Consider the following 144,179-nt stretch of genomic DNA (forward strand, 5'->3'; position numbering starts at 1 on the left):
CCTGTATAGGTAAGGTTTTATTTCTCTCTCACTTTTTTCAGAATTTTTCTTCATCTTTAATTTTTAACTATATCACTAAAATGTGTCTTGGCATGGGTTTTTTGAGTTCATCCTGTTTGGAATTCACTCATCTTCTTTGAATCTATATGCTTATGTCCTTTGCCAAAATTGGGAAGTTTTTAGCCACTCTTTCTTTAAACACTTTTCGGTCTCAACCTCTTTCTCCTCTCCTTCTAGTAGTCTAGTGACACAAATGTTAGGTGTTTTGTTATAATCATATGGGTTCCTGAGTCTCTGGTCATTTTTGCTTTAGCCCATTTTCTCTCTGTTGTTAAGACTGGGTAATTTCTATTGTTCTTTCTTTCAGTTTGCTGCTTCTTTCCTCTGAACCCTCCATTCATCTGTTAGTCCATCCATTAAGTTTTTTATTTTGGTTATTGTATTTTGAAGTTCTAAAGTTTAGGTTTCTTTATAGCTTCTCTTTCTTTGCTGAGACTTTCGGGGCTTTTTGGTTTGTTTTTCATTTGTTTCAAGCATGTTTGTAATTGCTCATTGAAATACTTTTATGATTTTTGTCATCTGAATGGAAGGAATAGATAAAAGAATTAGTGAACTAGAAGAAAGAACAATAAAAATTACCCAATCTGAACAGAGAGAGTAAACTAAAAAAGAGAGACAGACAGACACTCAGGGACCTGTGTGACTATAATAAAAGTTTTAATATTTGTGTTACCAGAATATGGAAAGAAGATGAGAAAAAAGGTAAAGCTGAAGAAAAAATAATGACTGGAGTCTTCCCAAATTCTAACATCTCTGTCATCTCCATATTAGTATTTATTGTATTTATTCTCCCATGTTGAGATTTTCCTGGACTTGGTATGATGAATCACTTTCAACTGGAACCTGGACATTTTTGGTGTTTTGTTTAAAAACTAGAGATTTTATTTCAACTTTCTGTTTTAGCTGTGTTTCATGATATTCCTGTGGCAGGGAAAGAGAGGATGTTGCCTTATTACTGCCAGGTGGGGGTACAAGCCCAAGTTATGCACTTGGTCTCTGCTGACACCTGAGATGGTCAGGGGGCTCTACAGTACCTCTGGGAGGAAGTGAGAGGAATGAGGCCGCCCCTCCCTGATACCACTTTGATTGGGAGGAGTAAGAGGGCCTCATTACTGCTCCACACATGTAATCCTACATCACCACAGACCTTGTATGGCCCCATGACCACTGGATACTGGTAGTGAGTGTTAAAACCACTGGTAAAGTTTTTTGTTGTTGTTTTTGTTTGTTTGTTTGTTTAATTTTTTATTTTTTACAATAAGCTGCATATATTTAGAGTGTACCATTTGGTATCCCAATCTCCCAATTCACTCAACTGGTAAAGTTTTGACTCATCACCAGGTCTCCTCTGACATCAGCCCAGTGGGGTGGGAGAAGGCAATCTCATTACTGCAAGGTATGAGTGAAAGTACATGTTTCACACATAGTCCTCCTGACACTATAGATGGAGTAGGGGACTTCACGACTACTCAGCAGGAATGAAAGTCCCAACTCCCTACTCAGCCCGCTCTGACACCAGCCGGTGGGTAGAGGGGTACCTTCTTACAGCTGTAGGCTACCCTCTCGGTCTTTGCTGACACGGGTAAAGGTGGGGCCACAATTTTTTCTGTGGTGTTTGGCTCTAGTAGAGTAGTTATTGTCTAACAGCTTTCTGTGATGTGAGCCTGCCCTTTTCTTGGTCCTTTGGCTACAGAGAGCAAGCGTTTGTTGGGGCCTTTTTGTTTGGTTTACACCTGTGGCATTTGCAGGTTCTAGCTTCTTCAGCTCCAATGTTCGGATAGGAAAGGCAAAAAGAACACCCAAGGGTCTCACGATCTTATTGTTCCTTTGGTTCCAAGGTCCCAAGACAGTTTGTCTTCTCCCTACCTTTTAGATGGTCTATGTTTACTTCATATATAATGTCCAGGCTTATTAGTAGTACTTGGTGGAAGCAATGGGAAAAATCATCTATTCTATCTTCATGGAAGCAGAAATTCTGAACATTCATTTTTAATAACATTTTATTATAAAGACAATTTTGAGTGACATTAAATGAAATGTTAAAGCTAGGGGAAAAAAGACTTCATATGATGTTTACTAATATTAACATTGTAATTAAATACAAGATTGAGATTGCAGGTGGTATTCATTTGTCATATCTGTAACAAAGGCATGTACATGTCTAGCTAAGGATCCAAGCTAAGGCTAGTTTTGGAAGGCAGATAGATAACTGCCTATGGATGTGTGGTTTCATGGTGTTAAGTAAGCCAGACTTCCTCAAGTAAATCCCCTCTCTGGCTAGTGCATAACATTACCAGGCTTAAGCTTTATCCCATAAGCCTATGTCTATAAACATCCATGGAGAATATATGGTTCTATTCTCGGCCGCAAGAGTGCTGCATACTGTGAGCACTCACCAGTAGAAAGGAACAGATACTTAACGGAAACTAATAGATACGAAGACAGGTCACCGCAACCCCCAAATATATATTCTTTCAGATACACACACACAGTCGCATATATACTTCTCTGACAAACAACCAAATGAACAAATAAAAATACCCAAATTAAACGGAACTTCGGATTATAGCTAATACGTTTATTGACAACTGCTTGATGTGTTGAAAAGGTCACAAGAAGTTGAGTACAATGTATCTTCCCCTCTAGCTGGTGGAGAGATTTGGTTTCCTCTGGTCTCCTTCTGCCATCCAGGAACTAAGCTTGATAAGTAGTTATTAAGCACTTACTATGTGACAGGCACCACATTATATACCAGGGATAAGGACCTATAAATCATTTTTCTATGCTTTCTCTTATTTGATGGTTCTTATACCAAAAAGACATTCCTAGGAAACTGGTTTTCTTTATCATAAATCTGTATTGCAGTTTAGAAGCTGCTTTCCCTTATCTCCACCCATTAATTCTTAAAATAAGGTAGACACATAATCTATTATTGTCCATATTTAACAAGTGAGGGAAATGAGACCCAGAAACCTAAGTGTCTTTCCCACGGTCCCACAACAAGGAGAATTAGCCTTAAACAGTGGTCTTCTGACCCCCAAACCCAGGACGCTCTTCACATCACACCTTGACGATGCTCAGTTCCTGAGCCATTTCCCCCCAAAGACCTGTCGACCTTTGATTAAAATCCCACCTTATGATTATGTTTATTTTTCTAACTCCTCTACCAAATCGAAAACTCCATGAGAGTGGGGGCTTTATTATTAAAATTCACTATAATCGTATACCTCTGTCCTTGTCGGCACTCCATTGGTATTTATTGAATGAACTCGAATGACGCAAGAGAATCTAGATTCTGAAATAAAAAATAACCCTGATGTTCATCCTCGTTAGCAACCAGCCTTCCTTAGTCCCTCTCCAGCTTTGCGATCTCGGATAAATTAATAACATTCTTCTCAGCCTGGGTTTCTTTTTTGCAAAACGGGCATACTTATGCTTAAAGAGTTGTTATGACTATAGGAGTACTTGATAAATGATAATTATTAATATAAAAACATGTAAAATTCCTAGGATAGTGTTTAGCATGGGACAGACCCTCCCCATCTTCCCATGGCTCCTCCCCCAAATTAGATAGGGAACTTCATGAGGACAGGGACATGCCTATTTAAAACCAACAGCATGGTGCTTTGTACTTATCAGACACTGGAAAGGGATTTGCTAAATGAATAGATAAATGAATACAGTACTATAAAAGGATGTTTCATTATCTGTGTTAACAAAATATTTAATTTTACTAAGAGCAGGTTGATACAGTATTTTGGCAATATAGTAAATCTATATATGTCTTCTAACTAAAAGAAAATAGATGCTCATCAATCACTCTGAATCTTTTCATTTTAACACATTTACTCTATCATTTATTTTACCCTTAAAGTCCCCATCAGCTCCATACTATCTGCCTTTATCATTTCCTGGGAACTAATTGTTCATTCATGCATGCAATTAACATTTACTGAGCACTTACTGTCTACCACAAACAAGATTGCAAAGATTCATAAGACTATCTCTCTGCCTCTAAAGGATTTATACCCTACAAGGAAAAACCAATGCATAAACAATTTATAATTAATGGAGGTGTTATGATAGAAGTACAGAAAAGTGCTGTGGTAATAAGAGTGATTCATCCTGCCTGGGGACTTGGCTTATGAGAGTGTACATGTGGGAAAGTGATTTTTCTCTTTGTAAACCAAATTGACTTAGTAGTAATAAAAATAGTTTCCATTTGTATAGTACTTTGCAAAGTGCTTTCACATCCATTTCTTCTTTTAATCCTCACAATGAAGGCTCTATAGTTTAGTGGGGTTTTTTTAGTATAGTCATCAAAAAAGTAGCTATGAACCCAACAGATAAATAATATGGAAATTCATTCTAAAGCCCATAGGTAGATGATATAAACTGAAACTGGAAATGAGACTTTGTTGGAGCTTCACTGAAATTATTCCAAGAAAAGCTAGTAGCAAAGATCTGTTCCTTCCCCTTTGTCCTCAGTGTCACTGCTTACTTCAAGCCAGATCTGCCATCTTGCGCATAGGTTATTACAACAACCTTCTAGCTGAATTCCCTGATTTGTGTTTCATCTCCCTCCAAGCCATTTGCTACACTGGCCACAAAATGATAAATTTTAAATGCAAATTGAAGGATGTCATTTTCTTGCTTAAAACTTTTATCCTATAGAGCACCGCGCTTCCTATAGGATAAAATTCAAATGCGTTTGTATAATGTATAAAATTCTCCATCATCTAAACCTATCCAATTCTTCAAATGCTTTATTGGTCACTCTCTTCCAATAATTTTACTATTTGCTCAAAGCCATCACACTGTGTCCACTTCTACACCTTTATAGTGTCTTTGGTCTATAATGCCTTTAACTCTCCATCATTCTGTCTGGTAAAATGATGGTGGACATAGAAACGATGGCTTTTTGTTGCTGTTTGTATATAGAGTTAACGGTAACAGCAAAATCTTGGCAACATAAATTTTGCTCTTGCTTTTTTTTTTTTTTTTTTTTATTATTATTATTTTATTTTATTTTTTTGGGGGTACACCAGGTTCACTCAACTGTTTTTATACACATATCCCCATATTCCCTCCCTTCCTTGACGCCCCCCCCTCGATTCCCCCCCACCCTCCCTGCCCCAGTCCTCTAAGGCATCTTCCATCCTCGAGTTGGACTCCCTTTGTTATACAACAACTTCCCACTGACTATTTTACAGTTGGTAGTATATATATGTCTGTACTACTCTCCCGCTTCTTCTCAGTTTCCCCTTCACCCCCCACCCCCTCCCATACCTCGAGTTCTCCAGTCCATTCTCTGTATCTGCTTCCCTGTTCTTGTCACTGAGTTCATCAGTACCATTTTTAGATTCCGTATATGTGAGTTAGCATACAATATTTGTCTTTCTCTTTCTGACTTACTTCACTCTGTATGACAGATTGTAGTTCTATCCACCTCATTACATATAGCTCCATCTCATCCCTTTTTATAGCTGAGTAATATTCCATTGTATATATATGCCACATCTTCTGTATCCATTCATTTGTTGATGGGCATTTCGGTTGCTTCCATGTCCTGGCTGTTGTAAATAGTGCTGCAATAAACATTATGGTACAAGTTTCTTTTGGGATTATGGTTTTCTTTGGGTATATGCCCAGGAGTGGGATTACTGGATCATATGGTAGTTCTATTTGTAGTTTTTTAAGGAACCTCCAAATTGTTTTCCATAGTGGCTGTACCAACTTACATTCCCACCAACAGTGCAGGAGAGTTCCCTTTTCTCCACACCCTCTCCAACATTTGTGGTTTCCAGATTTTGTGATGATGGCCATTCTGATCGGTGTGAGGTGATACCTCATTGTGGCTTTGACTTGCATTTCTCTGATGATGAGTGATGTTGAGCATCTTTTCATCACTGCATAAAATGCACTTTGGGAATCACTAGACTAACATTTTCTTCTAAGATCTCAGGAAGAGATCACTATGTTTTTTATCACATATCAAAGATTCATGACATTTATATTCACTTAAAATAGAGCTAAAATATATTCTTTTGTGAGTATATCCTGTGCTATATGCTAAGGAACCAGCTGGAGGTAAGTCAAAACAAGGCAGATATGAGTCCACTGTGAGTCTTACATTCAATGAAATAAACAGACAATAAAATAAGTGGATAAATTAAATCTCATAGGTGATGATAAGTGCTGATAAGGAAATAAAGTATGGTCTGGGAAAGGAGGCATTTTAGAGAAGATGGTCCATGAAGGTCTCTATGAGGAAATTACATTTCAGATGAGACTTGAAAGATGAGGAGACAGCCATGCAGTTGGGAGAAGAGTCTGCTGGGTCAAAGAAGAATTCTGGAGTGGTTGCAGAACTGAACGACCAATGTGGCTGCACACAGAGAGGCGGGGAGAGGGACAGGGGTTGACAATAAATCATACAGGACGTGGTAGGCAAAGTAAAGGAAACCACTGAAAGATTTTTTAGCAAGCGAATGGTGACCCTGATTGCAACACTGGCTGCAGGGTGAAAGATGGAGAATGGATCATCAGAGAGCAGGAAAGGAACGAGGAGACCAGTTATAAGGTTATCATAATGGTCTGTTCGAGATGCACTGAGGAATGGACTATAGTGGTGGCAGTGGCAGTGTAGACAAGTGGATGGACTTGAGATACATTTTGAAGATGAAACCGTCAAGTCCATTTTGGAGGACAACAAAAAGAATCAAGGATGAGTTCTAGGTTTCTGGCCTGAAGCAACAGGATAGATGATGGAGCCATTTACGGAGATGAAAGACACTGAGAAAAGAAAAAAAATGGAGCAAAATTGAGAGTTTCTTTTTGGACATGTTGTATTTGAGATAGCTATGAAACATTCAGGTGGAGCCATGAAGTAGGCAGTTGGATAAATAAATTCATACTTCAGAAAGGAGCCCTGAGCTGGATATGCACGTGTGGCAGTTTTTAACATATGGATGGGTTGAGATGAATTAATGCATTAAATGTATTACTAAAATAATGCATGGAAAGTAGCAGGCACTTCACTTGGCATGTAGCAAACATGCTCAAAGTACACTAGCTAGAGGATGCTGCTTAAAGTTAGAAAATTCTTCCCATGGTATAACCCAAATCTTTTCTACTAAGAATAAACTGCTTTTGTATCATTTTCTTCTCAGTAGTAATAGAAAGCATCCAGTAGTCTTAATAAGGTATTTATGTATTTGAAGACTTATTAAGAATGTTTTAGGTATTCATATGCAGAAAGAGAAAAGTCTACTAATATAACAAATACATGGCATATATAACAATATATTATATAAAAACATATATAAGATAAAAAGTATATAACTAAACATAATTTGGTTTAAACAGTATTTTTAAGAAACTGAATGGAAAGACAGTTAAATTCTTCAAATTTCCAGCATCTTAGCACCTACATGTAAAATAAATACATTCCATGATGCTGATCGATTCATGGCACAGTAAATTATTTTTATGCTATGGGATGTTTAACCACATTATGATTAAGAAAACGTGGTTTCAACTACTGAAGCCCACACGCCTAGAGCCCGTGCTCTGCAACAAGAGAAGCCACTGCAATGAGAAGCCCATGCACAGCAATGAAGAGTAGCCCCCATGAGCCACGACTAGAGAAAGCCCGCACGCAGCAACGAAAACCCAATGCAGCCAATTAATTAATTAATTAATTATAAAAAAAGAAAATGTGGTTTTACCTCATACATCCTGTTTCTGATAGTTACTAGCTATGTGCTCTTGGGTGAATTATATAACCTCCTGGTTCCTCAGTTTCCTCCTCTATAAAACACAAATAATTATAACACCTATCTAATGAGGTTGTCAAGTGAAAAGACAATAATGTGTAAATGATGTGTAAAAATACACAGCACAGTGCCGAAAGGAATCAATACATGATCCATCTATATCAGTGGTTCTCAACCCGGGATGACATTAGAATCACCTGGGGAATTTTTAAAATACTATGTCCACGCTTCACCCAAATGAATTAAATCAGAATCCCTGGAGGTAGGTCTCACGCCAAAAGCAATGTTTTTTTTAAAAAAGCTCCCTAGATAATTCTAACGTGTAGCCAGATTTAAGAGCTACAATCTAAAAATGTCATACATAATATACGAGAATGTAATTTTTGTTTTGAAATGTTTGTTAAATTTTAGTATGATGCCAATTAAAGTGGCCAAAAGAATTTCAAAACCTGTCTAATAATTTCATTTGAAAAAAAGTAAATTGAGAGCGTAGATAAATGATCATTAAAAACAAAGACATGGTCTAGCATCTCTGGAGTAAGATGTCTGCACTCAACTCTCAGTTCTACCACTTATCAGCATTGTAACTTCAGGAAAGTTAGTCAACTACTGTTTCCTCATTTGTAAAACAGGGATAATGACAGTATCCAGCTCTCATTGTGTTGTTAGATCACTGGATGATTTAATATTTGTAAAATGCTTAGAACAATGCCTGGCACTATGTATTTATTTTTTTAAAAAAGTACGTGGATGGAAATATTTGAAATAAAATAATGCTGGCATTAATATTGAATCTTGGTAACATATTTTGCATTAAATCAGAACTGAAAACAGGTGCTATACAAAAGCTCTGGGGTGATTGTTTAAAAAAAATTCTTTACACCTTATATCAAAGATCAAACTGATCCTAAGTTCATACTAGCTATCTCTCCTCATAGAAGGTGATGTGTTAATCTTGCCAGGATGTGTATAAAATACTATAAAATATGTTAAGAAAAGTATTCACTATGCCTGAAGCCCTGAAGTTCAAATATTATCTGATGAACTGCAGGGAGTTTTTAAAACAAGATCGCCATATACAGGTGCTATGTTGGGCTTAAGTCCTGGAGATGTATTTTTCGGTGATTTTCCTTTTTTTGTCATACCTGGTCTGGCTCTTGCCTACTTCTCTAGCTTTATTCTAATGGCCTTACCTCACACCCTTGCCCTATCCAGGAAACCTTTCCTCCACTTCCTCCAAGTCCTACTCTTTTCCTTCTCCAATCCTTTTCTACTCTTACTGATGATCCCTCTTCCTGGAATCCTCTTCTCATTTTCCTCTGACCATCCCACCCCTGACCTACACATCTTTTAAGACTCAGTTCAGGTACTAACCTCTTCTATGAAGCCCTTCCCAATGCCCCAGGTGGAGGCAAGCATTCCCCCTTTTGGCACCTATGACTAGATGGCCATTTTTAATTTTTTTTTAATTTGGCCACACTGCAAGGCATGTGGGATCTTAGTTCCCCAACCAGGGATCGAACCTGGGCCCCGGCAGTGAACGCACCGAGTCCTAACCACTGGACTGCCAGGGAATTCCCCAAATGGCCATTTTTAAAGCCATGTTTGAGCCTTTTTAAAGGTCAGGAACCCTTGTCTTATTTTATTTACCTATGTACTTATTTAATCACCAACACCTGGCTCATTTAACTAATTTCATTGGCATAGAGAATAGAGGGAAGGGAGAAGGGGGCAAAGAAGAAATGGTATCCATTTGTATGGTGTTTGACTGAGAACAGTGGCATCATCAGTGGGCACGAATGAAGCAGTGGGGATCTACGGTCGCTGGTTTTGTGAGATCCACAGGAAAACCACGCTAGCACACAGTCATCAGCTTCTCATAGACCATCATGGCTCCGCTGCATCCAGAGACCCTGCTCCAGCTTTCAGTGAGACCTCAGGTCTGAGAGAAGTGGAAGAAGACCCCCTCAAACCTGCACAAGACAGTATTCGTTTACAAACATTGTAAGTACTCCAGCTCTCCGTTTTCCTCAATTTACTCTCATCTTGGAAGATTTTTCTAAGGTCCCACCACTTCTTGGAAGTCTTTTCCAGTTTTGTGGAGACAAAGTCATTAGACTCACAACATTTTTAGCACAGTTAAGATCAGGACCCCTGGGACTGTGGCTACCATTAGCTCTGCAGTTTTAAGCCAGCGGCTTAACAGTCCTGTGCCTCAGTTCACCCGCCTTTAATGTGAGGACAATAATAGTATGTGTCACAGAGCTGTAAAGTGGATCAAATGCTTAGAATAGCACCTTGCATGTAGAGGGTCCTAAATACACGTTAATACTCGTTATAAATTTTTACTCTTATGTGTTAGTTAATACTTTAGACAGGAGCTACTGATTTAGTCCCTTCTTTAAACAGGAAGAATGTAAGTGCTTCTGTTGTAATTATCATAGCAGTGCTTATTTTAGAAGTGAAGGGACTAAATATATTGGTCACACTGAGGATATACTTTCACCTTCTATATAAATAAACACGCCTACTTACAAAACAGGAGATTTCTCATCTATGAGTCCTCTGTGGTACTTGCTGCTTCAGAGACTATATTAGCAATGGTGAAACTTGGCAAGAAAACCAATCTTGTGTAATGGCAGAGAAAGGACAGGCCAACCTTGCCTAAGACTCATAAAATTCAAACAAGGTAGTATCTGTCAGAGGCACCAACACATTTTTTTCTAAACTGAAATGAGCTGAACACAAGTATAAAGCTTATTATCAATCTCATTTTCACTTCCTTTGAAATCCTCCATGAGTCTCTCCTATCTAAGGAGACCAGCCATCAAAGAAGAGTCTATGTGTGGTAGGGGATTAGGTTAGACAAATGCCTATAGAAATTCAACAGGCATCATTCTCTTTTCCATTCTCCTATTAAGAGGGCAAATCTTATCCTCTTTAGTAAATGAACTACAGAGACCTCTAAAGAGGCTGGGGTTGTTGGACTGTAGAGGGAGCCCTGATATTATGCCTAAGGACAGATTCCAGGTTATGTCCACAGCAAGGGTGAATAGATAAGTCAATAGATTATTTTTCATTTACATCTAAAATCAACAAACCAATCATTTTTTACATGTGAGTTGTGCCTAAATAGTGAGCGTTCGTGATTACTAATGAAAGAAACTATTCGTATTCATGCCACATTAGCATTCATTAGTAAGTCTGACCCACAGACATCTTACAGTCTTACCAGAACGAAGTTCCTAAGTCTCTCAAGAAAGCACGTCCAGCGAGTCAAGAGGTCTTTCTGCTTTTTCCACAGCCCCCTCCCCAGCCACTTGCTGGGGCATTCTATCTTCTTGAGCAAGAAGACAGACAACTGGACTCAAAGGGAGCAAGACAAAGGGAACACAGGGTTGTAACTCAGGAGATGGTGGCTTTGCTTGGTTTCACCACCTACTGTGTTTGCTCACGAATTCACTTAACTTTAACTTTCATGTATTCATTAATAAAATATTCCCCTCCTTCCATCTCACAAAGTTACAATTGACTGCGAAAGCAACTCTAAACTGTAAAGTGCCAAACGGATGTCACTCTGACTATTCATTCCAGAGCACAGGAGTTATGTGCCGACAGCCTCTGGTGTTAGACTGCCTGAGTTCAAATCTGGGCTCCCACTCACTAATTGTGACCTTGAGCAAGCACATGCTTCTGTTTCCCCACTTGTAAAATATGAAATGGAAGGGCACCAGTATGGCACTTAAAACAATGACTAGAACCTAGAAAACATTCCATAAAAAGTTAAGATCTGATTCAGTAAGGACTTTTTTAAATTTAATTTTTATTTTATATTAGAGTATAGTTGATTTACAATGTTATGTTAGTTTCAGGTGTATAGCAAAGTGATTCAGTTATACATACACATATATCCATTCTTTTTCCGATTCTTTTCCCATATAGGTTATTACAGAATATTGAGTAGAGTTCCCTGTGCTAAACAGCAAGGACTTTTTTAAGTGGCTACTCCTTGACTGTGTATGAGCTTGGAGAATACTGAAGAATTGACAAGCTCTAATTCCCACCTTTGGCAGTCTCACAGACGTGTGAAGGGTGGACACTGAGGTAAACAAGTGTTATGATTGAGATAAAATGTGGTAAAGCAGGAGGCACAGATCCACTCCTAATACCCTGCTCCAACCTTCTGCCTTCCTCTGTTTCCTGCTCTTCCTAGACAAGTTTCCCTGATAACTGCATCTACTTTCAAGACTTAAGCTATCAACCGTGTACCAGCAGAGCTAAGACCCACAGTGCAGAACCCTACCCTCACTGCAGGATATCCCTGTGTAGCTTACTCCCTTCCCCCACTCCTGAACCTATACCTCTTCGGACTAATCCCTCAACCTAATCAATGACCAAACCGTGATAATTCTATCCGAGCAACATGCCCCACTTCTCAACCCATATACACATCTACTGTGTTCATCTTGACTATTGCAGGCGCTTCGTATGCATCTCTGGGCCTCCAGTCTCCACCTGCCTACCCATCACTCATTCCCCATTCAGCCACCTGAGTTCTTCTAAAGCTCCCATCTGTTCACAATACTCCCTGTGGTAAACCTTCAGTGGCTTCCCATTGCTGACTCAATAGCATCTTCTTAGGCCTACAGGACTCTTAACTGAAATCTCAGGCTCCTTTCTACCTTTATTCAGATTTCTCAGGTCTCAACAAAAAGGAAACCCAGTGTACCTTTCCAGAACACACGTGTACCTGCTATTCCTCTCCACTCTTGCTCTTGTTGGTCCTGTTATCTCAAACACCCTATCCACCAGCTATCCAACCATCATCCTCCTTTCTCATCCTTCAATGTTCAGCTCAAATGCCACCAACTGCATGTTGCTTTGCCTGATTAACAATCCTCAGGATTTCTTGTTCTTTAACCTAGGTTTACACATCCCGTGTAGGTTGAATCATATGATTTACCATATTTTCGGTAGGTCAAAAATGGTCAAATAACAGTAATTTCAAATAATTCAACCTATAAGTTAATATGTTTCTCTTACACCACTTATCCTGCTTCAGTAGACTTCTTTACACTTTGTCTTCATCCTTGCACGCCCAGTGCCTAGCACTGATGGAAAAGTAGAATGCTCAAAAAATGCTTGTAGAATTCAAGATAATTGTTATGTATGGATCTTAATATAATACTTCATTGAGTTGCCTTAAGTCTAAGTCTCAGTCTTTCTCTCATTTTCCTGGAGTCTGACAAGGGTAAAGTCAGTCACCCAAGGCTGTATTCTCAAGTCAGGAATGTAAGTATCCTTTCCTTATTTCCATCAGGACCCCACTCTCTACCTACCCACTAATAATTACCTAACCTAGAGAGGGAAAAATCTGCCTCCAGGGTCATCCTTTCTTTAGGCAGCAAGTGTGTAATTTGTAATGCTAACATTCAGGACATTCATTCATTCATTCAATCATGGGGATGTGACTGGCACCAGGAATAGAGCAGTAAATAAGGCAACCAGAAGTGATGACTTTAGTGTGCCTTTGTTCTTTGACCTGGTCTTCAAATATTTTTCTTCGAGAATCACCTGAAGATATTTTGAACATTTAAACAATATCTTGTATATTTGAACAGTTTTAAATGTCTCATACATTTTAAGCTATCTAACATTTTCATCATAAGTTGAAATTGTCGCAAAGGATGTAATATTCAATATATATTTAATATTGTCACTTTAAATATATCATTTTAATATATAATTTTAAATGTATCAAATTAAATTTGAATATTATAATGATTTAATACTCAAGACCAGCTATTTAAAAATATATGAAAAAGTATTTTGTAAAATTTGGAAATTTTACGCCATTCCTTTTTCTTTTCCAACTCTTATTTCCACTATACTTTCTCCCTGGATTTTATACATACATACTAAATCAAAACTATGGAGCTGTATATTTAGGTCAATCTACAAAAATATCCATGGCAAACAATAAGCTGAATTATTTAATTCCAATAGATTTGCAAGAAACATTATAAAACTGTCGAGAAATAAGTTACAAAATGAATCCTGTAAGACAGACTAAAAAGTAGTCAAGATTAAAATAATATAGATCTAATATGAATAATTAACCCCTTTTCATAAATTATAAAAAGAAGATAAAACAGTATGTTAGCTCTTGGTAACTACTTTGTAATAAAGCAATGAATGTACAGTTTATGAAATATGATGTTATCATTCTTCTAATAAGAATGTGTGTCTCTGTCCAGTCAAAAGGCAGAGGATGGTCAAATGAAGCAAATGATCCAACTATATGCCATCACAAGAGACATAATTGATTCAAAGACACAATAAGCTGAAAGTAAAAGGATAGAAAAATATATACCATATGAATAGTATCCAAAATAGAGCTGAAGTGGCTATATAGCCTAAGGCAAAATAGACTTAGAGACAAGTTTTGTTACTGGAGACTAAAAAGCACATAAAAGTAAAGGGTCAGCCCATCAGGAAGACAAAATAACTATAAGCATAATGCATCTAAGAACGGAGTGTCTGAAAACATAAAGTAAAATACGTACGTTAAAAGGTGAAATAGACAATTCAACAATAAAATTTGAAAACTTCACTACCCCACTTTCAAAAATGCATAGAACAACAAGGCAGATCAACAAGGAAATAGAAAACATAAACACTGTCAACCAACTAAAAATAACAGACATCTACAGAACACTCCAATCAACAACAAGCAGAATATCCATTCTTCTCAAGAGCACATGGAACACTTTCCAGGATATCTCAGGAGTATATGTTAGGAGGCCATAAAACAAACCTCAATAAATTTAAAAGTATTTAAATCATACAATGTTCTTTGACCACAATGGAATGAAACAAAAAGTCATAATAAGGAAATTTGAGAAATTCACAGATGTGTGAAAATTAAACAAAACTCTCCTAAATAACAAATGAGTCAAAGAAGAAATCACAAGGCAAATTACAAAATAATTTGAGACAAACGGAATAAAACCACACATACCAAAACTCATGAGATGCAGCTCAAACAGCAATCAGAGGGAAACTTATAGCTGTAATGCTTATAATTCTAAGAATAAAGGTCTCAAATCAATAACCTGAAATTCTACCTTAAGAAAGTAGGAAAAGAAGAATAAGCTAAAACAAAAGCAAGCAGAAGGAATGATAAAGATTGGAGCACAAATAAACAAAACAGATACTAGAAATAATAGTGAACATCAATGAAATCAAAAGTTAGCGATTTGAAAGAGATCAACAAAACTAACCTTTAGCTAGCCTGGCCAAGAAAAAAAGTAAGGACTCAGATTACTGAAATCAGGAATAAAAGAGGTGACCTCAGTACTAACCTCATAGAAATAAAAAAGATTCTAAGGGAATACTATGAATAATTGTATACAATCAAATTAGGTAACCTAGATGAAATGGATAAATTCCCAGAAAAACACAAACAACTGAAACTGAAATCAGAAAAAATAAAAAATCCAAATAGACTATAACAAGAGATTTTATCAGCAATTTTACAACTTCCCAGAAAAAAAAGTCTAGGCCTAGATGGCTTCACTAGTGAATTTTACCACACATAAAAAAAAGAATTAATACCAATCCTTCAGACACTCTTACAAAAAACTGGAAGAGGAAGGAACACTTCCCAATTCATTCTGTAAGACTAGTATTACCTTAATACCAAAACCAGACAAAGACATGACGAGAAAAGAAAACTACAGATCAATATTCCCTACAAATATAGATGTAAACATCCTCAACAAAATACTAGCAATCCAATTCCAGCTGTATACATATATATATATATATATATATATATATACACACACACACACACATATATATATATATATGAGTTTCAGATGTTAAACCAATCTTGCATTTCTGGGAAAAATTCCTCTTGGTCATGGTGTGTAATCATATTGAAATTCAATCAATGCAATACATTATATTAATAGAATAAACCACAGAAACCACAACAATCTCAATAGATATAGCAAATTCAGTAATAACTTCTATATCGATTACCCGATGAAATGATAATATTTTGCATATATTGAGTTAAAAACTATATTACTAAAGTTAACTTCATCCACTTCTTTTCCCTTTTTTCAGTGTGGCTTCTAAGAGATTTCACGTTACCTGTGTAGCTTGCATCTGTGGTTCACATTCTGTTTCTACTGGACTGAGATGATCTGGACGGATCCTAGTTTCAAGACCCGTGACCCGTGGTCTCATGGCATTAGGTGTGTTTTCATGCGTAGTTCCCGATGTTATTTATCAGAGGAGAAAACACACTGACAATGGTTAACCTGCTCGGGTTAACATACTCCACCCTGTAGGTGTCAGAACTGGTAGTGGAATTCAGCTCTGGCCATAAAGCCAGAGTTTGCCCTGTTTACATCACTGGTTTTCCTTAGAGATTAAATAGTCATTGAAGATGTTTAATATTTAACTTTGAGAATTTCTTTCTTCCATTCCAATGTAGGAAGAATTTAGCCTCCCTACCATTTCCATTTTTCATGTGGACTTATCCTTCCATTTCTGTTAATGGGATTTTACCACCATCATCACCATCCATTTGCACGTTTTTGGTAAGTTTTTGTTTTTGTTATCTACTCCCCAGGACTACCACTGTGTTCTTCTAGCTGGCCTTTTAGTCTGCTCTTCACCTGACGCAGCATGGCAGATGATAGCTAACATTCGTTCGTTTGTTTGAACATCCATTCTGTGTCAAACGTCACAGAAGACTCTCCACTTAAAACATTGCTAATCAGCTTCACGACAACCCTCATTTCACAGATGACACTCACTCCTTACCTCGAAGATGAGTCAACTGAGGTTCCCAAAGCTTAATTGCTGAAGGTGCACAGTAACAGAAGGACTTGGTACTAAAAGTCAGGTCTCTGACTCCATAGGTCCTGCTGTGTGCAACATACCCCTCCACCACGTCCCTCAGTGTGAGTTACATATGGATCAGCCTAGAACATCAGCATTTCCATATGGATGATTTATGCCTTTATGAAAATTTTGTGAAGTTTTTTTCATAAAGGTTGCCTATAATTTTTTTCTATTGAAAATTGACATCTATTTTTCTTCATATTGTTATGGATTACGTTCTGCAAACTTCATACAATGACCTACACTTTATAAATGAAACTTGGATGCAAGGTGACATAAAGTCCCAGACTCCTATGTAGAGCACCATACACAGAGTAGACAGTGAGTAAAAGTAAATTGATAGCTATCAGGTTGATATACGAATATGGACTAAAACCAAACACTGCCCTTTCCTCAGAATGCTTTCCATCCACTGTCTTTACACTTAATCAGCCCTTGCATAAAGGCTGGTATCAATGCCTCCTGCCAAATAAACTTCCTGTTTTTCTTTTTTGTTGAACATTCATAGTCTCCAAAATAAACATTTACAAATTTTAATCTTCTTCCTAAGATCAAATGTGATATGTTATACCCTTCATCTACATAAAGGCTAAATATTTAGTATTTAGTCAAAATGCATCTTCAGAATGTGAAAGAAAAGAATTAAATTAAATGCGGTATATCCAATGCATACCATCAGACCTCATTCTTCTAACAGGGGAAACATGAGTAATCACATTTGAGGACTATTTCTGAATTTTCATGGGATATAAATTTTGAAAATAAGGTGCTTTCACTCTGAGGTCCCTGCTGCCAATTGTTGCTCACTGAGTTGGGTGTTACTGAGAATTCTTCAAGGGTTATCCTTCCCATCCTTTATCCTCTGGTAGATGAGCCACCAGTGTTTTTAGGGCTTGTCACTGTGGCTGTTTTGCTCAAATAAGTTGCATATTTTGGAGGATAGCCTAATGTCCAAGTAATGAAGCAGGAGACCGAGAAATGGGGAGATGGGGATATTAAGCCCAGGCTATGCAAACTACCTGAGGCAAATTATTTTGTCCCTGGGTTTGGTTTTCCATCTGTACGATAGGAATATTGTTTGCTTTCGCTTTATCTACTCACAAAATATATTGTGACGCGTATGGGAGATAACAAATGCAAATGTCACTGCAAGCCAGGACTGCAATGTGCTTCAATGTGGTTTCTTCTGCCTTCTTGCTGGATTTGCCTTACCTCAATACCCACACACATCCCGGGACTCCATCCATGACCAGACGAGCATGGCTATGTTGCAGCACATAGGGCTCCATTTTAGTAGGTCAGTTTCAGCCTCGAATCTCACTGTTCATGAATCTGTCAAGATAATTAGGGCTGGGAATTATCATAACTAGTATCAACAGCAAACATGTATTTACAGTACCTGTGACTATGCACAGAATAATGTTTGTGTCTTCCGTTTTGTTCATGGTCGTATCCCCAGTGCCCGGTGGTGTCTGGCACACAGTAGGCACTCGATAGTTAGCGGATACATAAAAGAATCAAGAAGAGCCAGGAAAATAAAGAAATATATAAGGCCACTGCCACCAAAGACTTATAATCTAGTCAAGTTGACTAGGCCTAGAGATAAAAGGTGGGAAGCAATGAAACAGTTCAGTCAGTCTACGTAAGTGCCCAATAGCATCACGGCAGGAATTACTGGGGAAAGTGAAGACGTCTTCCCTAGATGGGAGCACTGGATTTGAATGACAAATCTCCCAGGCTTCAGAAAGGGTAACATCATCTGGAAAACCTTTGATTGCCTTTGGGGGCTATACTTTATCAGCCGGGGAAGATTCTAGATATTTTCCTTTGTCAAAATAGAAAGGCAGAGTAAGCAGAATGAAGATTATAATAAAACGAATGGAGCTGGCGGTTTAGTATCATCAAAGACAATGCTGGGAAGGGGAGTGAGTTTTTTTGTTATTTGTAACGGGCTGCTCGTTTTATTTATTTAATTTTCCTCCAGCAAACATTACTCAATAATGCTACAGTTCTCTAGAAAACGGCATATTGCCTTTTAAGTGTGCTTTGGAAACGTTTTCCTCCTTCCCTCCCTCCCTCCCTCTTCCTTGTCTTCTTCCTTCCTTCTTTCCTTCCTTTCATCCTCCCTACAGTATTAATTGGGCAATTAGTAATCAATAAAAATTTCTTGGGAACCATGTCCCAGGTACTGTGGCAGGCAAGAAAGACGCAGAGATACATAAAGGAAAACCATGACCTATAGCAACTCACAGTCTAAAGGGGCACATAGTCAAGGAAACATAATTATGTCCAGTTGACACGTTATAATAATAACAACAATTACTATGAGGATGTTAAGAGCATAGAATGGCCTTGACTCACTGTCCAGGGGGAGTCAAGAAAGGCTATGGCCCTTGGACTGGGTCTTTAAGCGAAAGGAAGCATTAGCTGATGAAAAAAGGCATTCCAGGAACTAGAAACATCATGTGCAAAGGCCCAGAGTTATGAAATGACGTGGCTGATTCAGAGAATCTGCTAGTATGGAGAGTGACAGGTGATAAGGGCAAAGTGGCGAGTTGCAACTAAGTTCTGAAGGGGCCTGTCTACTAGCGAGTTTGAACTTGATACTGTGGAAGCTAGAGAGTGAATACTGACAAGGACAGTGTAACAGGATCATAGCTGTTTCTTGGGACTATTAAAGGGAATAGATTCAGAAGAGGAACTGGTAGGGAAGCCAGCTAAGAGGCTGTGCACTACAGCAGGGCAGAGAAAAAAATCAGAGCTAAGACATGGGTGGTAGGGGAGAGGGCTAGGGGGTCTACCTTTAAGCAATATTTCTGCAGTATAATTGACACAGTATAGTAATCAAGTGTTTTTGGAGGGTAAGCGAGAGGGAAGAAGAGGATGATGTTTCCAGCTTGAGAAACTGATTGTGTGATGATGCCATCGGCCAGATAGGGTGCAAAAGAGTAGCGGGTTTGGGGGAAGACAGTAATTTCAGGTATGGACACATTGAATTCATGGGTCTGAGAGAGAGGATATTTGAAAACATGATAGTGGATAGTCACATCGAAACAGTATGTAGAAGTAGAGAAGAGGACCAAGAATATAAGCTAAGGAACGCCAACATAAAAGGGATGTGTAAAGAGAGAGGAGGGTGGAAGAGAGAATGAAGGAAGGTTTAGAAAAGTAGAGGAAGAACGAGAAGTAATTGAAGACCCTGTTACGCTGGGATATTGTGTCAGTAAAGCACACTGAAGTTGGACAGGGTCAGTGTGGACCTTAATTTCTATTCTTCCCCCAACCCAAAGCCAAGACAAATGAGCTCCCACCTAATGACTGTCCCATTCCGTGGGGTCAGTCACATTCACAGGCTGGGCAGCAGTAAGAAACCAGCATCGTGGAGGCTCAGCATCAAGTTGACCTCAATGCCATGCTTTCTAAACTGGTTCTCTGTTTCCGTGAGCTGGAGACTTGATTCCCTGTCTTTGCTAACTTCCTGTAACAAACCCCTATGTTTTCTTCTCTTTCCTCAGTATCTCAGTCCCTGAAGCCTGGGTCCTTCTCTAGGTTCCTAAGACAGACGTCTTGCCTCTTGGAGTCCAGGTTTGTCTATTCCCTTGTTTTATAATCCTGAGCTTCCCTGTCGGTCCTCACTCCCGTATCCTGCCAATGCCTGGAACTAGCTTGCCCTACTTATAATTCTTAGGAGCATCTGGCTGGTGTTTGGGTAGCTCTTGCCAACAAACAAGCAACTGATAAACGACTTTCATATTACTACAGTATATTTACAGCTATTAGTTCCTAAAACTGCTATTCAGTACTTCCACGATGTCTTCATTCAGTGCACACATTGGACAACTCTTGGGTGCCTACTGTGTGCCAGTATTGTTCTAGGTGTCGAGGATGCAACGGTGAACCAAACAATGTACCTTCCTTATGTGGCTTGTGAACTAATAGGGAGGACTGATAAACAATCTAAGTACATAGTGGGCCAGATGGAGAAAAATCAAACCACCTACGAGGGAGAAGGAAGCTGGAATGAAGGGAGGGAGCTGCTGTTTTACAATGGTGGGCAGGAAAGATGTCACTGAGAAAAATGAGCTTGAGCAGAGACCTAAAAGAAGTGAGAGAGAGAGAGAAAGCAAGAGATGAAAAACGAACTAGAGTTAGCCCTGCTGTTATTGAGGGGACAAGTATTCCAGATAATGGGCATTGCAAGAGCAAAAAGTCCCTCGGGCTGACTTGGCCTTGTATGTAAAAGAAATAAGCATTCCATTGTGGGGTAAAAGTTGTCCGAGGGATTAGTGGGGGCAGGAGGCAATCGTGAAGAACCTTTCGGTTATTAAAAATGTTTTGACTTTTAATCTGATAAGTGTAAGTATTTCGTCAGAGGAGTTGATGTGCTCTTTCTGAAAGGAGCATTCCAGCTGCTTCATGGAGAATAGACCGTAGACAAGATCAGAGGCTGGGAAACTAGTTAGGAGTTGAGAGCAACGATCCAGGGGAGAGAGAATATTGGCCTGGGCCAGGTTGCTTGAGGTGGGAGAGGTGAGAAGTGGTTGGATTCTGGATGTAACTTAAAGGTAGGACAAGCAGCATGTCATGATGGCTTGGATATCCTGTAACAAACACAGAAGTCAAGAACAACCCCAAGGTTTTTGGCCTAAGCAGCTAGAACAATGGAGTGCCGTTTAACCAAATGGGAATTATTAACAACGGGGCGGGGGGGGGGGGGGGGGGGGGAGTTGAATTTTGGGCATGTTAAATTTGGAATGTCCAGGAAGCTGTGTCTTGAGTAAGTGGGGGGAGGGATCTGGTGCACTTAGACGGGAAAGTGGGGTGTGGACAGGCTCTCCACATACTGGGAGGGAAGGTGAGGTGTACAGGGACAGAGGCAGTAACTGGAAAAGGGAGCCGTGAGGACCTGGGTAAGCTCTCCTGTAACTGCTTCTAGTTTCTCAGTGAAATAGGAAGCTGGGTCAGCAGCTGAGAGTAAGGACAGGAGAAGGTATGAAGAGGCTTTAAAATAGAGAAGGTGTGAAACAGCTTCTAGGACAGTGTCCTTCAATTTCAGGTCATGACCTAAATGTGAGTCTTAAAATCAACTTAGTGATTTGAGATCAATTTAGTGATTTTAAAAAGTAAAATTTTAAAATCGTTTGTTGCATGGATTAAGCGTAAGAATCACTTAATAAAAGTTTTATTTCAAGTGAATGTGTGTACGTGTGTGCCTTGAGTTGTAGCAAAACATTTTAAAACACACTGGCACAGGGCAGTGGGAGGAAATGAACAAGGGACAGTCAAATTAAAGTCAGGGACCAGTTACTAGTCACACAATTAACATATTTTCACGTAAATATGATTAGCATATAGATTCATAAGATCTTGGCTTTGGCTAGAGGACCACAACTCTCCTCCTCCCATCCACCTCTACCTCCACTATAGGAAACCTTTACGTTGGAATATTTTCAATGACGGGACACTCACTGGCTTAAAAGTTCTAAATTTCAGAACATAACTTTCCTCGCTATAAAAAGCAGGAGACTCACAACAATCTCTGAGATGTTACAGCAGTGAGTAAAGGATCTGCCAGTGGAACTTCAGAATTTAGTGTACTTAATGTGAAGTTTGACCTTATTACAAAATACCAAACTTGATGGCTCTTTTTCCATTTTGGGACCCCTAAAATGCTCTAAAACAAAACCAGTCTCAGCACACTAAGAAATCTTGTTCTTATTCAAACTTTAGCCCAGAACGGCACCATTTGGCTTTTAAATGTATGTTCTCTCTCCTTGCATTGCACTAACTGCCATTTTAATGGATGACTGAGCTAATTTTCATGCCTACGTTTTCAAGATTTGTCGTTGGATCCGCAGATGAGTCTAATCAAATATAACTTCACTTAGGAAAAAAACTGTTCATTTTAAGACTTTGTATGCCTCAGTTGTTGAATATTTTCCCTGCAAGATAGGTTAATGAATAATAGTTAAGAAATATGCCAATAGGTGCTGTGAAAACGGCCATTTATATTTCTAATTCGAAAGAGCTCAGGTTATTTTCTAGACATTGTAATTTGGAATAAAAAAAGGAATTATCCAGTTTTATATTTTGCTTGATTGTTAAAAATGGTTTTGAGATTATTAACTCAAACCAATTTTCAATGTACCCGCTGATTTCTAAACCGTTTGTGTTATTTTTTTAAAAAGTACTTTTTCCTCACTTAAAGGTAATGTCAAACTTAGTTCATTAGACAGGATATTAGACATAAACATTATATATGGAATGCATTTTTCCCTTGTAATGTTTCCCTCTTTCTTCTGTATTTATTCTGATTTATATAAATTTGAAACACAAGTAACAAAAGCTGGAATGAAATTTAACTAATAGAGAATGACTCATAAAAATGTACCCTCTTGCCTACATCAGTAAGAGTGTGCTAATTTATAACACTATTTAATCGTAGTGGTAAATCCAAATCAAATAGAATCTGAACCCATTTTCTATAGCTTTTATTAGATTATGAGTCTATATTCCAGGATTTTTTCAGTAGTTTCACTTCTCTAACGCCAAGGAAAAGTTAAAACTGCAAAACAGGAACATCTTCCTAGTACGGATGGATCCCTCTGCTATTCCTTTACTTAGACACGCCTGTGTGTGTGTGCGGGCACATACATATATATATATATATATATATATATATTTTTTTTTTTTTTTTCCTCTATGTATGGTGTCTCTTTAGGAAATACAGAGGTTTAGTTCCTTTCCTATCGCTTCCAACCGGAGCCCTACCATGGAAAGCTCTCTCGCCCTTTCCATTCTTCAAGCCTCCACAAGTCTGTTGCTGAGTCAGAACCTCCTTTTCCTCCCTGGTGTGAGAGATCTTTCTCCCTCGAAAATTCCTAAAGCTTCGGAAATGTTTAAATCAGCGTCTCCCTGGGGAAGGGGCGGGCCCAGCGCGAACGCGGGGGAGCAGCCCACACGCGGCGCCCCGCGAGCCGACGGGCTGGCAGGCGCCGGGGCTGCCCGGGAGCGCCCCACAGCCTTCCGTGCGTGTCTGCGTGTAAACGACCGCTCACAGCCGCGCCGGGCCCCAGGGGCTTCGCTCCCCGCTACCGGAGTGGGCGTGCTTGGCGCACGGCCGGGGCCTCGTGTTCGCCCCACGGAAGACACTGCCACGCGGCCGCGGGGGGGTGGGGGACGGCACGCGACACGAGCGGCCGACGCCCCGCGCGAAAAGGCGCTTCCTAGGGCGACGGGGAGGGCTGCGAGCCGGGGCCCAGGTGGGGCCGGGGCCCCGCCCCCTCGCGCTGCGGGCCACGCGCGGCCGCCGACGCGGAGGGACCCCAACCGGCCCCCGTTTACCCCGCGGGCCGGCGCCGCCTCGGGTAGCCCCTGTCCCGGCGGCCGGGGCTCCTGTGCCCGACGGCCGGGCGGCGGTGACGGGAAGGAGGCGGGGCCCCGAGGGCGACGGCGCTGGTGTGGGGGGGCGGCCGGCGCGCGCCGCCGACGGCAGGCTCCGTGAGGACCCCGCGCCGGGAGGGGCGGTTGCCCAGGAACCGTCCGCGCCTCCCGCGCGTGCTCGCCCGCGTGCGCGCGCGCCGCCCGCGGCCCCAACCGGCCTCTCCTTTCCGCGGGCGCGGGGGAAGCCCGAGGGGACGCGCCGCTCGCGCCCGCGCGCCCCCGCCCTCCCGGGAGCGCGCGCGCCCCGGCCGGGTCTGCATATTAATAAGGGGCGGGGCGGTCGGGGCGCCGCGGCCTCGAGCCCGCGCGTGCCAGGACGCACCGCGGGGGGGCGGCGCGATTGTGAGGTGGCGCTGACGCACGTTCCGGGGTTCTTAAGCGGCCGGGGCGGCGGCGGCGGCGGCGACGGCGGCGGCGGCGCCCGAGCCGGTCTCGGGAGGTGGCGGCGGTCGCCGCGAGGGGTGGCGGGGCCGAAGTCCGTGCCCCTGGCTCAGTCACGGTGTCCCTCTCTCACTGACTCCCCCTCCTTCCACCACGGCCGCGCCGCCCCAGATCCGGCGGCTTCTCAGGCGGGGCAGCGGACGGGGCGCGCCTCCCCCCGCCGCCGCGGGCCTGATAGATGAGGGACTTCGGGTTTGGGGTGCTGCAGACCGCCCCGCTCCGAAGCGGCAGCCCCGGGTCCCTGCTCAGCGGCGGGGCGCACCGTCCCCACGCCGCGGGGCCCGCCGCGGCCGCCGCCCCGCTGCCCTCCGCCACGCCCTTCGGCCCGCTCTCGCCGCCGCCGTTGCCTGTCACCGGCTTCTCGGAGGCCGCCTCCCCCTTCTCTACCCCCCTCGGCTGCGGCGGCGCGGACAGCTCGGCCGCCACCGCTTCCTCTTCCTCCCCGTTCCCGGCGCATCAGCAGACCATGCAGGATGAGCTGCTGCTGGGGCTGACACAGCAGCCGGCGCGGCCGCTCTCGGGGGCGGCGGCCACGGAGAAACTCCCCAACCACCACCCCGGCGGCGGCACGAACGCGGGTGTGACCCACCTCCTCCCCTCCCAGGACTTCAAACCGAGTCTGCACCACCCCTCCTCCTCCTCCGCCTCCTCCTGCTGCTGCTGCTGCCGCACCTCCTCCCCGCAGGACTTCAGTAAGCGGCAGCAGCAGCAGCTGAGCAGCCAGAAGAGGAAAGAGTTCAGCCCTCCCCGCCTTCCCCACCCTCCGGACTCGAAGCCGCCGCCACCGCTCCACTGCCCCGGCCGGTTCAGCCCGCCGCCGCCCGGCCAGCTTCTCCAGCCGGCGCAGCTCGCCCAGCGCCAGCAGCAGCAGCAGCAGCCGCCGCCACAGCAGCAGTTCAGCCTCCCGCACCCGCAGCACCTCCCGCCGCAGGACTTCGCCCCGCAGCAACGCCCGGCCGACCTGCCCCCGCTCCCGCAGCTCCAGCCTTCGCCGCCCGCAGCCCCGCGGCGCCGCCACGGAGGCGCGGGCAGCCCTCGCAAGACCCCGGCCGCGGGCGAGGGCAGCGCCGCCGAGCCCCCCAATGCGGGCTTGGCCCCCTCGACGCCGCCGGTGAATCCCGCGCCGGGCTCCATGGAGTCCCCCAACCACCCTCTGCTCAACAGTCCCAGTAACCTCCTGCCCGGCGGGGCGCTCGGCGCGGGCGCCTTCAGCAGCCTGCAGAGCCCGGACCTTCCGCACCCGGGCGGCGGCGGCGGGGGCGGGGGACCCCCCGGAGGCGGAGGGGGAGGCGGCTCCGCATCGCCGCCTCCGCTGCCCGGCTTCGGCACCCCCTGGTCGGTGCAGACCGCGTCGCCGCCGCCCCAGCCCCAGCCTCCCCAGCAGCCGCCGCCGCCTCCGCCCCAGCAGCCGCCGCAGCCGCAGCCGCCGCAACCGGGCTCGTCGGCCGCCACCACGGGCGGCGGCGGCGGCTCGCTCAGCGCCATGCCGCCGCCCAGCCCCGACTCGGAGAACGGCTTCTACCCCGGGCTGCCGTCGTCCATGAACCCGGCCTTCTTCCCGAGCTTCTCGCCGGTGTCCCCGCACGGCTGCGCGGGACTCAGCGTGCCGGCGGGTGGCGGCGGCGGCGGCGGCGGCGGCTTCGGGGGCCCCTTCTCGGCGGCCGCCGTGCCCCCGCCGCCGCCGCCCGCCATGAATTTACCTCAGCAGCAGCCCCCGCCGCCCGCGGCGCCGCAGCAGCCGCAGAGCCGGAGGTCCCCCGTCAGCCCGCAGCTCCAGCAGCAGCACCAGGCGGCGGCTGCCGCCTTCCTGCAGCAGAGGAACTCCTACAACCACCACCAGGTACGGCGGGCGGCGGCCCGGCTACGCCGCGGGGCCGGGAAGAGCGCAGGCGGGGGCGGCCGGAGAGCGGGCTCTGCCCCGAGCGGCCCCGGGGAGCCGCGGCGAGGACCCGTCGCCCGACTGAGCGGGGCCCGGCGAGCGGAAGGGGGTGACGAGGCTCGGGACACCGGCCCCCGGAGGAGCGGGAGGGCTGTGGCCACCGTGGGCTGGGGGCCTCCGGAGGCGGGTCCGGCTGGAAGGGGCCCCAGCCGGGAGCCCCCTCGGAAGCCCGGGGGCCGGGGCCGGGGCCGGGGCGGGGGGCGGGCGGGCGCGACGGCCCGCCCGTCCCTCGTAGCGGGCGACCCCGGGGCCCCGTCGGCGCCCCCTGGCCTGGCGGGCGGCCGTCCGGCTTCCCCGAGCCCGGCAGACGCGGCGAGGCGGCCGGGGTTCGGGGGTCGGAGGACCGGGCGTCGGGGACGCGGGGCCGGCGGGGGAGCGGCCGTGGGCAGCGAACTGGGGAAGGAGGAGGATGACTCCCGGAGACGGTGCGTGTGGGCAGCCCGTGACCCTTCGCCGTCGTCCAATGAGGGGACGGGCGGAGAGGCTGTTTTCCTTTCGAGTTTGCTTCATTCTTAATTGGCCGGCGAGAGCTGCCGAGGGCGAGGCGGTGGCCGCCCGCACAACCTGCCGGGACCTGGGTCGGCGAGGAGCGGCCCGGCCGCGCCCCTGCTGCCCACCTGCCTGCTGGCGTGGGTCGGTCCTCCGAGCTGTCAGCTGGTTAAGACCGAGATGCTCAGAGATGGTTTTACTTTCCGTGCTTTCTAATGTTTGCGTGCTATTTTGTAGGTTTTAAAACTAAACGAGTCTGTGATTTGTGTGTTGCCTTAAAGAGAACTTTCACTTTTTTTTTTCTTTTCTTTTCTTTTTTGTGTGTGGTCTTAACCTTCTCCTACATGATAGGGTGTGTGCCTTTTCAGTGGGTAATGCAATTATGAAATCACAGCGGGCAGGTTTTTTTATTCATCCGGGTCCTTTCCGAGTCAAGGTCTGTTTTCTTATCCTCTCAGAACAACGTTTGAGTGACCGCTGGGTTGGTTTACTGACATTGAAAGAGTATTTTGTTGTTGTTTTTTGATCTAGTCAGCATTTATTGTAGTGATCATTCTGTCTAAGGCCAATTTCGTGATTAAAGGTTGAGAGAGAAGCAAAATTGGACCTTAACCACTGCTTACTTACTCATAACTTTTTCCACTGACCAGTTAAAGTTTTCAAGAATTAATCTTTTTAAAAGGTGAATACTATCTAAATTAACCAAAGTAATAGTTAATAGTTTATTTACATTAACCAGGATAATAATTAACAGTTTTTGTTGAATCACTGGTTTCTTTCTGGGAAAGGAGAATGTGGCCTATAAGGAATGAAAGTAGGTAATTTTGAAATAGTATTCCACTTTTCACGATTTGCATAATCTTGAGTAACTATCTTTTGGGTGTCAGGGTCTTCGTTTTTTTACTGCAAACTTGCCACAGAAAGTCGTCTATAAGTATTTTTGTGTCTTAAGGCCATGGTATATCATTAGAAGACCATATACCAAGATCCATATTTAACTATAATCTGTTTTTTGTCAAAAGATGGGCCTCAGATTGTAGTGTAAGAGGTCACAGCTGTTACATGGAATTTTAGGTCACTGGAAGAGAACTTTGAACATTGTATCGGTGAGGAAAGTAAGGCCCTCAAGAATAGAATGATTTGTCCATGCTCTCTTAGCTATGCTTTTGAACTATGTTGAGGGGGAGAGGGTAGTATATATTCATGATTGTAATAGCATTAAAAATTTTTTAATAGCTACTATAGACCAGGTTTACCAAAAAAAAAAAAAAAAAGGCAGGTTTAATTTTAAGTGTTTGACTTACAGTAACTTAATAGTAAGTGTATGACCCATACTCCCTTTGGCTAAATGTTAGCACAAAAAAATTATTAAATTATAAGCTTATTGACAGTAAAATTGATAGTAATTAATACCTTTCAAAATCTACAGTTGTAGCCTCTTGGTGAATTTTTCATTCTTTGATGTCTTAACTTTTTGTGCCTTTCGTTCTAGTTTGGAACATACTTTACTTTTGAAAATGAATGGAGTTAATGGAGACTTTTATTAAGATCTTTGCTAGAATAATCAAAGTTTATAGTTGTTTATCTCAGTATATCCACCTATGGGTAATATCAGATAATTGTTTAACAGTTCATGGATAATTAAGTGAAATAAAAACTACAAAAATTTAAAAGAAACTATTAAAACTGGAATAAAATATCTTAAAAGTTGGATAAACAGTGCAAAAAAAAAGACATATTTCCTATATTTTCACTATCCCCAAAAGCATTTTTAATCCATGCAATAGAATAACACCGAATGTTATTATTCCCTTTTGCAATGGTACAGCTTGTTTTGGAAACCTAAAATCTAAATATTTCACTCATATGATTGGTATATTTTAATTAAGACCGTATTTCTAGTTCTGTACTTAGCAGAAGATGGTTGCTTTAAGATCATAGCATATGTAGGTTATACCTTTAAGGATCTTCAAAGTTGATTTCAATTTTAAAGTGTTTATTTTTTTTTCTTCATATCTGTCATGTATACAGTTCTCTCCGAAGGGGGGAAGAAAAGTAATCGCATGGTTCTCTTATAGTAATTGTCATAAAATATCTGCTTGATTCATTATACTTTATAGTAGACAAGAGTATGAAAACTCACCTAGCATTAAATGAATAAGTTTTCATAAGCAAGATCTCAAGCCTATTACTTTTGGTAAACTGGTTACGATATATCCTGTTGCCTTTATATATTTCATTTTTTTTAAGATTGTATAAATTCTTAGCTCAGGCCTAAATTTGAATTTGAATTATAAACTCTTTAAATGCCTATAATTTAAATAGATGTATTTTCCCCAGCCTCTTCTGAAACAATCTCCTTGGAGCAACCATCAAAGCAGTGGCTGGGGCACTGGAAGTATGTCGTGGGGAGCAATGCATGGCAGAGATCATCGTAGAACTGGAAACATGGGAATTCCGGGAACTATGAATCAGATATCTCCATTGAAGAAACCGTTTTCTGGTAATGTCATAGCACCACCGAAATTTACTCGCTCTACTCCATCACTGACTCCAAAATCTTGGATTGAAGATAATGTATTCAGAACAGACAACAATAGTAATACACTCTTACCCTTACAGGTAAGAATGGTATGTAAATGGCCTTATTTCTAATGTTAATCTTTCAAAATAGGAAATTGGGTGGTGGCAGTAGTAATAGTGTGGTAAATTAACAGAGTAGAAAAAAGAAAGCTCTGATTTTTAAGCATATAAATTAATTATTAAAGGATAAAATATCTATACAAAAAAAAAATCTCTAAAATCTAGTAAGCTTCATAAAGTATAGAAAACCCTGCTGTATTTCTTAAATTCATATTGAAGCTTTTAATTGGCAGCTCCTTAAGAATGCCTTAATTCATTAATCTTTAATAGGCCACCAAAATGAGTTTCTCCTCCAGTGTAGCTAAACTAAAATGTTTCATAATTGTGCATAGATTTGACTAAGATTAGCTGTATGTATATTCAAATGTAGTTAATACAGCTGTGATCATGGCAAAATAATATTAGGGCTTTTTACATTGAATGAAAATTTGCTTGTTGGTTCAGTGACTGTTTTTTTCTAAATGTGGCCTACTATTATCATGATGAGACATTTTTTTCAGGGCTTTTAATATTTTGTTGATAAGTTAATAAAGTCCCCTTATGACTATTTAAGGTGAGATATTTTTCCCTTAAAACTGTTAGAGGATGGAACAGAGATACAAGATAGAACCTTGTTTTGTTTTGTTTTGTTTCATTCTTCCTTTTTTTTCTTTTCTTTGTGGGTGGGTATGGGGAAGAGAACTGCTTATTTCTGATGAAAACTTCTATGCTATTGAAGGTGAGATCTAGTTTGCAGTTGCCAGCTTGGGGCTCAGATTCACTCCAAGATAGTTGGTGCACTGCAGCCGGAACATCCAGAATAGACCAGGTAGGCTGCACAGTGTATATTTTTCAGGATTTTGGCTAGGAGTTTAGTATTTGTATTATGAGTAGGATTTATTACTTACTTTCCAATTATACCTATTTAAGCATATGTCAGAGTGTTAAAGCAATTTTTAAAGGGTCACTTAAACTACTTAATATATAATGCTTCATTTTTAAATTTAAAAGTAATTCATAAATATTTTATATTTCCTAAACATAATTTATTTTTGGAAAAAGGAGTCATATACCCAAGAGCACCTGACTTTAAACATCAGTCAAACTGAACACATTTTATCTCTTTTCAGAATCATTTGCAGTTAGGTATAAAATCATATGTTTACTTAACATCCAATCTTACATTTCATAAATGTTTTGTAAACTCTTTTGGCAAACTTTTTTACCTTTATAAAAAACTTTATAGTATTTCTCTATTCTAAATTTTGTTACTGCTATTGTATACTATCTTCTTCCAAATAATCAGTTTCCTATGGAAAAACTCTGAGTCAAAAAGCTGAGAGTCAGTCTTAATCCAATTACCTTCAAGTCCTTTGTGGTTACAAAATGCTGTCCCTCTTCCTACAGATGAAATTTGAATGCATACTGGGTACCAGGTGATGAGACTTATTACAGGACAAACAGAACACTCAGTCCTCACGTAAGAGGATTCTTTCCTGCAGAGCCCAAGTTTGAATGAGCATAGACCTGACATTGTGGGAGTCCACTGAATGGAGCTCTGTTATTCTTAGTTACTTTATCAACATGAAATGATTTTACCAGTAAGGACTGTAAACACAGATTATTATTACATTTGTAAATAGCATTCTAACCTGGCAGGTTGGCAGTAACTTCAGTAATCAACCATCAGCACTAGTTTTAAACAAGTCCAAATTATTTACCAAAGCAGTCCTGCCAGGGTCTCCACTTAGAAATAAGTGCTTATCTCATGTAATTTGTAATTTATTATCTTGTTAATGTTGTAATGTTATCCATCTATTTCTACTCTCTTCTCTACTCTGGCTCAGTTAGGCCATATTAGTGACATTTTTATGGTAGCACTTTTATGGTGTTCAAATTAAATATATAAATGCCTAAGAGACGGTATGTTAGAAGAGGAAAATTATACTCATTATTTTGAAGGTGGCAAGGGACATGTTTTTAGACAGGAAAGGACATAATTATTCGAAGAGGTTGTGCAGGAAGAAGCAAGAGGATATGTGAGAGGGATATATATTTATGGAGGAAAGAAGACAGATTAGCTGCCATGAGAGTCCATGGGGGTGGGGGGCAGGGGTTGAGAAATTAGGTGATTAAGATGGCTTCAGTTGGTAGAATAATGCTAGAGTACCTAGAGTTGATAACGAAAGGGAAATTTTCAAACTGGGCTCTGCAGAGGTGCCCCCGGGGCTGCCACAGGATGAGTTGGTGAAGAAAAAGGTAGTGGAAAGTGAACTGAATTGAAGGAAAGGAGGTCTGAAACCTGAATCTTCTTATTCTTCCTCTCACAATCTTTGTGACACTGGATGACACAGTTTGTGGGCTTTCATCTCTTGGGGTCATAGTTTCCTTATCTATAAAAGGAAGACCTTGAACTAGATCATGGAAGGCCTTTTTAGCCAGCTCTTACGCGTTCTTTCATGTATTCTGGCCACTTCTTTTGCTCCCTGCTTCCTGCTCCCTCCTCCCTTATTTTTAGAATACAGGAGTCATGGTTTATCAGGGAGGAAGCAATAGGAATTGGTTCCAGGCAGTGGAGGTATCTTTTATGACCTCCCACCTGGTTTTAAAAGCAATGTTGTTGTCTCCTTTGAGTACCCTAAGAGTACTTATTATAAAATTTGTTCTGTGTTTCTATCTTTCCATAAAAGGTTGAGGTATTTGAAATTGAGGTTCTTAGAAATACAGCAGCAGCTACAAACTACAATTGGTATATTAAACACTTGGATAGTTCCTCCCTATTTGGCAGAGTTAAAATTATAGAAAATACTTAGATGCTTAAATATCTGGGGAGATCATTTTCGTTCCTGATATTTTTTCATTGTATGCAACATTTTAATACTAATACATTTTAGTTAACAAATACATTATTGAAAAACATTTAACTTTTTAAATTTCTTTTGGTCTCAAATTGACTTAGGCCTAAAATACACTAAATTCTAGAACTAAAGTCTTAATTCTTATACCTGGCCTTCTATATACCAAGAGCTGGACATGTAATTAAATTTAGTAAATGGGAAAGATTTTGTAGTTTTGTAGGTTGTTTTATATCACTTGTATGTAAAAATTTTCAGATTGCCATTTCCTATTTAAAATAGCCTACTTTTTATGGAAAAGCTTTAAATTTAAAACTTTTTAAAACCAAATGTAAGTCATTATACACATTTCTGACTTTAAAATGCATGTTAGATATTTTGATTAATTTCTTTAAGGCAAAGAATTACTTTTCTTTAAAATGCTGTTAGCTAGTTACTCTTGCAAGAAGTGATACTCATAAGTATGAATTCTAAATTTCCTGAAAATTGAATTTTCAGGTAGCTAATAAAGCTACAGTATATTTATTCATTAGTGCTTGAATATTTTAAATCAAGAGTAAATATACTAGCAGCTGAAGGTTGTTACTTAGAAGTTTATATATGGCATATCAGTTTTCTGTAAACAAAGTAACATCGTGCCTTTAAAACTGTAATATAGCCGGTGAAGCCTGTGAGTGTTGCCCTGTTCTCTAGCTGGGGAATTATCTGCATATTCAGCTCTAGACTTTTGGCCTTACAGAAGTTCTGCCTGCAGTTCCTGAGCGTGTCACATAAACTACCTTGAACTAATTGAAGATATTTTCTACTAATCTTTAATATCCAGGCTATTATGATAACATGATGAATAATAATATGGGGACCACTCACAAAAATATATTATTTTATTCACCTTTTACAAAAAACAAGACCAAGTCCAATTTTTCATTTAATAAAACATTCCTTAAATTGTGATTTTTTTAAACTAGATGAATTATAGGGACATTGGTATTTGTCAAACGATCACACCTACTGAAAACAAGACAGAATGGGATCTTTTATACATGCTTAAGTAATTGATCCTTTTTTATTTCGTATCCTGTGTTCAGTTCTGTAATTGTACTTGCTACATTCTTACACCAAATATTTTCTGCTTACCTTTCCATTTTATTTAATCTTTACAGATACTAGATTAGCTTTGGCCATTTTGGGCTTTAAAAATTTTTTTTTTAATTTTTTTTCAAAATCACTGTTCTAGCACTTTGCTGAGGATCAGAATAGCAAAGGAAGGTCGAGATATGTATATTCATTGTATAAGTGGTAGTGCTTTCATTACCCTTGGGATATATGCGGGGGGGAAATACTGTTCGTTGCCTTTGAGAAGGTGACAGTCCAGTTGGATGAGTAAGGGCTATCTGTGTGGAACTAGAGCACGGTGTGGGAGAGAATGAGGTTGGGAGAGCGTTGTGTAGTGAGGCAGGGCAGCATACCATCTGCTGTTTCCATAGTGCAGTAGTAGAATGTAATCAGTATCAAAATTGAACATAATATTAGTACAAATTTGCTTTTTGATTTTAAAGGAAAAATTGGAGAACTAAACGCAGAAATAAGACAAAAGTTGGTGTTTCTACTTGTGCAGAAAAATCTATGCCCAAGCATCTGCTATAACTCTAAATTTGATGATGCAGGGCTTTCCTGTAATCCACCTCCTTCTTTTTAGGAAGCATACGTCACTGTCAGAAGGAAAAGCTTCTACTTAACCACTTCTTTTGATATAAAACAGGGTTTTGAATATGTCAAAGCAAAAATATAACATTCTGTAAAAAAAATTCCCTTTTAATTAAGTTCACGTTCCTTTTGTTGTATTTTAATATCATTGTTGACTGCATTAGTTATTTTCCAGCATTTATAATCTTTCTCAGGTCATCTTTTTAAAAATTAGGATGACTTTGTTTTTTCTGTGTTTTTCAGTCTTTCTAGGACTTCATTGTTGCTTCCAGAAGTCTTTGTGGCACATTTCTGGGTTTAAGAAAATAATAAAATATTAGAATATATGAAATTACAGTTTTTCCACCATCATGTTCTAAGTTTTGCCTGATCATTGTTGGGGGATACTGTAATCTCAATTTCTGAGAGCCCATTTAGTTGATTCTTTGCCACATAGCTTTCATACTTGAAGTAGATTTGGGTAAACTTTTCCTGATGAAGATTCTTACTTTTGTGAAATATCTTATAGCCATGCAGTAATAAATGTAAGTTACACTGCTACAGTTTTCCATATTTTTTAATGATAATCAGTAATGGTGCGTTTATGGTTACTTTAAAATGGTTTCAGGATTTCCATTTAGTTTTTGAACCAAAGACAGTTTGTGTAAACACAGTTTTTTCTAATATCCCTATTTCAGAAGAATGCATGAATCTTATAATCAGATTTATTTCTGTTTTTGTTGTTTTTCAGAAGTCATATTTTAATTCCCACAATTTACTTAATGGAATTATCTGTATTTTTTTTTTAACATGAACCCCTAGGTTTGATTATCCAGAAAGTGACTTTGAGATGTCATGAGCTCTTTGCCTGCTCAAGGCTATTTTGTGTTTGGTGACTTAAAAATCATGTGGGATGCAGCTGATGCTTAATAAAGTATAACTGAAGTTACCAGTTTTAAAATAGCTGTGCTGTTTTCTTTGCTAAAGTAGGAGTTTGTTTCATGATGAGAGACTTGATATGCAAAGGAAAATAAGGGACCTTATCAGTGGGCATCTCACTATTTCAGTTGGATGTAGGCATTACAGCTAAAGCTATTAATACGAAGGTGAGTCAAAAATTATCTGCACTCTGGTTCTATTAAAACTTCTGTTGGCCACACTGTCTTATCAGTGCTTTCCATTCAAGGCTACTGTCTCCTCAGTCCCTGCTGTGCAGGTGTGAACGTGTTACATCAGTTCATTTGTAACTGTGGTGGGAGCAGAAATGCATGCCCCACTTGTGATTTGCACAAAAGAAGAGCAGCATGCAGTGATTCACTTTTTGAGGTCTGACAGTGTGCATGTCTTCACACTTCTGCCCACACTGTGGACACTCTGCAAAAACTTCATTTTGAGGTGTTAAAGCATCTTCCCTATAGTCCTAATCTTGCTCCATCAGACTTTCACCTGTTTGGTCCCTTGAAAGCAGCCCTACGAGGACAAAGATTCACTTCTGATGAAGGAGTGAAGACAGTGGTGCATTTGTGGTTCATAGCTCAGCCTAAAACATTTTTTAATGAGGGAATATGAAAGCTTGTTGGCAGATGGACAAAGTGTATTGAAAAGCAAGGAGATTATGTCAGAAAATGACGTATTTGTCTTTTCTAAAAGTTAATTAAAATAAATTCTACAGCCAGAGTGTGGATAATTTTTGACTCACCCTCATACATGCAAGTTTTTTTTTTTGAGTAAGAGTTGTCAGAGTTGACATATAGTGGTCACTGATATTTATTGAATAGCTTGCTTACATATTTTCTCCTCATACCTTAAATATTGTCCACAGTCCATTGACAGTTGTGTAGAATTATACATTAATTTTGCTGTGCTATAAAGCAAGAGTATACTCCTTGGAATGGAGGTAGTGGGTGACCAAAAAAATGTTGTGTGGGAAATATCTTTGGGTGGTATTACTAGTCACCCTTAATTAAGCTCATAGGTTGACTTAAAGACAGGGCATGGTTTGATTCTGTTCAGAAAACATCAGCCTGAGAAGATAGCCCTGAGCCATAGCACACTTTCTTTGCAAGAATTTAAGATAAAGAGAATATAAAGTATCTTGAATATAGTCCATCTTAGAACCTGTATGATACAGCATACCTTTTGAGGTTTTTTTGCTTAATTACATGAACAATTTTTGTCATGACAGTTTACTTTTTAAATTCTATTTTAAATACATTTTGGAGCTTTGAATATAGTAGTACTTAATCTTTCGTTGTGTGGCTAGAAATTCAAGTTGATAGCAAGGTCACATTAATATCTGATACTTGTCTCAGTATAGTTACTTACCTTTTAAGTACCTATCCCATGGAGGATTCTGAGAAGGCTTTATCGTCCTTTATAATTACCATTTAAAAGTGCAGTCTTTGCCCTCACTGAGCTAAACTTAAGCATTTTTGCAAACTTGTACTGGTAAAGATAAAGTACTATTCATTCAACAAACATTTGAGAACTAGCTATATTCCATAATTAGAAGGTCCCTACCCATAATTAACTTAGAAGTTTAGTGGCAGAGGCAGGAAAACCAGCAAACTAGTTATGAACAAGTACAGTGGAAACACAAAGATGGACATATTTGGATAGATTACTGAAACTGTATGTCATTTTTGCCCTTCTCTTATTCCAGTTTTATTTATTATATACTACTTTGAGTCTTTTGCTTTTGTATTATTTCTGTTATTTTTAAAAGTGGACTTTAGGCGTCGGCTAATTTGACATGATTATTTTATTTTCTAGAAGATGAAACAGAGCCTAAAAGGTTTAGTAGCTTCAGGTTAAGAAGCTCAGTGCTTCTGAAAGTATGGTCTTTGGACCAGTAGTCTCAGTATCACCTGGGTACTTACTGGGAATACAGAGTCTCAGGGGCCACTCCAGCCTATTGCATCAGACTGTTGATGAGTCCCAGCAGCCTGTGTGTTTGGTAAGCCTTCCGGGTGTCTCTGAAGCATACTCAAGTTTGAGAACCACTGTGATAGCTGAGTGATTCTCTGTGCCTCCCTCACCAATCAAGATCATTGTTCTAGTGAACACCTATTACTGGTGGGTGTTTATATCTCAGGAGGCTTTAAGTGAAAATAAGTAAGGGTACTAATGTCGGTAATTAGTGATAAAAAAGCTCCAGTAAGATCCTCCAGGTCTAGCATTCTTTCCAGTCCCTGTGTACACTTTCAAATTCTTTGACAGCAACTTGTTTAGTCTACAGTAGTGATCCTGCCCACCCCCCCCCACCCCCAGCTTTAAAAAGCTCACAACCCTAATTTAAACATCAAAGTAGAATAAAAACTCAACATGTTCTCAGGAAAGCTTCTTATGTTTTTCCTCAGCTTTCTAAAAGACTGATTCTGGATCTTCTCTGGATTGTGGACTCCTTTGGAAAACTAATGAAAGGCATAAACCTTCTTTTCAGAAAAAAAAAAACATGTACATGCATGTGTACAGAACATTATATACACTCTCACAGATTTCATGGTCCTTCTTGAAGCTCAAGGACCCAGGTTAAGAAGTGCCTCATTCTGATTTCTGTGGAGACTTTTTTTCCACTTTTCTGGTTCTTCCCTTTCCTTTTTTATGTTAATCATTTTTTTAAATGGCCTGCCCTGCCTCTCCTTCATTTACGTACACTGCACAAGCACATATACATGCACATACCTAAATGGGTGGGGGTTAGCACTGGCATATTTTGGGGATAGACTGGCTGGTGATTTGGGGGGCACAGGCCAGGGCTTGCTGTGGTGGTTCCCTGTATATATTTGTTCAAGTATATTGAGTGTATATTGAGCAGAATACAGTATATATTCATGAGCATTAAAGAATCAGATTCCTTCTAGTAAGCAAGTTAAGAGATTTAACATTCAGCAGAGAAAACTTCCAACTACACACAAGACTTTGAGACTTGATGATATAGGAAACTTGCTGCAGTGAGAATGCTTTCCCCCTTTTCTCCCCACCTTCCTTTTTTGCAGACGTGGGTAGATGGGAGGATAGATTTAGAAATACAGAGGCCAATATGTGAGGATTTCAGAGAGCAAGATTTAAATTTAAGTATTCTAGATACTAGTCTTTGTTCTGATCGTGGTATTTCATGCTTTTGATTTTTACTGTTCAAGATGTTTATGCATTCATTGTTATGAAATTCTGACTATTAACATACAGTGTTTGATAGATGTTTAAAGTATGGTGCATTATGGAATTAAGCCCTTTTACCTCAAATATTTTATTTCTCAAGTGCCCAGTGTCTGAATTCATACATGTATGTGAAAAGTTTAAAAGTTAAATAACAACTAAAAATGCTTTCTGTGTGTATCACATTTCAGAAATCATTTATAAGTTGAGAATGATAACAATGGAAATTATTTTACTGTACTGTGTTAATACTGCCTATGAAATAAGATTGCTTTTGATATGTGCTTTTGGAGATAAACGTATGAAATATATCATCTTCCAGTACAAGAGATGCTGTAGCTCATGAGATCCTTAGTTATTGGTGTTGTCTTGGGATGCATACTGACTCATAATATTATATTAGTCAGATGTCCTACTTTATGTAAGAAGATTTAGATAGTATTTAATCATCACTTTTTGAAAAAATTGCATCGATTATATTCTTTCTTTCTTCTCTTCTAGGATCGAAGTAGAATGTATGACAGCTTGAATATGCACTCTCTGGAAAATTCCCTCATTGATATTATGAGAGCAGAGCATGATCCGCTTAAGGGTAGGTGGCTTTTTATTTTCTTATATCATCTACCATTTTGTCTGCTTATCATTTTTCACATGAAAATGAGCACTAAGTAACACCTATCTCATCTACAAAATTCTGTTTGTTAATAAGAGCCTTTGTTTTTATGAAAGATCATACCTTTCTCATGGTAGCTTACTTAGCTTTATGTCGATTTATACAGAGAAATGTAAACTGATGTCTCTTGACTTGTTATTAAGAAAAAGCCACTGTTGAGAGATGTTCGTCAGTTCACCAAAGGATGAAGAATGGATCTAAAGGTGTTACAGTCACTATTCTAGAATTCTTTCAAATACAGAAATATTAAAAAAAAAAAAAAAAAAGCTTTCTTGGAATACTTGCATTTGCGGTTTGCAGTGATTCCAACCTAAAATTATTCTAGGTTAACTTTCTCATTTTTCTTCTACTTGTCATATCATAGGGATTTGAAAGGGTTTTGAGGCAGAGAAGCTGTCCATAAAAGTTGGGGCAAGTGAGGAAAAAGAATCAGCCCCACTAATCTTGCACTATCAATCTTACCACAGTCACAGTTAACTGTATCTGAAGAAGTTCTGTTAACACACTTATTTTCATTTGTCTACATATTACATGTTAGTGATTACTTTATATTTCTTCATATAAAATATCTCCTTGCTTTTTATACTAGTGGTGACTATCGAGCAAACTGTGTGAACTTGTGATGAGAGATACTAGTTGTCTGTTGCTGCCTAATGAGCAATCCCAAAACTTAGCCGCTTACAACAACAATAAACTTTATTATGTCACACAGTTTTTGTGAGTCAGAAACTCAGGAGCAGCTTAAGTGCTTGGTTCTGGCTCAACATCTCTCATTGAATTAAAGCTATGGGTTACTTTGTAATCTTTCTGTTTTCAATTCTGAAAAGCCAAGAATTCCCTTACAAGAGTTCGCCTAAACACTCTGGAACTTCAACGTTGGCAGCAAGGTGATGGCTCTGGCTGAGTTGGCAGGATTAATCAGATACCTAAACATTTTAGTTCCGATTCTGGATTTTGCTTATAAAGGAGTTTCTTATCTTTCTATTTCCTTTGTTGTTAAGGACTTTGAGAAGCTCAAGGGATCATTGGTGATTGTCAATGATGTATGATAATGCTAATTCTCCTCACAAACTAATAAAGATAGTTGTACTTTGATTTTCGTTGTTTGTTTGAGAGGGGTTACTTTTAACTAAAATTCAGTCTAGTATTTTGAGTATCTGTAGTTGAGGTCTTGTTTTTTTTTCACTGTTATCCGATAGTTCTGGTGGCATTTGTCTTGGATCCACTGTTTTAAGAATAGAAACCAGCAAGCAGCTTACGATTATGAAGAATTTCTGTTTATTTCCTTGCCTTCTATGGAAAGAAAACGCTTAGAAATTCCAATACAAGATAAATTCAGTATTAACTATTACCAGTGAATAATTAAAACTTTTTCACTGTTGTTTCTCCCAGTCTTCCTTAAAAAAACCCTTTGAACATGTTAAGAGAAAACATTAATTATCTCACTATTATCTCAACTTTTTTTTGAGCCTGTTTTATAATAAAAGTGGAGGGAAACCTAGAAAGAAGGCTTTGAAAAAGAAAATAGAAGCAGCATAAGCCTAGGAGGAATTTAATAATTAAAAAACTCAAGTGAATTCACAATTCCTTTGTTAGAAACATTACCTTTGGATGTGGGAAGAGGAAAAGCATGCCCATCACCACCTTTAGGTGTCATGATGACAAATCTCCGTTTCTAATTGGAGTGTTTTACTATGACAGAAAACAGAGAAAAAATATAAACATTTGAGAATGCTTCTCCACATAGAATTAAGAAATAAGACTGGTACTTCTGCCAAATTGCCATCATATACCTTTTAAAAATTATCTTGATACCCAAGTGCTGCCGCTTAGTTTTGTCTTTCATTTCTACTACAGATTTCCCTGCCTTCTGGGATATCATACCGTGTATCTTCCTCCCCACACTCTGATCATTACACATTTTCTTTGCTCTGGGCCTCAGTAAAATCTGTGAAGGCAAGGTTGTGACAAATAGAAGAAACCAGTCCCTGAATTTGTTTCTCCTTTCCATTCCTGATCTTTAGGGCATCAGTTCGGCCTCAGTCCCATCTCTCTTATCTTTTCTTCCCTTTCAGAAAATTCTATTCTCTACTTAATATAAGGAAATTCGTTTATTTTTTTAAAAAACAGAATGAATCTTATTTTATCCTTCTAAAATATTTTCAAAAAACCAACCATTTGCTTTATCTTCCTTATGGGATCTAATGAACAAGGAGAAGGAAGTTGTGGGGTAAACTTGAGAAACCAAAAATAAAAATGAATTTATTTCCCTTTGTGTTAATGCTGAAAATGTCTAGAAAATTTTCTGTGGGAACTTGAGTGATGAAAGATTACATTAGTTATCTATTGCTACATAACAAATTACCCCCAAATTTAGTAGCTTAAAGCAACAATAAATATTTATTGTCACTTGGAGTTTCTGTGGGTTATAATTCAGAAGCACTTTGGCTGATTGGTTCTGGTGAGGCTCTCAGGAGGTAGCAGTCAGGTTATCACTGAGGCTGCAGTCATTGGAAGGCTTGATGACTAAGGCTGGAGGATCCTTTTTGAAGATGGCTTACTTATGTGGCTGGCAAGTTAGTACAGGCTGCTGGCAGGAGAACTCAGTTCATTATGTGGACCCCACCACGGGACTGCTGGAAGCACCCTCAGAACGTGGTGCTAGATCCCCCCAGAGTCAGTTCATTACGTGGACCCCACCACGGGACTGCTGGAGTAGCACAGAAGATGGTGCTGGATCCCCCAGAGCAAATGATAAAACTCAAGGCATATGCCCCAATGTCGTCTGTGATTTAGCTTCAGAAGTCTCATGCCACCATTTCCGTGACACCCTACTAGCTACATAGGTCAGCCCTGCTCAGTTGGGGAGGAGTCTGCTACTCAAGAGCTGTGACTACTAGGAGGCAAGGATCAGCTGAGGCCATCATGGAGGCTGCCTTCCACAGAGATGAAAGGCAAAAACTAAATTTGCATTTGGTTCTACTTTTCTAAAGGAAAAGAGAAACTGCTTCAGGTAAGACTTAATGTTGGTAGACAGAAAAACAATCATGCAGCTCTCTGGAACCCAAAGAAAGTCTGTGGCAGGTTACTGGCATGACCAGTATACTGATATCATGACTGATTATACTAACAGAAGGACCCTCCCATCCCCACTCAAGCCCAGAATGCAAGCCTAATGGTTTTTTACAGGTCGGTAGGGAACCTCCATTGTTTACTGTTAAGGTCTTTATAGTCTAGCATAGCAGGTAGAAGGGTTGTGTCAAGGCTCTGAAGATGTGAAGTGGTGGAAACCAAAGATGGGACTCTGAATGCATTTTACTCCACTTTTGTTCTTTTTATTCTGCTTTTGTACCAGGCAGTGTCCAAGACCCTGCTGTGCATTATGTGAAACAGACATGGTGTCTGTTCTTGTGGAATGTGAAGCCTGAGGGGGAAAGAGACACCTTATAGTTATATGCGTAATATACATAGATACATATAATATACTAATATAATATTACATACGGTACATGCAGATTATATATACATATAACTACAAGTGTCAGAAATAGTATGGAAAGAGGTTATAAAGTGTTTAGGGAGGAAATAAGTGGAGGTACGTAATGTAGATGTGGAATAAAGAAAGCTGAGACCTGAAACCGGAGCAACACAAAGATGAAAGACTATTGGGGGGAAAGTGTCAACCAGACAAAGGGACCAGGTTATGTTTAAGAGCTTGTCACAACTGAGGAACTGAAAGCACCCTAGTCCTGGCATGGATTGTGCCGGGCCGCCGGATGCTGATTGCGTGTAACGCGGCTCAGCCAGTCCTGCAGGGGCCTGGGGGGCGGTGGGGGGCGGGGGCAGGGGTGAACACTAACACACTGTTTTACGCTTTCCTGAGTACCAGTGGCACTGACTGACCTGTTTCATTTATTCTGCAGTGGTTGTTCGCCATGAACATCCTATTTTCTGATGACTGTCTTGACAAATATTTTTGACAAATATTTTCCTTTTCAAAGGAAGGACAAATATGAATTCGTTTAATGGTTAAAGGGAATCAGGCTTTGCCAAGTGCAGTTTTGTGATTTTGCAGTTTTGTGTTTGCATACCTATATGTTAAATAATCTGTGATCTTTTTATGTATGTGTGGGTCAATTCATTCCCCTTTAAACAAAAGAACAAGACAGTGATTATTGTTAATCTCTCTTCCCTCTCTGCCCTCAGCAGTTTACAAAAAAAGGTCTTACTGTGTAAGCATTTTTACCAAAAATTGCTTACCCCCTCCTCCAGAGCAAAAGGGCAAACAAAAAAATTTAAGCACATAAAAGATTATTTGAGAACAGTAGCAAGAAATGTAGTTTATATAACAATCTTAGGAGGATCTGTCTCAGCAAGTCACAGTGCCTTTACTAATGTTCCCTGAACAATTCAGGGGAATTCAGGAAAAAGGAGCATGATTTTACAATACCAACATATTTTTAGAAGTGGGTGCCTTTAAAATGATTTTATTTACTATGTGTTTTCATATATCTAGCATCATTTTTATTACTACTGCTAAACTCCTACTTGTAAGACTCCAGAAGTATAAAAATCTCTGCAATTTTAAGGAAAATAACCCCTGAGAAAATAAGGAATGACTTCTGTAAGGTGCTAAGTGGTGCTGGTACCAAGAAAATTCAGGTGGTAGTACCGTAGTAAATTCTTGCCTCTTTTTTTCAAGACACTTTTCTTTTCCCTCAGAGTCTCTTCACTTGCCTTAGTATTAGATTGAAATATAGAGTCACAAAATAACTTGTATAAATTTCTAAAAGTCTGCTGTGAGAACTTACATTTTTGAACTTAAGAACTTCTAAGCTGGACAGAAGTTCTAAAACTTGGAGAGCATGTTTAACATGCAGGTTTCAGGGACCTGCTCCTAGAGACTGTGCATTGCAGGTAATGTAAAGAGTACACTTTGAGAAACTCTCATATAGGAGAACAAGATCAAAGAGATTTATAAAGAATTTTAAAATTTTTCGTGGAATTTGTTAAAATACAGCAGCGTGAAAAATAAAACTGATACCAATAATATCCATGCCAGAGTAGTTATGTGGCTCCTCCTAAACTGCCCTAGCTTATTCACTCTGACAGAGCAAGGCATGCATTTCTCAGAACCAGTTTTGCTTTGCTTCAGCCATTTGTGTTTCCTGGAATCAAAATTTTCACAAGTGCCAAAAAAAAGTGTAGATGAAAATCATTTTATTAGATCGTCTTCAGAAAAAGTTAATTAAGGATGGATTGCTAAATATGCTTTCGATTTTTAAATATTTCCTTTTATTTTAAAAAGGAGTAAGTAGAATTTACATATTCTTTCCCCTTTACTGCACTGATTTTTTTTTGCTTTTTCGTAGATCATTGGCCTTTGATAAAGAGAAAAAAATCACTATCTTTGAGATAAATTATATCTATATAGAAGCCATATACATTTTATTAAATGTATTGACTTTAAGAGATGATCACTGTTGTGATATACCTGATATCTTTACCCCCAACTGCTCAGAGTTTAGTTCATCTTAAGGAAAGTACAATTTATGAGACTTTGCCTTCTGTCGTCAGTAATATCTGCAGATTGAAAAGGAAGTTTTGAAAGTGTGGCTGTAAAAGTTCTCGTTTAAGAAGACTTATTTGAAATATGGTATCATGGATAGAGATTTTAAATTTTTATTTCTTTTTATTTCTTTTTAGGTATTTGTCTTAGCAACAACATTATTAAACTTAAAGTATAATTGAGTTATTTCTTCCAAGCATCTTCAAATATTCAACTAAATGATTTGAGTTACATCAGACTGCAGTTTCTTTTTTAAAAGCTAAAACCCATCACACAGAAATGACAAGTTTTCTTAAAAATCACATTTATTCAGAGCACGTATGTGTCTATTAAAAGCTTGTTATTCATGCAACACATCTTTCTTAGAACTTTAAATGTGGGCTTGTAACCCTTATTTTTAAATTGAAAATAAAAACAAAAAATATTTTTTATATAGAACTTGCAGTGATAAGTGCAAGTATGGGGGTAACTTGGCCTATGAATTTTAGCTGCTTCTGGTATTTGAAGACTACCTCTAAGGAAGGTTTTCCCTCCAGAGTATAGGACTTTATCCTTTTGAAAATGATTTTTTATTATAAAAAGTAGTATGTATTCATTAAAAGAAATTTGGAAAAACTTGGGGGAAAAAAGTTTTAAAATCATCAATAGTTCCACAGACTAAAATAACCATGTTTGATGTTTTTGGTGTATAACTTTTCTAATCTTTTCTTTTTAAATATATAAGCATAAGATATTTGAGATATTCAAATATTTACCTTCCTTTCAACCTACTTAGCTTTTAAAAACTAAGCTAAAAGAAATATGTACATAGATTAAAAAGTGAAATAGTGCCAGAAGTCTCATAAAACTAAAAATAGAGGTCTTTTCCCTCATTTTTGTCTGTCAGGTTCAGATTCCTGTTCCTTAGATGTAGCCACTTTCAGCTTTATTTTACAGTTCTTCATGTAATTATTTGTAAATAATAGGCTTACACTTTATATTTCCAAAATTTTGGGTGTGATCTGTTGACTGTTTTCTTTAACTTACCCATACCCTCAATATTTTCCATGCTCTGTCCTCTCAAAATTATTTTAGGAGCACTTTGTTTAAATTAGAGTGTATATTTACTATGATGAGGCAACTATTATTCATAGGTGAATTTCATATGTTTTTTACTGTAACATTTTCTTTTTCATATAACTTTGTTTTTCCTAGAATTAATCATTGTCTCTTTTGGTTTGTTTGATTAGTTTTCTAAGTACTTGTCACTAATTGATCCCAAAATATATTTATAGAACACTGAAGCTTCTCTCAATACATGTAAAAATATCAAATAGTCATTTAGATTGATTTCTTTTTTCCTGCTGTTAAAGGTATCCTTGTAGCCCATCATAACTGTCATTTTGGGACTTCCTAATCCCAGGAATTCCTTTGGAATTCATGTCCTGATCGCCATATGTATTCTTAATGGTTTATGCCTTTGTTTTATTGGGCCTGTCTTACAGAACCTTCCTTCAGATGGGATATAAATTTTGAGACTAGTATGTATGAAAACGTGTTTATTTTACCTACGTAAGATAATAGGCTGGTGTGGAATTATACGTTAGTAATTTAGAATATTGAAAGCAATGCTTCATTACCTCCAGGGTTACTGTGAACATAATATGATTCTAAAACCTGTTCATTTGTATGATTGTTTGTCTTGTTTTCTTTTTTTAAATTTTTACTTTTTTACTGAAAGCTTTTAGAATATTTTCATGCCTCTGGTTCTGAAATTTTATAATAATGAATATGGGTCTTCCAGTGCATGGTGGTTGGGGGGCTTTACCTACCTGTCTTTTTCTTCTTTCCTTTCTTCCATCTTTCCTTCCTTCGTTCCATTTCATTTCTTGCACTGCACATTCATTGAGCCCTCCTATTTCAGAGATTAATTTCCTTCAGTTCTTGAAAATTTTCCACCTTTCTTTGATAATTTCTTCCCTTCTATTTTTTATATTACCTCTTTCTGAAATTCCTGTTCTTGAAATATTAAGCCTCCTATACTCATCATTTGCTTTTCTAATTTCCATTGCTTTATCTGTTGTTTTGCTTTTGGAAAGGTTTCCTCATCCCTTATTTTCAACCCTTCTAATGATTGTTTTGTTTTAAAAGTTTTCTCTGAACAACTTTTAAGACCCTCTAAAAAAAGTGTCAAAACTTTGCTATTTTTCTTCTTTGATCTTATTTCTGGAGTGTTTGTCTTTAAACACTGATTATAATTTTAAAGATTATTTTTCCAGTTCCTAGTATTATCTATGCTTCCTTTAAGTTCCTCTTTTCTATTTGTTTGGCTTTTGTTTTTTGTGGGTTTTTTTTTCTCATGCTGGAGGCTTTCGTCAAATATCTTATGATCCTTTGCTGTCTGTTCATTTTTAAAGATAAGACAAAAAAGGTGATTGGAAACTGTGTATGTAGTTAGGGTTTATAATCTAGTGAGCATCGCTGTAAGCCAGTCGGGTGGAACTGTCACAATGTCTGTATTCAGGTCTTTTCTTTTGGTCTGGAGAGTGAACCTGAATGTATGTCTTCTATTCTTCTGCCTGGGAGCTGTAGGCCTGCCTACTAGGTTCTTAGAAGAGCCAAAGAAGGGGCTGTGTGTCTCTCTGATTCATGTGAAAACTGACAAGCAATCATCAGCTTTCCTATTTTCATTTCTCCTCATATCTGCTCTCAGTGATAACCAGAGCTTCTTATTTCTGAACCTTTCCAGGCTTCTGCTATAGTAGATGGCTTGTTTCTTGATAATCTTCCCCAGGCACACAGCAGTTTTGCTTTCAGTGATTTCTGGTCTCCAAAGTCAGCTACCACTCAACCAGTCATGTTCACAGCTTTCAAGAATGTTGATATGATTCTTCTGTGATCTGGTCCTGTTTTCTTTGTTCTAATGGGAGTTAAGCCTCTTTAAACCTTTTGTGCAGTTGTCTTAGGAGTTTCAGAAAGCAGCGGAGATGAGCACATGTATTCAGTGCTCCATGTTTGATTGGAAGTCACTGTAACCTCTAATCCAGCTACCTCTGTAGTGAACCTTCCTCACACTCTAGCCAACAGTAGGTTACTTTGTAAAGATTGTTAAGGAACCATATTCATTTTAATTAGAGCACCTTTCTCATTTTTTTTGATTCAGTTTTGTTTTTGTTTTTGGTATATAGATCTTTTCACATAATAGTGTGTCAGGGGAGCAATAACCACTTCTGTTTTTGCTTTATCTTGAGTCAGCATCTGTTTTAGTGCCAAGCAAATAGAAGGAGCTCAGTGAATTATTGGTTGAATGATTAAACATTTTTCCACAATAATTTTTATCATTATTTGTTTACGACTTTTAAAATTATTTACATGCATGTAAAAATATTGCATTGGCCAAAAAATTCATTCGGTTTTAAGTAAAAATAAGACATATTTTTCATTTTCACCAAGAACTTTATTGGAACAACATATTCATTAACTGAACTTACTTTTTGGCCAAACCAATAGTTTGTATAACCATTCCTCTACAGTTGCACATTTAGGTATTTCAATTTTTAAATAAAAATCAGTGAGCTTTTTCTGAGTTTATTTCCATAGAATAGACTTAGTACATTTGTTTTTGAGGTTCTAGACATATATTGCCAACTTATTTTTAAGTTTTATGCCAGTTTATACTGCCACTGATGTTTGATTGCCCATTTGTTATTCTTAATATTATTTTTCTTAATAAAACCCTTTTGCAGTTTAAAGTTTTGTGACCATTAGTGCAACTTGATTTTAACATTAATTGCATATATCAATTAGTACCAGTTTTATTGAATTAATTTTATGATAATTATCTTACCAGGTGATTAATGACTTAAGTTTAGCCTTTTGTTGTTTTTGTCTTTTTTGTGGTTATACTTTATTTGAAATGAACTTTTTGATAGTCTGTGTTTCTTAGTATATTTTCTAGTATTAATTGGATACAAGTTTTAAAAGTTATAAATAATTAGTAGATGAAAAGATTATGATGGGATCCTCTGAAGAGTGAGTTAACTTGATTAATTTTCCTGTAAACTAAAGGAGATTTGATGGCTTTTGTTAGAAGTAGGTAAGGAATGATTCTGTTGCTTTCTTGGGATCTGGATCTAAGGGTCTTTTCTACATTTGTTATGATCTTATTCTTAGGCTTTTATGAGGCATGCATTGAGATTTGGGAGTGAGGTCAGGAATGATGGTCCTGCCCATTGGATCTGAGCAGAGATTGGAGTTATTCAAGGTTGGTAATGACCACATTCTGAGTGGATTTTACCAGGCTTCCTATGAACCATTTTTTTTTTTTCTAATTGGATTTCAAAATAAAGGTGAAATGTAGATAATGAAAGAAATATGAGAAGAGTCTACGAAACCAGTGAGAGCAGTGCTTTATTTAAAGCACATAAATAGGAAGTATTAGATCTTTTCATTTAAGGGTGTGTGTATGTGTATGTGTTTAATATATGTATACAATATATAACATAGCATACGTATCATTTATTGAATACTCGGTATATGTCAAGCACTGTTCTGAGGACTGCTAGTATGTATTAACTTACTTAATTCTCACAACTAAGGGTAGATATTTACCCTTAATTTATAGTTGGATGACTGTGGTGGCTTACTAACAATAATTGTCTAAGCTTCAGTGCTAGTAAGTGATGGGACTGAGTTTCTACTTTTAACCACCATACCATGCTGCCTCTCTTGTTAGTTGATTTAATAATCTGACTCAAACTCTTTATGATATATGTAATTTAAATGGTTTTTTTCCTATTAAAAGGAGTTGGCAGAATGTGTGGCATTGTCCTTTAACAGTTTTCTCATCACTAATGAGGCATCGTTAACTATGAATATTGGGGCTTTGGAGATCATATTTGGATGTATTCATTAAAAAAAGAAAACAGTTGTGGAGAAGGGAAAAATTAATCTTGGCAAAGAGCAAAAAGCAGGACTTGTTTTTTTCCCTCCCCTCCCCATATTTAAGGAGTTTAGAAATGAAATGATGAAAGCTTGTTCTGTGATTTTTTTTTTTTCCATTCGCTGAAAGAATGTCCTTTCCATGCCCCTCATACAAACACATATTTAGGTTCTGAGCTTTAGATTGAGTTCATGGTTCACATAACAGAATGAGATATTTCATTCATCCACTTAATAAATATTTGAGTCTGTTATGTACTAAGCTCTGCTCTAGGCGCTAGAGATAGAGTAGGGAATAAAAAAGACAAAGTCCTGCCCTCATGGATCTGTTTGAATGAAGGATAGAGACAACAGGGATCAGTGCTCTGAAGGAAGAAATACAGGGTCAAGGGAACAGCAAAAGAAAGAAGCTGCTGTTTTGGACAGGATGGTCTGTGATGGCATCTCTTGAAGACCTAAGTGAAGTGAGAGGTGTAAGCTTTGGTCATTATCTAGGCAAATGCATTTCAGACAGAAAGGAGAAGAAACATACAGATCCTGAAATGGGAATATGCCCGGTATGCTTGAGTAATAGCAGAGGCCACTGTGGTCAGAATCGTAGAGGACGAGGGGCCAAGTGTTTATTCTAAGTGTGGGAGGGTTTTAAGCAATAGAGCAACATGAGCTGATTTAGCTTTTAAAAGGATCACACAGACTGCTGATTGGAGACGAGACTGTAAGGTTATTCTGGCAGGCTGTGCAGAGATGGGGATGGCTTGGGCCAGGGAGACAGTGAAGGAGCGGGTGAAGAGCAGTCAAGTTGGTCTGTATGTTGGTAGTAGAACAGTTGACAGATTTGTACACAGATGAGACTGAGTGAGGAGTAGAGGTAACCCAAGGTTTGAGGATGAGCAGACTAATGGAAGAAAGCGCTGTGTACTCATCTGGGGAGATGTGGAGCTGACATGGAGAGTTGCACTTAGAGATATAAATGTGGGAGTCACCTGCTTAGAGATGACATATGGTATTGATAGATAATATCACTTGGGGAGGCAGTATAGGAAGAGAAGTCCAAGGATTGAACACTGGGGCTTTAGCATTTAAAGGCTGAAAAGAGGAAGAAGATACAGAAAAGGAGACTTAAGGGGTGGCTGCTGTTAGAGGAGAACTAAGAGAGTATGGCATCTGGGAAAGGAAATAAGCTGATACCTCATCAGATGGGTATCTTCTTGTTAACTAGATGCTTTAAGTTTGAGAATACACAGGCATTAAGAAATGTTAAGGAAGTAATTGCTTCATTTTATCCTAATTCATAGTTCTATAGCTTAAAAGAATGCTTAAATCCAAGGAAAAATGAAATAAATGTTATAATTTTATCTCTATTTAATAAGTTCTTTTTTTGGTAGTAAGTAGTTTGGAGAAAGAACTCATATGTTGATATACATCAATAAATAAATATATATATATATATGTAAGTAGGCTGACATTGGCTTAACTTATTGCATGCCTTTAAATACTGCTTTGTTGAAATTTTAGTGACTGGTAATTTGTCTTTACAATTGGTACATTGTAGGCAGTTGTCATATTTCTCAATGTTTTTTGATGCTCTACTATGTATCTGAAATGGCTAACATGAATTGTCTTTTTATATATGTATTATGTATATTATTAAAATCATAATAGACTAATATGACAATTTTTGAGATACTAGGTCCTCTAGTTATTCTTTGACACCTAAGAATAAATATAAATTTTTCAAAATTATTTATTTTAAATTTTATAGTATTTTAATGTAAAAGAAAAAGTACCAAGAGGTAGTATATACCCATTACTTATAAATATGTTAAAACCACCATGTAATTACTATACTGTATCATATTTTCACAATAATAAATAATAGCCCAGTTACCTAAATTTCAGTTTACCCAAACTCATTACTAGAGGACTTTAGTTGTAAGGTTAGTTTCTTCTGGTATGACAGAAAACTCATAAACAACTTAAACAAGATAGAAGTTTTTTTCTTTTACATAAATATAACACTCCTAGAAGTAGTACTGTGATTTCCCTGGATCTAGGGGCCTCTGTCTTGTTCTGCTTTCCTTCACACCCAGCTTCTGCCTCCTGGTCTAAGATGGCTGATTCGGTTAGGCCATTGCATCTGCATTCCAGGAGAAAAGGTAAAGTAAAGGAAAGATCTTCCCTTTTAAGGATACCTTCCAGAAACTTCACTTAGCAGTTTTGTTTTACATCCCACTGGCCACATCTTAGGCACATGGGCACACTTAACTACAAGGAAGGCTGGGAAATGTACTTTTTTTACTCTGGGCAGCCCGGTGTCTGCCCATTGCGTGTCCTAGTTGACTGAAATAGGTATTAGTCTACAACTGCCAGTCTGTGCCACAGACCTTTAGATAATAGGGAGAAATTGGTTTTATAGCAGCGTGGTTCCACACCTGCCAGTGGTGTAACCTTGGGCAAGGTATTTAACATTTTGTGGCAAAGGTTATCTTCACATGGGAAGATAATAGCACCTAACTCACAGGATTGTTGTGAGGGTTAAATAATTGGTTGTGAAGCACTTAGAAAAGCTCCTGACACACCATGAGCCCTCCACTGTTAGTTATTACTATCAATTGGCAGGTTATTAATGAAAGTAATTTTAATACTCTCCCATGTAAAATACAGCTGTGAAAGTAGACTTGTAAAGATTAGTATTTCACTGTGATAGAGGAAGAGTAACTGGGTAATTTCAAAACAATCTAAATTTCCTTATTTCATTTTGGGGTATTTTACTAGTTACACTGAGAGATTTTCTTTGGAGAATTATATTTTAGAACATATTTACATATATATATCCATTTGCAAATAGATATCAAACTTTCCACATAAGGTGCGCCTTTTAAGTCCATTCAGAGGCAAGAAGTCAAAAGACTGTTAGTTATAAGAGTATCTTGTTACCTGTGTCTTGGGATGAATAAAGTGAACAGTGAACCTATTAGAGGATAATTATGTGGCAGTTGAAAGTTGAGTGTCTTTTGAAGTAGAACTAGGCTTAAGGCTTTCCTTAGTTTACTTTTCTTGGAAGTCTTATTTGAATCCCTGGGCTTGGTTACATAGTCCTTTGTGGTTTTTTTATGTAGCATACTGTACATAACTCTCCGCAGGTGGCAGAGTTTATTGAAATTGTTTATTTGTGTCTGTCTCTAATACCACATCATAAGCAGAGACTGTATCTCACTCATCTGTGTATCCTCAGCACCCTGCACTATCCACTATCCGTATTCAAGACTTAAGGAACTTGTTACACTGAACAGAGCAATGCAGGTTACCACTTTTGTAGGGATTTTGATTTTCAATCTCAAGTAAGAAATAACAGTGATTTTTTTCATGGCTTTAAATTGTTCTCTAAATTTGGTCATCTGCAACAAGATGTTTAGAAATAGGCATATTTCCAAAATAAACTATGATCCTTCAGACAGAGTACTGTTCTGTGCAGTTGAAATCCAGTTTAAGAAAGCTCTGCTTCCTAACTCTTTCTGTCTTGTGCCTTTTGTGCATACTCTCCTATTTCTCACTCCATACTACAGTATCACAATAAACTTATTTGTATGTTTTTAGAGTATGACAGCTTTATTTAAGAGGCCATTTAGTTAACTAATCTCATGCTGCATGAAACTCAGGAGTAAATAAGAGGTGGTAAATTGTCCTTTGAAGGACAGAAACATTTATTTTGTTTAACTATGTTGAGTCTGAAAGCAAAATGTGTAGTTAAATTAGAACTCAGTGTGGTGTGTGTATGTGTGTGTGTATGTACATATACACATATATATATCTACGTATCTATTTTAATGTCAAAATTGGATTATCTTTGCCACTTGCTTTTGCATTGGAGATGATCAAATTCTTTAACATAATAACTAAAAGCCAGTAGGAAAAATCTGTTTTGTATGGGATATTTTGGAAAGGATCCCTAGAGTATAAAGTACTTGCTGAGGTGATAAAGGTTGATGCCATTAATCTATACTCCTTACTAATCATGTCAAATCCATTCAGATATTTGTTGGTTCTCCCCTCTGGTGTCAGTGCATTACACACTATCATAGTGTCTTTTTTAAAGGACTGTGCTAAAGGTTGCTAAAATGCAATCTCACAGATATTTAATTTTTAGAAGTTTTCTAAATGGATTTTAATGTACCTTTCTAATAGTCTGTCAGAGATTCAGGCCTTAGAGGAAAATCCTGTATTTTAATGGACTACAAACAACGATCGTCCTCACTATTGGCATTGAATCAAATAAGTGTTATGATACAAAACTGCTGGATAAGCCACAGTTTGTTCATGCATACCTTTTTTCTCTTCCACAGCTATATATGCAGTGCTCTTGTCCCTTCTGTATTTTAGTAAATGCAAAACTCTCTAATGAAGGATGACTCAAAGGAAGTACTATGCTCTTAAGCTTTAATATTTTCGTTTTTTACATTTTTATTTTTGTCATTTATAAACTTTGAACAAGTTAACTTTCCAATATCATTTGTAATAAAACATTTAAGATGTTTCTATTAAACTTCTTTATTTAAATACAACTTATAAAATCATATTGAATTCAGTGGCATATTGTGATGAGTTTTTGCTGCTTATTTTTTACTTTGCTATTTTGGTTGTTTTTTATTTAAGAATGTAAGTTTCTTTCCTTTAAATACCATTTTTGGGGAAAGAGATCTTTAGCGAGAATTACAAACAGATTTGAAAATATTTTTTAAAATTTCACATCCTATATTAAGTTTGAAAGACTAGGATACCTACATTGTTTTCACATTTAAAAAATAAAAGTAAGAAAAACAGGCTTTATTCTATAAGCATTGCTCCGAAATCACATTGTGCTTTTATATTCTAAGAATTAAAATTATTTTTTTTGTTTGTTTTCAATTTTCAAAGATAGTTTTAGTTAATACAATTTGAGCTAAACATTAATTTTTTTATTCCTTAAGAACTGTACTGTGCTCAATAAATTTCTCCTCCTTACTTCCCTTCCATTTTTTTTGCTTTTCAAATAGCTCCATAATCTTCAAACTTCCCTTTCCTGTCTTTTTAAAGGTCGATTGAGCTATCCACATCCAGGAACTGACAATCTGTTGATGTTAAATGGTAAGTTTTATAACAACATTATATGTTTCCAATTGATTTATATAAATAAAGATGATTGAATTCGTTTCTCTAAACCTTCCCCATACACACAAGTTAATCATTTTATAAGTATTCAATATAAAAAAAAAGCTACAACTCTTCCTGTATAGAAAGCAGAATTAGGAGTTTGAGTGTATTCTTACTGGAAAAGCAGTCATGGACAGTATGATTTAATTCAATGATCATGACTTTGGAGACAGTTCTTAGTTTGAATATTGGCTTTCCAGTTTATTGTATTAACTTGGTCAAGTAACTTCCATGAGCCTTAATTTCCCATCTGTGAAATGGGAATAATAATCTCAAGGTTCGTTATGAGAATTAAGTGAGAGAATATTTGCAAAGTGCATAGAACTTATTCCTTATTATAGCACTTATGTCTGTTTTCAACCAAGGAATATACTGGCAATTCTATAAATATGATAGTCACAGTAACTTAGTTTATTCTAGCTAGAAAGTTTACACAGTGAATTTTACTCTGGTGGAAAAGAATAGATAAACTTTCATTAAAGTTTTCTTTCTGTTGGACAACATTGCATTCAGTGTCACAGTACCTAGCACATCCATGACTGTGGGAGTAGACATGCAGGATTAAAATGTCCTTCACAAAGGTATTTTAAATCAAAGGGCAGGTCTGAGGAGAGGGAAGTAGGCTGAAGAAGGAATGGTAAGGATAGTATAGGACTTCCTTTAAAATACATAATTAATTTACTGGCTTGGCACTTCTTTTTCAACTAAAGCTTTGTTGAAAAAAGATGGCAATGAAGTTGAGAAACAAAGGCTAAAAAAACAGCCAATGTAAAGCTAGACCATGTTAAATTCTAGTGTTAAGTAAAAACTAATATTAAGATGAAAAGATAGGAATAAAGTCCAGGCTACCTAGGAGATTGTAAAGGTAGATAGGATTTTGCAATGAGAGAAGTAATTGAAGAAGCAGAGCATTAAGTGAGGTGATAGATTGATTCATTCAACATTTGACCCCTTTGTATTGAGTCACCATCACATGTCAGCCTAGCCTGAGCACTGGATTATCTGTTCATGAGGATCTTCAGAGATGGTTAGGGTACAGCTGTCAAGGTGTTAACAATGGGGCCAGAATGTGCACTCTAGGCTGAGGCCATGTTCAGGGTAGACCTTACAACGGTCTAGTTGTCTACATTTATGAATTCAGGGAATTATGGGGTTTCCATAGACTTTGACCAGAAAGGCAATAGAAATTACATTCCAGGACTTCTTTTTTCTACCATGGAATTAAAAAACCATATCATTTAAGTAGCTGGTCTCTGAACTCTAAATATATGACTAAAAATTATATTGTTGAAATTGAGTTTACAAAACAGAAGATAGGTCATAATCTTTATTACTCTCATGGCTTGATTTATAAAATAGTGATAGCTTTAGATAATGATAAATTTTTAATATATTGAGCCTGACTTCCTTAAATTCTTTTCTTTTGGAATAGTCTGTGTGGTAAATAAAGATCATTCACATTTCTATTTTAACAGCTAAAAAAAGCAATTCAGTTGAAAAATTTGAATTTGCATGTTTCACGTATTCTATTAAAATCCATCTTAAGGAAAGTACTGTATGAGATAATTTGTTAGATCATTCACAGATGTTCTTAGACTGCTGAATACATAGTAAACTAGGATAATTCAGAAATATATCGTAATCACAATAGAATGTGTTGGTTCCACGAGCAGAGCTTAATAGCCACACTATTTTTACAGCTTATACTTTTGGTTGCACTAAACATTATTAAACTAATTGACTTCTTCAGCTGTCTAAAGCCTTTATAAATAATCTAGATGTTAGGTTGAAAGTGTTTCATCACATAGTAGACATAAGCATATTTCATTGAATATATATTTTCAAAGTCATATTTTCAAAACTGACTTTGAAAAAGTAAAAATCATGTCCTGTGAATATATGAAGGAATTGGATCTGTTTGGAGAATATAAAATTAAGGCAGGCAGGAGTTGCATCTTGTGGACAAATCTGTTTTTTTATTATGTGAGCGTTCTTCACAGAATGCTATTTTAGGGCTACAGTACATACTCAGCACAGGAAGCCATCCTGGAAATTCTGAACTGCTTCTGGCAATGGACTAGGGGAGAAGAGTGATAGTGAAGCTAGGACATCAGAGGTGTCCAGGCCAGTAGAAACAATTTGATCCAAAGAGAAAAAAACATACTTCGCTCTTTTGGAATCATCGGTTAAGAGGAAAAAGCAAGAGCAGAAAATTGGGTATATTTATAGGGTAAGGAAGTATTTGAATATTAAGGATTTAGATAATTTTTTGTAGACATCAAGGTTATTGAAGAAAGAAATGAGAATTAAGTGATGTTAATACCAAACTTCTGCCTATACTAAATTATAATTAAATATTATTGTCTGATTAAAGAAATTACAGCATCTCGGTACATAGACCTGCTTTTTAAATTGTTTTTTTTTTTAGTTTGTCACAGATTTAAGTCACTATTAGGCAGTTGATTAAATAAGTTGTATTACTTAACCAACAAGCATAGCTAATATTATTGACTTTGAAAATCAGTATTGGTAATAAATTATACATCAGTATTTCTTTTGTGTGGTGGTTTAGTAGTGGTTTGTAGTGATTAGTACCACAGACGCTGGAGCCAGGTTATCTGGGTTTCAACCCAAGTTTGCTATTTCTGTCTAACTTCCCTTTGACTTGAGAGTCCTCATGTGTAAAAGAGAGACAGCATGCTGCCTGCCTCAGGGGGGTCTTGTGAGAAGTGAGTGGGTTCACTCATGTACAGTATTGAGAACAGTTCCTGGAAGTCACAGCTTGTTGTGGCGGTGGGTGATGAACAGTGCAAAAATGACTTTGAAAGAGTGAAAATCATGTCCTGTGAATAGATGAAGTAGTTGGATCTGTTTGGACAATATAAAATTAAAAGAAGACATAAGATATTTTCAACTGAAGAATGTTATGTACAGTGGACAAAGAAGCCTTGTTTTATGTTATTTCAAAAAGTTAAACTAGAACCATTTGAAAGAAGCTATATAGGGACAAAATTTGAGTCAGTAAAAGTGAAATGACTTCTCAAGCAGTGCTTCCTAAAGTGTGGCACACTTGCCCCTTGTGGTATCCAAGATGACTTTTGATGGTGCACAAATGCATGTTAAAATAAACACATGACTATTACAGTTTAAGAACATTCCTTAGCAAATACAGAACTGACAGAAATCTGTGATGTTACAGTGGTGCTAGCCTTGATTGAGTCCATTAAGAAATAGCATATAAATATGGGTATAGTTGTTAGGAAGATAAGGCAAACATTTTAAAGGTTTTGTGATTCTGTCTTCCTAATTAATTAGCATTATGGCTAAATATCTAAATGTTCCTGTAAGTAAGGGATAAACAGGGACTGGAATAAAGGTCAGGAAGTTGGTCAAAATAGGTAAATCTATGAACTACCCCTGGCAGATACTTTTAACTCTGAGCCTCTGTTTACTCCGATATAAAAAAAGTTATAATCCCACACCTGTATGACTCATGAAGTTGTTATATAGGTTTTTTTTTTTATTTTAACAATAAAAAAAATGCCATAAAAATGTAGCTGCAAATACGCTCCTGCTTCTGAACAGACCATGTTCCTCAATTCAGTTAGAAATCCAGCTGAATTGACTGGTGGACACTGCCACTGTTGAATAATTCAAATATTGTAGAAGAGTCCAAATTTAACATTCAGAAGTAGTTTTAGGGAAGTCACATTATATAGGAATGGGTAAACTGTCTAAAAACCAAAGGTTTTACTGTCTGATGTTAGAGTGATGGCTTTAATGTTTACATATATAACTATGTAAATCTTATACTTTTAATTATCAGCAGGAAAAAACAAAATAAAAAATGTTTAAAAACACCCTGCTTTTCCACAGTAGTAAGGAGCAATACAAAATAATGTATCATTTGAGTATTTGTTTCTATTACTGTAGGAATTACAGTACTCCCTTCACGTGTCTGCCAAGGAAAATAGCTTACATTTTTATTAGTACATATGATATTTCAAAAGGAGAACAGATAGAGCAGAAGTATGGGGAGAGGGTGGCATTAGCAAGCTGGTTTGAAATTCAGATGTGTTGTGATTAGCCACACACAGCCATGTTTGTAATCAAGAGCTTGCTCTACTTTGTGTGTATCTTTTAATTAAGAAAATTTACTCAGTAATGAAATTGTTTTAAGTATATTAAGTCACGAAAATAGGAAACTTGAGTATGCAATCAGTTCTTTTTTTATGCGGATGGAAGTGAAGTAGATGACAGCAGTTTCATTTTGGATCTTGAAAAAGATTATGATTTGGGAGGCGTATTTCCTGCCTTGTTTTTGGCATTTTTAAGAGCAAAAAATAAGAATGTCTTTAGTTTCACACCAAGAGAACTTTAACCTTTAAATATTTCCAGCTAATTTGGTATGTTTACCTATCCCTTCCTCTAGCTTCAGTAATTCAGGTACCACAAACTATAGCTAAGAGTCAGTACATAAGGGCACAAAGGTCCTAAGGAGAATGTTAGAATTATCCTGTTTCTTTTTTAGTAGCTGTGGGTTAGTATCTAAATAAGATCATTGGTAACCCAGGACCAAACTGTAAAGTCCCTTGAATAAGAAGGGTCTTCAGGCTTTTCTCACATCCTTCTTATTACCTTCATTTAAAACAAAGAAATATGTGTGTGTGTGTGTGTGTGTATAATATATATTTTAACACACATGCATGTATATATATTTACACATGTATGTTAAATAGTCAGTTCGTTACTTTTTTAATGCTTTATAAATTTATATACCTGTAATTTAATATTATAGATTGTTTTTATACAACAAATTATATGCTTTTTTTCCTAAATCATATTCTAAATGAGTTTGGGAGGGGCATATTGTTTAAAGAAGTCTGTTTTAATTAAAACATAATGAATACTAGATATTTAATGATTTTCTTTTCTCACTGAGGATATCTGATAATTCAGACTCAGTTACAGTGGCACATATCCCTGAAATTCACATAGAAATATTGGTAGAAAAGTGAGTACATATACCACTGTTTAGCGTGATGGTAGCAGATTGGTTATTTCCATGACAGGGAATGGGAAGCGTTTCACATGGTTTAGCTTCATCTGCAGTCAGTTCTATTTTTGGTAATGTAAAGACTTGGAATCTGAGAGTTGTCCAAAAAATAAGTGCAATAGCTCTTTACAGGATTCTAAAATTCCTCAGGTATGAGATAGTTGGAGAAATTTTCTAAGTAATGTGTTCAAACCTAGAAATGAGATGAAACCTAAGATGCTGTGAACGTCTGTACATATTTTTCACTATTTTAGTATTGAGTAGCCTCAGCTAAGAACATAAAAGCTAAGAACATAAACTGGTTATGATGTCATTAACTTTCTCAATAGATCATGAGTTATGTTACACATTATTACTTCATCATAATTCTTAATTTGACTTTAAATTTGATTAAAACAGTTTCATTTGCTTTATACATGTTTGACTCTCTACAGCCGTGAATGAAATTTCCCAAAGCGAATTTATACTGGATTAATGCCATTAGATCAGGCCTGAGTAATAGGCAGGAAGCCCAGCTCCTAAGACTTACGCTGTGAAGTATTTTGGGGTCTGTTGACCATTTCAGTGCTTAATGCAACTAGTAAGACTTCAGGGAATTCATTCTTCTATAACCTGTTCTTGATAGCTCCTTTTATATTTCCTATTGTCTGATTTTCCATAGTCGGCTTCCATATCTTTGAGACCCTGTTTTTCTTAAGGCCTATATGTCTTAGAAGACCTATACAACAAAATTCTAAATGTTGGTTCCACCCCATCCTCACCCTATATATAGGTCAGGTAGGCTATATATAATCTATATGTATACAGGTTATATATACACAAACACACACAGAGGTAAGCTATATGTAAACTAGTATGCAGGTCAGGTAAGTCTGCCAGTCTCTGAGGTAACTGGAGCTCATGGACAGGTTAAGTCTGCAGTAGATTATATAACTAAAGACAGTAGAATGGCAGGGATGCCAGTGAAGCTGCTTTATAGAAAAGACTGTAATGTAAACCTTATATTTATTGTTGAAGTGTAAATGATTAAGAGTTTTCAAGTTTGATTTTCCTCCTTTTTATTATAAGGAGAACTAATGCTGTATCCTCACCTTGTAGGCACTTCTTTATATTAAAGTCTTAGTATAAAATTTTTTTTAAATTTTGCAAAATCTCTATAATAGAATGTATTTAATGAGGTGAAATGTTCTCCTTTGATCTTTAAGTTTTATATCTTTGGAGAAACTACATTTCTGACAATTTTTAATATATATTTTGATTTGAAATTTTTCAATGTCAGATTTTTCCCGGGCCTAAAAGAAATCCATGAACATGAATTAAGACCTTGATTTTGAGAGTCGTTTTTGGTTTACTGTTAATTCCAGAGTAGAAATACTCATTGTATACTCAGATTTAGGGGGAGGAGTTATTTAAAAGCAAGTTGTGAATTTTATCAAACTGGGACTTTCTTATGAAAAATAAACTGCAGTGTTTTTTATTCATGAAGAATTATGTAAGCTGCTAGTAACATAGGTTGAAATGCTTTCTGCTTTATACTTTTACAGTATTTAACATATGTACTATTCTTTGATGATACTACTGCTGATTTGTATCTGAATCCCTCTAACTCCAGATGTGGAGACATAAGCACTTAGTTAGCTGTTATAAAAATGTACCAGAAAGGTTGAAAGCACTACTAGCCATAATATATCATTAATCGTTTCTTCAACTAAGCAAGTTTGAACATGGATTTATTTCTTTATATTCTATCTAAGCTCTACAGGCTTCAGAGGATCAGTTTAATATTGTTATATCTTTTCATTCTTCTGTGTCTCAACTGACTCTTTCCATGCAGGGCTTGGTATAAAGTGATTTAGATCTGAATTACTAGTTGGATAGCATGTGCTGTATCACTCTTTACAATAAGTAGAAAAATAAGGATTTAATTCAAGTTGTTTCCATTCATTGGGAAAATTATTTGGGATGCTATTTAACCATAAAGTGTTGCATATTCCTATCCTGATTAGATGAAACAAGTATTTATTCATGAAGTTTAATACAAATGAGAATAAATTATATATTTCCTGTTAATTTCACAGTTTTTATACAGTTCAGATGATATGTATATGTGTGCTTTGTAAATATTAAAACGCCATACAGATGTTATGTGATGACATTGTGGTAGCTCTTAAGACAAAGTAGCACTAATTTCCAGAGGCCCACATAGCTTTTCATGTCACAGATATTTGTATATGTGGGCTTATTTTTAGTTCTGACATTTTACAATTTGTCCTTTGTTTACATGCAGCAAGGAGTTATGGGCGAAGACGAGGTAATTCATTTCTGTTTGCTATGGTATAACCGTTTCTAATTGGGTTTTACTGATCAGTGTTGTAATTAATTATCCCAGATTTATTATGCAGTGTCTGGAAACTCACAGAAAAATTGTATTTTGATTTGAGCACTTACTTGTCAAAGTTTTGAATCCTAAATATCTTAATCTTTAAAGTACATTTTCATACTAATATGGTTATTTAATAAATTTTTCCATTTTAAACTGTCCAGATTTTAACTCTTTTTAAAGTTATTTGTATATCTTTTAAAATAAACTTGCTGTTTATAGTTTTTTAAGAGATGTGTTTAATAAATACTAGCAAAGGTGACATGCTCTTTCAATCTGTAACTGATTGTCTTCTCTATGGTATATAATTTACAACTCTATTAGTGTTACGTTTGAACTCGGTTGAAAATAACAAATACCAAACAGATTACTGTTAACACTGATATATAGAAATCATGTTGTGAATACTTCTCTGTGTCATCTAAGAATATAATCCTTTCTCTTTCCCTCTCTCTAACATCGCACATGCGCACACATACACACACATTTTTTCTCTGTCCCACAGAAGTCTTCCCCTCTGGGTTCTTGTTATCTTAAGGAAAAGACTAGGACTGTGTGATGCTGTACTCTTCACCTTCCTAGAAAAGCAGCTGCTTAAACTTTGCTTTTTTTCCATGGCTTAAACTTTGCATTTTTTTTTCATGTGCAGAAATTGATGGGGAGAAAAGTAGATGTGATGATGGGATGAGAAGAAGCAAAAGTAACTGTACACTAGATATATCCTCTTAGTGACCAAGAGTCATACTAGTAGTTGTTGTAAGTGCCAAACTGAATAAAAAGATTTTCCTTGACCCCTAAAATCTCCCTTGAGGCATGGAGGATAGACAGTAATAATAGTGCCTTTTGATAAATTTTATGTATGTGTGCCAGTTATTCAGTTTCTTTTTATCTAGTCATGAGTGTGTTACTTTGAAAACAGACAGGCAAAACTATCACCATTGATGACAGAAAGTAGTATTTTATATTTCTAAATAGTATTTCCAGTTTTGTATTTCACGTTGCCTGAATCTAACTTCGTTTTCAGAATCTGGTTTCTTCCAATGCTTCACTGAATCTCTTGGTTCTTTCTTTTTCTAACTAAAAAATTAGAGGATATAGAAACTCAAGACTTACTGAGCTGAATAACTTTCTAAAGATTGTTACTAGCAACTGAGAAGAGGGGAAAATTGAGAATTTTAGTACCTATTTTCAGTTTTATTGACCATCTTATTTCACTATGTTATTTTAGTATGGAACTTCAGTTCTCTTGAAAAAAACCCATTTACCAATCTGTGATTTTTTAGGTATTTTTGAAACTATAGAGCAATTTAGGATTCTTTTCTTTTTATACACTTTTCATGTTTTAACCTTAGTGTGATTTATGTTTAATCTGATTTGGTATACTCCAATGTAAATATCACGATCTAGGAAGTTCTTGGGAACAAGGTATAGGAAAGTCATGTTTATCTTTTTTTATCTCAGTTTAATAGTTGTAGACTGTGACTATAATGTTAAGAAAAAGCAAAAATTTCTGCTTTTAGAAAGAAACTTGCTACTACTCATATATATCTCTGTCCTCTGGGAGCCATAAAGATTTCCTCTACTTCAGAGGAAAGATCTCACATGGTTTTTAAGGCTTTTGATAGAAGCCTTCTTTAGGACAGAACTGACAGTTGTCACACTTATATGGCTTAGTTTGAGGGGGTAACACCTGAGTTTTCCTCTCAAGTTACATGGCATTAGTAATTTTTTTAGTTGGTCCTCTGTGAATAGTAGGAGTCTGCTTTTATAATTTTGGATTTGATGGTCAGATGAAAATATCCTGTGATAAACCATAAGGGAAAAGAATATATAATACATATAATATATAATTGAGTCACTTTGCTGTACAACAAAAATTAACACAACATTGTAAATCAACTATACTGCAATAAGTTTTTTTTAAAGTATACCCATTAGAAATAACTTTTTAGAGATTTTATTTGCGTTTGAAAGTACTTTAACACAGTAAGTAATAAAACATAAAAAAAAATTTAAAAAACCCACATACCAAAGGAATGACTCAGAAAGAATTAGAAGTAGCCTGCCTCTCTTCCTATTTTCTACTCATATTTTCCTCTTCCTATGCTAGATGTTATATCACTATCACATCGATAACCTTTTAACTACCAAGGGCCCCTTTTATGGGTTTCATGTTTTAGATTTGGTCCATCAAAGGAAGTCCATTTATTCGTTTATTTAAGTCATTTTTCTTTTCAAGAAAAAGAAAAACTCATACACATCAGATCTGTTGATGTGGGATGTGCAACACTGAGCTGATATAATTTTTGCCAAAAAATAAGACATTGTTCTTTACCAGTGCAGTGGTGGGTGGACAGTATTATTTTCTCAAGGCATTTTGACTTTATAATCTAGTTTAGGAAGAACTATTTTTTCTTCTTACTTTTGTCACCTTTGACTCACCTTTAAGCTCAGACACAGAGTAGCTGTATTCATTTAAAAGATTTCCCACTTGACTACAGTAACACCAAATTACTACCAAAATGATTTGATATGTTTTAATATATAATGTTAATATACGAACTTTAAACTAAACTGGCTGCAGATATTAATATGTGAAATATACTTTAGGAATAATCAAAATTCAGTTGTGCTGAAAATAATTAAGAAAAAGCAAAGATTTCTTTCCTTGCTTTTCATTTGTATCCTTCCCGTACTCCTATGTATTTCTATACCCAAGGAGCCATAAAGAGTTCTACTTCGGCACTGCCTGGGGGCCAGGATTAGAAAGGAGAAAGACTCTTACATCTATCTTCTGTATTTATTGTCTGTTAAATGTTTATTCCACTCTAAGAGTGAACCTACTGGTCTGAGCTTGGAGTAGGTTGGGAGGTTATAAAGGGAGGTATGAAGTGTAACTTAAACTCTATCTCTCAGTCTAATTGCATTCTTCCCTTTAATAAAGGATTAAAGGGCTGCTCTACTCCAGAAGGAGTAAAAAATATATCGAATATTTTAAAAATAATAGAAATAAAGAACCTACAGTATTTTAGTTAGTGGTGCTAAACACCACAAAGCAATCTTTCTAGCAGGCAAGCCTAGAGCTTTAGTTAGTAGATTTTAGTAGCTTATACATGGAATGAGAAGATAGGAGAAATACTTTTTTTTTTTTTTTTTTTTTTTGTATATTTTTTTTATTGATATTCCTACCTTTTATTTATATATTTATTACTTTTTTACATTTTAAGCCTATTAAAGGGAGTGAAATTATGGAGGTTTAACTAGAGAGGTTGGATTTATTCATACTGTGTATGTAGCCATTCATATTCATATGCTAAAATGAATAAAGAATTATTAATAATACATTATACTTAAAATATTGCTTAAAAGTTGACCTAGGATTTTCTATGATTAGATTTAATTTCAACTCATTTGACTCTTTAACAGTCTTGTGAAATAGCCAGGGTAAGTGTATACCCCCTAATATAACCAGTACCAAATCCTTTTATGATGACATAAAGGCTGAAAATTTTCATCTTTGATAAATACTTTTTTCACATTTTTATTGACTTATAATTGCATATCATATTATACTAGTTTCAGATGTACAACACAATAATTAAGTATTTGTGTGCATTACAAAATGATCACCATGAAAAGTCTAGTAGCCATCTGTCACCACACAAAGTTATTACAGTATCACTGACTATATTCTCTACCCTGTACATTACATCTCTGTGACTTGTTTTACAACTGGAAGTTTGTACCTCTTAATCCCTTTTACCTATTTTTATTTCATTTATTCCGCCACCTTCCTCTTCTCCAGCAACCTCCAGTTTATTCTCTGTATCTATGAATCTGTTTCTGTTTTGTTTTGTTTATTCACTTGCATTTTTTTTTTTAGATTGCACATATAAGTGAAATCATACAGTTTCTGTCTTTGACTTATTTCATAATACCCGCTAGATCATCCATGTTATCACAAATTGCAAGATTTCATTCTTTTTTTCTTTTTGGCTGAGTAATATTCCATAGCATATATATATACCACATCTTCTTTATCCATTCATTTGTTGTTGGACACTTAGGTTGCTTTCATATCTTATCTATTGTGAATAATTCTGCAGTAAGTATGGGGGTACATATATCTTTTCAAATTAGTCTTTTCATTTTCTTCAGATAATACCCAGAAGTATCATTACTAAATTGTATGGCAGCTTTATTTTTAGTTTTTTAAGGAAATCTCTGTACTGTTTTCCATAGTGCCTCCATAAGTTTATGTTGCCACCAACATTGCATGAGTGTTCCCTTTTCCCCACATCCATGCCAGCACTTGTTATTTCTTACCTCTTTTGTATTAACCATTCTGACTGGTGTGAATTGGTATCTCATTGTGGTTTTGATTTGCATTTCCCTGGTGATTAGTGATGTCAAGTATCTTTTTGTGTATCTGTTGGGCATCTGTGTGTCTTATTTGGAAAAATGTCTATTCAAGTCCTCTGCTTATTTTTTAATTGTTGGTGTTGTTGATAATTGAGTTGAATGAGTTCTTTATATATTTTGGATATCAACCCATTATTAAAAATATCATTTGCAAATATTATCTCCCATTCAGTTGATTTTTTCATTTTGTTGATGATTTCCTTCACTGTGGAAAGGTTTTTATAGTTTGATGTAGTCCCATTTGTTTATTTTTGCTTTTGTTATCTTTGCCTGAGGAGACATATTCAAAAAGAAAAATATTGCTAAGACCAGTATCAGCTTACTGCCTGTGTTTTCATCTAGGAGTTTTAGGTCTTACATGTCAGTCTTTAATCAATTTTGAGTTTATGTTTGTATATGGTATGAGAAAGTAGTTCAGTTTCATTCTTTTGCATGTAGCTGTTCAGTTTTCCCAGTGCCATTTATTGAAGGGACTGTCTTTTCCCATAGTATATTCTTGCCTTCTTTGTCATATAGATTAATTGACCATATAAGTGTGAATTTATTTCTGTGCTCTCCGTTCTTTTCCATTGATCTACATGTCTGTTTCTGTGTCAGTACTATACTGTTTTGATTATTCTAGCTTTGTAGTATAGTTTAAAATCAGGGAGCCTGATGTCTCCAGCTTTGTTCTTCTTTCTCAAGATTGCTTTGGCTGTTCAAGGTTTTTTTAATTTGGTTCTATACAAATTTTAGGATTATTTGCTCTCGTCATGTGAAAAATGCCATTGATGTCTTAATAGGGATTGCATTAAATCTGTAGCTTGCTTTGAGTAGGTATGGAAATTTTAACAATATTAATTCTCCTAATCCATGAGTACAGTATATTTTTTCATTTATTTGTGTCATCTTCAGTTTCTTTCATCAGTGCCTTATAGTTTTTAGAGTATAGATCTTTCACCTCCTTGTTAAGTTTATTCCTAGGTATTTTATTCTTTATGATGTGATTGTACGTGGGATTGTTTTCTTGCTCATCTCTTTCTGATAGTTCATCATTAGTGTGTAGAAATGCAACAGATTTCTGTATATTAATTTTCCTGATAACTATCAGAGAATGGACAAAATCTTCAAAGCATGGAAAAAAAAAAAAAAGCCATGGTAATATTATAAGACAGGGTCAGCAAACTGTATCCCACAAACCAAGGCTTCTGATTTTTTTTAAATGAAGTTTTATTACAACACAGTCTTGTCCATTCGCTTTTTGTCTGGTTGCTTTGGAGCTACAGTGCTGACAGTTGAGTAGTTGCAACAGAGAATGTATGGCCTACAAAGTCTAAAATATTTACTATCTGGCCCTTTACAGAAAAAAATTGCTAATCCCTCCTTCTTGAAGAGGCTGACCTACCTACTCTACACCTATACCCAGCCATACCAATTTTTAAAAGAAACAGTATTTTACTGAACTTAATTTTAAGGCAGATATGTTATGTCTAGAAATTAATTTACAAAGACATACAGGGTACTAGGTTTTAATTGATTTTTTTTAATTAAATATCATTCATTCTCTATGAGAAAAGGACACACCTATTATGGAGGCAAAATATTTGTAAGTAATAAAATGTACCTTATAGCTCCCGTCTCACTTCTTTGTAGAAACATGCCTGATAGTGATTCTATCTGATTAAACAGATGGTGCTTGAGAGAGATCAGTCCTGGACCTATTTCTGTTGTTTTGATAGCTTTTTTAATCCTTGCATATGAAATAAAAATCACACCATCACACTGGTGGGTTATTTATCCCAGTAGAGTGGCTGTAATCTTGAGGATGGTAGGAATATTCATTCTTAATAATAATAGTTTGTTTTGTGTTTGCTTTTTATAACAACAATCAGTAAATAAAAGTACAGGTATGCATTGAGATCAAAGAACCGTGCTTAGCTTTAAGCTATAAATTGACTAATTTTGTACAAATGTTTTCTTTTCCTCTCCTGGTGATTTTAGTTTTCTTTTTTATTATGAACTTGATGAACTTTGCTTAGAGGTATATTGATTTTTTAAGTTTTCAAAGAGCCAACTTTTGCCTTTATTCATTTTTTTTCACGTTAGTTTGTTTCCTGTGTCATTGATTTTAGTTTTTTTATTTCCTTGATACTACTCTCTTTGTATTTAATTTATTATTTTTCTATCTTTTTTGTGACAGAAAGTAGGATTATTTATTTTAAGCATTTCTTGTTTTCTAATATACATCTAAAACTATAAATTTTCCTCTAAGTAGCTCTTGCTACATCCCACAGACTTTATATTGTGATTTCATTATCAATTTCATTCTTTTGAGGTGTAAAAACCTGACAGTATACCCTAGTTGCAGAGCAAAAAAGGAGAACGGTAGTTTAATTTTGGTTGAAAACTGTTGTAAATATTTTAGTCCAAATCATTTTATGATCAAATTCTGTTTTTCTCAGCACATATAATTTTACCTTTACTGCCAGTCATTTCCATGCCTCATTCTTAGAAAGTATGTTAAAGTACATGCAAGACATAATTATTAAGCAGTTCTTCTTTTATAGTCATGTTGATTTGGGTTATAGGGAAGGATAATTGGAAAGATAAAAAGTAATATTTTTGTTGGTTATATATATTTAGTTAACTCCTCTTTTAAACGAATATTTAACTCTATAACTTTTATGACTTCTGGAAAGAAAATGGTTATAATTTTCCAGTAATGAAGATTCTTGTTATTTATGGCCAGGATGTGACATGTTCCTAGCCTTTCCGTTACATCCGTTGTTCAGCTGAACTTTGGTTAACAGATTTTAGACATACAGATTATAGATTTTGATAGTTATTTTACTAACTGTAGTATTTATTATAGTTAAAATATTATAGTTAGTAATGTAGAATAATTCATTAATATATAATGAATATACTTACAATATTATAGTTAAGAAAAAAAAGTTTAGGTCATCTTGGGTCGCCTCTCTGAAATTATAGTGATTTTGTCACTGCATTCAGTATTTCTATTTAAGTATAGCCATGCCTAAAATAAATATAAAATTTGGATTTGTCATTTTAATCAAAAATTAGTTAATATGCTTGCTGTTTCTCTACCTCATCTTATTCCCTTTTAAAATGTAGAATTATTTACTTAAAGTCTAACCTTAGAAAGTTGAACCAGTTTTTCATAATTAATATTACTTTTGATGGCAATCCTTGATGAGGTTCATTTTAAGGAAAATAGTTTCATTTTGAAGAGCTTTCTTTCCGTTGATCACAAAGAATATTGACATTTGTTTTCCATTGGTCTTTATTCCTGATAGCAAAGGTATTGGCAAAGCTAAATATTCACAGAGTTACTCAGTGAACATGAGTATCTTTCAGAACATGGTAAATTGAATTTGAATCTGCAGAGTAATTTCTGTTTCCTATACCAAATATGAGCTTTCTCCCTATTTTTGGTCTTATAAAATTAAAATTCTGATATCTAACATCTAGCTAGCTATAGTTCACAGACACGTATCCCCCTCCTCACCCCAACCCCAATTCTGTGCGGACCATCACATTTCAGATTGTCTTTGTTCATATGTAACTACCATCATTATGGAGCATACTTTTCCAGACAGTAACACATTAACATTTCCTGTCGGATGTTTATAACTGTGTGTGTGTATATATATATATATATTAAGACACATGCTAAGTATTATATGCATTGTCTCCTCATTTCAAAAAAATCCTTTGCTCCATCTTGGGGGAGAAAAAAATTTGCCTACATCCTTGTTTTTGCTTTTTCTTTCTCTAATAAACTTCATTGATGTCTGTACTTTACAAAACTACATGCAACTTTACTAATATCGCTGCCTTCAAAGATCATGCATTTCCTCAAATTATCATTTTCCTTAAACTTTTCTTAAACTTCTTTTCTTAAGAAAACGATAATTTTTTTTCTTCTTTCATTGCATTATTTGGTGCCATCACAGTAATATTTTGGCTTCCCTCTCAGCACTCCTTTCTGGACTTCTTTGGCTATTCCGTTTCTTCCTTGTCAATTTCTTAAGGGACTATCCTTATCATTCCTCTCTGAAGTTTTTATCAGTTATGTTACAAAGAACCTTAAACTGTCATCTCTGTGGAGTTGACTCCAAATTATTTTCTCAGAAATCTGACTTTTTTCCTTTCTCCACTCCATTTGCCACCTCCTACCATGCATTTACTTCTGAACGTCCCATCAGCATGTGAAACTTCACATATCTAAAACCTGTTTCCCTTTCTTGTAGCAGTTTCAGGTCTTTACTGTCCTTATATTTATTTAGTTAATGATTCTTATTCATATTCTAAGACCTTCTTTTGGTTCCTGCTTTCCATTCTTTTTCTTCTGTTTTGTTTCCCATCTACTTTTTGCTGCTACAGTTACCTCCACTGTCCATCCTTCCTGAATTTTTTGAAAAACTTCTGATCTGCTCATTTCCAACCACCTTAACCACATTTGCCAAGATAAGTCTTCCTAAAACACAAGAAAAGTTATAGTCTTGCTTGAATGCCCATATCCAGTTTTGTTTTGTTTTTTTCCATCACCTACTAAGTAAAATGTCTCCTTTAGCCTGGCAGTCAAGACTAGGTATTATGGCTAACCTCAAATTGCTTTTCTAGTTTTTATTTTCCTTGTTTCTAACATGTTTCAGCCAACCTTGACTATTCTCTATTTCTTAAATAACTTCATTTTTCCTAGTTATGTTTCTCCTCCCACTTGAAAAATTTATTCAGAACCATGTTCTTACAAATGTTTCTACTTAGAAATATCCTACCCTCGCTAACGCCCTCAGTAAGTACAGCTACCTTTCCCTTTTTACCACAAATGCTACCCAGTTTCACTTGGGGATTTAAGACATTACTCATTTATTAGATTTCTCCCTTCATCCAACATAGTTGATCTGAGCACTTTAAAGACTCTAGTTTACTAGGTCGTTTTATTTTTTTGATCCCCACAGAGTCTAGCGTCAGGATTGCTGCAGAGGATTACACAGGCTGTGCCTATACAAGGGTGGGGCTCAGATGGGAACTGAAGTCCTAGAGGGGTTGCCTTTTTCTCCTCTGCACATGTGCAGAAGCCCTGTCTACCCTTTCATATAATTGATACATGTGCGGTAAATTAATTCAAGTAAATACGTACAGGTATTACTTGGTCAGGCTTTTGTGCTTACTTAGTGTAGTCTGCAAGTGGTTTTTTGTTGTCTTCTTATCTATTTAGCCTGTGCCATTTCTTTCTGCCACCAATTTCTAAAAGGTTTCTCCCATTCCACATCCAGTCTAACCATCCCCATACATCAAATTCTTGCTGCTTTCCATAAAAAATTGAAGTGATCTAGTGTTTGTTTGTGGTGAAATTGTTGTCATATGACCATGTTTATTTCTAAGTCATTCCTCAGACAACTTCTCTTAAAAACAGGTAATTAAACCTTTAAACTATCTGAATTTTCCTTAATTTTTTTATGCCTATGTCACCTTCATTTTCAAGCTTTTGAATTTGTTGTTTCTCTTTTTGTGCTGACTTTATCATTTTCTTAGATCTGAGATTCAAGTTATATTTGTTCTTATATTTTAGGTCGCTCTTCCCTCTTTCCAATAGATGATGGCTTGCTGGATGATGCTCATAGTGACCAAGTTGGTGTCTTAAATTCACCCACATGTTACTCAGCTCATCAAAATGGAGAGCGAATAGAACGCTTCTCTCGAAAAGTTTTTGTTGGTGGTCTTCCTCCAGATATTGATGAAGGTAAAATAATGATTTGCAATATAAAAAACAAACCTGAAAATTAACGTGAATGGGGAAACGGAATTTTTTTCCTCTAGAGATTTTAAGTTGAAATGACTATCCATCTCTGTTTAAATATTTTGTTACCTGCTGAAATACAGAGATAATTGGACAAATAACTGTTTGTTTCTTTATATATTATGCTTATTGTTACTGTGAGCATTTTTTTGTAAATAAGATTTTCAGCTGGTTCATATCCCATTTATTTTTTTCAATATAGAACATATTTGAATACATTAAACTTTTTGTTTTATATATTTATTAAAACTTTTAAAACTTTTTTGTATGACCATAACGTGTGCATGCACGGGCACACACACAATGAATGAAAGGTAGCCAGCCATGAAAGTTTACCTGTAGTGCATGGCGGTCAAAAATTCAACTACTTTAAAGCTAAATGTGCTTTTAGAAAAATAGGTAAGAAAAGAGGCTATAAAACCCAAGCGAGTAATGGAAACAGTACATAAACAGGAAATTCAGGTTATACAAAGGCTAATAAGCATATGTAAAAATTATCCTATGTAATAATAACAAAAGAAAAATAATTCGAGATTAAAAATACTGAAACTATCAAATACGTGCGAAGCTGTGGGAAATCTGCCACTCTCACAACTTACTAATAGAGAATTTGGGGCAATTTTTTCAGTTGTGATTCAAATATTCTATGCGTTAATCAGTATAATAAAGTTTCCATGTGATAAAATAACATAGAACATGTCACTGGATTTGACCTGTATGTCTTTCAGTGAAACTACCTGGCATGTCACTACTTTAGAAATATTATAGCTTTATGTGTCTTGTTTCAGCAGACCTTTTGTTCCTACAATATTTTACTTTATCAAGCAGTAATAGACCTCTTCATGGATCTTTAACTAGATATAATGTTGGCATGATTTTCAAGCCAATGATATTTATGATCTGGTATACTGTAAATCCATTAGTGTCTGTACAGTAGTATATAAAATTTTAGAAGTCACACTGAATTGATTATTCTAGCCGATGTGCTACTTGGAAATTATTTTGACTAAAATAGCTATTAAGTTTTATGTATCATTTTAATGAGGATATTAGACATGTTTCTAGTTTTTATGTTTAGTTTATCTTAGGCTATTTGGTACTTTAAAATTTTAAATCTTCAAAATAACACATAAAATATAGGATTTTTTAGAATGAATCATTAAAACTGATTCCTAATGCATATTATTGTACTTTCTTAAGATGAAATAACTGCTAGTTTCAGAAGATTTGGGCCTTTGGTAGTAGATTGGCCTCATAAAGCAGAAAGCAAGTCCTATTTTCCACCAAAAGGTAAGAGATTTTTTGTTAATATTTGCTAGGGAATAAGTTATATGAGAGCTAAAGGGATAGTATCAGTTACTTTGTGTTTTCTTTGCTTTTAGAATTGAATATGACTACACCTTTGTATTAAAAACTAATAGAGTAATTTGTAGAGATTGGTAACATGTATCAGGTGGGCAGAATGTTTCTGAGAATTATTCTAGTTCCACTTTAAGCCAGACAAGAATCATAAGAGACTTGCTATGCCTTCTCTGTAATGATTTGAACATTATTTCAAAGCTTCATATCAACAAATGTTTGAGTATTTTCTCTGTCTAAGGTATCATTCTAAATAACTTGGGTACCGACATACAATGAAGTGTCTCTGCTCAGTGAAATTAAGAAATGTGTAAAGTGAGAATAAAATATAAATCTGTGAATATTTTAAGTATTGCAAGATGTATGTAAGTTTTCCAGATAATAGCAGATAACAACAGAGCAGTATATATACTCTGTTGGTGAATTTATATAGAGAGGAAAATGAATGGTCATAAAAATACTCAATTACATAAAGAAATAGGATGTGCAGAGGATGCCTAGTGGCATTAGTTACATATCACCAGGATACCACTGTGACTGGTCAGCAGAGTACAAGAATCACAAATTGCACTAACATTCATTTAAGCAAAGCAGTGCCACACTGTGTGGGAAGAGGAAGGCTCACCTACCCAGGGTAAGAAGGGGAGGCAAGGGGGGAGAATTGAACATGAATCCAGTCAGTCAGATTGCTAACTGCAGATTCTCAGAAGTGAATAAAAGATAAGGGGAGGTTGAAAGACTAAGACTTTACTTTGAATATTATTGAAATATAATTTTAGAAATGAAAAAAAAAACACTGTTAACATTCTCAAGGCTGAGTGGATTTTCAAACTTGGAAAAAAGACTCCAATAGATCTATTGAATAATCTGATTTTGGCTCCAGGAAAGGAAGCATGTTAAGAGTTATTGGCATACAAAAACTAGCGAAGGGTTTCTGGGGATAAATTACATGGGCCGTCTCTACTTTTTGTCATTGAGAATTTTGGAACTTCTATTAGTGGTTCATGGAGTTCTTTAGGGAAATGAAATAGTGTAGTGATTTTTTTTTTAATACCTTTAGATCTTATACTTACGGAATCCTTCGAGCCATGGATTCTGGATCCCAGGCCTCTATGAGAATCTAGTTAAAGCTATGGACCTCTCTTCATATACTCTAAATTTGCATGTGATTTTGGAGTTTACTGGACCTGGAGGTCCTGAATCCTTGGTTTAGGGAGAAAATTAGCTCCATATTGATGTAGATGTTCATTTCCTAGCTTAGTTTTAATCCATTGTTCACAGTGTTATGATCTTGTCCTTTTATACAGTTTATTTTACTGAGTGTTCAATAAAAATGCCTGTTGGTTTCTAATGTTCCTGCCTAAATTACCATCATCCCTTGTCTGGACTATTTCAGGCATATGACTAGTCTGTCCACATCGCTGGCTATCTCCAGTTTTTCTCCCCCAGTCTGAAAACAATCTGATGGTGCTACTCCTTCCAGTTTAAAACCCATCAATGGTTTCTCTTATTGTTAGGATAAAGGCAAAAATGCATTCTCCTTGCCCGCCCTCCCCACCCCATTTCTTCACCCAGTATTGCTTCTTGTTTCTTTCTGGTTCTGCAAACTGGCCTTGCTCTCTCCTGCCTCAGGACTTTTATGTTTGGTGTTCTCTTGGCCTGAAGGCTTCCACTGTCTCTTCATCTATATATCTCCTACTTGTCTCAGCTAAATGTCAGTTGCTGCTGGGAAACTGTTCAGGACCCACCTAGTGGGGTCAAGTCCTCCTATTGTGGTTCCTCTTAGAACTGTGCCCTTTTGTAGCACTCCTCACAGCCGCAGTGTTACAGGTTTACAGTCTTATAAATATGTGTCCACTCTATTAATGTCAGGCTCCTCCGTTAGTCTCTTTGACTGCATCTTTACTCATCTTTGCATTCTCAGTAGCTCATAGATTGACAGTTGCCTAAAGATGATATAAACAACTATAAGTACTATAGGATAGCTTATCCTTTGACCTGAAGCAGGTGAGTGAAAGCTTCACTGAGAAATTCTGAACTAAATCTAAAAGATACTATGCAATCTAGGTGGATTAAAAAGTTGTTCAATAGAGTTCCAGGCAGGAATTGAAATATAATTTTAGAAAGATATTAGAATTAGTTTTTGCTGAGACAGATACACATTTCTGCATGGGCCTCTTGTTCATATGAGGGGTGGATTGTAAACCTAGAAAGATAGCTTGGCACTAATTTCATGAAACAGAATAGTTGCTATCTTTGTTGCTATTGCATTATTATTGTTATTGTGGTTTTTGTGGTAGTTGTTAGTTTATTTTTGCAAACCGAAAACAAGAGAAACAACAAAAACATTAGCAGTGACAATTCATAGTATTTTGGTACAATTATAGTTAATTGTACCCATTGCCAAAGACCAGTGTTCCTAAACCTGGTGCTTTTAAGCATTTTTGTCACTGCCCTACTTCATCATTTTCCATGGTTTGGAAAACACTGGTGTAGAAGCATCCAGTTGACAAAGCTACCTTGTAATTAAGGTGATGGTTTGAGCCCTTGGAGACTGAGCCACCCTTATACATACTCGTCCTTTGCAGTGAATAAGGTTCACCCTATGTAAACATTAGCTTACACTAATAAATTTTAAAGAACTTTTAGATGGTATTTTTGGTAAGAGTATTTTAATATTTAATGGCTTGCCTTAGCTAGATCATAATTTACCTGCCATGTTGCTTAATTAGTTTTTGTGATACAAACATTTCTTCCCTAGTAATCACAAAAATTAACAAGCAATATTAAAATATTAATATTAGAAATTAACGTCATAAAACATAACATTAAAAATAGACTTAAAATATTACTTTAATAAATTGGTCTTATATCCCCTCAATTATTACAAAACAGTTACAGCTCTCAGAACCTTAGCTTGGGGACTTCCCTGGTGATCCAGTGGTTAACACTCTGTGCTTCCAATGCGGGGGGCGCAGGTTCAATCCCTGGTCGGGGAACTAAGATCCCACATGCCATGAGGCATGGCCAGAAAATTTTAAATAAAAATAATTTAAAAACCTTAGCTTGTATCAAAATTAAAGCCTTCAAATAAAGAAAACCTGTCTTTATTTTTTATTTTTAAAAGCCTATTTAAATTGTTTCTAGCAATTAAAAAGGTCTAAGATGTGATTCTAATCTTGCATAATCATACCTTTGGAAGTTTCGACTTGTGTAGGTTGGTTTGGTGGCTTATTTATGCAATCAAGTTTTGTAATTTTATTAAAATGAAGTACTTTTTTGTGTGTCACATCAGACCTTTGTGGCAGTAAAAGCCACTGTTGGCAATAAGCAGTGTTTTTTGAATTCCTTGTAAAACAAAATCTCTCGCTTCCCATTGTTTAATGAAACAGACATGGTTGGCCTGATTGATGACATCTTCACATTGGGACTAGATTTCAGTGCTCTAGGTTTTTTGCATAGAAATATTGTCAAGGAAAAGGGGTATTGTTAGGTCATTTATGGTTATCTGCTGCTGGGAATAATCATATAATAGTAAACTTGTAAATTTTGATGCCTTCTTTTTATAATGAAGTCTGTTCTGCCTGCTAGATACATAATCTTTGATTAAAGATTGACAATTGGTTGTCACAAGGAAAGGAGGAAGGGCATATTTTCAAAAGGTACAGGAATCTAAGCAAGAACTTGGATCCAGAGTGCAAACATAGTCTCCAGACGGTTTGCAAAAAAGTGTTCTGCTGCTCATCCACCTTGAGACCTGATTTAAAAGTCTGACCCTTCCTGAAGGAACCTGTTTCATTCCAGCCTCGCTAGGGGAGTTTTTTTAGTGTCATTTGGAAGTTGTCAGGATGATTGTGGAATTTTCCCTCTGCTTACGGGAATTCCTGGGCCTTTCCACATATGCTCTTTCCACCTGTCCAAAAGTATGCTCTAGAACTTGTCTTACCCTGAGGGCATTTGAAGGAAACTTCAGCTCCTGCTGTGCTCATCTGGTTAATCCTGCCACATTCTTGAAGAAGACACTATCATGGGAGACCTTAGAGTTGATATAGGTTTCAGATTGCTTATGTGACTGACTTTGGGCAAGTAATTTAACCACCTGACACCTCAGGGTTTTTTTTCTGTAAATTGGGAATAATGTTTCATAGACTTGTGATAGAATCAAATGAAATAATTCACATAAAGTTCTTAGCATAGTATCAGATGGTAAGTACTCTATATAAAGTGGCTAGTTAATTTACTGAGTATCTGTTTTTGTGTGTATTCCATAGGATATTGTGTTCTATAGAAAGCATAATGATTGTAGCCTTACTTTATAGTTGTTTTTTATCTTTTTCAAAGGCACGTGTTTTCTAAACGGAACTAGAATTTGGGGTGAAGTCACTCACCTTGACATGTTGCCTCATTTTTATGGTTATTACAGGCTATGCATTCCTTCTCTTTCAAGAAGAGAGCTCAGTTCAGGCACTAATTGATGCTTGTATTGAAGAAGATGGAAAACTCTATCTGTGTGTTTCCAGCCCTACCATCAAGGACAAACCTGTAAGCAAATACTACTCGAACTTTAAGCTACAAATGCAAGTTTTCCAAAGACTGTTTTAAAATGATTGTTAGTGAAATAAATAAATATATAAACTACCATGTTAAGAGTTCCATTTTTAAAAATTCATATTATTTATAGTATCTAGGGAAAATATTAACAGTTTGTTTCCAAATCCATCTATCCAAAATTTTGAACAAGAAAAGCACCACTGTTAATTGGCACAAAACCCATCAGCTGTTAAAGGAGTGAGACCTGATACAGTGATGTCATTTTCTTCATAGGTTCAGATCCGTCCTTGGAATTTAAGTGATAGTGATTTTGTGATGGATGGTTCTCAGCCTTTGGATCCTCGAAAAACAATTTTTGTTGGAGGTGTTCCTAGGCCATTAAGGGCTGGTAAGTAGAATGTTAACAAATTTTGTTGTTGGTTTTTTTTTTAATCATTTAAATATGAATTGATTTAGTAAACATTTCTTACCTGTTGTGTACATGTCACTACTGGGTGGGCGAAGGGCAGATTCTCCTGCTCCTATAGTTGCTTGCTACAGAATTCTGAGAGAAATTCTGAGAATTGTTCTTGAGACCATTAAGGAACTAGAGAATCGGACGCTCACCTATCAGCATAAATAGCTAACTCCAAACAGACTCTGTAAGAAGAATTCACTTAAATACTGTATTTATGACTTCTTAAGTGTACCTCTCTAAGATAATGAGAATTTTGAGTCTGTTTATTTTATGTAGGTTGATTCTGATATCTGAAGAAGAAATGTGGGATTTTTTTTAAAGACACTTTAGATAGGTGAATGATAAACTTCTCTTCCTCAATAATCAAGAACCAGAGATCTGCCAGAAGATGTCATGTAGGAACATGATTATAGATGTAAATGTCCACTATACAAGGAAGTTTTATGATACTGTGTATGTACCCTTGTGAAGTACGTACCGCCTTCCATCACTGAGAACATCCTCTTCCAGTTCGGGAGGTGCATGTTAAAGAACTATTCACACATGTAAATACTGAGAGACATAACTATTACAGAGAGAGACTGGAGGGAACAGAAGAGCATATAGTAAGGAAATGTGATGTAGTCAGATATTTTAAAGTTACTTGTATTTGAGCTGACATAAATATAAAGATTGAACAGAAGGAGTAGGGTTGGGTGGTAGGAGGTTGTGAGGAGTGTGTTTCAGACAGGACTAGCATATTCAAAGATCTTCAGTGGAGGGTAGCAGAGTGCTACGGAGAGACTGAGAGGACTCCAGAGTCACTGTCCAGGTTATAAGGAATGAGATGAGAGACACAAGAAGACCTTGCAAAAGTAAATAGGAGTCAGATCATACAAGTCTAATAGCTAACTTGGTGTTTATCCTCAGAGCAGTGGGAAACCAGTGAAGAGTTATTAAGTAAAGGAGAGACATGAACATATTTTCATTTTTGAAAGACCAGTTTAGTTAATGATTCATGGAGGGGGAGCCAAGTTGAGAGCAGATATAGGTAGACCAATTTAGGAACCTGTTATTGCAGTCCAGGAGACAGAGAGTGGTGGCTTTCATTAGTGGTGGTGGTGGTGGAAGAGCCAAGTGAACAGATGTCACAGATATTTACAAGGTAAATGCAAAGGCTGAAATGAATCTCAGCTTTCAGTCTTAAGCTACTAGGTAGACACTGGTGCCGTTACTGAGAAGATAAAGGGCACTGGAGAAAGAGCAGGTTGGAAGAAGATTGTGGCATTGGTTTTCAAAGCTAGTTTGTGCCACCATTCAAAGTTCCCAAGGAGAAATTTCAGTTAAGTCATTGGTATCTGCTGTATTTTTAAGAGAATCACTCTTGCTGTTTTGAAAATAAACTGAAGGGAGAGAAGGTGGTGGGAGACAGGAATCAGAAACAAAGAGATAAGGCTGGTGCCATGATCTAGATGAAAAATAATGATATCTTGGAACAGGATGTTAGAGATGGAAGCAAAAAGATTGGATTCTAGATATGTCTTGGAAATCAAGTTCACAGGATTGCGTGTACCGTGAGGGAAAAAGAAAATAGAAAGGAAGCCAAGGGTCTTGAGTTGCCAACGTCATCTTTTCCATTGCTTACTGAGTCATCAAAAACTCACTGGAGCAGGTTTAACCGGATGGCAGAAGATCAGGAGTGCCATTTAGAACACACGGAATGATGCAGTGTCTGTTAACTATCGATGTGACTTGTCCAGTAGACAGTTGAGTTGTCCAGTTCTTCCGTGGTGAGAGCAGCTGGGCTCTGGTATACAAGAGAAAGGACTAGATTTAGAAAAGAGCGTTATCCTAATGATTTTGACTTAAAAAAAAAAAAAGTACTTAAAAATTGTTGATTTACTGTGTTCTCTCCCATTTGATGTGAACTTCTTTTCCTTTTCAAGTGGAGCTTGCTATGATCATGGACCGGCTGTATGGTGGCGTCTGTTATGCAGGAATTGATACAGATCCTGAGCTAAAATATCCAAAAGGTGCTGGTCGAGTTGCTTTCTCCAATCAGCAGAGCTACATCGCTGCCATTAGTGCTCGGTTCGTTCAGCTTCAGCACGGTGATATTGATAAACGCGTAAGTTGCATATTGGGAAATCATTTAAGTCCTGTCATGAGGTGCTGATCCAAAGCTTACTACCCTACAGAGTTAATAATGCAATTCAGAACCTGAATGTTTATTTTTTATACTCCCCTTGCCCTTAAAGAGTATTACATCAAAATATCCCTGTAATGTAAAACTCTGACCACACTTTAAATTTTAGGTATAATACACAAAATATAAATATCATCTCAAAGGCATTTCAGAAATTTTTATCAGCCAGTAAGGTCTTAAAATCCTTTTAACTTTGGAAGCAGAGCTTGTACTCTGGAGCCAGACTACCTGGGATCCCATTTCCACTGTTTGCTCTATAACCCTAGGCAAATGCACCCTTGTTACGCTGTTTATTCCTCACTTATAAAATGGAAAACAGTAATAGTATCTCTTTCACAGCTATTTTGAAAAGTAAGTCAATTCGCATATGTGGAAGCACTTGGAACAGAGCTTGGCACTAAGTGTTATTCAAGTGTTACTTATTTTTCATTTATAAAATCTAAAATAAAAACACATTGTGCATATTTTCCTAACTATATGCAAAAATAAATATGTAAATAAAATGTACAAATAAACTAAATATATAAGATGATTGTCCTGAAGTTTAAGACATTTACTCTTCAGTAACATTGCTTAGGTCATCACAGTAAGAACTTTTAGGAAGTCCTGTGAATGATACTGAAAGCTACCTTATTGAATGATTTCTAATACTGATTACCATCTAAAATAGGAGAAAGGAGTGAACAAGACTCAGTTGTTTCTTTATAAGTCTATTTCATGCTAAAATCTGTGAATAGTTCCTGAATAATCATGTTTACATTTGTAGTACAAATGAAATTTACTAAAAATATGAGGTAAATTAACTTTTTTGTATCCATTATAGTAGATATAACTTGAGTGGCTTCTTATTTTTCCCATTGTAACAGTTTCTTGAAGCTTCTTCTCTGAGGCTGTTTGCACATTAAAGACTATTTTGGGGCCAGGGGAGCTGATTAACTAATACCAATAGACCATAACCACTAGACGTAGTCACCAATTTAATTATCAAATCATATTTAGAAAAGAAGTACAGCATAAGTTCAGTTCACATATGCAAAGTGGCATTTTTGTCTGCATTGTTACTTAAAATGTTACACCCCCAATAAAGAAAGAAAAGAAATAAGTATCTAAGAAAAGGGACTCTGCTTTTATTCAGACACGCTATGAAATTTTTTTAACTGATTTGAACCTTAGAGGTCCTCTCATCCAGTGGTTTTCAACCTCCACTGCACATTAAAGTTACCTGGGAATTTAGGAAAACCTTGACATCTAGGTCCCACCCCCAGAGGTTCCGCTGTAATTGATCTGGGGTGCAGCTGGGGCAGCAGTAGTTTGTAAAGCCCCTGGGGTGGTCCTAACATCCAGCCATGCTTCAGACCACTGATCTAGTCTAACCCCCTACTTTTGCAGAGAGGTGATAGGTTCACAGAGGAAGTTATTTACATATTATATAATTATAGTTGTTTAATCTGCAGAAGCAGAGGGAAAAGATTATTAGCAGTGTCGTGCCTTGTACCTCTTTGTTTCCAAAATAACAGTGGAGGACCAGTTATTTGGGGCAGGGTATTGATTCTTAAAGAGAAACCTCGATACAAAGCAAGGGAATTGAGAAACACTTGCCTTCGTAAAAAGGCGTTGAACTACCTGAGAGAAAAGTTTACTTTTTTTAAGATATGTGCTACTAAGGTATGTTTTGAACTTTATTTGAAAGAATTTGAGCCTTAAATGTTTTACAGGTCATTAGTTTTGCTTATACAAAAAAATCAAACCATTCATCTTTGTACCTTTCATCTCTCTAGTAAGAATATAGTTATTAAACCATAAAAACAGATTAAATTTGTAACTGATAATCCAGAGATACACAGGATACTTATTTGGAGGGAATTAAAATTGTTCACCTCACGTTTTAGGCTCATGAACACTTCAAAGTTTAGTTTCATCTCCCTGATAGCCACGAAAAACAGTCACCACAAATGTGTAAATATTTTAATTCTTATATGTTATTCCACAAGTAGTATAATTCACTGTGATTTCTGGTAGCTACTGAAGTGAATTGTATTATACTTAAAGTGGGCCAATTAATTATTAATCATTTTATTAGTAATGAATCCAGATGACAGTGTATCACAGATAGCTCCTCTGAAGTGAAAAAGGAAAGACATCATAATAGAAACTAAGAAAAGTGAAGAATCAATAAAACTCTGTTTCACACGTTCAGGAGCTGTTAGAGATTATTATTAATCACAAATAGGTTTTGATTGTATTCTAAAATCATAAATTTGAAATCCAGTTTTTCATCTTTGAAGTTTTGATTTTGAGTTAAGTAGATTAGCTTCATAAAATATCTAGAATTTAAAAATACAAATATTGAAATCATTGCATTTATAAGATTTATTCAACAGTTTTACATTGTCACTCCTGAGCACCCAGCATTATGGAAATGAGGTAAACAGCAGAGACAGTGTGTTCAGTTTGGTTAAAATATTATGGTAAAGACAAGAAAAAACCATGAGAGAGAGACCCAGAAAGCATATGTAAATGTGCATTTACTCAGACATTTATGGAGTTTCTACTTCGTGCTGGATGTACTGCCAGTGGGTGGGCACTGAGCCCTGAGCAGACGCAGGAGGTCCTTGTGCTCAGAGAGGGTATCATCTGGTGCGTGAGGCTCAGCAGTCCTCGTGCTGCTGTGATCTGCTCCAGGGTTGTAGGAACGCTCTTCCTTAGTCACAGTTATAATGCAGGTAATGAGTCCAAAATCGCAACCTGCCCGCAAGAGAAAACTAGCAAAGGAAAATCTGAGAGAGAAATGTTGAGCATACAAATTTTAGAATTTGTGTCAAAGATCCTTTTAAAAATCAAAAGCCTTTGGAAGAAAAGGTTAAAAATCCTTAACTGGCAAGGAAAACTTATAAATTAGTTTAAAAAAAAAACACCAGCAGGAAAATATGCAAAAGATGCAGACAATTCAGGACAATGAAATGTTCAATACACATATGATATGTTCATCCTATGACCCTGACCCTGACCTTACCCCTACCCCTAACCCCTATAACCCTAACCACGAAATACAGACACACAGAGAAGCGTGAGTTCATCACCCTCCTGCCAAATGTTTGCTTTACAGTTCTTTTCATCAATCAACTAGCTTGCTTCCAGTTTGTTGTTATTGTTTTTGTTCAAAATAATGCTGAAGAAAATACCGTTATAAATTCATTTTCTGCACCCATGTAAGTATTTCAGTAGAGTACATTCAAAACAGAAATTGTCAGGTCATTGTTTTTTTACCTTAGGCAAATTAAGCCCTTTAAATCTCAATTTTCTCTCCTCTCCTCAGGAAAGGCAGAGATCTTAGGCACTGTTCAGTCAGACAAAAGCAGTAACCTTTCATTCATAAAGTTATTATGAGCCAGAAAGCAAAGATGTTGCAGCTAATAGTAGCTAATGCTAACTTACAGAGTATTCACCATATGCCAAGCACTGTCTTAAATGCTTTTATTCGCATAATCTAATCGTCACAACTCTATAAAGCAGATTCTATTGCCTTTCTCCTCTCACACATATGGAAACTGAGGTTAAGATGTGTAGCATTCAGAGCTGACTTAAGGCTGAGGTCTTCTGCTGAGTCAGGCTTTCACAGTGGGACTTTGACTTCATATCTTATAAATTCTCAGAAGTCTAGACATACCCTTAGTAAGATTATCCACAGTTCTGGTTTGTCTGTACCAGTTACTTACAAGCAAGGTATCGCTCTCACCTGCAGTAGAGAGGCGTTGCCTTGATCAGTGGCTGTTAGGGTTATGCCATCTCACAGATGGTACTGGAATGAGAGAACAAAAGTGTAAAAACCATTTGTCTTCCATGCCCTTCTCTTTTTTGCTCACAGTTACCCCCACCTCTGAAAATATTAACACACAGGTGTTTTAAAGATGTTACTTCAAGAAAGGTGAGGGTGGTATGTTTTGCAAATCAATTAGGATTCTATAGTTTTTTAAATTATTTTCTGTCTTTGGAAAAAAGTTATTTAAATGCTATTCAGTGTATAGTTCTCAGAAGAAAACATAGCAAAATGCAAAACTTACCAAACTAAGTGCTCATTTAATTACATGGTCAATTATGAGCATGAAACATATAAAAAGATTAGTGCAAGAACAAAATGACTTCATTTCTTTAACGTACTATATGGTGAAGCTATTACACTGGGAAACTGCCTACTTTCTCAGCATTGAATGCTGCTCCTTTTCTCTAGCACACTGCATGAACCTTTTAAATCATTGCTAAAGTAACTTCCAAAGGAGACTTAACGGGATACGTTTTCTCTCTGTCTCCAGGTGGAGGTAAAGCCATATGTGCTAGATGACCAGATGTGTGATGAATGCCAGGGCGCACGCTGTGGTGGAAAATTTGCTCCCTTTTTTTGTGCCAATGTCACTTGCCTGCAGTATTACTGTGAGTTCTGTTGGGCAAATATCCACTCTCGTGCAGGGCGTGAGTTCCATAAGCCATTGGTAAAGGAAGGCGCTGATCGCCCACGCCAGATCCACTTCCGCTGGAACTAAGAACAGCAGACCGGCCTCTGTCTCACAAGGAGAGAAAGGGTGCATGTGGCTTACTGTGTCTGAAGATACTGACGTGCAGAAGAAATAAGTGCGTTCTTCTGCTTTCACCCCAGCTATCAATACATATGCATCTTTATCAGCAGCCAAAACACTACAAGCCTCTTGTTTTTCACCAAAACCCTACATCTCAGGCTTACTAATTTTTGTGATATTTTCATGTTAAAATAAAATGTTTTTTTGTATTTTCTCCAAGTTATTTTTATATGTAAAGTTAAAATTAGATATGAGAATGTTTTGCGTAGGGGCAAACAGTCTGCTGCTATATAGTGGGTGAAGCGTGCACTTATTTCTTAACGTGGGTTTTTAACTTCAAGATCTGCCCCAGTAATTTACCAAAGGTAGCAAAATAATAGTGAAGATGGAATATGTCTGCTACAAATGCTTATTTTTATTGTTGCTATTTTCAGTGTATACATAAACTAAAAATTAGGGTTGATTTTTTTGCTCTCCATTTTGACTTGCAAGAAATAATACCTCAAGATAATCTGATTTATTAGCTATTTTTAAACATTTTTAATCACAAGCTGTATTAGCTTTGCTGCTATATAGGTGTTATGTGTAAATGCCACCTATTAATACGGGATTGAAAACGTTAGAGACACACTGCATTGCAGATAAAATGCAGGCAGCACAATATGGCCTAAACTGCCATAGTTTTAGAATGTGAAAAAAAAAAATGCATGTTTACTTACCTGTATACACCATATGCATGCACTAGAATTATTAACTAACAAGAGGTGAGGTATTGCAAATGTTCAAAAAAAAGCTCTCTTGAATCTAGGTAGCATGAACAAAAATTTGTTTAAAAAAAAGCAAACTTGCATGCGTTATTGTGACTTCAAGTTAAAAAAAAATGTCCTACATGTGTACAATATGCAAATTAGTTTTAGATTAGAGAGTGCAGCCATTTTGTGATCTGGTCGGTAGTGGAATTCGATTTTATGCAGACTGGATGTAATATTTGTAATCCCTGTGCAATTTTGTGATGTGCGGTTCTAATTCATGTGCAGTGATATAGTATAGATAAAAGATTGAGTAAAAGAAAATTACTAGGATTTTAAAGAAAGTTGATTTTAGCCCCTTTGATAGTTCATGGTTAAGACATCCTTTATAAACCAAAGATGGCCAGCACACTGCTAACCGGTCACCAAATGTAAGACCCACAGGAAGCCCATATTTAAACAAAGGAACTTTATCAAAGAATGCAAAACTTTAGCAAACCTAAGTAAAGTCAAAATGGAGATGGGGAAATATACAGACGGCTAGTTGCATAAAATTCAGTTTTACCTTAAAAATAAGGGTGAAATCTGGCTTAAACTTGCTTACGTGTTTGACCTATGTATATTGGGGTCTTCTGTCTAAACTGGGGTCACTGTTGCATGGAAATTGTTGTTCGTAATGGTTTAGAATTGCTTTTTTAAAAAAATTTTGATGAAGGAATTTTGGTAATGACTTTGCTTGCAGTTTTCTTTTGAGAAAGTGGCATGGAAACATGCAATAGTTAATGAGTTTCTCTTGGTACTGAACACTATTAGAATATCATTAGTGATATTTTTTCTCTTTAGAGCATTTTTAATGCAACTAGCCCCTATATTTTAATGTAAGAGTTACTCTGCAATCTAAGCAAAGCACCCAACAATGGTAGATGTTTTTTTAAAATGCTGAAATAAGATTCTTGACTCTAAAGAGAGAAAATTACAAGGGTGTTGCCTTATTGCAGCCCCTTGGGACAATCCTTCATGTGAGCAAAGTGTTGATCTAACTATTGGTTGTCTCTGGTGTGCTTTTTTGTACTGTAAAAATATGTGGTTCATGTCTAACTCTGCTGTTTTATTGTGGTTGTGGTTCAAGTTTTTAATGTTTAAAGTTGATGCTGTTTTCAGAAGAGCTTTTTACTAATTTATTTGTCAATGTTCCCTATTTGTTACTTAACCATGATCCTCCAGATTTTTGGAGTATTCTTTTCTAACCTTAACCCTGCCAACCTTGATCCATGTGACATTTGTTATGCACTATTTTTATATCTCGGTGAGAGATTTTTCCAACAGTCAGCTATTTTATGACACACTTTTTTTGACTGATGACATCTCCTTTGCTATACCTCAATTTTTGGAATTTAGAAAAGAAATCAGTAGTTTTGCAATGTTAATTATTTAGATATTTAATTTCGCAGATTTTTAAACTTTATTTTCATATTTTCTGCTTAATGTTTAAAATTGAAGAGCCTTTTCGTGTATTAAATAATGAACACTAAAGTAAATTATATGATGAAAATAAATGGAGATGTTGAAAATCACTTTCCCTTCTTAAACAGAAATAAATATTGGAAATGAAGGGAAATGTAGTAGAACACCCTTTTTACCACGGGTAAAAATGACAGAAATGTATGGTTTGTTTCACCTTCATTTCTGTTACAATTAAAGCTTGTTAGTCTAATCTTTTATTCCTTCCCCACCTCCACCCCTACCTCTTCTTTTTTCCTTTTTTCCCCCCTCTCTTATGTACTACATTCTTATTTTCTAAATGTTAAACACTGTATTGGAGTTTTTTTAATTTACAGATCATATTTATTTTACTATTTTTGTAGAAAATTATTAATTTTGATTGTATTTTTGTATTTTCAAAGCTTCTTCATTTGTGTTCCCTAAATGTTCATATTGCTGCCCAAAAGTATGACTGTGGAGGAAAAAACAAAACTTTAAAAATCCACACTTTTTGTTAGGAAGGAAACATTTAGCATTTGTATATTTGTGTATGGAAAACACTTGATATTTTATCCCTGTTGCATCTGGCTGCACAGAGCCTCTCCTCAAAGATGCTACAAAACTTGAATATAACACATTTTGGAAGGCTGACTAACCTCGATTCTGTGTTGTGATGTGCAATACTGTTTCTAATGTTTGTATAAAAAAAATAACAGTGTAAACCTTTTTAATGCAAATTTATTTTTTTCATTGCATATTTTGCAGATTTTATCCACAGTGTCATTTTTTACTGTCAGAAAAGATACCCCTTTTGTCATTGCAACTATTTTTTAAATCCAGAAATCTTTGTACTGATGTAAATGATTGTAGTTATTTTGGATAGTGTTTTGCTAACAAAAGGAAAGACTTTTTTCATGCATATTTCTATTTTGTTTTTTTGGGTTTTATTTTATTTTAATAGTAGTAAAATACTTGGAATAATTTTTCATATTCTTGTCATTAATATTATTTTGTATTTTTATGTGGAAATATATAATTTTATGACACTAATTGCTAAAGTTTATTTTATGTTGAATTATTTTTGGAGCTGAAATCTTTGTAATATTAAAGCAACTAGTTTCTAATTCCCAGTTTCTGTATAGAATCGCACAAGTGGTTTATGGAGTGTTTGGATTGTAATTATAAATGGTTCTTTGATATGCAAATTAATATTTTCAGTTGATTTTATTTTATATTCCTAATGGGATGTTAAAGCCGTTTTTTATTTTTTTCTAAATAAAAAGAGAACCCATGCTTTTATGGACACTAGGTAAACACCTTCAGCTTAAATTTTTTTGTTAAAATATTTTAGTTTATTTTATTGTTATCTTCCAGGTGTCTAAATCTCCAGTCTGTCTGTTGTACTGGTAATTTAACTCTGTAATGGAATAGTTTGCTGCCAACTATTTATATTAAGTAATTTTTAAATATTTGTAATATTGTTGACTGACTAATAAACTATTAAGTTATTGGCATAGTTGTGGAATCTTATTCTTTAGTTCAAATCTATCAGAATATCCATGGCCACCAGTAAAATCTTTTTTAGAGAGCTGAGTGACATGGCTATATTATGAAGCCCAGGCCACTGTATATTTTAGTGTGAGGATTGCAGGGGAACCTTGGAGATCATCTAGTTCAGTATTTCAGCCCCCAAAACCCTTTGCATCAACTCTCCTCCCCACCTCATCCTTAGCCCCCACATGCGTACCACAGAAATTTTGGTGTTACACTCATCACAGATAATTAGTGTTACCATATCTAAATTGATGCTGCGCTTAAAAAATGAAAAACTTGACCATGTTGTGAAATGCACAATTTCCATGATGCTTTCTCAGATACCATCTAGTTGGGAAGCAGTTGTCATTAACTTTTTCTACTTATTTTCTGCACAGTCTGTGAGTTCTTCAGTGGCCACATTGTAAAGGGAGAAGGAAAGGTATAGAATAAGTAGCCCGGGATCTAGGTTCCTTGGCTAATTATGGCTAGAACAGCTCTGCTTTTAACTCGAACAAAGTTGGAGTTGTACATAAAAACTGGTGTTCAGGCATGCGGCCAGGGAAAGACAGGTTCCATTGCTTTTTTAGAGAATGTTTTAAAAATTACTGATTATAATCAATTTTTTCTTTTACCTGTGAGGACAGAGGTATCCAAAGAGAGGGTAAAACAATTCCTCATATTCTACAAGACATCACAGAAACTCCTTAAATGGACTAATCTTGACATTGACAGCCCCTCATATCCTGCCACTGTCACCCATGGCCTCCAAGCAAAGCATGTATCTCCACACATCTGTATCTTGGCCTGTGCTGCCATTTTTCTGCTTGGAATCTTATTTTCTCTTTGCCCAACAAGTCCCCTTCCACAACAAAAACAAAGAGCCCTACCTGCTTTCTGGCCTACCTTTAAGACTTAGCAGGAATTTCCCATTCTCGTGACTCTTTCCCCTGCTGCTGGCATAGAGATCATTTATCTGCCTATGCTCCCCTATCCTTTTGTTATTTAAGAAAAGAATAAACCTTGAGCACCAACTAAGGGTTGGGCACTAACCATGTAGGATCCTTGGTTGCCAGGCCATTTCATAGCCTTGTAGGTGGAAAGTCAGGTTAACTCAAACTCAGTGTGATATACTATAAAATATAAAATATAGAAAACATCTATCAACTGTGATGGGAAAAGCTTTCTGCTGAAATGACTTCATTTCTTCAAAATGATTTTACTTGAAGAGTTTCACATAGGAGTTAGCATTTGACCTGAATTTTTGCATGAGCAAAGAATTTAAATAACTCAAAATTTAGCACTCACAAACCGTTTCTGAGAGAATTACAGGAAGATCTATTCAACCAAAAAGAAGGAATAACAAAATATGTTGGAAACAGGAAGATGTGTGATATCGTAATAAATAATAAGATATATATATCTGGTCTTCAGCTGGTTTCTGGCACAGAAGTTCTGAAACTCTTAGAATTTCCTAAGTGATGAGTGATTAAGAGGGTCTTGATATTCATAACAAACGGCTTTTAACCACACCTGGGTTTGTTAATGAGGTGACTTTTGGAAAGTGCCTAAGGTTGGGGAAACAGCCATGTGATTAGAGGGTTAGAGGGTTCAGTTCCCCTGTACCCACCCCCATGCCCCTGACCTGGCCCACCTCCAGGAAGGGGGGAAGGGCTGGAGGTTGAATTGATTACCAATGGCCTGTGATTTAATCAATCATGTCAAAGTAAGGAAGCCTTCATAAATACTCAAAAGACTGGGTTTGGAGAGCTTCCAGGTTGGTGGACACCTTGATCAGTGGACTCAGGGAGAGTGGCTGGGTCCGGAAGCTCCATGCTCTTTCCCCACACCTTGCCCTATGTATCTCTTCCATCTGGCTGTTCCTACGTCATATTCTTTTATAATAAGCTGGTAATTAATCACACCCAGAGAGGGGATGTTGAAACCTTAAAGGTATAGCCAGTCGGTCAGAAGCACAGGTGACAACCTGGACTTTCAACTGAAGTGGGGGGAGAAGGAGGGCAATCTTGTAGGACTGAGCCCTTATTTAACCTGTGGGATCTGACACTGTCACCAGATAGACAGTGTCTGAACTGAGTTGAATTGTAGGACATTTATGTGGTGTCAAAGAATTGTTTGGTGGTGTGTTGGAAGAAACACATCGTAATTGGTGTCAGAATCATAACACGGATACGATCTTAACACTGTTGTGGATCCAAAGTATATAGTTAAAGAATAAAACGTGGCTAACATTTATAAATCAGTCCTAAATAGTAGAGACAGAATTTAAAATAACATCATTAAGGTAAAAATAAAACTCAATTTAAACAAAATAAAAAAAACCTAGATAAACGTTTGAAAAGGTAAAGACCTTGTTTGGAGTGGAGGAAGATAAATTATAAATGTTGATTGATTTATTGTAAATAATTTATTTTTCAAATTGTAATATGTAATATGTATCATTTTTAAAAGTCAAATACATAAATTATGAAAAGAGTAAAACACTGCCCCACCGCCTTCTCATCCCCGATTCTCCCTCTTGAGAGACAACCACTTTTAACTCTAAAGTGTTCACACTTGCACAGTATCATGTTATTTACCTCCTCCCAGCTAAGTAGCGCACATACATTGTTCTTTCTTTTTCAGTTTAAGACCTTGTTGAGTTCCTGAAATGACTACATGTGGTTTGTTTCCAGACACACCCCATGCATGTACCTAACACACACCCAAATCCAGCTGTTCATTTTGTGAATCATTCATCACGCTGATGATTATTACTTTTGCATTTTTCTGTGGGTTTTATACCTCACCGAAAAGTTTGTTTTTACATGGGCAAGAAAACACTGCTTGCTTCAGTAGGACAAGAGTGACAGTACCCTAGGAAGAAATGCAAAAACAAAATCAGAAAGTGAGTTTCCATGGTAACTGAATCCCACATCTACAGGATTTTTTTTAAGAAAAACCTCCTTGTGAACCATGAAGTACATACAGAAAATATTAAGCATCCTTTCGCACTGTGAGTAGTTTTAAAACTCTCGAAAAGAAATAGAAAATTGTTGAAAGCAGGGACTAAAATATTTGTACATCAATGTTCACAACAGCATTACAATAGTCAAAAGGTAGAAGCAGCACAAGTCTCCATTGACATGAATGGATAAACAAAATGTGATATATGTATACATACAGTGAATATTGGTCAGCCTTAATAGAATGGAAATTCCAGCACAGGCTACAACACGGATGAACTTTAAAGACAGGAAGCCAAGTGAAATAAGCCAGTCACAAAAGGACAAACACTGTGTGATTCCATCATATGAGATACCAAGAGTAGTCAGATTCACAGAGACAGAAAGTAGAATGGTGGTTGCCAGGGGCTGAGGGAGAGGGTGGTTAGTGTTTAATGGGTACAGAGCTGCAGTTTGACATGAAAAAAGTTCAAGAGATGGAGAGTGGTGATGGCAATGTGAATGTACTTAAAAACCACCGAATTGCACTGTTAAAAATGGTTAAAAAAAATGGTTCCGAATGGTACGATTTGTGTTCTTTATATTTTACTGCAATAAAAAGAAAAGGAAGAAAATTGACTGTATCCAAAAACCTTTCTGTGTCTCCTCAGTCATAACCATCCTTCCCATCCTCTCTGAAGCAACCACTTTTCCAGGCTTTTACATTTCTGTATAGTTTTACCACCCCAGCATGAATTCCAAAGTGATATAGTTTTTGAACTTTCAATAAATGGAATCAAAACTTGATGTGTAAGCTTTTAGCTCTGTGTTACTTTGTATAAGATACGCCTGTGTTGTCTGCAGCTACAGGTCATTTTCATTGTTGGATAGTATCTGTCCTATAGGTATCTATTACTGATGGGCATTTAATTATTTTCAGTTTTTGGCTATTGCAAACAGTGCTGCTGTAAACATTATTGTATTTCCTATCGTACACATGCCTCAGTTTCTAGGGTATATTACCCAGGAGTGAATTGCTTGGCTCAGAGGATACAGAAATGTCCACGTGCTCAGTAATGCAATCTGTTTTCTAAAGTAGTTATACCAGTTTATACTCACACTAGCAACTTATGTAAGCTCTGCTATTCCACATCCTAGTCTATACAGGTTTGGTCAGTCTTTATTACCAATCTTGTGGTAGTTTTCATTTCCTGGATTATTAAGGTTGAGCAGAGTTGAGTAATTGTGACAGAGAAGGGCCCATGTACTACCCAGCCCTTTACAAAAACAAGGTGCAAACTCATATTCTAGACTATGGGCAACATGTCTGTCCATCATCATCATTTTATAACGGCAGCATCAAGTACCATATCTGGCCCATCCAAAGGTATCTGGTCACAGAAAATTATCTACAGTCATAATTTTCAAGGATTAAAATATCTCCTGTAGGCCTTTTATTATTATTGTCAATTATATGAAATGTTTGATGTAACCAGTAGTATATGACATTCAACAAACGTATTGAGAAACCCACTTAGCATTGGTGAACTTGAGAAATTTCATGCACAACACATCCCCAAAGACCTTGTATGTCTTTTCTTGACCTCATCCTTTAAAGGAATATGTATATATGGACAAGGTAATTCAGCTAAATGTCATCTCCTGTTACGTAATCACAGTAAAGTGCAGGCACCAAGCAAGTAAATAGTTGGTAAGTATTCATCTTGACCATGTTAGTATTTTTAACCCTCTCTACCAGATGAAGAACCACTCGCCATGTACTGCCTTTCAGATATATGTTCTCCCAGCTTTTCCAGACACAGGATTATGCAACAGCCGGACTGCTGTCAGATTTGATTTGCAAGTAGCCCAGGAAGGTAGAACAGCCAGGATCCTTCTGCTGCATTCTATGTCATTGCCCACATTTTCTCCTTTACGTTTCCTATTTCGCAACTTAACGTTAATTTTCTCAGCAAGTGCTAGCTTGTTTTTTTCTCTTTCTCACAATGCTATTTATAAAACTCACAAGTTTTCAATATATACCTTGACCAATTTTGGTAATTGTATACAATCACAGTCACCATGACAACCAAAATACAGAACAGTTCCCTCTCTCTGAAGAGTTCCTTCTGTCTATTATACTTGTCCTCCTCCCTCTGTCATATCTCTGGCCTCCAGCAACCACTGCTCTACTTTCTCTGACTATAGTTTTACTAGAATCTCATAGAACCGAAATCACACAGTACGTAATATTTTGTGTTTGACTTTTCCACTTAGAGTTCTGTGTCTGAGATGTGGCCCTGTGTTGCACATACTAATGTGACATCCTCTCTTCATTGCAGATTAGTATTCCATGGTACACGATCTGTTTGCCTCCTCATCAGTTGATGAAGATTTGGATTTCTTCCAGTGTTTGGCTGGAGCAGTCACACATTTTTATGTGAATATATGTTCTCATTTTTCTTGGATAAACACCTAAAAGTGGAAATGCTGAATCATGTAATAAAACATATGTAACTTTGGAAGGTGTTGTCATATTCTTTTCCAAAGCGACTATATCATATTTTGTATTCCATTAGCAATGTATGAGACCAAATGTACCAGTGGCGTTACATTCTCAGCAACCTTTGGTATATTGTTGATCTTTTTTCTGTAGCCATCCTAGCGAATGTGAAGTCGTATCTTTTTCCTCATGGTTTTAGTTTGTAATTTTGTTGATAACTAGTGATGTTGAGCATCTTTTCATGTGCTTATTAGCCATTCTGATATCTTCTTTTGTGAAGCGTCTGTTCAAGTCTTGTGGCTAGAATTTTTTTAAACCTGGATTGCGTTATAATTGAGTCATGAGTGTTCTTCCTATATTCTGAATATAAGCCATTTGTTGAATATATGTTTAGCAAAACTTTTCCCCCAGTCTGTGGCTTGCCTTCTTCTGTTCTTAACTATGTCTTTCAGGCAGCAACAATTGTTAATCTTGATGAAATCTATGTTATTTTTTTTCTCTTTAAGTTTCTGGTTTTGGTATGTCATTCAAGAAATCTTTCTCTCACCCGATGTCACAAAGATTTTACCCTACGCTATCTTCTAGAGTTTAATAATTTGTGCTCTTACATTTAGGTCTATGATCAATTTAGTTTAATATTTGTGTGTGGTGTGAAGCAAAGTTCAAGGTTTTTTTTTTGGTTCATACAGATATCTGGTGAGTCCAGCATTATTTGTTGAAAAGAGTATTTTTTTTCCAAATGAACTACCTTGCCATCTTTGTCAAAAATAAATTGATGATGTAAATGGGGGGTTATTTCTGGATTCTCATTCTCAGCCATGGACCTATATGTCTGTCCTCACATCAATACCACACAATCTTGACTACTGCTTGGCTTGCTTTTGCAAAGAAATATCTGGTGGAATACTTGTCATTTAACTGCTTCAAATGCTATAGTAGTCCTCAGTCTACCTAGACACTTCCATCTCACCGGTCTTTCAGAAGACTAACAGAGAACAATATAACTAAAAAGAATGTGTCGTCCATAGACTTGGAAGGAAAGGACTCAACACTTTGAATGTCGGTGACACCGTGCAACACTTTGAAGCAATATCTATGTCAGCAAAAGCCGTTATTGCTACATATTGCTGTCAGTTTCCAGGAAGCAACAGCTCTGCAGAGTGCTACAGTCAAAGGTTAATAAAGCAAGGCTTTCCAACCACTTCTGGATTACAGCTAAGGTCCACCCCAGGCAACATTCATCAAGTCTGCAGTATTTTTAGGAGAGTTTTAGCATAAAGTTTTATTGTAGTTCAACTTAAAAATACTTATCAAGCATTTAGTAGTGAATATAAAGATTAGATAGATGATAGATACATAGATACATAGATACGTAGGTAGATACATAGATAGATGATAGATACATAGATAGATGGATGGTAGATAATAGATAGATGTTCAGATAAATAAGACAAGATGTTTATGATCAATTCTAGGAACAAATGGATCACTTCAATAGCATTTTAAAACAAGGGTGAGATATATACAATAGGCCACAAAAATGCAGAGCAAGGTAAATAGCCTAATCTAATAATTTAAAGAATGTCTCCTGGAAGAGAGGAAGGCTGAGATTAGGCTTGCAGGACATGTATGACTTAACCTAGAGAAAAGAGGTGAGGTGGGGATTTCAGGGAGAGGGAAAAGTCTGAGCAAAGAGCTTAAAACAGTCTACTGTGTACATGTCTAGGGCGCAACCTGCAAAGCTGAGGATAGAGACCAAACTGCGCCAGATTGTGGAGATTTTCAAGACCCAGCTTCATGGCCAGCTCCTCCAGGAAGCCCCCTTTCAATTAGCTTCCGCTCCACCCCACACCCACTCAGGCTGGGATACACCATTTCTCCTCGTCTTGTCCTCACTACTTTGCATTGCCTTCCTTACCACCTGTATCATGGCCTTGTCTGCATTGCTACGGTGAGACCCACATGGGAGGTGGTAATGGCTGTCACCTCAGCACCCAGGACAGTGCCCAGATCCAGCAGAATCATATGTGCTCACCACGATAACAGTGGCAATTTGTTGGAAAAGCAAGCATTTCATAAATATGTATCCGTGGCTGTGTTCCAGAAGATTATCAGAACAGGTTTGAGGAAGGAGGCAGATATTAGGGAGAGAAGTTAAGAGTCATGAGTTCTAGCCCTAGCACTACCCTCTTATTTGGTTATTTCAGGCCCCCTTTCATCTGTGAGTATAAGATATAGAAACTGCATTATGTTAGCCCCTGGGCATCATGCAACAAATGGCAAGAATATGGTACTAAAATCAAGATACAGTGATATGCTAAAAGATATCCGTGTTTAACAAAATACCCATGTGGCTAAACAACGCACATCTTCATATATTGAGGGTATATTGGCATTTTACCAGGGAGTATGTTCTGGCCCAAGAAATATATTGCTAATGAAAATTACTTGGTATATGGCAATAAAACATCCACTCTAAAATCCAAAAAAACAAAAAAGATATAGTGATATGCTAAGTTATGGGGGCTGTGTCTGTGAGTAAACTTCATTACAATTCAAAAGATTTTAATTCTTTACAACTATGTACACGACTTCAACAATAACTGAAACTTAGACTTCTATTAATATATAAAACTGTTTAAGTTAACTTTAAGTAAATTTTAATCAGAAGCAATCGAGCACCTGAGATTTTAGAAAACACACCTTTGAACATCTTATAATGCTTCCAGGTACCTCTGAAAAGTATTTCCTACTGAACAGTGAAGTTGAATCTTACACTTATCTGCTCATTCAATTACCTCTAAACTGAGTACTTATCAAGTAAGGAATGCCATCAATTGACTGAGATATCGTTAGCAACACAACTGTAGTAGTCAGTGTTCCAGAGGCAGAACCAATAGGATATGTATAGATACATTGATATAAGAGGAGACATGATGGGAATTGGCTCATGTGATTATGGAGGCTGGAATTTGTCACAATCCACTGTCTGCAAGCTGGAGTCTGAAGACCTGAACAAGGAGCTCCAATGCCAGAGGGCAGGAGAAGACTGATATTTGAAAGTGGTGCAGGCATTTCCCCCACTTTTCATAATCTGAAATAGATACAACGTGGTATAATGAGGGGATTAGGCTTGCATCGTGGTCGAAGCACATCTGGATGGTTTATGGTGAAGGTCATGATTAAAGCACTGCTGTTTCATGTGCAGTCCAGTTGTCTTGTTTGGGTGCCCCTTAGCTTCCCGAGACCATGGCAAGCTCTTTCCTCCTCAGGCCCATCACATCACTTCTTCCCTCTGCCTGCAATGCTCTTCCCCCAAACCACTTCTCAGTCTGCAAACCTTAATTTCCATAAGGCCTTCTGTGCCGGCACATTCTGAAGGGGGTCCTTCCTTTCCACCTTCATCTTGGTGTCCTATCTAGTTCCTTCATAACCCAGTTGAAGTCCACAGTCGCTGTATTGATCTGATTGTTTCTGTGCATCTGAAGTCAGAAGTCTTGTCTACCTTGGTCACTCTCATAGCCCCCACATTTAGAACAGTGCCTGGCATATAGTAGATATCTTGATAGACAATTGTTAAGTGACTAAATACAGGTGATAAATATATGTAACAAGTGCCGGTGATGATAGAAAAAGAAAACTTTTTTTTATTAAAAGCTGCATAGAATCAAATGTCAGATTCGTTCAGTCATGTTTGTTTTATAGCTGTATATATACCTAGAAAAATAATTTTATTAACGTTCCTAAAAAAGTTGATGTTGCACATCTGAAACACTTTAGTATATTATTTCCCCTCCGTATAGAAGTAATTATTTCTATCATGCACTTTTTGATGACGTGAGGTTCATCAACAATGTCGCAATATTGCAGAACAGAATGCTGTCCACATGAAATCCCTTCAAGACATTCACTCCTCTTGTCTTTTACAATGAATCAGTTCTCTGGATTTTAGCTGTCATCTGAAAATAGGGAACAGGGTGTTTAAGGAGATGTGCTTCTTATTTCAAATTGGGCTTCAGGTCTCATTTCATGAGTTTGGGGCATCGATGGCTAGATATGGGCTCATCTCACCACAATTCAGCAAATGTCACTTGCACAATAACTTGTATGGTGAAAGGCTATATATATATATATATATATATGTATATGAGCATATAAACTTTAGGATTATTTGTTCTAGTTCTTTGAAAATATGTCATGGGTATTTTCATTATAGAATTTTAATGGCTAAGAGTAGCTTCCTTCAATCCTTTGTTAATATATTAATTCAACAAATGATAAGGAAACTCCTTTTGAGTACCAGACATTCACTGGTATTTTCACATAATACATTCTGTTACAAAATATCCACATTTGAGTTAGATTCTACTTTGTTCACAACTTTAAATAAGAAAATGATATCAATATAACATAAACCATGTTGGTCCCTATATAGTTTTTCACAGGCAAAGAAACTAGACTAAGAGCAGGAATAGAATTATACACTTGAACAGGAATGTGAAAAGCCATTAGTTAGATGCTGCACAGGCAGAAACCCTTTCAGCTCAATTTTTATTTATTTTTAAATTAAACTTTTTATTGTGAGATAATTGTAGATAAACATGCAGTGGTAAGAATAACACACAGAGCGCTCATGCACCCAGTTTCCACCAATGGGAACATTTTGCAAAACTAGAGAACAATATCCCAAAGGGGAGACTGACATTGATGCAGTCAAGAGAGAGAATAGTTCCACCACCACAAGGATTCTTTACTCTGCCTTTTATCACCAAAACCTCTTTCCTCCTGCTCCCACTTCCTCCTTAACTTATGGTAATCACTAATCTGTTCTCCTTTTCTACACGTGTCATTTCAAGAATGTTATATACACAGAATAATGCAGTATGTAACCTTTGAGGATTGTTTTTTTTCTTTCACTCACCATAATTCTCAAAAGGTACATCCAAGTGTCACCTGCCTTAGTAGTATGCTCCTTTTTATTGCTGAATTGTATTACATAATAAGGATGTACTACAGGTTGTATATCCCATTGAGGAAAATATCTGTGTTGTTTCCAGTTTGGGGATATTACAACAAAAGATGCTACAAACATTTGTGTACAGGTTTTGTATAAATACGTCCTCCTCTGGAATAAAAGCCCAGGAGTGTAATTGCTGGATTGTACAGTAGTTGCATGTATAGTTTTTTTTTTTAAAATGCCAAACTGTTTTCCAGAACAGTTATATCATTTTACATTCCCACCTGCAACATGTGAATGATTCAGTTTCTCGACATCTTTACCAGAATTTGGTGTTATAACTATTTTTATTTTGGCTATTTTGATAGATGTGTAAAGATACATCATCATAGTTTTAATTTGCATTTCCCAAATGGCCAATAACATTGAACATATTTTCATGTTCTTATTTGCTTTCATTTATCCTCTGATGAAATATCTCTCCATGTCTTTTGCCCATTTTCTAATTGGATGGCTTATTTTTCTACTGTTGTCTTTGAGAGTTGCTTATATATTCTGCATACTAGTTTTTATGAGATACATGGTTTGCAAATATTTGCTCCCATTCCGTAGCTTGTCTTTTCATCCTCTTAACGGATCTTTCACAGAGCAAATGCTTTAATTTTGATGAAGTCAAATTTATCATTTTTTTCTTTTTATAGATTGTGCTTTGGTGTCATCTAATAAATCTTTGTCAAGCCCTTGATCCTAAAGATTTTTCTCCTACGTTTTATTCTAAAAGTTTTGTAGTTTTGCATTTAAGTCTGTAATCAATTTTTAGTTAATTTTTGTATAAGGTATAAGACTTAGGTCAAGGTTCACTTTCTTTTTTCACTTACAGACACCTAATGCTCTAGTGCCGATTATTAAGAGGCCATGTTTTCTCTACTGAATTACTTTTATGTCTTTGCCAAAAATCCACTGGACATATTTGTATGGGTCTATTTCTGAGTTCTCTATTTTGTTCCATTGATCTATGTGTATGTCCTTCTGCCAATACCACACTGTCTAGTTTACTATAATTATATAATAAGTATTGGAATGAGACAGATTATTCCCATTTTATTCTTCCTTTTCTAATTCAAGATCTTTCCATATAAATTTTAAAATAATCTTGTCTATAACTGTAAAGTATCTTTCTGGGATTTTGAGACCAATTGCGTTACATATGTATATAACTCTGGGGAGAACTGATATTTTATGATGCTGAATCTGTGCTCTATAATCACAGTATGCCTTTCCATTTATTTATATCTTCTTTAGTTTCTTTCATCAGCATTTTGTAGTTTTCAGAATTCGAGTCCTGCACATGTTTTGTTAGATTTACAGTTAAGTATTTCTCTTCTTTGATGAGTGATTGTAAATGGTATTATACTTTTTTTTTTTTTTTTTGGTGTCAGTTGCTAGTACATAGAGATGAAGTTGATCTATGCATATTCATTGTGTCTCCTGGGACCTTGCTTAACTCACTTATTGGTTGTTATTTTTTTAGCTTATGTGGGATTTTCTACACAGACAGTTATGTCACCTGCAAAGAGGGACCATTTTATTTCTTCCTTTCTAATCTCTATGCCTTTTGTTTCATTTTCTTGCCTTATTGCTTTGGCTGAAACTGCCAGCATTAAGTTGTAAAAGAGTGATGAAAGTGGCCACCCTTGACTTCCTCCCAAACTTAGAGGAAAACCATTCAGTCTTTCACCATTAAATAAAATGTTAGGTTTTTTTTTTATTATTATTGATGCTATTTTTCCAGTTGAGGAAATTCTGTATTCCTATTTATCTAAGTTTTTATCATTAATGGCTGTTGAATTTTGTCAAATGCCTTTTCTGCAACAATTTATATGATCATGAGATTTTCTTTAGACTGTTATTATAAGGAATTATGCTGATTGATTTTTCAATACTGAACCAACTTTTCACATGTAGGAGGAAGCCCACTTGCTCATGCTGTACAGTTCCTTTTACATATTGCTGAATTCTATTTGCTGATACCCTGTCCAGAATTTTTGTGTGTCTTTGTTCAGTTTTGGTATGATAGTAATAGTAGCTTCAAAAAATGAGTTGAGTGTTCCCTCCTCTTCTATTTTCTGGAAAAGATTGTATAGAATTGGTGTTAATTCTTTTTTAAACATTTGGAAGAGTTCTATAGTAGAAGCTTCTGGGCATGGAGTTTTTTTGGAGTTTTTAAATTACAAATTCAATTTCTTTAGTAATTATAGGGATATTCAAATTATTTATTTCATATTAGTGAGTTTTGGCAGTTTGAACTTCGAGAAAGTGGTCCATTTTGTGTAAACTGTCATATTTATGTCCACAGAATTGTTCATAGTATTCACCTATTATCCTTTTGATGTCTTCAGGGTGTGTAGTATTATCTTCTGTTTCATTCCTTTTGGTAATCTGTGTCTTATTTCTTTACTTTATCAGCCTTGACAGAGACTGTTGATTGTATCTTTCTTTTCAAAGAATGAGCTCTTTGCTTCATTGATTTTTTTCCACGGTTTTTTTTGTTTGTTTGTTTTCAATTAAATTGATTTCTGTTCTAATATTTATTTCTGTTTGTTTTGAATTTATTTTGCTTTTTTTTCTAGGTTCATGAGGTGAGAGCCTAGATTATTGATTTAAACCTTTTCCTCTTTTCTAATGTAGGCTTTTTTTGCTATATATTTTCCTCTCAGTACTGCTTTAGCTGTGTCCTAGAAATTTTCATATGTTGTATTTTCATTTTCATTTGGTTTATTGTATTTTTTAAAATTTTCTCTTGAGACTTTCTCTTTGTTCTGTGGATTATTTGATTGATTAGTTCCAAAGTGTTTGAAGATTGTCTTGTTATTTTTCTGCTATTGATTTCTAGTTTGATTCAGTGGTGCCACAAGAACACATTCTGTATAATTTTAGTCCTGTTCAATTTGACAAGGTTTGTTTTATGGCCCAAAAGGTGGTCCATATGTTTGATTGACACTAGTCAGCTCTATTTTAAGCCTGTTAAAAACAAGCAACAACAGGGGCTTCCCTGGTGGCTCAGTGGTTGAGAATCTGCCCGCCAATGCAGGGGACAGGGGTTCAATCCCTGGACCAGGAAGATCCCACATGCCCTGGAGAAACTATGCCCATGCACCACAACTACTGAGCCCATGTGCTGCAGCTACTGAAGCCCGCACACCCAGAGCCCATGCTCCAATACAAGAGAAGCCACCACAACGAGAAGCCTGCACCCCACAATGAAGAGTAGCCCCCACTCACTGCAACTAGAGAAAACCCACATAAAGCAACAAAGACCCAATGCAGCCAATAAATAAATAAATAAATTTGTTAAAAACAAAAACAAAAAACAAGCAACAACAACTGAGACTCCCTTGCATGGTTCTTGGCTCTTGGATTGTGAAATGTAATGCCTTCTTCTGGGTCCACCGGGTTTAGAGCTCCACTTCCACCTGCACTGTTTCAGTTCTCCAAGAGCTAACATTTCCACTCTGCTGTTTCTCTGCCTTTTAAATATCCTCTGAGTCAGCCTATAGCCCCACTGAGCTGCCTATCAGAGGAGACCAAGGAGGTACAACTAATACATATAATGGTGTGGTACCCTGGATGGAATTCTGGAACAACAACAACAAAAAATAGGACATCATTAGGGAAAAACTGAGGAAATATGAGATTTGGGTAAGTATGAACTCTACTTAATAAAAATGTATTGTTTGTTCATTAATGGTGACAAGTGTACCATAATCATAAGATGTTAATAATAAATGAAACTGGGTGTGGGGTGTAAGAGAAACTATCTTTGTAATCATTCTATAGAATCTAGGGCTCTTCTAAAAAAAAAAAAAAAAGGTTATTTTAAAAAAGACATCTCCCCCCTCAAAATCCTTCTGTTCTTGGTTCATACCTGCCTATTTTTATTTCATAATTCCTTGTTTTTTCCTTTATGGATATGATGTCTTTATTGTTTTGAGGATTTAATTCCTATCATTTAAACCCCTTCTTAGAAGATGATTCTAATACCGACAGTTCCTCAACTGTCCTTGTTCAATGAGTTTGTAGGCAATCTTTCGTGATAATTGTTTTGAACACATACTTTGTTTTTCCCCCACATTTATGGTACCTTCTGGGTCTGGTGGTTTTGCAGTTGCTGCCCCCTGGGGCATTGGATTCCCCAGTCTCGAAGCAGGTTTTATATTGGAACCTCAGGTCTCTTACTCCACGGCACTTTCAAAGATAGAGATATTGGCTCAGATCCCACTTTCGAGGGCTACCCAATAGGAACTGTAACCTTAGAAAGAGTAAAACAAACAAGCAAGGAAGGAGTTAGGAGTCATAAATACACAGTATACCAGATGTCTGGGATACCAAATCGCACACTCTTGCTGGTACTTCAAATACTAGGCACAGCTTTGGTGAACAATTCCATGCAGGTTTTGACCTGCTTCATGCTGAGAGCGCCTCCACTCACGTACACACTGCTCTGCCCTTGTTTTTTTTGCCCCAGGTCTTCTCTGATGCCTGTGACAGCCTGCTCAGCATGCATCCATGAGATACACAGAAATGTGGGGGCAATTAACAGCCCATGGGGCAAACTTCAGGTAATGAAGACTGGAGACAATGGCTAATTGCTTCTCCCGTGCACCCTTCTGGTGGAAAATGCTGAGGCATATTCTGTTTTCTTCTCAGAATCACTGAGCTGGCAGGAGTAAAGATTAGTTGTTCAGTGCAGCAGCCCACAAGGAGGTCCTTATATTGCCTTTGCCTCCTCCCTTATTTTATTCTCTCTAATCTCTCACTCCAGCTCCCTACTATCACTTCCAAAATGAACCCTATTCTGCTTTGTGAGGAATCTGGGATTAGGCACACCCTGACCTCATTAAAATCAGCAAGAAGTCAGAGGGCAGGAGTGCCCACTGATGAAATCCGTAATAGTCAGCTTCTTGAGTCACGGAGCAGGGCAGAGGAGGGTTCAAAGTGGATCTGGAAGGGCAAACAGAAAATAAAAAGAATACTCTCCAAAAGTTTATTCTAACCTTCCATCTTAGGAGCAAATAAATTTTTGTCAACATGACAAAATGCTCTTCTCACACAAATACTCTAATTCAGATGTAAAAGGACTAGTCTAAGGAAGTGATTTGACCACCTAGTTCATGTGCAAAGAACTTTCAATCAAATTAAGATTGTCTGAAATTGTAATAGATATCAGTCGGAGTAGAATGAAGGCAGAACAGGCAGAATAGGCAGTAATATTGTCAAGCCCTCTAAAGCATCAGAAAGGAGAGCCACAAGAAGGTCTTCAATGACACTTCCAATTCTAAGTCAGGGCATAAGTTTCTACTAATTTAAAGGAAACACCCTCCCTCCATGGGGTGATGTGAGCAGTGATTATTGAGATGCGTGCACGTGTTTTGGAAGAAATGTGCTTCCAAATAGGCACCACTAACAAAGCATTTCCCTCAACGAACAGGAAGGGCCACCATGCAAGGGTAGAGGGACGGAAGTTTGTGCGGCAAGGGGTGGGGATGGGAGAGGTTTATAGTGTGTATTCTCCAAAAATCTGTGCTAAAGCGAACAGAGATGCAGCATGGAGAAACCCAAAACAGAATGTGACCCTTGGTTCAACTCTCCAGGGGCAGGACCTAAACGGAGTCTTTGTTCAACATTTGGCACATTGTTCCCAAGGCAGCGACGGTGCATTTTGAGGAGACATACGACACCCTCAGGAAAACTGGACTTGGAAGAAGCAGAAGGTCCAGCCCATACAGGAGAAACAGAGTGATGGTGTGTTCTTTCAGCAGGCAAGACTTCTCCCTACACACCAGGATGCTTCTACCAAACAAAGGTCCTTTTGGAAAAGAAAGAGCAGCTCTCCTGGCTGGTCTTGGTTATGAGCAGACTCTTTTCTGTGCAAGGTAGTTGTGAGAAATTGGCTCCTATTAAATGTCAGATGCCTCTTTTGATTTGCTTTTGTGTAGTGGTGTAGTTTTACAAGAAGTCAGGTAAGGACCAAGAATAGGACATTTAGGTACAGCCAGAAGCCTGGGAATGAACTTCAGCTCTAATAATAATAACATCAGCTAGGCCCATAATCTCATGTAATCCTCAGGGCATGTCCACCAGGTAGGTGTTAATATTAACCCCATGCCACATATGTGTAAACTGAGGCACAGAGAAGTGGAGTAATGTTCCCAAGTTTACAAAGCTGGCAAGTGCCAGAACTGAGACTCTGCCCCAAGCCTTTCAGACCTTTAATCATTACATTTTACTAGCTGCAGGACCTCGGCAACTTTACTGACTCCTCCTGAGGTCCAGTTCCCAAATATTTTAAATGTACCTCATGATGCTTATAGGTTTTAGGGGAGGAACACGTGAATTTATTTAGCAAGCATTTCTGGAGAACCATTTGTGTTCATTCAGGACATTGTATATCAAAGAGAAATTGCCCAGAGCAATGACTGGTACTAGATGTGTTTACTTAGTTGAGTATGAAAGTGAGTATGTCATTCTTTACCTGTCGCAGCACTCAAAGTCGGTCTCCCCTTATAGCAATCCTTCCACTGCACAAATAAATGCCCAATGTCCCTTTTAAGGAAGCCCCCACTGAGAGTAGACTTGCCAGAGGCAGGACCCACTTTCCACTGTGGAAATAGATTGGGACAAATCCTCTCTCTCTCTTTGCACCACTTCTTCCCACTACCGCCCCCCACGCCCCCTAGCCAGCTAGGGGCAGGCTCATAACAAGCTGAGTGCATTGCTTCTACCCTTGAACACTAACCTCGCTCTATGATCACTGCAGCCAGTCCATGGAGATCAGGTTCTTCTGGCAGCTCTACCCACTTCTCCAGAGTTCCCTCCTCTTCCATCCATTTCCAGCCTCAGTCAATTCTGAAGCATCCATGCCTTCCTTCCTCTTTCAGTGAAGGGAGCACCTCTCTTTCACTTGAGCTGCTGTCAGCAGCCTCTGAACTTCTCTCCCTGCTTCTACTCTTGCCTGTCCTGTAGTTGACTTTGCAGCCAGCATTTAAAATATAAATCAGATCAAACATTTAAGGAAATTGTTGATAGATTGATAGATATTGCCATTTTAAACCTTGTTTTCCAAAGGTGATTTTATCTTTCTTCTTTGTTCCCTTCTTTTCCTTTTTGCTTTTTCCTTGTGGAGTTTGATAGTTTCATGTTATGCTTGTGTTTTCTTCCTTTTGGCTTTTGTGACTCTGTTGTATGTTTTTTGTGGTTACCCCGTTTTTCAATATGTTAACCCATTACTGTATCTACTTGCTTTAGACTGGTCATCATATAGGTTCAAACACATTCTAAAAAAAAATCTAAAATATAATACAAATGAACATATTTACAAAACAGAGAGAGACTCACAGACATATAAAACAATCTTACGGCTACCAAAGGGGAAAGGAGGTGGGGGAGGGTTAAATCAGGAGTTTGGGATTAGCAGATACAAACTATTGAATATAAAGTAGATAAACAACAAGGTCTTAACTGTGTAGCACAGGAAACTATATTCAATATCCAGTAAAAAAAAAAATGGAAAAGAATATGATATAGAATATAGATAGCTAGATATAGATACATATAGCTGAATCACTTTGCTGTACACCAGAGACTAACACAACATTGTAAATCAACAATACTTCAGTAAAATAAATAAATAAATGAAGATAAGTCACTTTCAAGCTTACTACCATTCACTGGCCCCCAGAGTGCTTAGAGTAAAATCCAAACCACTCCCCAAGCCCATGAGGCTATACCTGCTCTCATTCCTGCCCACCCTTGACCTTATTTCCTCACACCCCTCCCCCACTCAGCTCCAGCTACCTTGGTGTGTCCTCCTCAAGACCCCCAAGGAATGTCCCATCCGCCTGGTACCCTTTGTCACTGGGATCACTCCCTGACTTCAGGTTTGGGTTCAAATATCACTTCAAAGAGGTTTTTCCTCAGGATGCTATTGAAAAAATAGCACCCTCACCTATCCCATTATTCTCTTTCATTTTTCTTCATAGTATGTTTCATTGTCTAAAGTTCTATTCTGTTTTTATTTGTTTTCCAGTTTCACCTGTTTTAATCTCTAGACTATAAGCTGTATGAGGATATGGACTTTGTCTTGCTGTTTCTCTAGGGCCTAGAATTGTGCCCGGCACATGTGAATCAGATATATTTACACACATACACGTATACATGCACACATGTAGATACATACGTAGATATAGAGAAATATACATATAAAGATATATTAAGGTATATATTGGGTTGGCCAAAAAGTGCCTTTGGTTTTTAAGTAAACATAAAATGAAGGGAGAGCTGAGACGAAGCGAGAGAGTAGCACAGACATATATATACTACCAACTATAAAATAGATAGCCAGTGGGAAGTTGTTGTATAACAAAGGGAGTTCAACTCGAGGATGGAAGATGCCTTAGAGGACTGGGACGGAGAGGGTGGGGGGGACTCGAGGGAAGGTGGGGGGGGAGTCGAGGGAGGGAGGGAATACGGGGATATGTGTATAAAAACAGATGATTGAACTTGGTGTACCCCCAAAAAAGTAATTAATTAATTAATTAAAAATAATAATAAATAAAAGACACATTTTTCATTTTCACTAAGAACTTTACTGAACAATGTATTCACCCTTTTGTTTCACTACCTTCTGCCATTTTTCAGACAACGTCAGAATTTCATCTTCCCAAAACTTTTTATCTTTTTGAGCAAAGAACTGTACCAGGTACCTTTCACAATCTTCCAGGGAATTGAAAGTTTTTCCATTAAGAGATTTTTGTAAAGATCGAAATAAATGGAAATCTGAAGGTGCAGAGTCTGGTGAATACAGCAGATGAATCAGAACTTCCCAGCCAAGCTGTAACAGTTTTTGCCTGGCCATTAAAGAAACACGTGGTCTTGCATTATCCTGATGGAAGATTATGCGTTTTCTGTTGACTAATTCTGGAGGCTTTTCATTGAGTGCTGCTTTCAGTTGGTCTAATTGGGAGCAGTACTTGTTGGAATTCATCTTTTGGTTTCCCAGAGGGAACTCATAATAGAGGACTTCCTTCCAATCCCACCATATACACAACATCACCTTCTTTGGATGAAGACTGGCCTTTGATGTGGTTGCTGGTGGTTCATTTCGCTTGCCCCACAATCTCTTCCATTCCACATTATTGTACAGTATCCACTTTTCATTGTCCATTACAATTTGTTTTAAAAACAGAATATTTTCATTACAGTTAAGTAGAGAATCACTTGTAGAAATACAGTCAAGAAGGTTGTTTTCGCTTATGTGAAACCCAAACATCAAAGCTACATAACCAAACTGGTGCAGATGATTTTCAACACTTCATTTGGGTATTTTGAGTATGTCAGCTGTCTCCCAAGTGGTATAACATTGATTGTTCTCAATTAATGTCTCGATTTGATCACTGTCAACTTCAACTGGTTTACCTGACTGTGGAGCATCTCCCAGCAAGAAATCTCCAACACAAAACTTCGCAAACCACTTTTGACACGTTTGATCAGTCACAGCACCTTCTCCATATGCCGCACAAATCTTTTTTTGTGTTTCAGTTGCACTTTTACCTTTCTCAAAACAATAAAGCATAATGTGCCAAAAATATTGCTTTTTTTCTTCCATCCTCAATATGAAAATGGCTACACAAAAATTCACCAATTTTTATGTCTTTTTTTGTAATGCACGCTGATATGACAGCTGTCACATACAATCTAACAAAACAGTTTCGAATGAAGTTAAAGACAACTAAGTGCTACTAGAGCCATCATATGGAAAAAAACAAACGAACCTTTTGGCCAACCCAACACATACATGTGTATCTACCGAATGGTAGAGTGAAATAATTAATATAATGCTACTGTGACCACAGATTTAACACAAGTGATGGTTAATTTTATGGTCAACTTGATTGAGTCATGCGGTGTCCAGATATTTGCTTGAACACTATTCTGGGTGCGTCTGTGAGGGTGTTTCTGGATGAGATTAACATTTGAATCAGTAGACTCAGTAAAGCAGATTGCAGTGCACAGTGTGATGTGCTGCATCCAATTGTCTAAGGCCTGGATAGAATAAAGGCGGGGTGACGGAGAATTCACTCTCTGCCTGTTTTCAAGCTGAGACATTGAGCTGCTACTGCACTCGGACTGGAACTTACACCATCACCTCTCCTGGTTCTCAGGCCTTCAGACGTGGACTGGAGCCACACCACTGGGTCTCCTGGGCCACTAGTTGACACGTGGCAGGTTGTGGATCTTCTTCTTCTCCGTAATCACACAAGGCAAGCCTTTATGATAAATCTCTCTGTCTCTCCCTCCCCGTAATAGCTACTTTCTATTGATTCTGTTTTTCTGGAGAACCCTAACACAACACCTTTTACATTTTTAAAATTATGTTTATAATTAAAAATTATAATTAATAATTATAATTAATGATATTTAATTATTTATTATAAAAGTAGTATTTGATAGATATTTAGGAAGTTAAAAAAAATCTTGATAATTCCACCATTCAAATCCAACAATTACTCATGTTTTGTTGCATTTCCGCCCATCATTTCTCTACCCATACAATTGTTGTTTTTCAAGATGTAATTATACTGTATATAATTTTATATCATCATTTTTTCATATTAAATTATAGACACTTCTCATTGCTAATTTAGTCTTCATAACCATCATTTTTAATACCTGCGCAAGAGGAGAGTATATGTGCCATCATTGACTTAAATCCCCCTTGCTTGCTGCAAATTTAATTTGTTTCCATTTTTCATTATTACAATAATAAACATCTGCCTACATAAAGCATCTTCCGTATTTAGAATTATTTCCTTAGGATATATAGTCAAAAGTGGAATAATTGCATCAAAGTGTACTAATTTACCCAGGGCTCTTGCTACAAACTTCCAGTTTTCTAGAAAGGTCTTTTCAATGTATATTCTCCCAAGCAGAATAGGGGCCTATCCATCGTACAGATATTGACCAGCGCTATGGTTCTAGAATCATTTTTCAACTTTATAATTAAACAAAACACTATATATTATTTCAATTTGCATTTTTTTTCTATTGCTAGTGGGTGATGGGGTCTCTTCTGAGCTCTTTCTTGTTACTGTTCGGTCATACATGCTTGCATGTGGACACAAAAAAGGTTTTAATGTTTTGTAGAATTGGTCATATCAATGCTTTTTTCTCTAGCTTTTTTAATTGTCATTTCTGTTTATGCTTCTAGATGAATTGGAGGCGTCATTTTGTTAAATTCCTTTAAAAAAAATTCCCTTTGGGATTGTGAGAGGACTTGTTTTAAATATGAAGTATTCCCACTGACACCCAGTAAACTCTCTTCCAGGATGAAGTCACACAGCTACATATATTAGGAGTATCTCATTTCCGGAAATCTCAAGAAGCCTCAGGGTCTCCCTTTCTGGCCTCCCCGCTGCATCTTGAGGCTTTCTGCTCCAAGGAACAGAATACCCATGAGTGAAGTGGCCTAAACCATGGGCAGTGATTCATCCCCTTGCCAAGAGGAAATCCTGAGGCGGGGCTTTTCTCAAAAAAGCGTACATTTTTCCATTTGGTCCTTCCTCAGTGAGTCAGCCACGCCGCTGCTGCAGCCCCAGACCAAGGCATCACATTATCCTGCCACAGTCCAGCACTATACAGGACAGTTTCTCCTTTGGCCAGGCTGACCTCACATACCCAAGCAGTCTTCAGTCCATGGTACATTTCGGGGATTCCCATAACCCTTTCTGGCTCAACAGTTTGCTTTCGTTAGAATGACTCAACTCAGAAAGGTGCAATACTTACAACGGCAGGTTTATGATAAAGGATATAGCCAGATGAAGAGAGAAATAGCATAGGGGCTGGGAGAGAATCCCGAATGCAGAACTCCTGAGCCTTCTCCCCACAGAATCAGGACACGTCACTCTCCCAGCACACTGAAGTCTTCCCCATCCGCGATGCTCTAACAAGCTTCAGTATCCAGCTTTCTACTCAAGTCTTATTTTGCAGGCATGACTCACTGATCGTGGCCACATGCTCGAACTCAGTCCCCAGTCCCCTTCTCTTCTCCGGAGGTCACGCCAGCTCCAAGTCTCAGTCCTTTAATCATGTGATTGGTCTTTCCAGTGAACAGTCCTCATTCTGAAACTATCTAGAGGCCCAGCCTGAGTCATCTCATTATCTTAAATTCAGGTGTAGCCCAAGGGATTCATGAAAACATAATTTTATCACTTGGGAAATTACAAGGGTTTTAGAAGATCTGTGCTAGAAATCCTGGATAAAGACCAGACAAACCATTTTTTATACAGCACCATCTCATGTCTGTTAACATTCCAGGAATGTTCTTTCTTTACCACGAATGGGATTACTGCCTAAGATTAATGGTCCAGTTTCTGACTTCTGTTCTTCTGTGATCTGACAACCAGTGGGAAGAAACACTTCTAGGGTGTCCCCATTGGGTTAATACTTAGCTCCAGTCCTTTTTCTGCTCCTGCACATGGACCAGGGAGATTTTTACTCAAATCATATGAAGAGTCTAGTAAAGATGTATAAACACACACACTTCTTTTGGTCAAAGTTATTGCTTGATATTTTATAATTAACTGCCATTCTGCTTTTCATTTATGTTTTCCTTGTGTTTCAAACTCATAATTGCTGGCTTGGAGGAATGCCACTGATTTTTATATATTTATCTTCTCTCCGGCCTCTTGACTCATAAACTCTTATTAATTCTAACAGCATTTTGGTTGATTTATTTGGATTTTTTAAAATACTAAATTGTATCATCCTCACATAATGGTACCTTCTTAATATTTACAGCCTTTATCTCTGGTTAAGGCCTTGTTAGGCTGTCCAGGAAGTGAAGAATAAAATTAAATAGGAGCTGGGTTTCATTCTTGATACTTGATTCTCATTCTTCTGGTGCTTTATCATTAAGCACAATGTTGGCTGTTTAGGAATACACGAGCACTTTGCCATGCTAATGATGTAGACTTCAAGTTCTTACATATTTAGCATTTTTATTATTAATAGATGTTAACTTTTATTTATGGGTATTCAACATCATTACTTTTTTGCATGTTATTGATTTTCAGGAAACTAGTAACAGAATTTATGTTCTACTTTTTGTATAAAAGTATGCCTTGGAGTTATCTTTCTAGAATGCGGGATCATCTGTAAGAGCTAATTCTATCATTTTTAAAAGGCTCAGTTAAAAAAAACCCTCCAGATAGTTTTACAGACATCTTTTTGCATAAGCTCTACCTTACCATCGGACTCAAGGTTCTGATACTTGTAGCAGGTGAACCCACATAAACTACACGGTCTGCTCTAGCTCTTTGTAAACAGTCAGTGAATACAATATAAGGCAACATCACTTACGATGTATGCCAGGAAACAAATGTCCTACTACATCAGGGTGAGGAATCCGTGGCCCATGGACGAAATCCCACCCATTCACCACCTGTTTTGTAAATATAGTTTTAGGCCCATGGACGAAATCCCACCCATTCACCACCTGTTTTGTAAATATAGTTTTATAGAAATAAAATCTATTTTTTTTCTCTTCATCACACAACTTTTTATTCTACTTAGTGCTGATTTGCACAAAAGAAAATATAAAATATTTATGAAAATCATAGTCATGATAATATAACCAACACCAGTGAATCCCACTGGTGAATTAAACATCATCTGGGTGCTCCACCCATATCCCCCTCCCTCGCTCTTAAATGTAAATATTCCCCTGAAACCGGTGTTAATAACTTTCTTGTCTTTGGGGGGATAATTCTTCCATGTGTGCATGTGTCCCCAAATAGGCATTATATACTTTTGCTCATTTCTGAGTTTTATAAAAATGAAATCGCTCTCTCCTTTTCAACTCAGCAACATGTTCCTGATATTTACCCAGGCGGGTGTTTTGCTGTAGTTTATTTATTTTTCTCTGATGTATGCTTTTCCATTGTACGGATATCACAATTTATTGCTGCATTCTGCCATCCACGGGCATTTGGTTTGTTCCTAGTTTTCTCATTATTACAAACGAGGCTGCTGTAAACATTCTTAAATGAACCTCCAGATGCACCTGCAGAGCAGATTCTAGACGCAGAACTGCTGGATTATAAAGTGCTTGTTCTGCTTTATGAGACGGTGCCAGATTGTTTTCCAAAGTGTCTTTGCCTGTGGACCACAATCATTTATGTCCTTTCACATATGCATCATCAATAGCTGTTTTCATGTTATATGGAAGAACTAAGTAATTGTAAAGCAGATGGTATGGCCCACACAGCCTAAAATATTTACTAACTGGGCCTTACAGACAATTTTGCCTTTTATGAGTACAAATCAGTATTCTGAGAAAAAATGGGCGGAAAGTGTTCGACCATCTAATAAGCTCAAGAAGTAGTATATCTCTTCATGAAAATTTAAATTTAAATCTAGCAAGTAAAAAAAAAAATCTAGAGTACTACAGAAAGATAAACATATATATACATATGTAAGCTCATACATATATATCGATTTGATTTTATACTGTCATTTTGCAAACTTTTTAAAGCTACAAATTCATTTTTTATTGAAGAAATAATCATCTCTCTCAGCACACTAGTATTTGTGTATGATTGATAGAAGATTTTATTACTTTTCTCATTACTAACATACACTTGTATATTTCTTCTTCTCATCTCTTCCATTTCTTAAAATTCTGATCTGTTTGATAGCATTTTTTAAATTACTTTTATAAGTTTACTTCCGGTTCCTTTCTGATCCATCTACCCCAACAAGGATTTGTGGCAACTATAGCTGCTGCTAAAGTCCATTTTATTGTTTGTTTGTTTGTTTGTTTGTTTAAGAACTTTTATTGAGATACGGGTGACATATAATAAACTGCATATATTTAAAGTGTACAATTTGATATTTTTTTCTTATTAGTAATGTATATATGGCAATCCCAATCTCCCAATTCATTCCTCCCCAACCCTCCCCCATCCCCCCACCCCCACTTTCCCCACTTGGTGTCCATATGTTTGTTCTCTACATCTGTGTCTCTATTTCTGCCTTGCAAACTTGTACCATTTTTCTAGATTCCACATATATGTGCTAATATATGGTATTTGTTTTTCTCTTTCTGACTAACTTCACTCTGTATGACAGTCTCTAGGTCCATCCACGTCTCTACAAATGTCCCAATTTCATTCCTTTTTACAGCTGAGTAATATCCCATTATATATATGTACCACATCTTCTTTATCCATTCATCTGTTTACAGTCAGTTTTGATTCATGATGGTACTGTTATTCTACCTGCAATATTCACAAGGCTGCTGTCAGGGAGGCCACAGTACAAAGGACATTTCTTGGGAGTCAGGCAAAGGAGCAGTGGTCCCACTGCACTTTGACCTTCAGCAAGTTCCTTGACTTCTGTTAGCTGACTTGTGTCTCTTTTGTAGGAATAAGAATACCTACTTTACTGGATTGGGAGGATAACATGAGTTAATGCTTGTGGTGTAGCTAGCCTTTTTCCTGCAACATACCAATGCTTATTTACCAAGAGCACAGAATTGCTGACATCACTGAGAGATGGTTTTAGGTTGAGGCAATCCATGGGAGGCAATGCACTGCAGTGGCTGAGAAAGTGCATGTTAGAATTGGAGATATGTGGGTTCGATTCCCAAGTCCCCTTTTTCCCACCTCTGTGACAAATAAGTTTCTCCACCTCTCTTTCCACCTGGACAACAGGGACAATCTTTTGATGGTACCGGGTTCTTGTGAGAATTTATCAAGATTAGTATGAAAAATAGTTGATACCCAGTAAATGAGACTTACCGTATGCACCACTAACATTGTGGTCATAAAGGCATCACGCTACAGGAAAGAGAACAGTGAACCATGGGTAGAGGGATGCTGCTTCTGGTCCTAACGTTTGCGTGTCCATGGTCTGCTTATCTAATTTCTCTGAGCTTCCAGTTCTACATCTTTATTTTATTTAAATATAGTTGATGTACATTATTATATGTTACAGGTGTATAGTATAGTAATTCACAGTTTTAAAAGTTATACTCCATTTACAGTTATAAAATATTGGCTATATTACCTGTGTTGTACAGTATATCCTTACAGCTTATATTATACATAATAGTTTGTACCTCTTAATCCCCTACCCCTACATTGCCATTTCTACCTCTTTAAATTGTGAGTTTGAGCTCCATAAGACTGCTGTACATTTTAGAGCATCTTATGAGCCATAACACATTTTCACATGCTTTATTGCATTTTATAATCATAACAGTATATTAGGTTTCTACAAAATTAGGCTTTATGATGACAATATACCTCAATCAAACCCACTAATTTCCTTTAGCTCTGGCCCCTTCCATGGTGCCATTTCTGTAGCCAAATAACCTCCATCATCCTCAGAGGTGGTCCTTATTCAGCACTATTTTTATTAACAAATGTTCCAATTTAATTGGCTTCTGGGATAATGAATTTAACTTGACAAGGAAATGAATCAGTGCTCGCCGGGTTTCTAGGTGAGTCCTTGCACCTGCATGTTTCCTTGGCTTGCATTCACTGTTCCACACACTGGTGACCCTGGGGTTTTTCAAGCCACTGCAGATTAATGGGACAGACTCAAAGATTAGCATTGAGGCCTCTCTTGGGTTCATATTTGGGTTATTCCTATGCTGACCTGAAGGTTTCACTGGCTTCCTGCCCAGCCTCCATTGTAGCCACCAGTCTCTCTATGGACTCAGCTTCTTTGGTCCTTTAAGCGAGTTTGCATAAATAGAAGCAACCTTTGAGGCATGGGAATCTGGCCAAGCAAAATCACCAGGAAAGAGCAGACTTGCCAGTGGTAAAAGCAAACCAATGATGGCAGCTCCAGGTGACATTTGCCTCTGAGGTGGCTCAGGCTTACCTTGTCACCATACCTATTTGCTATCCCCACAAGCATCAAAGCCAATTTGAGACATTCTTTGGTTCACCTGGCCCAGGTAGAACATCCTCTCCTAGAGTAGTAATGTATATTAATCTGTGGCAAGGAAAGAATTCCATCCAATAAGACTCAAATAAAATATTGGATCATCTTAAAAATAACTGAGAAAAATATTCTGATGCTTAATCCCTGCTGGTTCAATATTCAAAAAATATGTGGATATGGTTTTAGGTCAAATTAATTTTACTATGTGAATCTTTAATTATCTTTCTCCCCAAAATCTCTTTGAGTCAGAAAAATATTGAAGGAGTCATTGCGGAGCGTGGAAATTTACTCTGTTTGGGGGTTTCCTTTTTTCTGTTATTGTTGTTATTGTATAGTACTCTAGGGTAGCAATGTCACTTCTAAGAATTTATCCTAGAGATGTCATCATATAAATGACGATTAACAATTCTTGTGCCTGGTATTTGCCAGGGATGCAGCTAAGTGCATCACTGCATCATTTATTCCATCCTCACAACAATGCATTGAATAGTAGATTAGTGTCATCCCCATTTTACAGATGAAGTAGTGAAGTTTGGAAAGAATATGTACATTGCCAAAGTCATATGGCAAGGTAAGTGAAGTCAGAATTTCTGGTTTATGTAACTCCTAATTGCTATGATACATTATTTTGCATGTAACAGTATCCTGTATGTTCAAAAAAATATATAAATATAAAGAAAACAGCCTAAAAATATATGCACTGAGCTGTTAATAGCGTTTGGCTTTAAGTGATGAGATGGTTTTTACTTCCTTACTATTTTCCAAATTGTCTTAAGTATAAATGTATTATATTACCTGAACACACAGACAGACACACACACACACTTTCTCTCTCTCTCCCCTTCCTCTGTTTCTCCCCAGTTCTTCTCCATGTCAGCAAACACCCCACCACCTACTCAAAACAGGACGGCTAAGAGCTGCTCTTGCTTCTCTCCTTCCCTTGACCCCAAAAACTTCATCAACAAGATTACACCCCAAAGATGTCTGGGACTCCCACCTTCTCCTCATTTGCAGGAATCCACCATCATCTTTCCTGACTACTCCCACTGTCTGTCTTCCCCATACGGCAGCAAGAGAGAGAGCTTTTGAAAACGTACATCAGAATAAGTTTCTTCCGCTCTGAACACCCTTCTGTGGCAAGTGAAATCAAATTTGAATGAAACCCACACCCCCACCCCATCCAAGCCCTCGATGTGTCATCGATTCCCGCTTCCTTCTCCAAATTCTCCTCCTGCCATTTTTCCATCCCTCATCGGCTCTGGCAGGCCTTCCCCCTCCCCATTTGGTCCTCAGACAGATGAGAATTTTCTTTCACAGGCTATTGCACATGCTGTTTCCCTCCTGCCCGGCCTCCTGAGGGAGTGACTTGACTAACCCCTGCTTATTTTTCATGTTTCTGCTAAGATGACTCCTCCTCAGAAAGGGCTTCCTGGCCATCCTATCAAAAATGGGCCCCTCATCCCACGATGCTCCCAAAAACCTTGTGCTTTTCTCCTTCAGAGCATTCTTCTGTGTTTTGGTTTGTTTTCCGGGTCACTGTCTGCTTCCTTCCTAAAGAGGGACACCCCATGAGGGCAGGGACCTCACCTGTCTCGTTCCACGCCCAGTGCAGAGCCTGGCTTCCAACAGGTGCTCGCTAACCACTGACATCCAAGTTGCATTGAGCTGGAGACGCAACCCCTGAATGAGCTCAAAAAATTTCAAATCATTACAAATTTACGCTTGAAACAAGAGCTTATTGCTGAGTCCGTGGGAGTCAGGGGCCACCAGCTGGACACCTGGGTGTCCTCTGAGGTAACTTCTGAGTAGAATACATCATTTATTAAAGCATAGGGAATAAAAGTGAGCTGATCTGAAACTTGCAAGTGTATTCAAATACAATAGTACCTGCAGAACTGTTTACAACCTTGAGCAGCAAAGGATTTTTTTTCAGAACAGAGTATTTGATCACTGACATCATATGATATTATCAGGGCTGAGTGGTAACAAAAAAATAGACCACTTCTCATCAGGTTTAGTATGGTTTTTAGGTTGTCTTCAAATAATGGCCCCTTTTATTGCCTGATCCAGGATGAGTCCCTTTCACTGCCAGGATGGACTTGGTACCCATGGGCAGCGCACGGCTTCTACAAGCTTTGGCAGCAGCTGTGTCTGCCCTGACTGTGGGTCCTTGGACAGTCACCTGATTCCCTTCTATACACTGGACATACTGTACTAACAACTTCCTAATAGGATTCTTGTGAGAAATAAATAAGAAGGAAGTACAACATTTTAAATGCTTGGTAACGGCATAAACCATTATTAGCTTAAGGGTAGAATTGGTCCTGTTCATCGTTTTATGTTTAGCAATGAAACAATGGCAGGAGCTTCGCTGACATTTGTAAAAATGATTGAGTTGAATCTCTCCTCTTTTTGACCTCACTCATTTCACAGGTGATCCTTAGGCCCTCAGAAGATGTTTGTCTAAAGATGTGATGAAAGATAAGACATTGTCCCCACCTACCTTCCCCCAAGCTGTTCTTAAGATGGACACTGTGCTTCCAGGATTGGGTTCTAGGTGGGCAGTAAAAGGAAAGGAGTTTCTAATTGAGTTCTGGTCTGGAGAGGAGACCCACTGCCTCACCTATAGAATTGCCTCCTTCAGCTTCCTGCTGGAAAGGTAAGGTGGACAGCATGGATCTGAGGGCAGCTGGGCAGGAGTTCCAATCCAGTTCCAGTCCTTATGGGCTATGTGATTTTGGACATTTTAATCAATGTCTCTGAACATAACTATTCTTGACTACCAGTGGGGGTAATATTCCCCTTTTCATAAGATTATCATGAGGACCAGATAATATAGCATTGTATACCCAAAGTGATGTCTAGAACACAGTCAGTGATCAATAAATATTAATTTGTTAATGCCTCCTTTCAAGTCTTTATGTTACGTGGGAAGGAAGGAGGAAGGGAAGAAAGAGAGACAAAGAGAGAGAGAGAGAGAAAGATTCGAAAGACAAATGTCATGTCTGCAGAACCCAGCAGGTTTCTTGCAAAAGCCATAAAGAGCAAGAAGCAGCACTCAGTCCAGGCTGTGTCCATGACCACGGGCTCAGCCCTACTGTTTGCAGATGTGACATTCCGGAATGGCAAATATTAGACCGAGGCAAACGTGGCTTTTGTGACTTTCTTCTGGGCTCTTTCTGAGAAGTGTCCCTTTGTGTGCCAACTCTCCACCTCTGCTTGTTCCCTGGCCTCCGGAATGTGCCCCCGACCCCAAAGTAGAGCCTGAATAGTTACCAGGGTGATGAAGATGTCCTTGGCTCAGAGTGTGCTGATTTGGGCCTGAATGGCTGGTCTGGGCTTAATGACCAGGGACTCGTGATGTTCAAGGCAGCTCTGGCATCAAGATGGCAGGAAAAGTGGCAGCCCTAAAAGGCTTACTTGTTCCTTGCCTCCATTCAGAATTTCAATTCATTTTCATTCCCAAGACATTCAGTTCAGAGGCCATAAAGCTTTTGATTATGGCATATCTCTGACCCTAGAAAGTCCTCCTGTTATGAACTGAATGTTGGTGTCCTCCTCAAGTTTTTACATTGAAACATTAACTCGCAATGTGATGGTATTAGGAGGCTGGGGCATTGGGGGCTAATTAGGCTCGGATGAGGTGATGAGGTGATGAGGGTGGAGTCTTTGTGATGGAATTAGTGCCCTTTTAAGAAGTGATCAGAGAGCTCTCTCTCCCTCTCTCTCTCTCTCTCTCCCTTTCTCTCTCTCTCTCCCTTTCTCTCTCTCTCAACCATAAAGAAAAAAGCAGCCTTCTGCAAGAAAGCTCTTACCAGGAACCAAATAGGCCAGAATCTTGATCCTGGACTTCCCAACTTCCAGAACTGTGAGAAATAAATTTCTGTTGTTTTAGCCACCCATTCTATGATATTTTGTTATAGCAGCCAGCTACATAAAAATTATCACAATATTCTAGCCTAAAACAATACCCATGTATTATCTCACAATTCTGTAGGTCTAAAGTTCTTTGCTTAGTTTATCACAAGACTGAAATCAAGGTATTGACCAGCCTGAGTTCTCATTAGAGGCTCTGGGAAATATCTGCTTCCAAGTGAATTCAGGTTCCTGGCAGAATTTAGTTTCTTGCAGTTGCAGGACTGAGGTCCCCATTTTCTTATTGGCTGTCAACCATATTCACTCACACCTTTTGGAGGCTACCTGGATGCCTTTCCATGTGGTATCTCCATCTTCAAGTCATCAACAGAGAATTTCTTTTGTGCCCAATCTCCCTCACACTTTGAATCTCTGACTTCCTCTGTCTTTGAACTTTAAACTCAACTATGATTAGGTCAGGTTCCAGATAACCTTCCCATCTTAAGGCAAACTGATTTGAGACCTTTGCTGCATCTGAAACATCCCTTCACATCAGTCTTTAGATTAGTGCTGGTTGGAGACTAGGAGGAGATGTGTGTACACCAGGGTGAACCTCAGAGACCACCTTAAAATTCTTCCTACCACACCATGCTTCCCTCCTTACCAATAACAGCACCATGTAAGGCCTCAAATTTCTGCAGTTCAGTAACATCCAGTTGGCAAGTAAGATGTCCTCAGCCTCCAAAACTGATTCTCTTAGATCACTCCCTTCACTTGGCTTCCAAAGAGGGGAGACGTCTCCTCCCAAACAAAGAGGACAGTTCCCACAACTTTCTCATCTTCTGTGTCCCCTGCTCTCATTTTCACAGCTTGAGGAACATTATGGTATGATGCTTGGGAAGGATGGAGCAGAGGCTAATTTCCCCACCTCTTAGGGATCCTTGGGCATGATACTTGATCCTCTGTTGGTTTCATTTAGAACGTGAGCCTCCTTATCCTCCAATTTCTGTGACATTGTTATTAAATAGGATAAGGCTGCCTTAGAAGTGGAGTCCAGGGAAGCAAGAAAAGGATCATTCATACACCTCAGGTCTTTAGAGTAATAGCCTGTTACCTTTGCTTGGAAAGCAACAAATAAACACCATCAGACGACACAAGTCTATACCTGCCTATTCCCATTATGGAAGGATGGTGAACCCTGAGCTGGGTTTATGTTCCATGTGGTACCCTGGGCCAGCCATTTCTCTCCACTTTATCCTTTACTTCATGCACAACATTTCCACCTATCAGGGAGAGGTTCCAGTTAGGAGGAGAACACAGAGAGTTCCCGCTGTATTAACAATGCTTCATTCTTTTACTTGGGTATAAAATATTCACTGTTATTGCTTATACATTTACATATATCTAAAATACTTTATAGAAATTTCATCCTAGGAAAATGTCCCCATGGAGGCTGAGATCCTTATATTAACCTGTTTAGCTCTGTTTTCTCTACTGAACTTAAGAGCCAAAGAGAACGAAGAGATCGTCTTGGCATCTCCAACCATGTGCTTGGTCCCTGGATCAGAGCTGGCTGTGAAGATCTATTTGTAGACTAAGTGGACGACACTCTGGTGGTTTGTCAAGGTGACTTACCTTTTTCCTTCCCGTTCTCCAAATTCTACCCAGCCCTTAAACTGAGCTCAGAGTGCCCCTTCCCTGACTCTTTCTTGAGCTTTTCACTGATGAGTACAATCCTCTTCGGCATCTCTCAGAATGTCTATACTCTGTGCCAGTCTGTATAAAAAAGAGAGAGAGAGACAAGAGAATGGATGTTTTACTGAGCATAAAGAGGCAGACACAATTTTGTCTCATTTCTTCCCAACCAACACGTCTGTAAGGTATGTACAATTCCCATGTTAGAGTTCACTCATGCCCAGATAGTTTAGTAAGCACCCACGACTGACCATGTGTTGTAGAAAGCTCAAGATGTAGCAATGGAAATAAAATGGAGTAAATTGTCCCTTTCTTGAAGGAGGTTTTAATGAAAACAGGAAATAGGCTCTGAGAGGTCTGTGATCTCCCAGCACAGCTGGGATCTGACCTTAGTAGCACAGCTCGTATGGTCTTTACTATACACTCAGCACTGGGCTAGGTGTGTTTCCCTTCTTACTTCATTTGCTCTCACGACGCAATAGTGTAAGACTTACATATTACAAATGAAAAAGCTTACCCTCCGAGAAACACAGCTGGTAAAAGGTTGTATCAGATTGAAGAGTACCTTCTAAAAATTCATGTCCAACTGGAACCTCAGAATGTGACCTTATTTGGAAATAGGATCTTTGCAGATATGAATAAGATGAGGTCATACTGGATTAGGATGGGCCCTAAATCCGAAGACCCTCAGAAGAAGGCCAGGTAAAGACACAGAGGGATACACAGGAGAACGGCCGCGCGATGACGGAGGCAGAGATTGGACTGATACAGCTGCAACTAAGAAGGCCAAAGATTGCTAGGAGAGAGTCCTGGAACAGTTAATCCCTTAGAGCCCTCAGAAGCAACAAACCCTGCTGACACCTCAATTTCAGACTTCTGGCCTCCTGAACCGGGAGGCAATGAATATCTGTTGTTTTAAGTCACCTAGTTTGTGGGGATTTGTAACTGCATCTCCCAGCAAACCAATGCAGAGACTGAGGCTGGAGTCAGGCCCCTATTTGACTCCAGAGTCCAGGTTCTGGTGGCTGCTCTGTATGCCCTCACTCAGGCATACAGAGAATGAGCTGAGATGAGGAAAGGGTGCTTTGCAGATCACCTAAGGTCATGGATTTTTATCATTATTATTTTAAGAGACTGTTCCCAAAATGATCTAAGAACTCGCTAAAATTTCATTACTAAATAAAATGAGATATGCGACATAACCCTTTCCTATTATCAACTCAACTCTTTAAAATGATATTTCCAGGATTCCTCCTGCTCTTCTCCCTCCACCTCCTCCTCTGTTCAAAACACTGTGCCTGAGGACCATGCCCAGAACCGTGTGGGGAAGCCCACGAGTGATATAACCAGCCCAGTCTCGAGTGGAGCAAATCACCCTGGAGTGAACAGGGCACCTATTGGACTGGGACAGACGTGGGGGTCCAGACCTTGCTAAAATTATATTAAACATAAACTTGGTGGTAGGTTTTGCTGCAGTTGTCTTATCGTCCAGCAATGACTTAAAAAGTCACCAGGGTCATGCACCCCAATGTTCATAGCAGCACTATGAACAATAGCCAAGACATGGAAGCAACCCAAGTTCTATCAGGAGATAATTGGTTTAAGAAGATGTGGTATATGTCTGGAGATATATATATATATATATTCCATATACATGTAATGGAATAGCACTCAGCCATAAAAAATAATGAAATATTGCCATTTGCAGCAACATGTATGGACCTAGAGATTATCATATTAATTAAGTGAGACAGAGAAAGGCAAATATTATATTGTATCACTTACATGTGGAATCTAAAAAATAATACAAATGAATCTACATACAAAACAGAAACAGATTCGCCAACATAGAAAACAAATTTATGCTTACCATAAAGAGAAAAGGAGGAAGGGTGGGATAAATTAGGAGTATGGGATTAACAGATACACACTACTCTATAGAAAGTAGACAACAAGGATTTACTGCATAGCCCAGGGAACTATATTCAAGATCTCGTCATAACTTATAATGGGAAATAATCTAAAAAATACATACATTTCAACTGAATCACTTTGCTGTACACCTGAGACTGACACAATATTATAAATCAACTCTATTTCAATTTTAAAAACGCTCAAAAGTCATTGTTGCATGTAATCAGGTTGTAAATAGAAAGGAAATGAATACGTCTCTTAAGAGGAGAAGGAGAAGGATGGGCTTTATCCTGTTTGAGTGTCCGGATCCCCTCTATTCCCACTATAGCTGCAACACACACATGCATATGGACATATATGTGTCTGTGCACGGACACTCGCACACAGGCCCACAGACACTCTGTAGAAGGAACTACAGCTCACATGTCCCTCAGACCTCACTGTCTCTTTTGTATTTTCATTAGCAGCCCCCCTTCTACTGATCTGTAAAAATGTCCACAATTACAGCTGTATTTCCAGAGTGCTACTACATGCCTAGCACTTTTCAATCCTCATGTTACAGATGAGTAAGAGGAGGTGCAGAAAGATTACGCAAGATGACTCGGCTTTTCTCTTGGTCTTGCATTCTGTCTGATATTCCTTCCCGACGTGTGCTCATGCCTTCCTATAATTTTAAAATTTGCCTCTATGTCAATGACTCCAGGATGTCTGTCTCCAGCCCAGACTCTATGCTCTGGACTCACATAAACAGTTGCACAATTGCCATCTTCACCTGGATGTCTCAGACCCCTCAAGTGTAATGTGTTGGTAACAGAACATCCTCCTTCCCCCACACACATCCTATAAACTCTTCTGAAGTGCCTACCTACCCACCCCCAGCCCTTTGCCTCTCCTTGAATACACCACCATCCCTCCATGCAGCTGCTCAATCCAAAAACAAAGACTCTCCCATGATTTTTCCTTTCCATCCCACCTTCCATGAATTGCCCACCTAGCCAATCTTGTTAATTGCACCTCCCAAAGACACTCCTAACTGACCTACATTTCTCCGGGTGCACTCTTGTCACTCTTGTCCAGATCAGTGTCTCCTCCCTTCCACTCAGTCCAAGAGAACTCCTTAACACATCCCATCAGGTGGATCCCTGAATGATACCCAGTCATGTCATCAGGGTATATGCCTTTCCAGTTAGTCTCAGAAAATAAGCTAAAAAATGCTATCAAATGCTAGTTTCAAAAACTTTGTGGCCACCAATTTCATTGCTTGGAAATACTGAAAGTAAATTGCAGCCCTGAATGATGGGGGATTTATGAGCCTCCTTGAGCATCACCCTGGACACCAGGGCTGTGCCCAACTACCAGGCACGTGCAGGGTCACCAAGCCCTGGTCAGCATACTCAGAGCCAGGGACCGCCCCTTCACCCTGATGACCACTCTAGGCTCCGCCATGGTGACCACATTCCAGAGGTGCGGAAACAAGAGCAGAGGTGGGGAGCAGCCCCACAAAGCAATGGCAGGACTAAGAGGGCCTCAAGGTCATTGTAAAGGGGTTGGAGTTTATACTACGCAGCAAAGCAGAGACTGGTCTTGTGTGATCTTCCCCAGCTGAGGTGAGCAGTTCACTTTGAGGTTTGGCCTACGAGACCGCAGGCCAATGCCCGAATCTCATCTTGAAGGGCAGAATGGGGAGCAGTTGTGTAGACAGGATCCTGGCATCCAAACAACAAAGAGGAGCATCTAGAACACTCTAGAATAGATGTGTAGCAAGAGCTCAAAGGAAAGATTGATTCAGTAGGTCTAAGTATTCGTGGAGACTTCAACATCTCAGCAACCTTTAAGGAGATCGCCGAACAAAGAATACAGGGCTGACATTTCAGGTGGAGAGGAAGATCCTGTGTAGAAGGCACAAAAGCGGGACTCCAGGGCTAGGGTGGGTGGCTGGATGCCTGGGTGATGGGCGCCTGGGTGATGGGCGCCTGGAGCTTGGGAATGAAGGACAGTCCGGGTCGTTGGCGATGTTTAGAAGGAGTCAGATTTGGAGTGGAGAAACACACATTTGGAGTGGAGACACTATGCTGTAGCAGTAAAGCAAGTGGATACTTGAGGGAGGGAGACACCATGAAGAAATACAGCTCGGCATCCGCTCCTGAGATTTCCTGTGGGTGTTCCGGGGATCTCCCCATGCCCCACAGCATTCCGTGCTTACCCCCTCCACAGCACAGCCTACCACCATCGCTCTGTAGTTCTGTTTATTGTTTCATGATGTCAGAATCTAGCTTCCTTTTAAGGATACTCAGAACATAGAGCTCAATTAAGTTTGAACAAACAAACAAACAAAAAACCCCAAATCAGCTATAATCCAATCACCCCCCAAAAACCTCTGTAAACCACTTGGTGGATGCCCTTCGGGTATCTTATGTGTGTATTTTGTGTGTTGTGTATACAACCAAAATTAGGTTCACGATATGCATATATTTTTCCAGCCTGATTTTTTCATCTCATAATGTTTATATTGGAGCTGCATTCCCATATTCATCCACATGCGTCTGTACCATACTATTTAGCGGCTGCCTGGTGATTCACAGCACAGTTTTGATAACCAGTCTGTGGCCTCTGAATATTAGCTTGTTTCAAATATTTCACTTTTATAAATAAGCTACAGTGAGTACCCCTGTATGCATACCTTTTCACATTTCTCTAAATATTTCTTTAGGATACAGCCCCAGAAATGAATTTTTTTTCATTAAAAATACAAACACATTTAAGGATTTAGAATACACTGCTGAATTTTTCTTTAGAAAGTTTATCTCTGTTGACCAGTATTTGAAGGTGCCCGTTTCCCCACAATCGAGCAAACACTGGGTATTCTCATTTTTTCTCCCAAACGAATAAGCAAACCATGGGATTTTGTTATTATTTGACTGTGAACTGCGTTTTCTTCGTTATTGATGAGATGAAGCTTCTTAATATGTTTATTGGTCGTTTATTTCTTTTTTTTCCCTTTTGAAAATGACCAGCTCATATTCTCTGCCTATCTTTCTATTGGGGTGTTTGCCTTTGTTTTTTTAAAGCTATACAAATATTTTTATAAAAATAAAATTTGTCATTTACATTGCAAACAAAATCCATTCCAGTTTGTCTTGGATATTTGAGCTTTGTTTATGGCATCTTAACCATTCAGAATCTGTTTCGTGTGATGCAGGCATATTTAGCCCCATTTCCTTTATGGTTTCTGCCTTTGGGGTCATGCTTTGGCAGTCCATCGCCACCCTGTGATTAGATCAATGTAAACCAGATGTCAGAGCAGGCACTCCAGCTGTGGCAACTGCAGCCACAGGCTCTGTAAGGAGGAAGCGCGGCCCATTCACCAGTTTCCCCAATAAATCCACTCACAGCAATTGTTTTATGGAGGTTGGGGGAGGGCAGGGAGGGAGGGCATCTCACCGTTAGTGAGTGCAAAGCATCCCACCGTCTTTTTGTCTTCTGCCAAATCTCCTCTTAATTTCTCTCTCTAGTGAGCACCAAATATTTTTTGTTATTATGTAAAGCAATAAATGAACCATTTTTTTAAGAACTTTTCTTGAGATATAATTGACATACAAGCTGCATATATTTAGATTGTACAATTTGATATTTTTATTAGTAGTAATGTATATATGGCAATCCCAATCTTCAAATTCATCCCACCCCAACCCCTCCCCAGCTTTCCCCCCTTGGTGTCCATATGTTTGTTCTCTACATCTGTGTCTCTATTTTTGCCTTGCAAACTGGTTGACCTGTACCATTTTCCTAGAGTCTGCATATATGTGTTAATATACGATATTTGTTTTTCTCTTTCTGACTTACTTCACTCTGTATGACAGTCCCTAGGTCCATCCATGTCTCTACAAATGTCCCAATTTCATTCCTTTTTACAGCTGAGTAATATTCCATTGTATATATGTACCACATCTTCTTTATCCACCTATCTGTTGGTGGATATTTAGGTTGCTTCCATGTCTTGGCTGTTGTAAATAGTGCTGCAGTGAACACTGGAGTGCATGTGTTTTTTTGAATTATGGTTTCCCCTAGGTATATGCCCAGTAGTGGGATTGCTGGGTCATCCGGTAACTCTACTTTTAGTTTTTCAAGGAAACACCATATTGTTTCCCATAGTGGCTGTATCAATTTACATTCCCACCAACAGTGCAAGAGGGTTCCCTTTTCTCCACACCCTCTCCAGCATGTACTTTTTGTAGATTTTCTGATGATGCCCATTTGAATCATCTTTTGATAAGTAAGCATCTTTGAGCGTCCTGACATGTACTCCAAGATGCTTATCAAACATTTCTGCCAAACAAATATGTTGCTGTCTTCCAAAAGATTTTGGTAAATACATTTTTTCCAATCCATTACAAAAATCTGTTACCATATTTTCTTTCAGTGTTAATAGTTTAATACTTAATATTTAAGTATTTATACAACTCGAAAATTGTTTTCATGTCTAGAGTATAAAACTGCGAGATAACTATTACAATTCCTGTCTCCCCCATCCTCTACAATCAGCACTAGACTGGAAGCTGAGAGGGTAGCAGGTGTATTTGTTCCTCTTTGTATCCTCAGTTCTTTTTAGGGTATAGTAGGTACTTAATAAATAAATATGGAATGAATGGGGGAGGTACAATGAAAAGTTGTTGGGGCCAAATTTTTTATTTCCCCAATTCAAAGGAGGCTTGCCCTCTCCAGGTGAAACTCAAGAACTCTTCCTCCACTGGACTGGTTGGAATGTTCCACCTTTGTTTCCAGTTCTCTGTAGAAGAAGAATCATTTTAGCCCGCCCTGGATCTCTTTCCCCTTCTTTTGGTAACTGCACCCGGATGTCCTTTGTGAGCAGAGCGAGCTGCTTTGGGCCAATCAGAACACTGAATCCCTATAGCCATGTCATTGGTTCAGGGGCAGGCATGTGACGTAAGCCAGACCAATGAGAGGTTCCCCAGGACTTTTGATGTAAGTTTCAGGAAAGAGATGCCCTCTTTATCTGGGGATGGGGTGGTGGGTCAATGTGCCAAACTGGTCTTAGTGTGGAGAGAGAGTGTAAGGTGACTACCTCTGCCAAACTGGAGAAATCAACCAGCATAGAGGAAAGCAGCACTGGCAAATAAAGAAAGACCAATTTCTGCAGAGACTATTTGAACACTGACTCTAGCCTGCATATTTCGTTGATGACAATGAACACTCCTCTCTTAGGTTTAAGCCAACTTGTGAGCTCGCTGTCCCTTGATCCCCAGATATGGCTCACCATCTCGTCTTTAAGACAGACTGAGGTGTAAACCTCGTATCAGAGGCCTGGGCTTGTTAACACAGAGATCTCAAAACCATGGCTAGTTCTGGCCCCTGTGGTCCCAGTATCTCCCTGTGAGCTTCCTGGGTGATGCCAGAATCCATAAATAAGCATCTTCCTGGAGTGAAGCATCGACTGTGGCTTTTGGAGCCCCTAGTAGGCATCGTGAATGCATTCAGTATCTCTATTCTTTGCAACAATTATGTAATGTTACTCGTAAGAAGCGGAGGCTTTTACTAAATCATATGAAATGGGGACTTCCCTGGTGGCATAGCGGTTAAGAATCTGTCTGCCAATGCAGGGAACACGGCTTCGAGCCCTAGTCCGGGAAGATCCCACATGTCGCGGAGCCACTAAGCCCAGGCGCCACAACTACTGAGCCTGCGCTCTAGAGCCTGGGAACCACAACTACGGAGTCCATGTGCCACTACTACTGAAGCCCACGTGCCTAGAGCCGGTGCGCCACAACAAGAGAAGCCAGGGCAATGAGAACCCCGCGCACTGCAACAAAGGATAGCCTCCACCCTCCACAACTAGAGGAGGCCCACACGCAGCAACAAAGACCCAACACAGCCAATAATAAATAAGTAAATACATTTTAAAAGTAAATAATAAATAAAATAAATCATATGAAATGTTCAAGTCACACAAGTAGTAACCGAGAGGCAGCTGTGTGGTGGCTATGATCGTGGTCTCTGGAGCTAGACCACGGAGACATAAATACCTGTTTCTATTACCCAGTAGCTGCAAAACCAGGAAGTTACTTAAATTGTAAGTAATTGTCACTTTCCCCATCTATAAAGGATGATAATAATAGAACTACATTGTAGAGCTGCCCAAGGACTCAATGAGGGAACACACACACACAAAGAACAGGGGCTGCCCACAAATAAGTGCTCATAGGAATGAACTATTACAGTTTCTTTGTGTAGGCGGGGCTAGAGCGGGCAATCAGAAACCCACATCTATGAAATACACACTGTCACTGGATACCCCGTAAGTAACTCTAAAATCGCTTTTGCATAGTGTTCCCGGGGCCCTGTTCTAGCTGTTGAATGTGGATGCCAGGCACACCCCTGCTTTTTATCATCCTGACCACAGAACAGGAAGGATGTGGAGCTTGGGGCACTGCTATCTTCTCTCCTGAGTGGGGGAAGTTTGTCTTGCAGCGTAGAGAATGTGTCTGGGGTGGGGAGGCGGGGAACGGGTAACATTATGTGAGCCCAGAATCAACTCTTTAAAGGCAGCTTCGTCCTTGTGCTCCCAATTTATAGAAGCCAATAAATCTCACTTTTCCTTAAGCAAATTATGTAGGACCTCTCCAAACTGAAAGGATCTGATAGATACAGTCCCCCCAATTTTTAAAGGACTTTGTAGATGAATATTATCCCGACATCACTCCTGATGAATCGTATCTCTCAGCCAGAGAAGAAGGCAGCTTATTTCTCTCATTCATCCATTCATTCATTCACTTTATAAATTCTTATTGAGTACCTGCCCTGTGCCCACATATCGTAATTGTTTCTGCAACCGACTGCGACGTCAACCTGGTGGTCTCATTTGGTCACTATGAGTCCCTTTTTTCTACCTTTGTAAGGCCGTGCTAAGTATTCCTAACTTCCAGGATTGTTGTGGTGACCAAACAAGACAGAGTTTGAAAACTGAAGTGCTCTATAAATATGGGATGACAGCTCTATGTTCTGGAAATCTGAGCAGGGAATAAGACTTCTACAGTATTGTAAATGCTGGTTTTACAGCTCCTTTGGGGAGTAGGTAGAATATAATGGCTAATTAAAACGTCTCTGGTAAATTAGGCTTACCACCAGGATTCCATATGTGAATGACCCCAGAGTGGCAAGTGGAGATAAACATGTAAGTCCGAAGTTGCCTATCGATTACGTGAATTTTTTCATAGACTTTCTCCCGTCTTGCAGGAAGTCTATCAAATGCAGAATGAAACAATAGGAGTACAATTCTCCCCACCATCAAATAAGATAGAACGTGGCAAGCATAATAATAACTTAAAAAATGGACTTCTTAAGCACTCACTATGTGCTAAGCCTTGTGTGAGGAACTCTAAGATATTCTTGGTGACATTTCACACGCCCCATAAGTTTTCCTCATTTTACAGCTGAGGAAACAGAGGTTCAGAGAAGTTGCTGGTCTAGTCCCAAACCCTAGCACTAGTAGATGAAAGGGCAAGTCAAGGGGAAATCTGATTTTCTTAATGACTGTTTCTTGGGACGATCTTGTAGAAGGTGCAATGTCTCAGCTAGGTATTTTAGACTAGGTAGAACCTGAACATAGAAAGGTAGAAGGGGGAGAGAGGGCATTGGGAGTCATGTGAACAGCTTGAGGAAGGGCCTGGAGTGAAGAGCAGTGTGCGTGAATGGGAAACAGTGTGAAATTGATTGGGGGACAAACTGTTTAAAATTACAGGAAAATTAAGATTGAACAAATAGTTTAGGGACAGATTGTGGAAGGTTTTGAGTGGCAAGGATGAGCGTCTTAGCTTATTTTATAGACAATGGGGAGAGACACAAAGTGAGAGCCGTGAAATGGCACCTTCACAACGTGACTCAAGGTGGCCCCTCGGCCTGCCACGTGCAGAGCAGACAAAATAGAATGATCTGGCGGTCAGAGAGACTGTGTAGCAGGCTATGCCAGCACTGCCACAAGGCAGACTTCACGTGTGCAAGTGAAATGTGTAAGAGGAAATTTGATTGTCAACACCAAGGAGACGTCTTTCTAATGACCTATTTAAGACGTTTGGGTTTTGTTTCTCGGCTTTGTTTTTGCAGAACATCAACTCTGGCTTAAAGTCTAATAAAGCATGTGATTGCCTTTACAATTTTGAAAACACAGGAAGAGAAAAGGCTGCCCTCTCTGCAGCTTCTGGAGATTTCCCCATCCAAGGGCTCCCTCTCCTTGCCAAGAATGCATGTGATTGGAACCAGCCATTTCTGGCAACATCCCCTTCGTCCTGGAGCCCCACTCCCACCACAGCTCTCACCCGGAGCCCACGCTCCATCCGAAGTTAGAAAACCTGCCAACGCCTCCCAGCCTCCCATCGGAGCCCACTCCCTCCCAGTTCAACAAGTTTGGCCTTCTAGCCAAAAACTGAGTATTTTGGACTTTGAAGAAAACATGCTCTGTTTCCCCTGATGGCATCTCCAGGGTGGAGGGAAATAGGCTGGCCTTTGTTACTTTATCCAGGGTAGAAGATTACAGGCGGTCCCCAAAGCTGGGGGCGGGGCAGTGGCAGGAGGTAAGGTCTGGTCAGTTGACTTAGCATAAGGCCTGCATTGTCCTGGTGGCCTCTTGGAGAAACAAAACTCTTCAAGAACTGAACTGCCCACTTGGGCACGGAGCCTGGTAGGCCTGATTACCCAGCTCTTTTTTATGAATGTCTCTTATCTTCTAGGTTCTTCTTGGCTTTGGACATAGCTACCATATGGACACGCAGGGTGGCACTTTCCTCACTTGAGATGTTTTGTGAAAGAAAAGAAAAAGCAGAAAAACCTCAAGGATTTAAGGCCGTGCATGCCGGCAGCTCATTTGTAAATGCAGGGCAGTGTTTAGCAAGCAGCTATGAAATACCTGTTGTGGGAAACACCATACTGGGCATCACTTGAACTTGAACCCAAGATGGCCTACCTCTAAATACCACATTCTCCCCTCCAACTCAGCCTATTTGGGTATTTTTTTTTTTTTTTTTTTTTTTTTTTGAGCAGCGAAGTCTTGTTTTCAAATAAAATCTTACATAGCATGCACATATGCAAACTATATCAAAAACTCAAAGTGGCATGCTGGTATAAATAACATTTATTTGTTTAAACTCAGAACCTATATTTAAAAACAATGAAAGCAATGAGTCATTGCTAATTAATACAAGAAAACTAAAGTTGAGGGTGCACACAACAGTTACTGTTTTCTGTAAGCTTCAGAATTTTATGTATTTTTGAACTTTGTTTCTGTGGCACAGAATTGAACAAACATCTTTTCTACACGGATTCATAGCTGCAAAGGACTGGCATTTCCTGAATAGCTCATTTTGGAGTGTCAGCATATTCATTCTCCAGTAAAACTAGTCTGCATATTGTAAAGCTGCTGCTACAAATATTTAACTGTGACTCCACATTCTTTACCTTAAGCTTACACGTCCAATTCACATTAGTAGGCTTTAGATGGATGGTCATCTGAGAAACTGCCTATGTTGGGACTGTCGTCATGACACCAGGTCCTACATTTCAGCTTCCCTTGCCAAGAATCTAATCATGCAAAGATGTATTGTACAAGGGTTCCCATATAGACAATTTTACATGCGAGGACCTGATTGAGCCTGAATTTAAAAAAGAGAAAGAAAAGAAATAAACAAACAAAAAATAAGAGGCTCTCCAAATCAATGCTACATTCCAAAAACATTCAAATACACATATTCAGATACCAGGGAAGCTTTACTATAATAAGGCCCTTCCCCAAAGTTAGATAATCTGGCAACTCAAAGTAACTCATTGATGGCCTTTAGGTTTCAATTAATTAAAATACAGTCTGTAAGGCATTTAAATGTCTGTTGTGTTATATAGACCATTTAACAGTAGTTTCAAATTGTTTAAGAAAAATAATTTAGAAATACTCCAGGAATGCCTAAAGTATCTTTTAAAAAACTACTTTATACCCCCAAGGTTTCCCACATACTCTCCAAGCTCCTATCCCACACAAGGCAAGAAGAAGCTGGAGACTTAGGCAAGCATGTTGTAAAGTGCAGCTCAGAGCGCATGAGCCTTTATTTCACAATCAGTTCCCAAACAGATCAGGAGCTTACATCCCACATTGATGCACAGGGAAGGGGACATGGTCTCTTGGAGCTTAAAGTCTGGATTCATTAGTCAAAAGCAGTTACTAAGCACCTACCATGTGGTAGCTGTTGCTTTAGGAGGCATTTAGAGATGTGCCAGTGAACAGAAGAAAAAGTGGCCCCTTTGCTCAGAGTGTGAAAATTCTAGTTGGAGGAACCTGCGTTTAAATTCTGGAGGACAGGTACAAGGAGATACAATAAAACACACATACACACACACACACACACCACACACACACACACACACACACACACACATACCACACACACAGCCCCAATCTGGTAGAAAAATAATAACAGATCAGGCAGAGATGGGTGCTGGGGGGAGAATAAAAAGATGTCAAGCAGTCAGAGGCCTCTTAGAGAATGTGATGTTCAAGTTTTTACAAACACACACATACACACACACACACACATCTTTTCTATTAAGAATTTTTTAAGCACACACAAAGGTCAAGGAGCAATATGAATCCCCACATACCCTTCACTCAGCTTCAATAGTTATCAACAATTTGATAACCCCATTTTTTTATTTCACTTATGTTTCCTATACTTTGGCTGTTGTTGGATTATTTTATAGCAAATCCAAAAAATTGTACCATTTCTCCCATAAACATTTGCACATTTCTAACAAAAATGGACTCAGAAACAACAACAAATTCACAGTATCATGAATACACCTTAAAGATAAATAAGTATTCCTAAATATGATCCAGTACCAAGACTGTAGTCAAATTTCCCCCTGATTTTCTCAGCAATGTCTTTTGATGGTTAGTTGAGCCAAATGAAGTAGCCAAGGATATGGAATTTAAACTGAGACTTCAAGGCAAGAAAGAGCCAGAAATGAAAAGACAGAGGGAATTGAAAAGCCACCAAAACACAGGAGGGGAAGGTGCCAAGGTCTGAGGTGAGCGCACTTGTGGCATCTGTGGAACCAAAAGAAGTTCAATGCAGCTCAAGCACAATTCACAGAAGTCTGACCTGCAGTTAAAAAAAATGTAAATACTAACTCTAGACGCTATTAGAGTTTTGAGGCAAGAACATGATCAGTATTACCAATAACTCAAGGTCAAGGTTGAGGAGATTGGCATGGCTTACAAAGGGGTAGAAAAGTGCAGAGGAGGGAGAGAACTCCATGAGCCTTGGAGAAGATACCAATTGGGCAAGACCTCCTGAAAGAGGCCTTGAAGTTGTGTAGAGACTTTAATCGATTCTGCAACCATCTGTGTATGCAGAACCCAACTCAAGTACTTTCAAGGTTCTGGCAAGTCAAATCAATAAGTAGAGTCCAAGGGTAAACAAGAGGGCATGAGGGCAGGTGGGGGAGGTAGAGAGTACTAAAGCATTAATGTCCCATCTAAAAGGGGCAGTCATCCCTTAGTGACATCCAATTGTTGCCATGAAGAAATTCTGTCCCCTGGTTGTGGTACCTCTGTGTGGTTGTTTTATAACTGAAAATCCAGAATTTCATATAAAATAACCTGAAAAGTTTAAAGCTAGCCAACTATTATAATTCTGTAAAACTATTTATTCAGGGAAGACTGATATATCCTCTCCGTCCATTGGTTTTCAACTTGCAGTTTCTGTATAAAATAGTGGTTAAGTCCTCAGACTGAGGCAGTCTGCCTGGGATTGAATCCTGGACCCATCACTTTCTTTGTGACCTCGGGAACTATTCTTAACTTCTCTGAGCCTTGGCAAAATGAAGATAACAGTCTCTCTGTAGTAGGTTGAATGGTAGCCCTTCAAAAAATATGTCCATATCCTCAATTCCTGGAACTTGTGAATGTGACCTTGCTTAAAAAAAGGGTCTTTGCAGGTAAAATTAAATTTAGGATCTGGAAATGAAGTCATCTGGGATTATCTGGGTGGGCCTTAAATCCAGTGACAAGTGTCCTTATAAGAAACACACAGAGGAGGGACTTCTTAGGTGACACAGTGGTTAAGAATCCACCTGCCAATGCAGGGGACACGGGTTTGAGCCCTACTCTGGGAAGATCCCACATGCTGCAGAGCAACTAAGCCCCTGTGCCACAACTATTTAGCCTGTGCTCTAGAGCCCGTGAGCCACAACTATTGAGCCCGTGTGCTGCAACTATTGAAGCCCACGCTCCTAGAGCCCATGCTCTGCAACAAGAGAAGCCACCACATTGAGGAGGCTGCACACCACAATGCAGAGTAACCCCCACTTGCAGCAACTAGAGAAAGCCCGTGTGCAGAAATGAAGACCCAATGCAGCCAATAAATAAAATAAATAAATAAATAAATAAATAAATAAATAAATTTATTTTAAAAATAAAGAAAGAAAGAAATACACAGAGGATGTAAAGACAGAGATTGGAGGGATGCCACCACAAATCAAGGAATACCAGCAGCAGCCAGCAGCTGGAAGAGGCTTGGAACAGATTCTCCCTTAGAGCCTCTATAGAAAAGCATGTCTCCACCAACACCTTGATTTTTTTTTTCAGATCTTTATTGGAGTAAAATTGCTTTACACTGTTGTGCTAGTTTCCACTGTACAACAACGTGAATCAGCTGTATTTATACATATGTCCCCATATCCCCTCCCTCTTGAGCCGCCCTCCCACCCTCCCTATCCCAGCCCTCTAAGTCATCACCCATCATTGAGTTGATCTCCCTGTGCTATGCAGCAGCTTCCCACTAGCCATCTATTTTACATTTGGTAGTGTATATATGTCACTGTTACTCTCTCACTTCATCCCAGGTTCCCCTTCCCCCACTGTCAACACCTTGATTTCTGTTTAAGGATAAATTTCTGTTGCTTTAAGCCACCAAGTTTGTGATCATTTGTCATGGCAGCTGCAGGAAACTAATACACTTGCCTTCACAGTGTTGTGAGGAGGAAATGAGATGCTGAGACACAGCAAAGGCTTGGTGAAGGCTAAACCTTCCCCTTACCTGGTTCTTTCCTGTTAAATGATGTGGGTGGGTAGGAGCAGAGGAGGTTTTACCACGAAGGTAAGAAATTTCTGCCTCAGGTCTCTGTCTTACATGAGCCTATTATAAGATGTTCCTCCCACCATTGGGTTTTGTGAGAACTGCAAAAGTAGTATGTCTTCATATTCTTTTTCTCAGAGGCAAACTGAGTAAGCCTCAGGCCCCACAAGACGTGGATCTGGCCCTGGTCATTGGTCATGAGGAGTGGAAGCCCTCTGCTCTCAGTAGATTATCAAGTAAGTACTTACCGAGCACCTACCACGTGGCAGGCAACGTGAAGCTGTGTTTACTCCAACCCGGAAGTGGAGGGAAGGAGAGGGAAAGATTGTGGTTCTGTACCTCGACCTGACTTCTGCCCCAACTCTAATGCTCCAAAGGGCCCTGCCTGTTTATATCCTGCCTCATGCCACAGGAAATAACTTCCATAATACTGTAAACCTCGAAAATAAAACCAGAGTCAGTGAAAATACCAACAGAGCAGGTACTCTGTGGATGCGGCCAGTTACCTTGTCCTGTCATCCGTGAGGGCAAATAGGAAATCTCAAAGCCATCAAGAGTCAGAAGGATGTTGCATGCAGAGGGGCTCGAGGACCAGGAATGCCTGCAGCTGAACAGTGGCTGGGCTGTCAATCAGAAGGGCCACTCGGTGGCCGTTTGGCCAGTGAAGTGGTCAGAGGCAAGGGCGCGTGGGTCATGGATACCTGCTATGGAACTTGGACTTCACCTGTTGGAACCTGGGAGGCACTCAAGGATTGGGAGCATCATGGTGACAGGACTGGACTTGCTGGTGACATGAGGCAACTCTCAAAAATTTATTCGTGTGATGTGATCTCAGGTTGCTGGGAAGACCTTCTCTCCTTTTTTTATGACTTTCCTACATCTGATTGTCTTACCTTCATGCTTCTATCCGCACCTGGCATCCGACCCTTCTCTCCTAGCCCCCGAAGTGGTCACTGGGCCCAAGATCCACCATCATTTTCTGTCTTTTGGGGATTTGAATATTAAGTTGAGACACACAGATATGGTGGCGATGGACAGCAGTTAGAGCTGAGTTTTCTGGCAGCAGCCATGAGAGAGAACGTTCACCTCTTTTTACCTCCCAGGCTCCCTGGGCTTCCCTGGCTCATGTCTTTCCTGAGTCGCGGTTGATGATCCTCATTTCAATGAGCTTCCCCAGTTTCTTCAAATGGATTCATTTTGTGCTGAAGTTAGCTAGAGGCCATTTCTGTTATTTGTCTTAAACCCTTGGCTTATGTACCCCTAAACATAACCCTTAATGTCTCCCCTGCAAATGTACCCCCAAACATAACCCTGCAAATGGCTAATGATTTGACTTTATAGTCTATTAGTTAGCTTTTATCACTTACTGATAAGCAATGGCTCTAGGCAGAAAAGACTGTGGATTTCTCTCAGTCATTTACACGTTAGTATGAACTATTACTAACCCTTTAATTAAGGGGTATCTTGAAAGCAGTAAAAGAAAACAGTATGAAGGATGAGGAGAGTATATCACTGGGCAAGAAAGAGGAAATGGAGGTTCTAGAAAGTCCATTTAACAGAGTTCAGAGTTTCTCTAATGTTGATCCCATCTTTCTCATATTCTCCTCTCTCTTCTTTCTCCATTCTCCAGTTCTTTTCAGCACTTCTGGACATCTCTAAGAAATCATAGGACCTGCTGACAGTCACCATAAGAGAGGGCTACATTTCAAATAAGTTAGACTCTCCCATGAATAGGGTCACCTCTCTGGCACCGAGTGTGTCTCTGTAGATGGACACTCCCAGGTAGAGAAAGCTTGCCGTAGCTCCCCACAGTCAATTTCTTTGAAAGTTAGTGCCTACACAGAGCTGAGTCCAACTTCCTGCAAGCTTCACCCATTGGCTCTAAGTTTTTCCTCTGAAAAAGCCTGCTCCATCATCTGCATTTACCTGACAAACATTTGAAAATAGCAATCAAGGGAGCTTAAAGAGTTCTCTGAGCAAATGTACCCAGGTCTCTCAAGGCTCACTTTCACATCTGTTGGTGAGCTTCTCATGCTAGATTCTTTCCCCATTTGTCACTGTCTCTTTTGAAAACATAAGGCCTAGAGTTGGACACAGAACAAACTCCAGATAAGGTTTAATCAATGCAAAGTAATGCAAGCCTATCATTTCCTTTGATCTGGAAATTACACTCCTATTATTGCCTATTTTGTTAGCTTTCTAAATAGATGTTCTGTTGCAAGCTTGGTTTATCCACATGAGAAGTAATTATGGAGTTAAGGATGGAAACTAGATAGAAAGAAGCCATAGAGGCTCATATGCTGTGCTGGGGGATTTTGACTGTTACCTGTAGATGGTGGAAAAGCATACTCTCTAGCCAGACTAGGTCTTGCATCTCCTAAATTCTTTACTTCCAACTGAGTTTTTTGAACCTAAACACTTTCCTTTTGCCCAGCCTGCACCCCTGGATTGTGGGTGCCCCCTGTGGGTTTGACCCTGTATGAGCTCCCCGCTAGCGAAGGACTGGACCATAATCGATACTGTCTTCCTCCATCCAAGGAGATTTCCATTTCTTATTTTTAAACGTATGTATATATATATGCTTAAAATGTGTGTGTGTATATATATATATATATATATACATACACACGTATATATGTTCATTCATCCATTCTATCTTTAACTAAAACAAACAAAACAAAACTTGAAATGGGGAATCTTGCATTCCTCCCTGTCCAATCGCATAATGCTGATTTCACCTTGGCTTTTATCTCTCAAGGTCATGTTGAATTCTAATTCTATCATTCATCCTATTATCATTCCCTCTCCGGTTTGTTTCACCTTCAGATTTTCCCATGAGTCATCTATACTTTTCCCAAGGCAGAGGAGCCTTGCCCAATGTAAGGGCCTCAGAAATAAACAAATGTGGAGGAGGGACTTTGGAACCCCACTGACCATGGAATTATGGGATTTGAATCAACTTACCAAGATTTCAAGCGGTAGAGGGGTCCCAGATGATAAGTGGGTTCCGCTCGGAAGATCTGACTTCAAACAGAACTGCAAAGACGGGCCGATTTGCACCCTCTTGCTAGGAGACTATTAACGTGCTGAGGTCGTTGAGGTTGTAGAGGCAGGAGGAGAGAGAGTCATAAACCTGGAGGCAGAGTGAAGGGACAATGAAACCCGATGCAGCTATTCCCAGGTTCCCCAGCTCCGCTATTACTCTCAGTCTAGCAAAAAGCCTCTCTGCTTCCTCTCCCTCTGCTCCAGAGAACGGAAAAGTCAGCATTCTCCCCATGCTGATGACATCTTTTACTGTCGTGGATTAAGAAGGCCCTCCAAAGATAACTGCCCTGTTATCTGTTATTTCCAGACTGAACAACACCCACTCTGAAGTCAAAATCCTTTCTTGGGCTTTTTAATGGTCTAGTAAGACCTGCTAAGGAAATTCTCTAGGCTAAGATCGTAGTATCCATACACTGAGGAGGTGGAAACTGCTCTTGGGCCAGCACAGGGAGGCTTGTGGGTCCTCAGCCCTGCCTCAACCACAGCAAGGCCACTTTTATGTGCTCTCTCTATCAGATTTATGCATTTAATTTATCTAAATAATGGGTTTTATACTTTTAAAAGGACTCCAAAACATCTGTTCCTTGGAGTTTTGGGAACTTGATCTATCTCCTATTTGTCTTTGGGTGGGAGCAGAGGGGGATAGATTGTTTGAGGAAAATATTGACTCGGCCCACAGATATTCTCTTGATTAACTTGCAGGTAGATGTGGCTATGGCCATCTGTGTGTGTTAATTGCAAGAGATAAAACCCTCTTTGGGCTTCCCTGGTGGCGCAGTGATTAAGAATCCACCTGCCAATCCAGGGGATACCGGTTCAATCTCTGGGCCAGGAAGATCCCACATGCCGCGAAGCAACAAAGCCCGTGTGCCACAACTACTGAGCCTGTGCTCTAGAACCCGCAAGCCACAGCGATGGAGCCCGTGTGCCACAGCCACTGAAGCCCATGGGCCTAGAGCCAAAAAAATAAATAAAAACTAAATAAAAAAAAATCTTCCTTAATCATACTTAACAACAAGGAGCATCCACCGGCTTATATAATTGGAAAGTGCAAGGGTTACTTGCTTCAGGCATGGCTGGATCCAGGTGCTGGAAGGCTATAATCATTGTGTAAACCGTTTAGTATCATGATGTAAAGTTGAACATTGATATCTCCAGTGATGGAGCCATTCACTCCTAGGTTCACCTCTAAATGAATCTCTTACATATATGTCAGCAGATGTGACGAGACACTCATAATGATACTGATTTTTCTTTAAGATTTTTTTTTTCATGTGGACCATGGTAAAGTCTTTATTGAATTTGTTACAATACTGCTTGTGTTTTATGTTTTGGCTTTTTGGCTGTGAGGCATATGGGATCTTAGCTCCCTGACCAGGGATTGAACTCGCACCCCCTGCCTTGGAAGATGAAGTCTTAACCACTGGACTACCAGGGAAGTCCCATGATGCTGATTTTAATAGTAATCTAGAGACAACCCAGATGCCTATTGATAGGAAAATGGATACATATGTGGTGGTATATTTAGACAATTGAATATTATACAGCAGTGGAAATGATTGGCTGAGGCTGCAGGGAACAAGATGGATGGATCTTAGTAATGTAATCACATACAGCACAACATCTTTTCAATGCAATTCAATAGCCACTGAAAACAGAAGATCTCTCTTTTAGGCATATATATATATAGTAAAACTGTGTTTAAAAACACAACAAGGAAATTACAGATGTAAACTATAGGACAATGGTTTCTACAGGGTGAGAAGGACCAGGGAATGAAGAGGGGAAAAGCACATGAATAAATGTTAAAAGGTACATCTCTGAAGCTGCTCTGTGGGCTCATAGGCATTCATTGTGTGAACTGACTGTGACAGTGTGTCACGAAGGGAGGATTTTCATTTATCTAACTCCATGTTCCAGAGATCCATTTGGTTTTTAAGTGGTAAGCTGTTGGATATATGCACATATGTGAGGGCAAAGATCAGTACTAGAGAGAGAAAATTTGAAGCTGATAGTTCAAAGGTCACGTTTAAAGCCTCGGGAAGAGTCAGGATGAAGGGGAAGAAGCCAAGGAGGGAGGCCTGTTAGAGACAGCGCAGAGGGAGCTGAGCCAAGACTGGCCCCTGAGGAAGGAGGCAAGGCAGTAGAGCGTGGTGTCCTGGAGCCTAAGAAAAGAAAGTATTTAACTGTGTCACGGAATGTCAGGCCAAAGAAATGACCACTGGATTTGGCAAGTTCAAGGTCATTGGTGACCTTGAGCAGAGAAATTCCTGTAGAGTGAGGGGACATAAAACCTCTTGATCTCCAATGCCACTACCCTGAGTCAGACCCTCTTTGTTTTTCTCCCAGCAACACCCCTGCCCCCATCTTGTCCCCCATCGGCTGTCCTCATGTTATCACCATATTGGGCACAGGCCCAACCATGACTGTCTCTGCTTACATCTGTTGGTGTCACATCTTGATGACAAGACCCCTTCACAGTTGGGCACCAAACAGCCTTTCTGGACCCATGTTCCACACCCAGTACTCTTGTCACTCTAGGCCATTTCAAGTTTCTCAAAGTCATGTGCCTGCCTACCTCCATGTGTGACAATTAGGGCCCTTCCACAGCCAGCAGTTTCTTTCTTTCTTTCTTTTTAATTGGAGTATATTTGATTTACAATGTTGTGTTGATGTCTGCTGGACAGCAAAGTGAATCAGTTATACATATATATATATATTCACTCTTTTAGATTCTTTTCCCATATAGCTCATCATAGAGTATTAAGTAGAGTTCCCTGTGCTATACAGTAGGTCCTCAGTTATCTGTTTTATATACATACCACTACATATAAAGCAGGCTGTGTCTTAGACTTTGCTCATGTAACCCACATCGAGTCTTCTCAGACCGTCCCCCCAACCTCTTCTCCTCACCTGGTGGAGTTTCAGGGGAGGAGGACAGCAAGCTGAGACACGTGGGCACCTCACGTCTGATTGTGGCTCTCCCACGAGTAAGCTTGGTCTTTTGGAATAAAGCCCTTTCCTGCTCTGGGTCTTAATGTCCTAGTCTCTGAAAGGAGGGGGTTCACTGGGGTGGTTTTAAGGGCCCTTCCATCTGGAATATTCTCTGATTCTAGGGACAGTGGTGCAGATTTATATTCTGAACTCCTACCATCAAACGGGAATAGTGCGACCGTTTACCTCTTAATACGAAACTCACTTACCTTTGGCTAGTCGAGAGATGGTAGGGGCACACAGTGAGAGACTCCATGTGGGGTCTACTTTGCTGGGTGGTTCTCTGTCTCAGATCAGGGCTCTGATGGGGTGGTTTGCTTCCCTCGACAGGTAAGCGTGGCCAACACCCAAGACTGGATAACAGATCCCCACTGAGCGCAACACGGCCAGTTCCTGGTTTCAAATGCGTCCTTGAATTGCCAAGGCTCTGGGGACTAAAGTAGGATTTTATTTTAAACCATTGTTACGCAACACCGAAAGTGTTCCTCATGTTGAAATGCCTAGTGACGACGGTTTTATTTTTATACCCACCATTTCCTTGCGAAGAAATTAAACAAATAAACAGATGCCTCTCTCTCTCCCTCTCTCTGCTTTGGCTTGGGTCCACAGACAATACAGTGCTTTCTGCACCATCTGCTGACTCTGTAAAGGTAATTAACAAATGCACACTATTCCCAGATGAGGCTGCTTTCTAAAGGACAAATCACACCAGGCAAACGGGAGAGGGACAAAATAAGACCACGGCAGGCATGCAGGCGGCTGCAGTCCCAGATACCGCTAGAGTGTGTTGTTACAGCCGCTTGTCAAACTCCTGAAAATGAATTCAAATGGATTT

At 38.4% G+C, this 144,179-nt stretch overlaps 1 protein-coding gene across 12 annotated transcripts; it reads left to right on the top strand.

The window, feature by feature from the left end:
- The first annotated feature begins 24,617 nt into the window (after positions 1–24,617).
- Positions 24,618–89,272, top strand: CPEB2 (cytoplasmic polyadenylation element binding protein 2). 12 transcript variants are annotated; one of them, XM_057706101.1, is made up of 12 exons: positions 24,618–26,484; positions 29,413–29,703; positions 30,434–30,523; positions 38,892–38,982; positions 54,626–54,676; positions 62,086–62,109; positions 72,179–72,349; positions 73,607–73,696; positions 78,189–78,307; positions 78,590–78,704; positions 80,699–80,880; positions 85,269–89,272. In XM_057706101.1, the coding sequence occupies exons 1-12, from the start codon at positions 24,823–24,825 to the stop codon at positions 85,494–85,496; spliced, it is 3,114 nt and encodes a 1,037-aa protein (XP_057562084.1). In that variant the 5' UTR covers positions 24,618–24,822; the 3' UTR covers positions 85,497–89,272. The 12 variants fall into 12 exon arrangements, with proteins under 12 accessions (XP_057562084.1, XP_057562085.1, XP_057562086.1 ...); XM_057706102.1 differs by having other exon boundaries at positions 29,413–29,694; XM_057706103.1 differs by lacking the exon at positions 62,086–62,109.
- The last annotated feature ends 54,907 nt before the right edge of the window (positions 89,273–144,179 follow it).

This window comes from Hippopotamus amphibius, chromosome 13, assembly GCF_030028045.1.
Source record: "Hippopotamus amphibius kiboko isolate mHipAmp2 chromosome 13, mHipAmp2.hap2, whole genome shotgun sequence".
NCBI classification, from domain to species: Eukaryota; Metazoa; Chordata; class Mammalia; order Artiodactyla; family Hippopotamidae; genus Hippopotamus; species Hippopotamus amphibius.

Bases quoted from the DNA above. Each gene is read 5' to 3' on its own strand.
- CPEB2 (XM_057706101.1), top strand. From the start codon at position 24,823: ATGAGGGACTTCGGGTTTGGGGTGCTGCAGACCGCCCCGCTCCGAAGC. The intron at 29,704-30,433 runs GTATGTAAATGG...ATGCTATTGAAG, and splicing joins TACCCTTACAGGTAAGAATG to GTGAGATCTAGTTTGCAGTT. The intron at 72,350-73,606 runs GTAAAATAATGA...TACTTTCTTAAG, and splicing joins TCCTCCAGATATTGATGAAG to ATGAAATAACTGCTAGTTTC.